We start from the raw sequence: 144,179 nt of genomic DNA on the forward strand, positions 1-144,179 counted from the left end.
CCATTTGCCAACCCATCAGCACTCTCTTCTCATATAATATAAATTGTTGTTCTCTTTGCATTTGATACTCTTGCGAATTGTCCTGATGAGTGCAAGATGAAAAGTTTCAACAAAAATGTCTCTATTTCAGCAATATTGGCAGTATTTGAAAGGGATTCCTTGTTTTCATATTTGGTGTAATGTTTTATTTGTTTTGAAACTGTTAAAGTTCCAGGCCAATATATATTTTATTTACCATATGTCCTTTCTCAATTTGTATAATACAAGAATCTCAAGTGGTGTGCAATGGGTAATTAATAAAGCATCCTGACACAGCTTATGCTGGTGTTTAATGCAGTCATTGGAGGGATGTACTAGAAGAGTTTGGTAGGTCAAACTTCAGTTATTTAATTTCTCATGAAAATGGAGATATTATTTCCTAATTAATCTTGTCAGCAAGGTTGCAAATATTTAAACGTATTATATAATCAGAAAAGGAAAAATCTAGCAAGAGAGTAGTTTTAATTTGAGGAACAAAGCCTGTATTCCTGGAATATGTTCAATAAATTGGCTTGGACTGTATCAATGCAAAAGTCATAGCCAACACCACAAAACAGTTCACAAATTGTTCAGTAATAATGATTGGCAGTGTCACTTAGTCAGGATGACTGGAATGGAAATGGGGACATTGCCACTGGTGATTACTGAAGTTAGGATTTGTGTGCATCGTTTAAGGAAAGTAGAGTTACTGCAGTCACTGCCTCTTGCCCTATTGTACCTAATCAGGAAGTGATTTCTACTGATGTGGGTGAAAAAAATGGATGTGAGTTCAATTTTTCTGTGTTGCTGTCCTTTGTGAAGACAGAATTCAGCCAAAAATAATTTAATTCACTATATAATTAAAGTAATTATTAATGAAAGAATTTGCATTTACATATCACCTATAATGTCCTCAAGACATCCCAAAGTGCTTTACAATTAATTGCTTTTGAAGTGTAATCATTACTATTATGTAGGCAAACATGGCAAATTCACATAATCAACATATTAGATTAAGAACCAGTTAGTCTGTCTTGGTGGTATTGTGAATGAACATTAACCAGGACACTGGAGGGAACTCTCTGCTCTTCTTCAAGTATTACTCTGGAATTCTTTATGTTTGCTTGAGTAGGCAGTTGGGGCCTCAGTTTAAAGATTTATTGAAAGGGAACATTTACAACAATGTAGCACTCCTCCAGTACTGTACTGAAAATGCTATACTGACCCTAGATTATGTACATTAAATTCTGGAGCTAGCTTACATCCACAACCTTCTGACTCTGAATTGTAATGAATGAGCCAAGTTTTTAAATGGCATAGAAATACCACTGCAGTCCTCATTGGGTTAACTGAATACCTAATAGATGGATATTTTAGTTGAATAAAAATACAGTGTGGGAGTACAGAATTCCATGAGCTGCTTCAGACCTGTGCTACCAGAATGCTGTGCTGATTAAACCGACAATGCAAGACAGTACACAACTTGCAAAGGAATTTTTCTTCAGAACTCCCTGGGAGTCTGATGTTGTCAAATGTTTTTTTTAAACTGGAGGAGGTTGAAATACTTTTTCTTCAACTGTAGTATATGGTTTCAAATCTAACCCAGATTGAAGAGGCAATATTGTGTTGACTGTAAGGGCCCTTATTGAAAGGAGTTTAGGCAGCATCAACTCAGTTCCCTCATGGGCAGCAAATGGATTTCTTACTGAGCACTTGGACAGTGTAAATGGAGCTTTATGTCTATCAAGCTGTAGTACATCTGATCTATGATAGCTTGATGCTGATGTTTGAAAAAAAAAATTGTTTCGTTACTTATTGTTAACACTCCGGTTTAATGAGCAGAAAAATCTCCCACTACCAAAGAAGCTCAAACTATTTCAACCATTGGAAATCTGCAGTGCTTGCATATTGTGTATTGTTATTGCAATGGTTTTCACCAACACATTGGTGATGCATATGAAAAAAAAACAAATTTGCATATTTGAAACATAACCTCAGACAAGCTATTTAAACATGATCACATACCATTTAAGGGTCTCGTGCACAGAAGCTGAGGAAGCTTTCCTGTTTGAAAAGGATTGCAGACATTCAGTGAACAATTGTGCCGTTATTATTCCTAACTGCCTTCAGCCTCCTTTGGATTCATCTGGTCCTGCTTCTGTGTTACTTTTGACTTCAGCTGGATGGCAGCATTTCTCTCTATGCTGCAGAGTTCAGTGAATATAAATTACTTTGAGTTAACTGAAAGGCAAGAAATGAGACCTGGCAAAATGGGTGAGCATAACAAATGTCATAATCATGTACAATTTAATCAAATATTTCAACTACACTCCTGGGATGAGTTAGCTGATTTCAACCAGTGTAGTGGCTGAGGCCACTTAGCTGTGGAATTAGTACTGCTCCATTTTGAACACAGCTTGGAGGTGTCAGCTGTGGCTCCGTTCATAGCACCCTCGCCTTTGAATCAGAGGGTTGTGGGTTCATGTCCCACTCCCGGAAAACCAAGAACTGTGATTGTACTCGAAAGAGTTGCAATCTGTGACTGTTGATAACTCGAAAGAGTTTGAACACAGCTTGGATGCAGCACTAAGGGTAGCAAGGGCACAGAATGCCCTCTAGGTGGTAGTCTTTAATGCTAAGCACCAAGAATGGCTCAGTAGTGCACTGCTGACCAAGTTAGCTGAGACCCTAAGTGTGTAGCTACCAGACTAGGGCATGCAGCAGGTGGTGAAAGAACCAAAGAAGGCAAAAACCTACTTGACCTCATCCTTGACAACAATCTGTCACAGAAGCATCTGTCCAGAACAGTATTGGTAGGAGTGATCTATGTCCTTGTGGAGACGAAGTCCTGTCTTAAAAGTGTGAGGTTATCCATTTTGGTCGGAAGAATAAAAAGGCGACTTATTATTTAAATGGAGAGAAACTTCAGAATGCTTCAGTGCAGAGGGATCTGGGTGTCCTCATGCCTGAATCGCTGAAAGCTAGTATGCAGGTACAGCAGGTAATAAGGAAGGCAAATGGAATTTTGGCATTTATTGCTAAAGGAATAGAGTATAAAAATAGGGAAGTGTTGGTGCAACTGTACAAGGCATTGATGAGACTGCACCTGGAGTACTGTGCACAGTTTTGGTCCCCTTACTTGAGGAAGGATGTAGTTGCATTGGAGGCGGTTCAGAGGAGGTTCACTAGATTGATTCCAGAGATGCAGGGCTTGTCTTATGAGGAGAGATTGAACAGTTTAGGCCTATACTTGCAAGAGTTTACAAAGATGAGGGGAGATCGAATTGATGTATATAAGATGCTAAAGGGGATAGACAAGTAAACGTGGAGCGGATGTTTCCCCTTGTGGGGCATTCTAGAATGAGAGGCCATAGTTTTAGGGTAAGGGATGGTAGATTTAAATCAGAGATTTCTCAAAGGGTCGTGAATCTGAATGCAGTGGATGCTGAGATGCTGAATAAATTTAAGGAGGAGATAGACAAATTTTTAATTAGTAACGAGTTGAAAGGTTATGGGGAGAGGGTGGGAAATTGGAGTTGAGGCCGAAATGAGATCAGCCATGATCGTATTGAATGGCGGGGCAGGCTCGAGGGGCTGAATTGCCTACTCCTTCTCCTAGTTCTTATGTTCTTATGTTTATGTTATGTTCTTTATACTAAGGATACCCTCTGTCCTGTTGTGTGCTATTTGGGATAGATTCAAAACAGATCTAGCAGCTCAAAACAGACCATTTAGGAGGCACTGTAGACCTTTAGCAGCAGCAGAATTGTACTCCGTCACAATCTGTAATCCCATCACCTGCCATGTCTTTCACTCTACCGTCACTATCAGCTCAGGGACCAACCCTGGTTCAATGAGGAGTGTAGAAGAGCATGCCAGGTGCATTATGGGGGGTATCTAAAAATGAGATGACAACCTGTTGAAGCTACAAAATAGAACTACATGCATACTAAACAGTGGAAGCAACATGCTATAGACAAAGCTAAATTATCCCATAACAATGGATTAGCTGAAAGTTCTGTAGTCCTGTCACATTCAGTCGTGAATGGTGGTGGATAATTAAACAAGTAATAGGAGGAAGATGCCATGAACATCCTCATTGTCAATGATGGAAGAGCCCAGCACATAACTGTAAAGGACAAGGTTGAAATATTTGCAACCTTCTTCAGCCAGAAGTACCGAGTGGATGTTCTAACTCAAACTCCTCCTGAAGTTCCCAGAATCATAGATGTTAGGCACCAGTCAATTTGATTCACGTTACTTGATATCAAAAAACAGCTGAACAAACTGGAAACAGCAACGGTTATGATCCCTGATAAAACACTTTCTGCAGTGCTGAAGATTTGTGCTCCAAAATTAGCCACACTTCTAGCCATGCTGTTCTAGTACAGCTACAACTCTGACACCTACCCAACAAAAAGGGAAATTGCCTAGGTATCTCCTGTTGACAAAAAGCAGGATAAATCCATTCAGATAATTAACTGCCTTATCAGTCTACTCTCACACTTCAACAAAATAATGGGCGGTGTCTTCAACAGTGCTATTAAGTGGCACTTAGCAATAACCTGCTCACTCAGTTTGGGTTTAGCCTGGACCACTTGGCTTCACACCTCATTATAGCCTTGGTCCAAATATAGATAAAAGAGCTGAACTCCATACATGGAGTGAGAGTGACTGTACTTGACATCAATGCAGCATTTGACCAAGAGTGGCATCCAGGAACCCTAGTAAAATTGAAGTCAATGGGAATCAGGAGAAAAGCACTCTTCTGGCTGAAATCATGCCAAACATAAAGGAAGGTGGTTGTGATTGTTGGAGGCTAATCATCTCAGCTCCAGACATTGCTGCAGCAGTTCCTCAGGGCAGTGTCCTAACTCCAGTTAAGTTTCTGGTCAATGGTGATTCCCTAGCTTGTTGATGGTAGAGGATGCAGAGATTATAATGTCTTTGAATGTCAAGGGGAGGTGGTTAGATTCTCTTTTGTTGGAAATGGTCATTGCCTGGCACCTGTGTGGTAAAAACAAAAAACTTCGGATGCTGGAAATCCAAAAGAAAATATACCTGTGTGGTATATGCATGTTATTTGTCATTTATCAGCATTCATCAATGTGGTCCAAGTGCGTCTGCATGTAAGCATGGACTGCTTCATTAGTGAGCTTATCAGTTGCTTCATCAATGACCTTCCTTCCATCAAAAGGTAAGAAATGGAGATGTTTGCTTCTGATTGCACAGTGGATAGTTACATTCACAATTCCTCAGGTAATGAAGCAGTCCATGCTCACAAGCAGCTAGAACTGGACAACATTCAGGCTTGGGCTGATAAGTGGCAAGTAACATTCACACCATACAAGTGTTGAACAACATCTTGAGTAAGTGGTGGGGGAGGGAATAACATTTGACAACTTAGATGAGCAACAAATGTTTTACCCATCTACAATGTTAACAGGCATTTATATGTAAGTCACTTACTGGGTTCAATAGCTATAATATTGCTTCTCAGTAGCTGCTTATGTACCCACATGTCTTGTGTGATATTAATATTCTGTAGTGATGACATCGCAGTAACCTTTTATAGCCTTCAAACATTGTGATTCTGACAGTGCTTTTAAATATCATTAGCATTGTTTTCCTTTTACTGAAACCATGTTACATACCATAAAATTAATGTATGGTTACTATTGAGCAATAAGATGACATCCATAAAACATTTAAGATTTGCTCTTGTGGTTTATGATATCCTATGGACCTCCTGATTAAATTATACCCTAACTATTTGATTCCAACATCTACAATTCTGTATATCTGTCCACAGTAAGGAATGAAGAAGAGAAGGATAGAAAACCTGACAAATACAGAATTAGTACCTGGAAATTTAATCTAGAATCAGTAAACGTCCTTAACTTCCTTGTAGATGGAGACTCACATGGAAGATTAACTGCATATGTTACTCATTTGCTTCAAGATCATTTTATACAAGAAAATTATAACCTACTAAATTCTCATAGTTATACCATGGAACCAACAATTGGTGTGACTTATTTTACAAGCTTTATACTTACACTGTTCTGTTCACTGATCAGAACACTATAACTCACATCTACAATAGAAATAAGTAAATGAGAAATATGCATGCTCTTTTGACATTGTTCTCTTCTAAAGGCACTTTTTGCTGGAACACTTCCACAGGTGTCTGTATCCCTTCAATACTCTAAGGAAAGGGTTAATGGACGGAACAATGTTTGTTGTGTGGAAACTAGGTGGGTGCAATACTTGCTAATTACAGCAATACTTGTTAATTGTAGCGATACTGTGAATTGAATAGAACAATTTGAATTGAATAGAACTGTTAATCTCAGCAGACAAATAATCACAATGAGACAAGAAGTTCTCATATGGCTAAGCTAATGGAAGACAATTTGAAAAATGCTAACCAACCAATAACCAATCATACACCCAACTAATCAATGTGCATCCAGAAGAGGATTGTGTATGTGCTATTTCAAAAACTCTTGTGCATGTAGACCCTTGAAAAAAGACCATACAGGAGCACTCAAGAAAAAAGACAGAAGATACTTAATTATGGGGAGTGCTCGAAGAAGGAAGACAGGCGATACATATAAATGGAAAAAGTACCAGTAAACCAAGTAGGAAGATCTTGATCAAAGATCACTACAGTCATCTCCACCTGAGGGGTAACTGTATGATTTAATTGAAACTGTTTTGTTTAAAATTCTCAGTAAAGATGTTAGATTTAGTGTGAGATTGTGTCAATTGTAATTCTCAATCTCCAAATCTAAGATATAGGTAAAATCACCTACAATACTTATCCCAATTAACCATTCCTTGAAAAAAGCCCACTCAGGAGCACTCAAGAAAGAAAACAGAAGATATGTTTTGATAGGGAGCGCTCGGAAGAAAGAAGACAAAATATGCATATTGATGGGAAGAGTCCTGGTGAACCAAGTAGGAAGGTCTCGGTCAAAGATCACTCCTAAGTGAATATTGGAAAGCTATTGTACTTTGGAAGATAACCCTAGTTCTGTCTAAACATGTACATTGACCAATCGAGGTAACCAGATAATAATGAGGAGCAGGAACCCTCTACCTTCTTCCAGGAAAACTGGGGCCAAATATAAGATTCCTGAATGTAAAACCCAGTTAAGATCAGTCAACTCAACACAGACTGCAAAAGGAACTTGAGCCAACTGAAGAAATTTTGCCCAATTAACACAACCCGTTATTTCTATATTTACTTTTCAATATATCCAAATTAAACATGGAACCTAATACAAACAAGTAAAACTACTAATACTGTCACTCTGACCAGAGCCAAGGCCAGTCTTCTGCAATATGCAGGCTTTTAAAATTTGCTCCTGAAATGTCATCAATGCTGCTTAGCATACATTTATTTTCCTTTCCTTGCTGATTTGGAAAGATGTTGGTGAGTCTTACTATGAGACAGCTGCCACCCTTCTGGTAATAGTGCTCTCACCATGGTGTTAAGTAGAGAATTCAATGCTTTTTCAACCAACAATAATGAAGGCACGACAATATAGATCCAATCAGAATGGCGTGTCATTTGGAGATTATGGTGTTCCTTTAATATTGCCAATTTTATCCTCAGGGTAGAGGAGGCTACAACATGAGCAGCAAATATAAATCGCTGTTTCACCTGGAAGGAGTTTTTGGGATCGCGTCTCATGTGTTTGCATGGGAAGGTGCAGGAGAAATTGTAGGGGGTATTAGAAATTACTGAAGAGCGGACCAAAGTGTCGATAAGGAACAGTGGGCGGAATCGTCCCAGACTTGTACTAAGGATATTTTACCCGCCAGCTGCAATGGTAGCTTTTCACGCCGTATCGTCCGAATCCCGCCTCATTAATTATGCACTCCTGGGAAACATGCCATTTTGATGGTGGGCGGGCATTCATTCACCCGCCACACCATCACCTCACAGCTTCATCATGCCGGGCGCCATATTTAAAGTGCAGCCACACGCACACATCTCAGTGCTTCCAGCCCATAACTGCTGCAAAGAAGACATGGCCTCAAAAGGCAAGAAGACTGCAGCCCCCACCCGGTTTACTGACGCGTCCCTCGAGTACCTTTTGGACGCAGTGGAGGCCCGCCATGATGTCCTCTATTCCCGCTCTGGCTGCAGAATAGCAGCAACATCACTAATCCAGCATGGGAGGCGGCGGCAGCGGTGGTTAATGCCAGTGCCCTGCAAAAAAGGACAGCCACCCAGTGCCTCAACTGGATGAATGGTCTCATCCGTTCCGCCAGGGTAAGTCACTCTTCTCATCACTCTCAACTCACACACTTGTAAACCCATCACACATCCACAGGGGTCTCACACCTCAAGGGACAACACGATTAACTCTCATACACATCCTCACATCTTCCTCAGGCTCATATCCTCTGGAGCTCGCGTTCTCACCCGTTCATGTCTCCACTCACCACATAAACATTCCACGCAGTGCCATGTGTCCTGCCCACACTCCATCTGTTTTCATACAGGAGAAGCTGGCTCACAACAGCAGGGAGAGGTCCCAGATTGGGGGTGGAGTGGCTCACATTAGGCCCTTCACTCACTTTGAGGAGTGTGCCATTGTGCTGACTGGTGAGGGTGTGGAACGTGCCTGCAGCAACGGTGAGGGTGGTGGCAAACACCCTCGTGAGGATCCTGCACCACATCATCGCTCTCTCAACACAACTGTGAGTGCTCTGTCTCTTGCTTTTGACTCTGCTGACATGACTAATTATCTCTACTTTGGTTCACAGGGAGCTCTGCCAAACGACTGACGCCCTCAGCCAGCCAGTTCCTCAGCTCCATTCACATCCTCACCTCCAGCCAAGAGGACTCCTCCTTCAATGAACAGTTGGAAATAAGCAACCTAGAAGACCCGTCACAGCGTTTACCCACACCCTCCAGTAGCACAAAGACATACACCTCGGTGGGACCTAGATCTAGAGCAGGTTCGGGTTCACAATTTGGTGGTCACTGCATGGACACCTATCCGCAGCAGGAGGAGGCAGGTTCAGCTGAGCTCCCCAGCACTCAAAGGACTGCTGGGGACGAAACATTTGTGAGGTCTGAGTCCGATGGCGAGCACATGGATTTGGCTATCCAACTCATCCTGGAGATTAAGCAGAAGGTGGGGGAACATCATGCAGAGCTGTTGGAAGCCCTCAACAAAGTGTCACGCGAGCTGAAGGAGTGCATCCACCTGCTGTCTGATGAAGTGGTGCTCACATGTGCACATATGGAGGTCACTATGGGGAGGATGGTGGACCTTTGGAGACCCTGGTCCAGCAGAATGCAGAGATGCATGCAGACCTGCACTCCATCGCAGTAGCTATTGGTGAGTTCCTGCAGTGGCAACGCGAGAGGGAAACGGGGCACCTTGACGTCTCTCCCCCCACCCGGTGTTCCTTCCCCTCAAGGAGTCAAGCCGGGGCACTTGGGCACCCAAAGGGAGGAGGAGTGGCCGCTTGACACCCCTGGGTCATCCATTCAGGAATCTCAGAGGCTGTCCTCTCCCTCTGAGTCCCCTTTGCTTGTGACCCCCCGTCAACCTTCTCCTCTGTCACTTCAGAAGGAACAGCTGGCTCACAGGAGGACAGCCAAAGAAATCCAGGGCCCCCAATGCCTTGGCTGTCTAGAGGACCCATGCCAAAGTCATCAGAGGCAACAGGACCAACCATTGCATAGGCTGTCTCCACCCCTGCTGCGGATGTCAGGGCAGCATCTGGAAGTCTAAGGGGTTCAAAAGTTAAGAAATTCTGATCACGGTTGCATGCGTAAACACATTTTGTCACTTTACAAGTTGAAAATATTTTCACTTTCACTGAATAATGTGTAATGGTGTCTTTTAGCTTCATTGACAGGCTTTCTGAGTCCTCCCACTACATCCCCCCTCCACCCTGCCTGCTGGGGTTTGCTTTCAGTTGTCCATCTGAGTTGACCTGCACTCCGCCCACCCACTGATCACACTCCCATGCAGCACCTGTTCTCACCCACCATGACTCCCCTTTCACTTTCGATTTAGCCAGCATGGTTGTGCTACAATTTTTCTTGCACTCCCCAGTCCTTTCCCCTCTCCCAGTCAACCATTTCCTTTTCCCCATCACTGTCGACCCCCACCACCACCCCCCCAAACCTGCCGGGATCACCTTGCACCTCCCCGTCATGACCTACCAGCCACAACCCTTTTCTTTCGGGCATGTCCTGGTGAACATGCACGTTTGCTTCCTTCCCGAAAATCCCACCTCCATCCGTATTAACCCTCCTGACTTCCTTCTTCCCACCCCAAGGGGTTAGGATATGAATCCGCTTTTGTCCCCGCATTCACTTTTCGATAATCCACGCAATCTTTATGTTCCATCTGGTTTTGGTACCATTACTATAAGCGAACTCCAGTTACTGCATCTAGGCTCAATGATGTCATTTTGAAGCATGAATTCAATTTCTTACTGTACTTATGATAATTTTGCTGCACTTAATCTATAAGGATATTGCCTTATCAAAACTGAATCCTTCACATTTACATCATGTGTAGCTAAATTTGTCCTCCCCAGCTTATTCCCACAAATAGCTTTATGTGACTGCAATAGCTTCTCCAAATCACTTTGATACTTGTCTGGAAGGTAACTCAGTATTACACTTAAATTGTTAAGTACCCCCTCATTAGCTAGTTTGATTAGAGGAAAATCAATTTCAGAATTCTTCATTCCTACCACCACTAATACCTCCTTTTGGTCATCTTCCCTGTCAAAGTATTTTTTAAGCATATTTACATGACACACCCTCTGCTTCTTTCTTCTATCTGCAGTATTTATTAAATAATTTACTTAATTCAGTTTCTTTTCAATCCTGTAAGACCCACTAAACCTTGCCTTTAATGATTCACCCAGTACTGGGAACAAAACTAACACTTTTCCCCCAGCAACAAAACTACCAGCTTTTGATTTCCTATCTGCCTTCATCTTCATCACCTGCAGTGATATCTTTAAATGTTCCTTAGCTAACCCACATGCTCTGTTCAATCTCTCTCTGAAGTTTGTCACATAATCCAGGAGAGTAGTTTCTGAATTTAGACCCACCAATTTCAACCGAATCAATTTCAGTGGTCCCCTTACCATAGACTAATTCAAAAGGACCAAATCTTGTTGATGCATTAGGAGCATCCCTAATAGCAAATAACAAGAATGGAATTCCTCTATCCCAATCCTATGGATAGTCTTGACTATAAGCCCTCATCATGGTTTTTAAAGTTTGATGCCATCTTTTCAAAGCACCTTGTGATTCAGGATTCAGGACTTAAACTGTTTTATCCCCAAACTGTTTATTACTTCCTTAAACAGCTGTGACATGAAATTTGAACCCTGATCCGATTGTATTTCTTTTGGCAAACCATACCTTGTAAAAAATTTAGTCAACTCCTCCACAATTTTCTTTGCTGTAATATTTCACAAAGATATCACTTCTGGAAACCTTGTAGTCACATCCATTATTGCCAGCAATTACTGATTTCCATTTTTAGTTTTAGGGAGGGGTTCTACACAATCAATCAGGAGCCTACCAAAAAGTCCCTCAAATGCTTGACCTGTAATTAAAGGTGCCGGTTTAATCACTGCTTCAGGTTTCCCTGTCACCTGACATGTGTGGCATGTTCTACAGAATTTGACTACATCTTTATGCAATCTAGGCCAATAGCAATGTTTTTGTATTTTTACCTGAGTCTTTCTAATTCCTATATGTCCCCCCATTGGAATTTCATGAGTTACTCTCAATATCTCATTTCTGTATCCAGATGGTATAACTATCAGATGCACTTCCACCCATTTTTCATCTGCTGAAACATGATATGGCCTCCACTTCCTCATTAACACATTGGGCTGAATCTTCTGGCTGGTGTGCGGGTGGCGGAGTCCGCACACCAGCGCTTAAAATGTCGTGTGCTGACCTTGTGTTGCGAGCGTCCCGATGTCAGTGCGTGGCATCGCGATGTTTCGGTCAGCGGGCGCGCTATGCAGCGGGATACGCGCCCTCCATTAATCAAAGGCCTTGTTAAGGCCATTAACTCTTCAATTGACCAGGATTTTGAGGGGCCCGTGCGAACTTCGGCTCGGCGCACGGGCCCAACGGGCGGGCGGGTAAGTGATTTTTTTTTTTACAAACCTCATCCAGTGGCGGGATGAGGTTTGATATCAGAATTATAGAATTGTAATAAAGTTTTTGTGTATTTCATTAACATGTCCCATCTCATGTGACATTTTAATTGTTTAATTGTTTAATTGTTTAAGCAGGCCTTAATTGGCCTGCCCACTTAAAATGGCGGCTGGGGCCGTTTCTGCGGCGGCGATCGGCTGCCCATCCACTGCCGAGTCGGTCGGGCCCACCCGCCCATCAAGGGCAAAATTCTGCCCATTAACTTTAAGGTAATAACATTCTGGAATACATTCTGCCTCTGTTTCTGAGTAAACTGTCTGATAAAACTGCCATATTCATGGATCTTTTTGTTGTAACTCTTCCAACTTCCTTGAGCTAAACACTTCATCTTCATTTTCCTCCATTCTCTCTCCCTGAACAATCTTATCAAAGATAGTATTAGCAAATTGAATTTCAAGACCTTTCCCCTGCCTTTTAAATTTCTCCTCCTCCTGTTTTAACCTGTGAGTTTGTGATCTCATTACTACACAATCTGGAAACAATCCAGGATGCTCTTTCTGCAACACCCCTGTTGAATGTGCCTCCACAGGCTTTTTGACTATTGTAGGCATCACCCACATCTGTGACCCAGCTCTATCATTACATAAAATAAATTGAACCCCTGCGATGGGCAATTTTCCCACTACTCCAACAATCCATGTTTTCCATGTACTCTTTAAATTTACCTTCCACAATGGAATAGATTTAGCATCTCCATGAACCCCACTTATTATCACTTTTTCCTGCAATACTCCCTCTGAACCACAAATATCACTATCCCATAACATTAAGGATTGATTAGCCCCTGTATCTCTTAAAATTTTAATATCTTTACCTGCTTCGCTGTACGCATGGAAATATTTCCCCTTCACATACAAAATCTTTAAACATTTCTGCAACCTGCTCTTCAGAACTCCCTTGGGCAAATTGTGAACACATTCCCACTTCTTTACCGATCACTGATTCTTCCTGCTTTACCTGTACACAAATCACTGTTTTTCTTGTGCCTGGACCTCAGAACCCATAGTACTCTTACTTCCAAAACATTCCTGCATTCCAATTACTGCAACAGATTTTCCCTGTAACCTCCAACACATTGACTTTGTGTACCCAACCTTATTACAATGAAAACACCTCAGTTTTCGAGTGTCACTTCTACCCTCAGCACCTTTTTTGGTCTGAGAAAAAACTTTCTGAGAATTTCCAACTACTCCTCTTCACTGACTACCTAGCTTCCTTTCACCTTCCCACTTTCTATCATTCTCTGAGTTAAAGGGGTGACAAAAAAGTGGATTAGATCTATGAACTAACTCACAATCATCAGCTATCTCTGCTGCTTGTCTTGCCGATTTAATCCTCTGTTCCTCCACATGAGTTCTCACTAACAAAGGAATTGAATCTTTAAATTCTTCCAAAAGAATTGCTTCTCTTAGAACTGCATATGTTGTCCCTACCTTTAATGCCCGTATCGACTGGTCAATATTACTTTGTTTTACTCTCTCAAACTCAATATAAGTTTGACCAGGCTGTTTCCATATATTTCTAATTTTCTGCCTGTACACCTCAGCAACCAACTCATATGCACTCAGAATAACATTTTTTACTGCATCATAATCCACCAATACTGACAGTAAAGCATAAACGTCATGAGCTCTACCTACGAACCTAGACTGTAAAAGCAATATCCGGATTTCTTGTGACCATTTCATCTGCTTAGCTCTCTTCTCAAATGACATAAATAATGCTTCAACGTCCCTTTCTTCAAACATTGGAGGAGCTTGCACAAATTTAAACATCTCCCCACTGGGCTTTAAACTGAAGTGGTTATTTCCACTTCAGAACCTTCTTCAGCATCTGAGATTTATTTTTTAACTTCCGGCTTTCTAAGCTGATATTCTCTCTCTCTCCTCTTTTTCCTTCTTTGCTAATTTCTCCAGTTCCAATTCCATACCCTTTTTTCTTTCTCTCTCCTGCCTTTCTGCTTGCTCCCTTTGAAATGCCCTTTCTCTTTCCTTTTCCTCTGCCTCTAGCCTTTTCAATTCCAGTTTTTTCATTTCCATTGCTTGTTCATGTTCAAGCTTCTTCATTTGTAACTGAAGTCTCACTGCTTCCAGCTGTGACTCACTAATTTCAGGTATCTCTTCCAACTTCAAATGCTGTGCTATCACTTCAATTATGTCTGCTTTCTTTGCCCCTACAGTTAACCTCAACTGCAACTTATCCACCAATTCTGCTAACTTACCTTTAGATATTTTCTGTAAACCAATCAGAGTTATATCTTCTACTTCCAGAAAAGTTTTAGCCATGGGTAAAGCCATTTTTGCAGTCTCACCACTTTAAAATCCCTCACACAAACTCCTGAGTTCAATGTGCTTCTCATACTCGTAGCCTTAAGATTCACCAACTCCAAACCAATCAAGGAATTTCAAATAGCCCGCAAAGAGCCTCCAGTTTTGTTATGACGTGGGAGATGATGCATGCCAGCCAGACCAAATCCACAAGGGAAACTTGGCCACACTATCACAACAGTTTTGCAATTTGTATTTATTATGCGAAGATATGTGCACTGAATTCGGAAGTAATGAGTCCACTAAGACCTTTAGAGATTTTAAAAATTAAATTAATATATTTATTAACAAATCGAAAGATTTCAGGCACATACATAAGACTACAATTATTTAACACTATAACAAATCCTAAACTTCCTACTTAACCTGACTTTAAATTACACACCCCCTTTAAAGCAACAGTCCAAAATAGATTTTAAATTTAAAAAAACAAGCCAGCAAGTTACCACAGTACCCACTTGACAGTGGAATTCCAAAAGCTTGTCTCCAACTTTAGTTACTGGACACAGCGGACTTATGCACAAATGGCTAGAGGCTTCCTGAAGGCTGTTTCATACATTCCTGTTACATCTTAAATGGCCCCCCAACATACTCTTTCATTCTCCTTTAACATGTAAATTCCATCGTTCCATATGTCCTTAAAACTTTACCTTTCCCATAATATAAAAATCTTTCCTGTTGCCAATTTTGTCAGTGACCTTTGGGAACACTTCTGTTCAATCTGGAAGAGTGACCCTGAACTTCTAGTTAAATGACATTTTCATTCTCTGCTCCACTCCATTTCTGACCGCTCTGTCCTCAGCTGCCTACACTGTGCCAATGAAGCTCAATATTAGCTTGAGCAACATTGCCTCTTCTTTCAATTAGACAATTTACAGGATTTAATATTGAGTTCAACAATTTCGGATCACAAATTCTGCCCTCATTTTTTCAGGTGGCAGCTGTCGGTGATGACTTTGTTATTCCCAATTAGAACTCATCTAAATCTGCCTTTTGTTTCTTTTCTTGTCCCAATACTATCTCCTTTTGCCTTGCATCATCATCCCTTTTGTCATTTAATCTTTTCTGTGTTCTGACCTATCACAGACCTTACCCTTGTTCTCCCTATTTCTTTCCCTGCCTCTGTAAATACTTACAACCTGTTAAATTTCTAACTTTTTCCAGTTTCGATGAAAGGTCATCAACCTAAAATGTTAACTCTATTTCTCTGTCCATGGACCTACTGATTATTTCCAACATTTTCTATTTTGGTTCAGATTTCCAGCACCCATAGTAGTTTGCCTTTGTATTTGTCCAAGTGTTGATCATACTTTGTGTGAAGAATTTTCTGATATCAGTCCCAAATTTGCTTTTTATTTGTTTGAATTGTATAGCCTATTATCCTATTTTGGTGGTTTAATTTCAAATAATTACTCAGATTTATCTCTTCTATGCTAGTTACTGCCTTGCATGGTTCCATAGTAGAACCACCATTTAGACATCTCCTTTGCAGGCCAAAAAGCCCAAGTCTCTCCAACCTTCCCTCTTAATTCAGACTTATAATGCTAGAGGGTCAGCTTCATGACTCTTATCTGCACTGCCTCCAAAGTTTGAACCCTGTGTCACCTTGACCAAAATTGGATACAGTGTTCAAGGAGATGTCTGACCACAGTGCAATGCAGTTAGATTGTGACCGATAATTTGTGCACACACCAGCAAACTTATTTTGCTTTTCGCTTTTATTCTACTTCATTTTACATTTATACGTGAAGCTGGTACCATTTTTAGAACATTGCAAGTGGACGGTATCCTGCTTCAGTTAAAACAGAGCTCTGTGCATTTTGATTTAAATGCATTCTCAGTACTTCACCCAATTACCTTCAACAACCAGTCAAGTTTTTTTTAAAGTTAGATGTGTTAAATTTTATCTCTTGTCAAGCACCTTGCAATGTTTTACTACGTGGAATGCATATAAAAATTCAAGTTGTTATTGATCGTTCAGGTTTTTTCTAATTTTGAAAAATTTAATGGCCTAGATTTTGCTTTCTGCAAACATCTAATGGCACCTACCGTACTGAATAGACATATGTTGTCATTCCTTCATCATTGCTGGTTCAAAAAGCATTGAATTCTCTACTTAAAACCATTATAAACACTATCACCAGAAGGACAGCAGCAGTTTAAGAATAAGACTTACCAACACCTTTCCAGGTTAGCAAGGAAAGGAAAATAAATGCATGCTAAGCAGCATTGGTGACATTACAGGGACAAATTTTAAAAGCCCGCATATTGCCGAAGTTAGACTTGCTCCTTCACATTCAATTTTTTCATTTGCCTCTGAAAGCATGAGGTGATTGTGGACAGGGCATCTGGGATCTAAGTGCTCAGGACAAACAACTGTATCTTCTTAACTAATTAGATTGAATGATTATGAAATAAGCAGAGGATGGAGAAGGAAGTGTAAATTTGAGAGTTGAATTAAATGTCAAATCAGGTACAGAAAAAATAAAGAGAATGAAAAAAGATTAAATTAATAAAATGAGAAAAATAGAAAGAAAAAGTCATTTTTAAAAATGTGCATTTTTTGAATCTTCAACAATTAATACCTGAAGTAATTAGACTCTGTGCTTTTAATAGTTAATTTTCAATGCCAGAGAGATGAATGGCAATAATTAACAGTTATCACGTTGTTAAAGAAGATACTTGAGCTTGTAATAACAGGACAACTTTTTGTGGTGAATTTTCTAGTATCTACTGTGCAAATAGGAAACTTCACGCCATTCAATGCATTTCAATGGTCAGGCAGACTGCGGCAGAGTCGTGAATGGTGGTGGACAATTAAACAACTCACTGGAGGTGGAGGCTCCACAAATATCCACATCCTCAATGATGGAAGAGCCCAGCATATCAGTGCAAAAGATAAAGCTGAAGCATTCGCAACGATCTTTAGCCAGAAGGGCCAAGTGGATGATCCATCTTGGCCTCCTCTGGAAATCCCCAGCATCACAGATGCCAGTCTTCAGCCAATTCGATTCACTCCACATGATGTCAAGAAACAGCTGAAGGCACTGGATACTGCAAAGGCTATGGGCCATGACAATATTCTGGCAACAGTACTGAAGACTTGTGCTCCAGACCTTGCCGTGACCTAGTCAAGCTATCCCAGTACAGCTACAACACAAGCATCTACCAGGCAATGTGGGAAATTGCCCAAGAATGACCTGTGTTAGAATTATATTTCTCAAGACTGAAGTTTTCTTTTACAAAATGGAAGGATTTGGCATGATCTGATCATCTCAGTGCTAACCTGGGATTTTTTAAAAAAGGTCAAAAGTTCACCTGTAAAAAAGCAGTTTCCCAATAATTCCCAATTACAATTGTGTGTTAACCAGTACTTGCAACTTGTTAAAAGAAACGTTGTTTTCAAATAAATTAATCATTCTGAGTTTTTGAAAGAAGCCTAATCAGTCTCTTCTTCTGGGTACTGGAGGTATAGGTACACATTTAGCCATTTCGGTGATAAAATTAACATTTAAAAAAGCTCTTCCAAGAAATCACCTGACCAAATGGTACTTGAGAAGGAGTTGTTTGTCTGTGTTGAGCTGCAAAGCGCTTTACTTAATGAAATGCTGGGAGACAAAAAAGGCAGTCACATGGGAGAGAGTGAAAAAACTTAAGTTGTGAAGCTGCTTGTTTTGAAGACAGTTTTGTTGGAGACCAAGCTGAGGAAGGAAGGCTACCTTGATTGGCTCCCTCTCTCTACCTTGTCTAAAATTGTGTGTGGCCATCAACCTGCAGCCAGAGAACCCTCATCTAAGTGTAAGTCTGCACTTAGACCTGCAAAGCTAAGACCAGTGGTGAGAACTTCCAGACATCCACCAGGACCAAAGGCCCAGCCCGTCTTCACACAAAAGAACTCCAGGCCGATAATGTCAAGACCCGGCGGACTTTATTTTATAACGCCCATCCTCCAAAGCCCATCTCTGCAGAGGGGCTCTATCTATTTGTCCTTTGTTTGTTTGTGTATATGTGTGTGTGTGCTGGGGAATTCTTTAGAAAGAGATAGATAGTTATAATTTCCAATTACAATTGTGTGTTAACCAGTACTTGCAACTTATTAAAAGAAGCTTTGTTTTCAAATAAATTAATCATTCTGAGCTTTTGAAAGAAGCCAGGTTAGAGTCTCTTTTCTTCTGGGCACTAGAGTTATAGGTACACTTTTAGCCATTTTGGTGATAAAATTAAACATTTAAATTAATGGTACAGCCTGCGGAGTAGTGGGGCTTGATAATTCACACACTGCTCCCATCCCGGTCATAACGCCTGTACACAAAAAGCAGGACAAATCCAACCCGACCAATTACTCCCCTATCAGTCTACTCTCGATCATCAGTAAAGTGATGGAAGGGATCATCAACGGTGCTATCAAGTGGCACTTGCTTAGAATTAACCTGCTCACTGACGCACAGTTTGGGTTCTGACCTCATTACAGCCTTGGTTCAAACATGGACAAAAGAGCTGAATTCCAGAGGTGAGGTGAGTATGACTGCCCTTGACATCAAGGCAGCATTTGACCGAGTGTGGCATCAAGGAGCCCAAGCAGGACTGGAGTCAATGGGAATCAGTGAGATAACTGTCCACTGGTTGGAGTCATATCTAGCACAAAGGAAGATGGTTGTGGTTGTTGAAGGTCATTCATCTCAATTGCAAAACATCACAGCGGGAGTTCCTCAGGGTAGTGCCCTAGGCCCAACCATCTTCAGCTGCTTCATCAATGGCCTTCCTTCCATCATAAAGTCAGGAGTGGGGATGTTCACAGATGAATGCACAATGTTCGCCACCATTCACGACTCCCCAGATACTGAAGCAGTCCATGTCCAAATGCAACAAGACCTGGACAATATCCAGGCTTGGGCTGAAAAGTGGTAAGTAACATTTGTGCCACACAAGTGCCAGGCAATGGCCATCTCCAACAAGAGAGAATCTAACCATCACCCCTTGACATTCAATGGCATTACCATCACTGAATTCCCCACTATCAACATCCTGGGGGTTAACATTGACCAGAAACTGAACTGGACTAGCCATATAAATACTGTGGCTACAAGAGCAGGTCAGAGGCTAGGAATCCTGTGGCAAGTAGCTCACCACCTGACTCCCCAAAGCCTGTCCACCATCTACAAGGCACAAGTCAGGAATGTGATAGAATACACTTCACTTGCCTGGATGAGTGCAACCCTAACAACACTCACAAAGCTTGACACTGTCCAGGGCAAAGCAGCCCGCTTAATTGGAATCCTTTCCACAAACATTCACTCCCTCCACCACCACTGAGGCTTAAAGACAGCAGTGTGTACCACCTACAAGATGCACAGCTGAAACTCACCAAAGATTCTTAGACAGCACCTTCCAAACCCATGACCACTAGAAGGATAAGGGCAGCAGATATGGGAATATCACCACCTGGAAGTTTCCCTCCAAGCCACTCACTATCCTGACTTGGAAATATATAATTGTTCCTTCATTGTTGCTGGGTCAAAATTCTGGAACTCCCTCCCTAACACCACTATGGACTGCAGTGGTTCAAGAAGGCAGCTCACCACCTCACTGCCCTCTCAAGGGCAGTTAGGGATGGGCAATAAATACTGGCCTAGCCCTGATGCCCACATCCCAGAAATGAATAAAAGTAGAGTAACACAGCCAGGGCAGCAACTTTAGGGTTTTAGGTTTTCACCATCTGGTCCGCGCCTAAACTTACTGTACCATTTAGACTTAAACAATAGTGAATTCCACCAGCTTCATCATTATTTTGACAGCAGAATCTAGGCCACATATTAAGCTTTAATGCCATTCAATAAATTGCCTCAGATGTTTCACAGTTCTGTAACTGGTGTAAAACGGAAACAGCAAAAGCATACTATTGAATTGCTTGAATGGCTTCATCCTCAGTGAAGCAGACTAGTGTTGTACCACCACTTCTCTGTGGCTTACATTGAGGTTAGTGACAAAGGAGCTGTGCTTGGATGCACAAATAGAGCCCTGTCCCCTCCGTGGTTAATTTTTAATATTGGGAGCCTACAGGCAACTTCCAGCTTTTACTTGGGATAGGAGAAATTTATAAAGTTCCCAGCAGATTCAGTATATTGTCCAGGGACTTTCAGAATATGAATTCTTACCAGGCTAGAGTGAAGCTGCCTTTTTCAGGTGATCTTCTACTGCTTCAGAAGCTCATGCACATTTCAGTCTCTCGGGTAGGATCGAATGTAGGAGTCTCCAATGACTTTTTCCCATTGAGTATTACCCATTAATTTAAATATTTTACCACTAATGAGACCAGATTATTTTTGCACCTGTAATCCCAGTTTCTGACACAATTTAGCTCGAAATAGAAAAGTTTAGGCCAGAGTTTTGAAAAATATCGTCAAATTCTGCTTCTGAGAGCAGAGCAAACGGATTGTAGACAACAGGACTGCAGGATGTTCTGCAATCCGTATAACCACCCCGCAAATAATCCTATATACTCTCAGAAAAATTACATTTTAGAGTCAAATTAAATCTAAATTCAAGAAATTGTGGCGAGGTGGCGTTACTGTTGTCCTCCTCAATTTACATGGAATATCCATCAGTGCATTGAATTCTTATCTTTCCCAGCGAGGAATGTCATTTGGGAGGTGACAGTGGCCTGATGTGGATAATTATTTTAAGTTTTATTATGCTGTGCCTGCAATAGGTGTGAACCTAAAAAGTTTCAAGCAGCTGGGAAGCGGCTGCAGTGTGTTCCACTGGGTGTCGCTGTGACACTGATACACCGGTGTTGCTAAGGCGGAGCATGTAAATGGAAACCTGCTCTGTACCCAGCGCACACTCAGCACTGGACCGCAAAGGGAAACTTCATCCAGAAAAGAGGCTCGACCCATGAAAAATAACATGCACGCTAGTGTGTTTTAAGCAATGTTAACAGCTGAAAAGCGAACCTGTCTGATCACGGAATCAAGGATAAGTCTTATAAATGCCTCAATTGGAGTCTCATTTTAGAACTTTTAGTTTGCCTAAGAGTCGAATCTTGCAACTGACAATCCGTTGATTTTTAAAAAAAAACTTTAGATATACCTTTCCCATTTGCATCTTGTGTGTGCATTGGTGTGTACGTGCATGTTGGGGATGGAGCGATACATATAATTAACCGAGAAGCGCCTTTCTGGAAAATAATTCGTTTTAAGTAGCATTCTGACAGGAGAATTTAAAATCAGTCATTCGCCGGACAGGCTTGAGATTTCTTTTAAAAAATCAACCAGATGAGAAAGTAAATCTATTAGTAGATTTTTGGCAGGAACAATGGGATTTGTAAACCAGAACCATTTAATAGTAGGTTTAATTAACGGTGAGATTAAACTGTTTAAAGAATGAATTAAGGTCGCACCAAAGACGATAAGATTCATCCTCGCCCGTTTCCCTCTTTCTGCCCAACAACAACAAAACGCCGGGGATTGCTGCAGGCGACAGAGGGAGAATTCAATTGATTTTAATGTGAGATCTTCAATCTGTGAATGTCCCTCAAAGCTAACACCGAGAACCAGGGCTAAATCTCCTAACAACACACGAATTACACAAAGACATGGCAGAGAGAATCAAATCACATACACATTTTTAACAGAAAACGTTACAGCAATCAGCGGTGAAGGTTACATTAAGAAAACAGTTTAACATTATAAACAGTTAAAGGGTGGTAATAAAATGTATTGAATAACGCGCGAGATCACAGCTCGTTTAGGGAGAGCAATTAATGCCATTAACTTGACAATTCAACATGGAACCGCAAAAATAGAATATATAAATAAAATGGTTTTCAAATAGGCACCGTTTACAAAAGATACGTTATTTGCACAGATGGGAATATTTAAACTCAATGAGAAATCGGTTTTCGATATAATGTAATCGAAAAAAAACGGAAAAGCCAATTGTGAGGATATAATCGTCTCAGAACTGCAAAAGCATTTCTGTATTGAAATATGTCGAATATTATTGTTAGCGGATTTAGAAAATACTGGGAGTCAAACGCCAATTGCTTCTCCCAAATGATTTCTGTATTATCATATCCTGGCGTTCGCCGCTAGGAAATCGTGCGGATGTTGTGCGTCGAGTGTCTTGTGTAGTTTTGAAAACTGGAAGAGGCATCTTTGCCGGATTAACAACCTGGGAAGAGGCAATCTCTCGAGTCTCGGGCAATTGATGAATTGTGCTAATGCTAATAAAACACAGTCGATCCCCTTCTGTTTAAAATATCTTATGAATAACTAATATCACCCTTCAAAAAAACTTTGAAAAGTTAATTTCGTACGGGATCTCTTTTGCTCAGTAGGAAGAAGCAACGCCACTCCTCTCCCCACCCCCATCCCCAAAAGCACTAAATCTGAAGGGGGAAAAGTTGTGTTTATTTTTCCAGTATCGGAGTTTCTCGAGGTCTGACTAAGCGCCTGTTATACTCTGCTTCATGAATAACTTTTGCAGACTACGACACCTTATTGTGAACAAAGCATTCCTATTCTCTGCTCATTAATTAAAGAACCCACCAATCTATTTCCCTCCTTACATGGAACACCGGGTTCAACTCTGTTGCCAAAAAGTATGAAACTTTATTTCGAAAGAACATGTTAAACTGATGGAACCCTTAATGAGACCAAATATGTCGCAGTGAAGCTGTAACCAGACTTCACAAATGTATGTACATATTTACATGTATGTATATTTGTATATATGTATTGACATGGGTGTAAACTTTTTATTGGTTGATTATCTTGATATCCGTATTCAGGTCAATTTCGCACAACAGATTTCCTCGTAAGTATTCCGGGATTTTATCTGTCCTTTACAACAGAGGCAAGACTATCCCAGAATATATTCTTTACGTATCCTAGTCCTTGATTATCCTATAAAATGCTCTTAAAATAATGGAAAGGAAAATTAATTTTTTTCCTTTAGCTTCAGCTATTAGTCTATAACAAATCTATCAGGAAATAATTAAGTCCTTTAACGTCATTCAAATATGTTGTTTAGCTGTGAGTGAGAAATTAAATAGTTATGTACGGAGCAACAACATTTCAGAGAATGTGCAAAATGTGTTTAGGACCCGTTCTTCCAGTTATGTAGGTTTCCTGATTTGCTTTAGCCTCACAAATTATATAAGTTTTGGAGTATTTGGAGCATTCTGTATGAAATATATTATTAGTGATCAGGTCACCTGAGCTGCGTCGGGAAATCCATTTCGCCAGAGATCAAAAACTTTTGATTTTTCAAGGTGCAGTGCTTGACACAAAGTTACTAAGGACGAGGCTGTGCAACTGGAATTGAACGGAAGAAAGCCCCCAGTGTGTGGAGATTGTGCGCTAGTATTACCGCCAGTGAGAGGCACTAGTATCAGCACAGCTGCATATGCGGAACCACCTACCACCCCCCACCCACCCTCTCTCTCACACACACACAATGTTTCTTCCAAACACAGTATTTTTAAATGTGAACACACAGATCTTTCTCCCTCATACACCTAAACACTTACCACTGGTTTTACTCAATCCCTATTCTCCCCAAAGCATTTTCTCTACTCAATAATCTCTATATTATTAATGACTGAAACATATATTGTTTCTTGTTGAAATAGTGGAGGAACCTCTCGTTTTTCGCAAAAGATTGAAATGCCATTCGGTTAAAATTGACGACTTTCGCAAACCTCACTTGTAAAGCTACATTTTTCTTGTATCTATACATAGGTATCGCCCAGTGTCTGAATCATATCCTTAATGCCACAAAGATCATTCTAAAGGAGTTGTATATTTTTGGTCCATTAGTATTTAGTGTGGACAGTTGTGAACTTTCGGGCAATTTGAGAAAGTTTTCTTAATATTGTTTTATTTCTTAAACATTTTTGCATGGAAGTTGAATTGTTAATGTTCGATTTATATGTATCGTGCAAGCACATTACATACAACCGACACATTGGGGGTTTAAAATGTAAATCAGCCCTCCCCCGTGGCAATGCCGCCACGAAATGGTCATTACAACTGACCCACACTTTATTGCATTATTAACGTTGCGCATATTCATACGTTTGAGTGAGGATGGGATATTTCTGAACACAGCCTGGCTTACAGGTAACAATGAAGTTTAATTGTTGTTCTGATATTGTTAAATATTGTTTGGATCCACGTTCCATCTCCCCACCCTACTCTGCTCAGCCCCTATTTCTGTTGTACAGTCTTCGGTGTGTGTGCCTGTCTGTGTAGTGTGTGTGTCAGTGTGTTAGCGGCCATTTATAAGCTTTCCCATTCATTTGTCCGAATAAATTCTAACTGAAAAATAACTAGTGCAAAAATTCACAGCAAATGCCACAAACGAAGGACTCCACAGTAGCCAGCTAAATGAATGAGGAAAGAACATAAACACAGTTCTGGTGCTGGAGATTAGTCCAGTACTTCATTTGTTACACCTGTTAATTATCATCTTTGTTTCAATATCATTTAATTGGGAATTTAAGAAAGATTTTGCCAGCGCGCGTTTAACATTAAAATGGGGATGCTCCACATTTACCCACGCCGCTGCGTCTGAAACTTCTTTTTACAGATCGCAATCCTTTGGACTTGATTTGGAGAAAGAACCTCTGCGTCCGCATGTGTTAATGGAAAAAATAGAATGGGAGAGCAGGAAAGATAGAAAACATTGAGTACCAGAAAGGAAGTTAACAAAAGCTGTGCAAGGGGAGTACCACTCAAGACTTAAAATAAATACGTGGCTAGACTGTGTGGGCCTTGATGTTTACTCTTGAAAATAATTTGTTAAATGTCTATTATATTAAAATGGAAATTTGTCACCATTAAATCTAAAATTTTGGCATGTCGACCATAACACAGAAGCCCGAAGTGTCCAGTTACCTGTACCAACACACACACACAAGGGAGTTTATGAATATTTCATAGCCGTGCTCTGAATAATGTTTAATTTCAGTTAATTTTCACTTCTGCACTGAGAGCTATCACAATGGAACACTAAACAAAGATTAACTGCAATATTCTGTTCTTTTTTTGGGGCGGAGGCGAAGACGCTGGGGACGGAGCTGCAAAATTCGGGAAGAATTCAGCATCAACCGGACAGCTCTTCAGACTGGTTCAGAAAGAGCGAAGCCGCAAGCGACGCCAACTGCTCAGTGCATTCAAATTTAAAACAGGCCCTCGGGCAACTTCCTTGGACGGTAGAAAAGGTAGAAAAAGCCTATCGCCGCGGCTACTGCCGGCTTCCATCGTCCCGACTTCTCTCAAACTTTTAGCAAGTTGTCTTCATGCAAGGTTGGAGCAGAAGTCCGAACAGAAGTTTGTGTCGTTTTGTGTTTTTCTAAATACAAAGGCATTTTTTAAAGAGCATTTATTTTCTGTAAAATGTCAACGATTAATCTGCTTTTCGGCTGTGTTGTTTCTTTTTGCCCACTGTCCTTGGGCTTTGGACGATTTGCTCCCCAGCTCCAGTCACTTTGTGTCCGGCATGTGAGAAGCTGTGGAGTTGCTGATGGGCAGAGAGAGCGAACAGACAAGTTTTAATAAAATAAATGTGCAAAACGTGTTATATTGTCTCTGGCTTTTCTTTGTAAATGTCTCGTTTTGGTCCCTTCGCTATTTACTTTCCCTCCCAGATCAAGAGTTGTCCAATTTGACACAGGAAGTGCGCGTCCCCGGAGCCGAGCGTCGGGAACGCGCAGCGCTCGTTCACGCTCGGCTGATTAAAGATTTGCTGATATTTAATAGCAGAGAAAACCCGCGACTCAGTGAGAGAGACACACGGAGAGAGAGAGAGAGAAACTCGGACCCGATCCTAGCCTCAAACTCCTTTACTTTGGCTTCCTCGTCCAAACACATCCCCGACACACGGATCTTTATGGATTTTGGGCTCGTTTTCTCCTAATTCTGTGGAGTTTGTCCCGATCGAAACAAAAATAGAAACAAGAAACTGGGATTGTTTGGGATTTGGTGTCCCCTAGATCGCACAGATGTTGGTACACACATATGCTGCAATGGTGAGTACGGCAGAGAGGGGGAAACGGGCCGTTTAGATGGAATTGAAACTAAATTAATGGAATCGTGTGGGAAAGATGAGGATTTTCTTACCAAATAATATTTATTTGGTAAGATGGTTCACCTGGCTTGCATTGCTTTTCATCGCTTTCGTTATTTTAGCCAACTTTTCGATTTCACAATGGAGCGATGAACTGAAACTCGCACATGAGAAAACTTTAGTATATTGACACACACAAGGAAAAAACCAAAACCGGGAAGTGTGTGTGTGTGTGTGCGCGCGTGTTTGTGTGCAGGGGGTGGGGGTGTATTTGCTCCCCTGGGCTGGGGGGATTTGGTTTTATTTCCAGATATGTAGTCGATATATTTGCTCACAGCAACTTATGGTGGTGGGACAGGGGTTGGGGTGGCGGGGGGGGGGGGGAATGGGTGGAATACAGTTTTAGATCGAGGCAGAAGTCAGGCAGAAAAATAAAATTAAAATGATGGCACAGGGAACTAGAAAGCAAGAAACAACCAAGAATAAATAAAGTTTTTTTTTAACAATGAAGGATCAATTATATATATATATATACATGTATAAAGTGAAGTCAGATAATAAAATGGGAAGCGAATGATTGTTGTTTTGTCTCACTCGCTGTGTGTATGGTAGAGTTTTCGCTCCTATAACCGCCTTCCTTGATTGTCTTTTCCAGGATCGGCACGATGGAATGAACGGGAGCCACAGTGCCCGCCTCGCCCAGCTCGGCTCCATGAGCCAGGCTCCCTACTCCACGGCCCCGCCGCTCTCGCACACCCCTTCCTCGGACTTCCAGCCGCCTTATTTCCCGCCGCCCTACCAGCCCCTGCCCTACCCCCAGAGCCAGGAGCCGTACGCTCACGTCAACGACCCTTACTCCCTGGCCAGCCCCCTGCACCAGCCCCAGCAGCACCCGTGGCAACAGAGGCAGCGCCAGGAGGTGGTGGCTGAGCAGGGCATCCTGCACCAACCCCGAGGTCTGTCCCAGTTGTCAAGCCTCGACCACCGCCGGGATTACCACGGGATCCGGCGGCCTGATGTGCTGCTGCACTCCGGCCACGGCCTCGACTCTAACCATGGACTGGTGGACACGCTCGCTCTCCATGCCCTCAACCACCACGGACTGGACGATGTGCAGGTACGGAGTTCAATATAGTTAAGACTGTATATTAATTATATATATATACACATACCAGGAAAGGAAGCAATTCTTTCAGGAGAATTTAATAGTTTGGGGGAAAAAAAACGGCCCTGAGAAATATTAGAAAATTAAACTTATAAGTTATTCCTGACACTGTTACACGCGACAGTTTGTACAAATAAACTAAAATAGATAAATAAATAAATAAATTGGAGCACACATACTTGCTCAGTTTACAGTGAATTGCCCGGTTATGTGCTCGCCCCCGGTATCACTGCGTTGTCATTCAATGAGCACGGGAGAAGGCGCCTGTATTGTTTGCAAACGCTGACAACCGTGTTTATCGTAACTCAGCAATGCGATAAGATGACCTATTTTAACACAGTCGATTCCTCTCAATTTTTATGATATGAACATGTTGAGGAAAAACAACTACATTTCGCTTTACTTTTTGAATTAGGGCTCCCTGCCCGTATCCGAACATATTACGAGTTTTAGTTTCATTTTGCAAATATACATTCCAATCGATCTCTAAATAATCATCCGATTTGGCGAAAGGTAAATTTATCTATCCATTTCATTGTTAAATGATAAATATTTTCCAATTTAAGTCTACATAATTGAGATACTGTCTGAAGGGTAAGGCCATGAGTATGTAACATATGATGACGGGTCCTTGTACTTATGAATCATTTTGACCTATATACAGTGCTCCTGACAACAACAAGCTGGTTTGGAAAGAAAAGCGAAGTAAAGAGACATCTTAAACCAAGGGAAAGTGACAGTTTATTAATACAGCCGGTTCATTATTGTCACACTTCGGATTATGCGCTTTGTCCGGCTCTTTTTTCCTCTCGGTCCGTGTGAAGGATTTGTAGGTCTATTGGTTTGTGTTTAAATTGTGGCTGGGTGATCGTAACCCAATCTGACAAGTTCCACTGAACAGGGCTGGGTTTGGAAGCGGTATGACGATAAATCTGCAGCAGCTCCCGTAGCGTATACTATGCAGATTTACATTCATTTGGACGGGGCAAATGTGAGAACCGTGCTGCGGAGCTTCAGCCCGCGTTGTTTATTATTGTGACCTGCCTTTCTCGATGGATGCAGGGGTGCCGAGGTGCTCAAACGAAAGGGACAGCCCCACATGGCGCGTTATATCGTTTTTTTGTTGTTGAAACATCTGGTAATTGCAGTGTTATGGAAATATTTTGCACCTTCACTCTCGTTGATAAAGAAGCAGGCATTCCCACAATTAAAAATAAAACCACTTCTAGCATTCGGTTTCCGTCTTTGCTTTCAAGATAATCGTAGTCACACAAAAAAAAAGCAGTTTTTTTTATATATAAAAGCTGGGTCGTTTTAACATGGAGTTCTTCGCTTGAATTCACCCGGGGCTGGTGAGATGCCCCTAATAAAATAAAGCGCGATTGGAGTTGAACATATCACTGGGTGTTGTACGGTTGCTCCCTGTACTCCAGCACTGGCGGGATTTGTTAATCCTGGTCTCGGTGGATTGTTCCACTGAAATCTTTTTCTAATTATAGGCTTTGTAAACACTGTTCGCCTTATTAACTCCGTACTTTAGCGCTGTGCTAAATAAAAAAAAATAATAAAAAATTCAAATTTACAATGGCAAAACCAATACCGAGAGAATTCGTCCGCTATCGAAAAACTCAATTTAGTCATTAGATGAAAAGAGCGAGGGTCAACCTTAAAGTGGCCGCTTTACATGGATTGTGACTATAAAGGAAAACATGTCCACTGGCATCGACGACGCTTCCCTGGTTATAGATGCAATAATTCTCTGTAATCATTTTATAACCAGGTGCAAAGTGAGGTATAATAGGATTTTCCCTGGCTGGATCTGTTCAGTCTTTCCTACCCATTGTAAACTGTGCGCTGCGGTGATAGATTTGCTCACTGTTAATTGCGGGCTTTTGGTTCTGTCACTTACTGTAAAGTGTTCTTTGACTTCGCGGTCCCAGTGCCAGAGTTTGGCTTTTGTAACTCCTAATAAACATCAAAGAGATGCCGAGGAAACGAAAAGAGCTTTTTAAAAGTTTCAGAATCGGTGAACGTCGTGTATATTATAAATCCCGCAATCTAACCGTGCGCTTATTTTTAATTGCTTTTAACGTTTTCGAAAAAGCTACTGAAAATCTCACCCCGCCCCTGTCGCTCGAACACCACTTAATCCACCGCTCCCAGCAAAACCCTGGTATACTTAACTAAATTATATTGCATTTTCCATAACATGGACCAAGTATCAAGCCTGTGGAATTCTAATTAATAGTAAATGGGGTGGGATTAATAAACATTCATCTGTTTTGCGTGATTGAACAAATTTATTTCAGAAAGTCTGTTTAAAATAAATTGGAGATACAAATATATCATTTTTTTTACAACAAATCTAAATTTTGGTTGGATCCTATCAACACTTTCCCACTTAATTTAAAATCGCATTTAAGTTAGTTGGAATGTTGGCCGAATTAGCCAGTGGGAGATATGTCCTAAAAAGTGACATTTTCTCTTGAGAGGATTAGTTCTGTCGTCACTGTAACCCGATAGTTATATAACAATCGGACTTTTATAGAAGTGAGTTTTAATCACTGCACCGGTTAGCCTAGTTTGAGGATGTTTGGTACCAGAAGTATTATATCCGCAGGGTGAATTAGTATGCAATTCACATTGCATGAGTTTCAATGTAAGTTACCAACCAGGTGCGCGATTTAAAAGCGTAGGGAGCCTTTTACACGGTTCCACTAATCCAGGTGTCAGTTTAAGTGAGAGACGGACTGTCACCCGCGCACAGTACGTGACTCTGATAAATAATTATTTGAGAATGCTATAATAATAGCTCTTACTGTTTTCATTGTTTTTCCTTCCTTAAAACTGAAATTCCCACAGAATGTGGGCACATTGAGAGCTTGTTTGAGTTATAAAATTACCAGCTATCTGACCATTATCCTGATCCCAGCATAGCATGTAATGACGAATTGATGATGCTTTAATCAGAATTTAGATTCATAGTTCAGGCCCTAGTCTGAATATTTAAATAACAACTGCATTAAAATAAGCATCCTAAATATTCTCCAGTTTCCGAGGTGGTAACCAATTGAAGTTTTCCACCTCTGGCAACCAAAATATAGCCACGTAGAACCGGAGTGAGAACACTTCGTAAAACTCGTCAGATACAATGTATTTTGGGTAATAAAGGAAGTTTGATGACTTCCTGCTTTATGAACATTAGTCCTTAAAGAACTTGAGAACCCCGGGACATCTTGTAAATTATCAGAACAGATACAGCACAAACCACAAGCACCTGGAAAGTAAAGCTAATTGCGAAGAATCTGCGGAATGTTGGAACTTGGTTGGTTTTTACTAGTTTGCTACACAAAGGTGCTGCCTGTACAAGCCGAGAGACATGTTTGCAGACGGCATGGGACGACATTTTCATTTTGTTGAACTTCAATTCAATGCCACCTCCCGCTCCTAATGCCACACTTCTGCCAAAGTCATATTTCCTCCCCCACATTTCCCCAACATCACATTCTCTCAATATTACGCCCCTGATGTTACATTCTCCCCATTATCACATTGTGCCTAATGTCACAGTTCCCTATTGTCACATATTCCTCCTAATATCATATCCCCATAATGTCACATATCATATGCCCCCTAATATCATACCCCTATAATGTCATATCTCACCCATGCCATCTTCCTCCACTATCGTATTCCCCAATGTCCCCCTAAATGTTTCACCCCACCCCCCCATATTACCCCATGATGTCGCAGTCCACCTAATGTCATATTCTCTCAATATCATATTCCTCCAATATCACATTCCCCTAATGCCTCATTCCCCCGAATATCAGAGTCGCTCTAATATCACATTGTCCCTAATACCACTCCCACTAAAGTTCACCAGCAATATAACTGGGGAAACCCCGGAAAGGAAAGGACTCTGATTTTATCCTCTAAATATGATGGTTGGAAATCAATATTTGAAGTTTGTTTTACACTGTTTTCAAACATAGAAATGACTAAGACGCAATGTGTGTGTTAGAGAGTGTAACATGGAAAAAAAATAGGTGCATAATACTGGCAGTTAAATCAGATAGAGACCGAAGTAACAGCGGAAAGAGAACCATATCCATTAATGGATGCAGCCAGGTAGCCGTTTGCTTAACGGGAATACTTAGCAAACCAACCTGAACTACATCGATGCACTGTGTCTTGCTTGTTTTGAAATCATTACAATATGCAAAATTAGGAAAGCAAATTGCATGTGCGCGGCTGATATAATCGGCTTTTCGGTTATTCTTAGGTTTGGGGCAGCAAACTCGACCTGAGTAAAAGTTCTGTCTGATACCCTTATCCTTATCTAACGAATTATTTTGATACGAAACAGTGTCATCACTTATTTTTATTCATTCTTGGGAACTAGAAAACTGGCACAATTCTTTGAGGGCCTCAGTAACTTCTAGCTGAGTACAAATTGTAACTCTCCCGAATTTATTGTGTAGTAAAGGACTAGATTCACAGTGTAATTTATTCTCGTTAGCTTCTGTAATTATACTCGAAGATTAATTCAAATGCGCTGCGTTCTCAAAAGGCATAATTTAATTTATTGTACACCTCCGGGATAAAAGTTAATCTTACAAGTTGCATTTTTTGAAAAGTTGAAGTTCAGTTTGATTTTTAATTATCTTATTAGATTGGCATGTAACAAGATAAGCGTCTACGTATAATAAACGCAAATTCTATTTTTCAAAAAAAGAATTGGTAGATTAACTTATATCTGAAAAATGTAAACTACATTATATTTTGCCTCTTGTCTGTTGAGGATCTAACACATTTGAATTCATCCTGCGCCATGTTGTATTCTGCATACAAAAAGAATTGCAAAGAAGGAAATATATTTGATCTAGGCAAAATACAGATATCATCTGAAGGGCTCCCTCCATTAATGGCCTATATATTAATCTAGTCTCAGTCCACATTTGGTCTTATATCATGAGACCCACGCACGAAATGCCTGCTTTTATAATGCAGTGCAAATAGCAAAGGAGGGCTAGTCGAAATGTTCGGGGTTCAATTCCATCTTGTGTTACATATAAACTGGAGGTGAAATTACTTGGGATCTTCACATGTAGGCAGCAATGTAGCACCTGGAGCCACTGGAGTAGATGAATGCGGCAAGGGACTTACATTGAAAGAAGAGCTGGGGTCACTCTTGTTTCCAGGACAGATCAGTGTCCCCTATCACGAAACACCAATTTTCATTCCAACTTGGTCATGCCTATAGCTATCAAAATTCATGAGATTTGTAATTCCTTACAGTATATTCTCTTTCTGCGGAGTGGCGGGGAATAAGCGCTCCCAAACAAAATAATTAACATTAGTACTAAGAATGATCCAAATTACATGCACGACAATCACAATGGCGATCATTTCCCACGGTAAGCATTAAAGTGACGTGTTTGCACCCCTACTCCTGTAAAAGAGAGGCTAATAGCCCCAAATAGTGTCTGCCTAGTTATTTCATTACAGGCCAGCATAGCAAACTGCAGTCGGATCTCTTCTGTCAACGTGTTTAGATGTAAATAGGATTTCCTGTTGATGATGATTATTGTCGTATCACAGATGTTGTAGTTTAAATCCCAAAGTGACCATAAACAACCAGGACATATGGAGCTGATTCTGCTGCCTTATAACACAAATCTGTTTGCATGTCTCAATGTGGGCACTGTGTGGACAACTGCTTTAACCCTCTATGATACCCACTGCCCTTTGTAGCTTTTTAAATACCGATGGATTTCATACTGCATTAAACTGCGTGAGTTTGGGAAGGAAAATGCTGTATATGTTTTGTTCAGAACTGCTTTCTAAAGTGCAATGGACAGAACGATGCAGTCATTGATACACCAAATAAACGAGCCCAGTGTGGTTCGTTACATGTCGATTCAGGACTCGCGGATTGAAATCTCAAACAGTGCAAAAAACACCAGATTTTAATTCTGTTCACTTCTTCCTTTTTACATTACAAGTTCCGTCTCTCGCCTTTTTCTGAGGTAACAAGCAATCTTGTCGGTCAGATTTTCCATATTGGGATCTGAGAAAAAAAAGATTAAAAACGTTGTTTATGAGCGTGTACAGTTTAATTTTGATGAATTAATCATGAAATTACATTTGACTCTTGGATCGGCCTGCTACGTAATTAGAGTAAATGGATAGACACATGGGAACGTTATACTTGTTCAGAGTCACGGATTGGATCCAATTTACTTCATTATATATCAAAGTTTGATCCAGCAATGTGCTTTCTAATTGATAAGTGACGTCAGTTGTTCGGATTAAGCGTTTGCTCAGGTGTGAGTTTAAATCAAACTCCGCTTTATAAGTGTACAACTCAAATGCATGTCCTTAAATGTAAATAATGCTCAGTCCTGCCGCGGCAATCAGTAAGTTGCGGATCACTTTTCAGGCCATTTACTGGTTATTGTTACGTATAAATGAAAAATGCAGGTTCTCCTTTTTAAATTCCTGGGGTTAATTTCGTTCTAATTACTCTCTTTACAATTTTATTGGAATAGTGTCTGTAGCAATTAATTTGAATCCGACCCTGCCCTTGAATCCCTTCCCTCTCGCATTTAAAAACAATCATAAACCTTGTTGAATTTAAGGAGCCGAGAAACAAACCATTAGAAGAAACCTAGAAACCCAGGGGTCCGCATCCCTCAATAACTCGCGAGTTGTAATATTTGGGACCATGGTATCGCCTGTACCAATCACCGGCTTGATCCACGAAAAAATCTGTGACAGGACACACGGAAATTAATGAAGACCCCCTCCCAACAACACCGGTTTACATTGGTTTAACGTTGCCTATCCGGAATATCGTGTCCTTTCCCTATTTTGATAATATAGGTTTCTGTGTATGTAGCTAGATGTACACATATGCACACCTCCACTTTTCAACAACTACATTCATTTGATAGTGAAATGATGACACTCCCATTTGCAGCACTTACATTGACAAAACTGGATTATGTTTTACAAATAACGCCACACGCGGGGCTGACCGTAGAGAAAATTGCTTTTTCATTATGAGCCCCAGCCTTAATAAGTGTCGTTTTTTTTTGGCGGCCGCATATTTTGGAAGAAAGTAAAGAAACAGTGCTTCTTTGCAACTTGTTCGTTTGACTGGTGTTATTGAAAATGGGGTCTGTCAAAGTACTTTAATTATTTTCCCCAAACCCATAAAAAAAAGTACAGGATAGAATTAGACAGTTCCAAATTAGACCAGGACCAAAACGAGGAGACATAGCAGGGTTGCTTCTATCAGACTTGTTGAAACTTTCATTCCAGAATTTGTCTCATTCTTCCGGCGTGTGTTGAACAATTGTAGAATAAGACTAAAAGCAAAATACTGCGGATGCTGGAAATCTGAAACAAAAACAAAAATTGCTGGAAAAACTCAGCAGACCTGACAGCATCTGTGGAAAGGAAGGCAGAGTTAAAATAAGACAGAGTAGAATAAGACTTCTATTTAATCCCTGCGTAGAACCTAATTGTTTTGTGAAGGTTTCATTTGACTGTAACTTATCACTGAAACGAAACTACACACCTGTGTGCCAACCCTGACTTAGTTGATAGCGGCCTTTCCAATAGAAAGTTGAGTGGGACTTGAACACAAAAAGATCAAGACTGACATTCCAGTGCAATACTGAAGGAGTGCTACACTGTCGCAAATGCCCTCTTTCCGATGAGATGTTAAATCGAGGCCCTGCCTGCCCTCTCGGGTGGGCATTAAAGATCCCATGGCTCTATTCCAAAGAAGAACAGGAAAGATACCCTAGTCTTCTGGTCAATATTTAACAACACAAAAAAATCAGATTGGTCATGATCACATTGCTGTTGGTGGGATCTTACTGTTCGCAAATTGGTTGCTCTTTTTCCTACACTACAAAGTGACCGCACTTCAAAAAAAATCACCTCAATGGGTGTAAAGGGGTCTGTTCGTGAAAGGCGTTATACGAATGCACGTCTTTTTTCCTCTCTGGCATGAACTTTTTCAGTTTGTTTTATTGTCAGACGGTTCGGGTCTCTGCAAAACACACACACAGAAACAAAAATACATGGCGCATAGGTATTGGAAAATATTTGGGGGCTTGGAAAAAAGTTAATAAAGAAACTGACGCGACCAAGATGTAGGCGGATAATCTCTAGGGGGAACTTCAACGTGAGGCGCAAGTGCTAGTAAAGAGGAGACAGCGACAGAGATGGGAACCTGTGGGTTTCACTGCTTTCGGTGCGCCCTTCTCCCGAGTGTAAAATGTATTGAAACAGCATCAACTCGGAGGCAGAGGAACCAAGTGAATTCTACAGCGAGCTGCATGGTCAGTAGTTGAGAGAGGGACTGTTGTGTCTGTATTGAGGCTGTTAAATAAACGATCTAATCGTATCCTCTTTTTGCCTCCTCCCCCCCTTCAGGCCGTGGATGATAACGGCAGCCCTGGGATGAATATATTGGACCAGTCTGTAATTAAAAAAGGTAAACGACCTCTTCTGCTCTCATCAAGCTGTAATATGTTGGAACTAATTGCGCGCGCATTTGGCTTTTTTAAAGATATTATTAATATATTCTTATAAACGGAGTTTTGATCTGCAAAAAAAAACGTATTCGCTTATCCTACTGCCTAGGAATTCACATTCAGTCACCTACTGAAAATATGCATTATCTGAAGTCCATTTACAACCATTTAATGTCAACTAGTTAACTGTTTGCTATCTCACTGTTATCTGTACTGGTTATTTTATGATGTAGTGACATCAGGGACATGACAGTGTGATAAGCTGGATCTGGTCAAAACACATTTGGCAGAATACATCACAAAATACCCAGTAAACAGGAATCAGTGGAAGAACGTTTCTATTTTCCCAGCCAGAAGTATATTAAAGGTCAAGAATAAGCATGTTTTTTATGGTTTGGAAATGGAGTGACACATAAAACTATTCCGGCTACAGACGAAGCTTTGTTATACATGAGCAATCAATCACATTCCAAGAGCCCCAGTTGGTTTTATTTTTTGTACAAACTTATGGACTGATCAGAAATGATTGGCTACGCTGGCAATTACTCGCCAATAACATACTTGAGCTACTTGCAGTCCTGTTATGGAAAGCATTTGTGGATATCTAGATTTCTTGAATCCTTACTAAAACTGTCACAAAAGTATATAGTAGGAGCCAAATATGTTTCAAAAAGTAACTCGGATGATTCGCGAGTGAGACTGGGACTATGCCTGTACTTAGGATATAACAATTATCAAAAGCTTTCTGATACATTGGGTAGTCTGGCGATTTAAAATAAAACAAATGTCAGCACTATCATTTATTTTAAACAACTGGAACTTGGTGAGAAAGCTGCGAGAGCTATAAGACGGGCTGTTGTGAGTAAGAGTGAACAGTGTTAAAGTAGACCAACGTCGATACAATCGACTTTTTGGGAAATAGGGGGAGGGAGATCTGATGAGTGACCTTACTATGGAGCGAAATCGGAATAGTTAGCCCCAGAGCAGACTTCGAAACTAATACTTCCTGGGTGAAGGCTCACGAGACGTGCCTGAGAGATGTGATAAAGGCGCTAAAATAAATACCCGACCTTGCTTGGTTTAGCTAAAAACGTTAATTTTAAAAGGAGGCAGACATGTTATATTTGATAACACTGATCTAATCAACTTTTGCCCTCAATTTTGCTTAAAAAGCGTAAATTAAATCTATTTGTTTTTCCTAAAGATGTCCCGATACTCAGTGAGTTTCTTACGCACGGGGCAGTGAAGAGTTGATTGAATTCGTCTGTTCTTCATGTAATGTGTAACGGGTTTGTAGTGTGCATGATTAAATAGGGATTGTGTGTGAAAAAAAATACAGTCAGCGTAATTTATTGTGGGCCCTGTATTAAAATGATTACATTCTTAAATAAGAGCAACGAGTTCAATATTGCGATTCAAGGTGCGGTATGAGCCAATACTACACCGAGTGTTCATGTCTCTGCGAATCCCAAGCACCGAACTGCCAACTTAATCACTTCGGTACCAGACGTAACCAGATCGACAGTGAATTTAACTGGGAGAGAATGGCGTGCGCATCTTTGAGTTTCTTTCCCCCCTCCCCACCTCCGTTTGTTTTAAGTGTCCCATAACACAATTGAAGTTCAAGTAAACACCAGGTGCGAAAACAAGATCCGAGCACCGGTCCAAAACTGCGGTCAAATAATATCCCATCACTTCAGCAGCACCTAAACACTGGGCCAAAATTCTGCAAAATAACAAAAAAGCAAAAAAGCAAAATAACCTCAATGCAATTGCAATATTTCTGTCTAAACTATTTGCTCAACAGCCAACTTAAATCATCTCCAATCTTTTTCTTGTCAAATCTACTGAACAACAGAATAACTGCTACAGTGACGGGCTGAATGCTTTCCACGTTGAGTTTTGATTGGTTCTTGAGTCATCAGCGTTTTGCCTCGTGTCATATGGTTCTATTTAGCTTATATGTCATATACGTTTTAAAGTACATTTCGAAAGTTTATACACATTGAGCACCTGTTTAAATACATTGCACAAAACCATGTAAATAAATATTAAACGAATATTGCAAAACTATCAATCTGAACTATTATAAGTTTAGAGAAAATGCCGCTGGGGCCCCTGTATTTTCCACTTCGAGCTTTGGTAGACACTGCAGCTCATGAACCACGCTCTTGTTAAGTTCTTCTTGGGGGTTAGATCTCGCTGGCTGCGGACAGACAACCGGGAAACAACACACCCCAACAAGTGACATGAGCCTTAAGTATAGAGAGAGAGAGAGAGAGTGGGGGCACGACGTGGGCGCGAGAGATGAAAATGAAGTAAATCAAACGAAAGTCATAAACAGTCGACCATAGAAGAAGCAGCCACAGGAATAGACGGGAAAAGACAGTCAATCCTCTCAAAATAAAACAAAATGTAAGGAAGCAAATACAGGGAAGAGTGAAAAGGCAGCGATGAATGCGGGGGTGGGTGGAAGCGGTGTGATAGATGGGTGTTCATTAACCCTCTCCGGGGCTCGTTTAGTTCTCATTTTCACTATTAGCCCCTGTTGAGGCTATTACAGCGCAAGGCAGCCGTCAGCTACACACGGGGCTGAGGGAACAGCCTGGAACAGTGCAATCATTTAAATATTGTGCTGTGCTCACTCACCTAGTGTCTCTTTAATTTTTTCCCCCCCGCTCTGTTTGCTTCTATCGCTCCGAGTAGGCTCGCCGTAGAATTGATTCCTTTACTTTTCATACTTGTCTCTCGGTGGGTAGTTTCGCTCAATAAACATATAGATAAATATATAAAATATATATATTAGAAGAGCTCATTTTACCCCCTTAGGAGCTAAATGATTTTCTGAGTGACATTTTATGCTTCTTTTACGACAGTTTCTGGCCAACAGGTTGAACATTTTATCACAATATTTGCAGTTTGTAACTGTAAAGTTTAAAGATACTGTATACACGATAACGTGCGAAGAATCTGGGGGTATATTGTAAGGACTATTCTAACTACAAGGATCATTCTTTTACAAAGTTTGCTTATTTGAAAATGACTGTGATTTAGTTACAAAGTAAATCTCAAATAAATATTCATATGCCCCTTTAAGCTTTGGCTGATGTTATACAGCGCAGATAAGCTCTCAGGAGCGGTGGTTATTTTTGTAGTTAAATCTTATTAATGCCAGCAGGCCGTAACTCACCCGGGATCCTGTATCTTTGCTCATGATCTGAACCATTTACTTTAAACAGTAACCGGGAGAACATTTCAACCTGTGCGGTTTACAAAATAAAACTTAGGAAGGCACAAGTTCACAGCCGTCTACTTAATCTACTCCGACATACTAATTAAATTATCGTTTTTTTTTTAAAAACTACTAATCAAAGCATTGTGTTATACTTTACGAGATGTTTTAAATAATTGCACGAGGACCGAAGATTAACTTCAGAGCGCGTTTGCAGTTGGAGGTGATCCTGAGATAGAAGTAGGTAAATTTATTTCAGTCACAAAGGGCCAGACTGCCCAGATTTTCGGAGAAGGGGTTCAGAGCTCTGGAGTTACCCTGTGACACACAAATGCCCCAATGCTTAGTGCGCATGTTATTGCGAGAACTTTGCTGTGATGGCGAGGGCGACATTTCTCAGAGCTAAGTTCAGACTCCTATTCTATAATGGTGCCGAAAATGGATGATGGCTGAATGCGACTGGTGAACACACACACACACACACACACACTGGACATTGTGAACATTAGGAAATCCCGATTGGAAATCTGCTACAATAATGCTCATTTCAAACTTCTCAAGCAAGTTTGCCACTTGGATTGTAGAAACAATGATACATTCAGTAATCAATCGTGGAGTGCACAGTGTTTTTTTTATTTAATCGCCTCGCACAAATAATAAGAACCTCCTCGACGTTCCCATCTTGATCACACATACCTTTTATATCGCTACAATTTAATGGTGCTAAAAATGATGGGTGGCGGAGTCCATTTCAGTGTGAATTTCTAGTAGGCCAATTACCGAAGATTAACTTCAGAGCGTGTTTGCAGTTGGAGGTGATCCTGAGATAGAAGTAGGTAAGTTTATTTCAGTCACAAAGGGCCAGACTTCCCAGATTTTCGGAGAAGGGGTCCAGAGCTCTGGAGCTTAAGTTAATCTTTCTAGTAGGCCAATTACACATCTGATTTAACAAATTTCGTGCAGACCTTACATTTAGATACTACAGATCTCACACAAGCATTCCCGTCACTTGCGTTCATTCAGACCAGAATACGCAAGGCTGTGCCACGCAAGAGAGCATAGGGAGTGTCAATGTATTGTCCTTATGGCCATTGCTGCCACTTCTGTACAGTGCCCATAAATTAATGCCTGATTAGCAAATAGGAGCAGATATCTGGCTGTGAGAGAATAGACAATGCACCTCCATGTCACTTGTTGCGTAAGGAAGGCAATATTGAATGGCTGGCAACAGTATGTAAGTTACACATTGCAAAAAAAAAACAAAATCAAAGAGCAGTGATTTTGACATGAAAAGGCAAATCTGTAGGTCAGGGATAGATTGTAAAGATGCATCAAAAAAGGATACTGGTAAATAAGACAACGATAAGCAAAGAAGTCTTGACTGATCATGCTTATTTAAACCTAAGGAAACACAAGGAAAAGAAATGGGGCAGCACTGTACCATATTCACAGTCCTAGTCAAATCCAATCTTCTATCAGTTCTTACTCTTGTTCCTTTTCCTTCTTGAATTGATTGGTGAATTGGAATTACAATCCCTTGTATAAAAAGAGAGCTGTATATATGTACTAATTCCTATGCGAATAGTCCCGGGCAGGTTTTGTATGGGGATTCACTGTGCAGTTATCTTCAGGTTAAAAATATGAATTTATAATTAGGAGGTTTGAACTTGAAAAACAGTTAAGTAATTATATAAATCCATTTATCCAATGCATTTCAAATATTGGAATAGACTTTATAACTAGTAATTTGTCTGAAATGAAATGGAAAATATAAGATACCTGAATGAAGAATACAAAGAAACTGAAATATTAGTATCAATAGAAGTGGTGAAGGCCAAATGTTCAAATTATAGTGGCAGTCAATACTAGGTTAATTTAATAAGATGATTCCAGTCTCTTTACTCCTAAGGTAAAAACAATCCACAAAATAGTCTATCTAAAATATTGTGAACACTGCAAGGCCAACCCTATACTTTCTTTGCCAATTATGAAGTTGTTATTTTGAATTCATACTGCCCTCTCAAAACTTCAAAAGTTATGTTAGATAACTGCTTCACATGTCTTCACATTATTATAGCTGCTTTTCAGAGATTATACGAGAAATAAAGGCTTTGAAATGTTTAGAAACTCTAACACATTTGGTGGATCCAATCAATTGTTAAATAATATTTATCATTAGGGTGATACAATGTTGCAATAGAATCAATTACACTTCATTCAAAAAAAACTTTAATTGAACCTTTTTAACACACCAAACATAAAACTATCTTGCATGTTTAATTAAATATTGCCATTAAATTGCTTTGATTATATAATATAATTTTCATAAAATGCACCTGAACATGCTGTAGCATTTTGTGTTCTATCTGAGAAGCACCATGCCATTTAAATAATTATTTAATAAGTACTTGAAATCTTGCCACTATTTCCTTTCACTCACATCAATCCTTAATGTGAGTTCAGGATTCACTTTTCATTTACATCTCTTCTCTGTGGATATTTTTCAGGTGAGACCTTTAACAAGCTCTTCACAATACTTAGTAAGAGTTTTTAAAAATTACTATTTTCCTTCTGCTCATTTTAGGAAGAGAGCAAGACTCAGAAAAATAATACCAATGAAAGAAAAATCCTTAACTACTTTTTCCTGAAGTTAGTAATGGTAACACCACCACCTGCAAGTTCCCCTCCAAACTACACACCATCCTGATTTGGATGTATAGAGCTCTTCCTTCACTGTCACTGGGTTAAAATCCTGGAACTTCCTCCCTAACAGCACTGTGGGTGTACGCCTACACCACATGGATGGAAGCAGTTCAAGACAACGGCTCACCACCACCTTTTCAAGGGCAATTAGGGATGGGCAATAAAAATGCTGGCCTAGCCAGCGATGTCCACGTCCAATGAAAGAATACAAAAGAGCAATTTAAATCAAATATTCAGAGGAGAACCTGGCACAGAATGTCTTTCATTTATCAGACAAAATCATACAACAAGAAATTGGTAATTGTGTAGTATAGTAAAAGATTATGGTTTAATTGAAGCAAAATGAAAATTGAAAGCCATTCACCTCTATTTGCATTTCTACATCTTGTAAATGTTAAATATTCTTTTTACTTGTCCCTCCGGGAACCTTAAAGCAACAAAACCAAAACCACTGATGAAGCTGGACCAAGAAAATGGCATTTATTCTTTACGTTAATTTTATACATACTGATGATCAAGGCCTTCCATCAAATGAAAATAATCTGGCAATTATAATCTACTTTAACAACGTGGAAAAATCACTTAATAGAAATTTGTATGAAATTGCATCAAAATGTCACCTTTGCCCAACCAGATCATTACAAACAGTGTTTTATTTGAGAAAAACAGACATAGATTGTTAACCTATTGAGATCAGTAGAGCTGAGGCTATACTCAAATGCACAGCAAGATTTTCACTCTTCAAAAAATGATGTCTGCACCTGGTAATAAATAAAGCTTGTCAGGCTGAAATTTATCTGTAATGAACACACCAAAAAAACAAAACATACTATAATTCAACAACTTTAACTCTGACCAATCTATTTTGCTTGTCAGTCAGAAATCCAGCTGAACTGATATTACTGCATCTGCAAATGTACGATTTAGTTTAATGTATTGCTCTCTGAAAATTATTCACTGAACCTGAATAAGGAACTGATGGTAAAGAGACACAACCAGTGCGGAATTTTCTGAAATAGGATTTTTGACTCAGCTACCTTTCAGATCAGACTCTCTTTTTCTCTTTTTCCTTGTGGCTTGTTGCCAGTTGCAATGCAGGCCTATTGGAGCTCTATGTTTTGCACTACCTTCAGTGGTATCTCTCAAGACTCATGTGAATGCTGTGTGCTGTTGGAAGTGAATTCTATACTTTGGAATGCCATGGGTGCCACAAATACCACATGGGTGCCACTTACAATTCATTGCCAAGAAGAGTAAGAAAACCAAAGTGAACTCTATTCTGGTATTATCTGATAAATTTCAGGCCTCTAGCTAGACCACATACAGCAATGGGAAGTGGCAGAAATGCTTACAAGCTTTGTTTGGACAAAGCACAAACAGAGAAACACACAAACATGAGCATACAAACATGAAACAATTTCTGTAGAGCACCATCCTGGATTGTCTGAGAAAATGTCCAAAACATCCACAAATATTTACTATAAATCTTCAAGTGTAATGTGTTCTGCATTTCAGGGCATGACATTTAGGAAGTTATTAGATTTTAGATACATTTTAATTTCCAGGTATAACGTGCAGCCCCCACTTTTTAATTTCTTTGGTAGAAAAGTGTGCATCATACTTGGACAATTAGAGTCTGCTATAAAAAATGTCAAATACAGAAAACTAGTCTTTCTTCTTCTTTTTCCCATTATATTAAAACAAAAATATTAACAAATAAAAGTTGCTATTGGTTACTGTGAACCATTTAATAATCCGCTTCTAAAAAATAACTTAGACTATAACATAGTATAATATATAATATATTATATAATATATATTATTATATTATATATATATATTAAAAATATAATATAATATAATATAATATAATAAATAATAATATAATATAACTATAACATAGCTAATTACTATGCCCAAGTGTGGAAATTGTCATGTATTTCTCATTCATAAAAAGTCAAATGTAGGCCCTGGTGTAGCTAATCTCAGTCAAGGCAATGATAGGGAGTTATAATTGGCTGTAGTGTCCCTCAATTAGAAGAAGAAAATTGGTCAGGGATTCTACATCTGATTCCTAAACCAGAGACCCCTGCCGAAAGCACAACGTGGCTGTTGGGTGAGGTCAGGAATAGGTTTGACCATGACATTCCCCGCAATAGCCTTCCAAAACTCACTATTAAGGCTCATTAAGTGAGTAATGGCCACTTTGAAGTATGGGAGAATGTGTGATTGCTATGAATCTGTACTGCACTAAGGAGTCAACTCTCTTAGGGGAAGGGATGATGGCAGCATATTATTGAGAAGAGAGGAAACAAAAGCATTTAAAACAGGGAAAATATCTGTATATTGTATAAAAGATTTCCAAAGGAAAGATTAATGGGGTGTTGACAGGGAGACGGTTGCCGATAAGTTTAACACTTTAGCCTAGGTTTTCCAAAGTGAATACAACCTAGGCCTAAATATAGCTTTAGAAAGACTCAATTAAAAGTGTTCACCTAATTTACTGATGTTTTCATAGCATCAGCTGTAGATGTTGACAGATGCAGGGAGCACGCAATAAATGGGAATGAAAAATTGCATTTAAGTGAAATCTAAAGAGAAGGAAACAATTAAAGAGGAGTGTTAAATTAAGGTTACGGAAATTCCAGCCACCTTTGGAAAAGCTCACAAGGCACCTTAATAATTATGGCAAAGCTGAAGGGACAGATGACTGATGAGTGACTGGCAAAATGGAAGTAAATTTAAACCCAAGGTGCAGGACAAGTTTACAGGCAGCTAACAGGATAAACTGCCACTTGGCCCTGGTTAAAGGTCCTGGAGGTGGATGTGGTGCTGCAAAAGGCACTTGTGAAGAGGGTAGACCTCTGTGTCATTCCAAGGACCATCCCAATTGATCAGCATTACAGTAGACCTGTAAGGAGACAGAGCCAACTTTCATGCTACAGCTGACAATTACTGTGTCACTACATATCAACTGAAGGTGCTCTTGCAGCAAATGACGCAGCACTCCATCTGGCTGTTTTTTGACTCAGACCCTGTGAAGACAAATTGTCACCCATTATTGCACAGTGTTCAGCACTATTCACAACTCCTCAGATACTGAAGCAGGCCATGGCCAAATGCAGCAAGACCTGGGCAATATCCAGGCTTGGGCTGACAAGCGGCAAGTAACATTCACACCACACAAGTGCCAAGCAATAACCATCTCCAACAAGAGAGAATCTAACCATTGCTCCTTGACATTCAATGGCATTACCATCGCTGAAACCCCCACTATCAACATCCTGGGGGTTACCATTGACCAGAAACGAAACTGGACTAGCCATATAAATACTATGGCTACAAGAGCAGATCAGAGGGTAGGAATCCTGTTGTAACTCACCTTCTGACTCCCCAAAGTCTGTCCACCATCTACAAGGCACAAGTCAGGAGTGTGATGGAAAACTCCACTTGCCTGGAGAGTGCAGCTCCTACAACACTCAATGAGCTGAATTTTACATTCCGTGGTTGGGCGCATGCCCAACCTGATTGGGTGTAAAATCGCACGAGAAGCAATATTTTGCTTGGCAGGCGCACGCAAAATTCGGAAGCCCACCTGCTGACAATTAAAAGGGCAATTAAGCCCATTAACGGCACAATTGTCTCCAACTTTTCGTAGCCTGTCCAACCTTACACTTGGCGGATGGGTGAGCCGGCCAGGTGGCCTTTGCATTTTTCCATCAAACCTCATCCAAGGGCGGGATGAAATTTCTGTTATGAAATAAAATAAAAATAAATATCAGTTGCAGCATTTTTATCAGCAAAATTTTCAGGTGATTGGTTGTGATGCATGAACATTTTTTTGCAGCTTTTAAAACCTTTATTTGAGCATTTTTCAAGTCTGCAGCTCCCTGACGTCGCTGTCTGCCTTCAGGGAGCTTTCTCACGGCGCTCACCCGTGCCCGCGGAAACACCATTGCCCGCCCTCTTCCCACCCCCCCCCCCACCCCCCCCGGTAGCGCTGAGCTTTTCAGCGTGTGTTTCATGCTGGCTGGCCGTTAATTGGCCAGCAAGTGTGAAATCGCGGTCGGGGGCCGATTGCAGTCGACGGTCTGTTTCCTGACCGTTCCCAGGCCCACCAATCGCGCGCACCCACCAAAGGTAAAATTCAGGCCAAGATGTTTGACACCATCCAGGACAAAGCAGCCTGCTTGATTGGCACCCCTTCCACAAACATTCACTTCATCCACCACCGATGAACAGTGGTAGCATTGTGTACCATCTACAAATTACACTGCAGAAACTCACCAAGGCTCCTTAGGCAGCACCTGCTAAACCCACAACCACTACCAGCTAGAAGGACAAGGGAAGCAGATACACGTGAACACCACCACCTGGAAGTTCTCCTCCAAGCCACTCACCATCCTGATTTGGAACTATATTGCCGTTCCTTCACTGTCGCTGGGTCAAAATCCTGGAACTCCCTCCCTAACAGCACTGTGATTGTACCTACACCACAGGGACTGCAGCAGTTAAGAAGGCAGCTTACCACCACCTTTTCAAGGGCAATTAGGGATGGGCAATAAATGCTGGCCCAGCCAATTATGTTGGTAGCATCTTGGTGGATGAAGCCAGTCAGCTTTGCTGCCTGTTGATTCACCTTAGCATGCCTTATTTTATGCATCCCCCACTGAAAGCATGACATACTGTGGTCAGGGTGCTTGTGAGGAAGTATCAAAATTATAGTTAGTCATACATTCACATATCTTGGTAGCACCATAGGACCCACTGTGCCAGCCTCCTTTGGGAAGGGGAGCTTCTCTATGTACTAGCCATCTGCTGAACTGAGGTCTGGTGACTTCTGTCTGCGGAGCAGGGTGATTCGTACCAATGAGTGGGTACGGAACAAACTTATTGCAGTTGACTTGCCTTGCATTCCTCTGAAGACCTTCTGTTCTTCTTTCAAACACATGTGATAGTTGTGTTCCCACTGGGAATTACAGAGGTGAAATAAAATTGAACAATTGCCATGAAGGTCCAGCAGCAAAAAACAAAAAATCAAAAGTGGCAAAAAAATGACTTAAATATTACAGCCCCAAGTTACCTGTGGCCTTTAAATTACCTACGAACATAACTGACCTTAACACGGGGCACTTTTTCCATCCGCAGAGCTTTTAGAAGTGACTTTCTGCAAATTTGAATGTTGGGAAACATTGTGAAGCACAATTCCACCTCGAAGTGAATATTTCAATGAATTGCCCCATTAGTTTGCGACAAGTGCTTCCTGTGCTGCTAATCCACAAACCAAAGAAACTACCCTGTGGTTCAAAGCTGGCATATTGCTGGTGGAGTAGGACTCTTAACCAACTTTTGTTACTAGTTTCTGGATTTATGTCATTTCAACAGACAGGCTGAAGTAGAAAATTTCAACTCCTGCCTCCAATCTCTCATCAGCAAGTTAATATATACACGGGAAATCAGAAGGAGGTTAATAGTTAGTCTGAATTTATTTGAATTGGCTTTGATTATGACTATGGGTACAAGCAGTCCTTTGTTAATTATTCACCTGCATTAAATCTTTTTGCTGATATTTAGCCCCATGCAGAACTATTGCATTAGGTGCTGAAAATAATCTTAGATAAATCACATTACTGAACCTGGTTTCACCTGCACTGAGTACATATTTGTGCACTGCAACTTTCAGAAGCAATGGTAACTTTCAGTGTGAAATTAACTTCTCCTGTTTCTTTTTTATTGTTTGAATAAACTTCAGTCGAACTAGAGTATCTCAGCTGTAAGATAAAATTAATGTCACGCCATCAGCAACTTGTCCCCTCATCAGTCACAGCATGTCTGGTCCACAGGAATGATGGAAACTTTGATTAGATGTACCTATTCCACAGGACCCTGGCGAGCTTGGCTGATCCCAGTGGCCTCTTCCCAGGTGATAAAGTGCTTACTGAGCAACTGTCATTATTGCAGGCACTCCATCAATGTAGAAGAGAAGGTCTGGAAAAGCTGTTGTGAACTCTAAAATATTATTCTGATAAAGAGTAGTCACTGTAACAACCAGGAAAATCAAATCTTTTGAGGTAAATTTCCTGTACATATAAATAATACTCTCTAACTGCTTAGGATAACAACTTCCAAAGCAATGTTCATTTGTTATGCTCACATGGTACTGTCAGCTCCACTTAAGGGACTATCCAATATTGTGTTAAGGGATTGCTGAACAAAAAAAGCCTTTTGTGCAAATCTACAATCATTGCATTGATTCCTGACAACTTTAAATGAAAGCTCATATTTACTAAACATAGATGACACATGTCTTGTTATGTTTACAGCTGTACTAACACAATTGCCTTTGAAGCAGCTTCCCAGGTGCTTACTGCTCTCCCACTTACACATACTAGTTTGATTTAAAATGATACACATAGTTTATTTCTAAAAAAATGCAATTGCAATCAAAAGTATAGTAGAAATACTGGTACAGGATGTTGAAATTCATATCTAAATGCAAATTCCTGTTAAGTGAATATTTCTGGTAACAAGGAAAATACCTGACTTTATTTAGAGCCTTATGTTCTTCAAACACAACAAATCTATTAGAACATATTTTGACTAGTTTGATTCCTACTATGATATCAATACCACATTATGGTCTGGAGTTTCTGCTTGACTGCGTTGTTTTTATCGACGCAATCCACCTGAAGTTTGTGTAATCAGCACAAAAGATCGCAGAATTTTAAGTGCAAATTGTATTTACTGCAATTCAGGTTTCTGTGACCTTTTTGCACTAGTTTTAAAAATATCATGCGATATGCAGGCCCCACCTACAAGCCTGGCCGGGTGAATTAATCAGCACTGGAAATTTTGGCTAATGGCTCTCATTTGCAGGCCTTTGAAAATGGCCCAAATATTAAGCTGGATCTTTTGGGTCCAAGACCACTAATAGGCACATTTTAAAAGGTTTCGAATGTCAATTTTTAAATTTCAATAAAGAACTGACTCCGTACCCCAAACTAAACTATACTTTTGCATATCTTTTAAGAATCATTTTCAGTGATTTAAAATCGGGCAGGTGATGGATTGACACTGTCATTTAAAATGCTTATGCTTTTATGTTTTTTCATGAACATATTTCAGCTGTATTAATCAAACTATAGCAAGCTACCATTCTGAAATATATCAACAAAATTAATCGAGGCACTCAAGAGGGTATTAGGTGATTATTTGAATAGAAGCAAGGGGAAAAGGCAGGAGAATGGCACTAAGTCATAATGCCCATTTGGACAGCTGTGCAGACACGACGAGCTGCATGGCCTCCTTCTGCGCTGCAATAAATCTGTCATTCTGTGAATTTTAAAAAAACAAAGCTGGTTTGCGTTGGTTCATGGCAGGTTTTATATTCAGTGATATGCAAATAAATGTAGGTGGAAATTTGGAGGAACAAAACACTTTTCAAAATGGGCGCATTTTGGGACAGAATTTGCACTGGAATCACAATTGTACCAGAAGCTAAATTCTATCTCATATGTTCAATAAACATTGGCATTAATATCATATGTATTTCATTAGAATGCCATATTCATGGGGTGGAATTTTACGCTGGGGGGATTTTATGGTCCGGCTGAAGTCAATGGACTTTTGAACGGCTTGCCGCATTTTATGGCCCCACCTCTGCTCCGATGGAACCTTTAAATTCCACCCAATGATAAGCACTGCTTTGACAAATATTATCTACTACTTTCCAACCGGTTAACAAATATTAATTATGGTGCTAACCATTTTTAGAAGATATTTATGATCTCCATTCATCTCACACGATACATACTTTTGTGAAACATTTATGTTCTTGTAGAACTATTAATCCATTCCCATATGTTTAATTAAAGAGCTGTATTTTGTGCAAATTCCCTTAAACTCTTAGTTATGCTATGAATTATTTTACTTAATTACTTTTTTTTGGATTATTGTTAAGATAACTCAAAGATAGTGCCACATAGGACTGGCAAAATTAATGATCAATGCTCAAGGCTAATAGTTTTTATAAGAGCAATGAAGAAAATAGTAAAATCCAGCAAGGAGGAACTTGTAAGATTCGGAAAGCTTGTGCAACCATTTTTCCATTGGTTTATAAGAGGTATTCATTTTACATATTACATAATATTAATACAGCTATATTAAAAATAACAATAAATGAATCAACTTAAGCCGCAAAATAGAATTAATTTATTGAGATTTTGCGATCATAAAGTGGGGGGCAGGGAAGTACCCAACATCTCAATAACATGAGGTACAAAAAATATCCTCATACAAAATGAATTCCACTCATTTTAATAAAGAAAAATGATGTGTAAATTTCAGTTTAACCATTTTAAAAGCATATTTAACCAAGAGTCGTTGGAAATTGTTGGTTTAATTTTGTGGATTAAAATCATTCCAAATATTCCTTTGTGTATTAAGCTGATACTGAGGAGAGATGAGATTTCATTAGTAACTACATTAATGGAATAAACCAATGAAGTTAAGTATTTTTGAAAGAAAATATATTGTGCTCCATGGAATGGCAGATTGCAGGCTAACACCACGATTTTTAACACTATGGCCTCTCAGCCTCAGGTGGACAATCTGCCAATTGAGGTTCGCTGCTTTCATAGTGATAGAAAGAGGAATGAAAATGGGGGCAAGTTCCCCTGATTCCTCCTTATAATATGCAGTAGCATATCCAAGCAGTGTGTTGCAAAGCAATATTACTATAGCTCTGGGATCAGGTTGATTGAATAGCCTTCATGCTGGATAATGCTGTGTGTTGGAGAGCAGACTTGAAAACATAAAGAAAATATTTTTTGGGAAATGCATGATTAAACATAAAAGTGTAATCAGGATGAAATGGTAAATCAAGTTGAATTGTTTTATGTTTACAAAGTCTTCAATTTCAACATACTTAGCCAGAATTCATTTTAATTCAAGATAAAGAATGAACTGTATATAATTATTTACATTTTAATGTGAGCAAAGCATTTTAGTATGGTTCTGATTACAAGCTTTTGATGTTGAAGCTTGGTGGTTGCATAATCAAAGTGAAAACAAAAGAAGCATAAAAAAAATTTGAGGCAGCCGTGTACTCTTGGATCTGAATGTCTTCCACAGAATCTGCCTAGCAGTAAAATGATGGAAATCATTATACAGTTGGTTTCTGTTCAGTGCATAAGTTGTTTGCCACAAATATCATAAGCATCGTACAGATGTTAACAATAGTCATCAGGGAATTTACATTGCAATATGGTAATGTTTATTCCATAATAAATCCTCAGGTTTAGTTTCAAACCCTATTTACTTAATGGGAATGTACAGCTAAAGGCATTTAGTGAACTGGAAAGAACAGTAGGTATGACTTTGGATTTTCCATTTCTACCCAATTCAAATGAATTGCAAATATAATGGACGCACAAATGGGTTTGGTGCTCATCCTCTATTCACTTAACAGAAATGTTCACTTATTAGTAGTACTGTTCATGATTCTTTCTTTTGAGAACTAAACCTATTTCTCTCTTAACTTAATAATATTTCATTTTACTTGATGTAAGGAACATTTATATTTTACGTGATGTAAGGAATGTTCATTTACCCTATGAAATTAGTAGTGGCTGTAAATCAATATACTTGTTTGGTTTTATAGATTTAAAATGGTTAAAGTGTCTGATTTTGATCAGTGCACTATCTGCAGTGCTAAGTGAATATTGCATACTATATTGGGGTTCTGTATAGTTTGTAATAATTACTGATTAGTGACAAACTGCAGCAGATAGCTTTTATTTTAATTAAGAAGACAAGCAACATTTCTGTTAAAAGTTATTTTAGCACTTGCTTTGCTGTGAAAATAATGCATGCATAAGTGTTATACATTAATTCTTATTGATTGTGCAAAATATATATATTTTTAAATCATCATTAATAAAGAATTGTGCCAATTTTGCTTCAGTTCTGGCAGTGAAACATTTCTTCTAACTTGAGACATTAAAGAAGCACCATTAGTGTCTGGGTCTCTGATGCAGGCATTTCTCTTTTTGGCAGGGATATGTAATTGTAGCTGTTCAAGGTGGCCTCCTGCTCCCTGTGAACATATAACGTACCCGAGCACTCTAGTAAACTTCAATGCAATTAACTTACAAACCTGTTTAATGATCACTCGCTGTCATGTTATAACTGCAGCCAGGGGATAAACAGCAAAGAAGGACTGAGTTCCAGAGGAAAAAACATGTTAGATTATGTCGTATGTTTTGTTCATGCCCTCATCTGAAGCAATCATGTTATCAAGACTTCTTCAACTTCATAATCACCTAGGTTTTCATTAAACAATGTATAAGTTAATATTAAAAGTAAGTACAGGCAATATTATTCAAATGCAATGTGCTAAGTTAATGATCATTGCTACTCTATTTTATATGTCACAGTAAATTCTCTGTTCCTAAATAAACAGAAGCGGACAAATCATACAAATTGTCAGAACAATGTAGCTGAATCCATTAAAGAATGTCTTCATATTGGGTCAAGTTTCAAAAGACGTCCCAACTTATTATTTTTAATATGACTTCAACACTGACTATCTCTCTGTTCTTTAAGTTCAGCTTGAATAGATGTCCCATGATATCAACTTTGATGCAATGTTAAAGAAGAAAGATTATTTTTTATCTGAAAGCAAATTGCTTAGACATTTTCTTTTCTGTTAATAGCATTTTATTGGAGATATTCAAGGTTTTGGACACGGGAGGTGGCTACCCATATAAACTAGATTGACATTTCACAGAGGACAGCATAAAGGTGTCACCCTCCATTAGATCACTGTCCTTTAAGAGCAGGCCTTTTCTTTAGTGTAACCAGATTACACTTGTCAGGGTTTAAGAGTAACTTCGACTGCTTGTCCTATTTAAGATAGCAAAACTTAATTATTCTGTGGTGTTACTTTGTTAAAATAATGGTTGAAGTAGAGGTTTAAACTCCTCCAATTGAGCCTTTTCCTCTTATGACCAAAACATGGGAGCAATTTTCTGTTATAGACAAATTTTGATGTAATTGTGTTTTTGATCAACATAAATAGTATGAATAATCAGTGGGGATCTCTCACCTTATGAAAAAATGAAATAACAGTCACTGTGTATTTTAGGCATAAGATATTACAAGACTATTATCCTGTCTCTAAGAATAAAAAAAGTATTGTCAAAGGATTCAACAGTGCTAACATTTTAGTGTCACCACTTTCAGGGATAAAACTTATCGAAGTCCTGGTTTGCAGACTCAAGTTCCTTCATTTTTCCCTAATAGTTTCTAACAGTTTTGATTCTGATAAATTAAATGCTTCATTTAGAACTCAACGCTCCACTGAGTTGATCAGATGTGGATAAAGCTGGCTCATTTAGCCTGTTGTCCCTTTACAGATGCTCCTTGATCAATGTCAGTATGCAGGTATTGCAGGGAAATGCAATGATATTTTTTATTACTTGTGCAGGAGTTGCCATTTCCAGTTACTTAAGATTTTCTTTTTTTTTTGAATGACAACATGGGTTTTATCTATGTCTAATGTTACATCATAACACATACATATAGGATAACAGATGGCTGGCAGTCAGTTACAAAAGCAGTAATTCAATAAAGTGGTTCTGATGACGCCATTAATAGCAAGACTGAAGCTCAAGCTGACTTGTAAATGTCAACAGAACGCCAAGCTTAAATTACTGCCTAAAACTCACTGCCAGCTGCTTGTTATTCTTTATAATGTGAAACCTATAATTTTATATTCACAAATTTGGGCATTTTTAAGCTTGTATGTAGTGAAAGCATTGTGGGCAGTAGAGAGCACATGAAGAAACTAAAAAAAAAGTGATGATGGTGATAGTGGCATAGGCCCTGAAAGTATATCACATCACATGACTGGCACTGATATATGGTATCACATGTTATTTCATCACTAGATTATTGGGAAATAACTCCCACACTATAGCCTGTATGTTTGAGTGACATACTTTTGGCTATTGTCCAATCAACACATTAATGTCTTGCAGTGGCAGGCACACAAACAGCCTGAAAATCAGGTTTTATTTTTCTCTTTGGCTTATAAAGTATTTTGAGAAAATTTACAAATGCCCAGGGCATAAAAGAGATATCACCCTTTAAAATAATAGCAACAGATTTGAAATTGCCTCAGATCACATCTGTCCAGAATATTAGATAAACTATTGTATTTATTTTTGCCAAAACAATTTTTACAGGATAAGTACAAATGAGTGTCCCATCAATCAGTAGCACAACATAACTCAATATAAAGTCCTGGTTTACAGGAAGGCCCTGCAATTAGGTACAGAGCAAGATAAACATAATATGTTTAAAACATCCTTAGATGACAATATATAAATATAAAGAAATGAATGTGTCGTCTTTTGCCGTAGAGAGGATTGTACTTAATAACAAATACAATTGTGTTTCATGGATTTTGTCTGGGTCAGGTTTTATGGCAAGTTTTAGTTTTCGTTTCATGGCTGTTTCAATGCTTAATGGCCATGTATGTTACACTGTTTTCTGTGCTTTGACTTTATTAATGAAATTTTGCAATTAAAATTATAACTTACGCTTGTTTGAATCTTTGATTTGCCATTTGGGAAACCTGTTAAGCAAAGTTACAGTAGCTTGAATGTTCACGTTTTCAAAGTATTTGTTAGATTCTAACTAATGGCCTTCATGGTGCAGCACCCCCAGACTCTAAAGTACATCACTACCGAGTGATAGGATGTAGTCTCCTTCCTTTGGACCCTCATGTGGTGAATTCATACTCTCAGCCAGGCTGGGAGATGTTGCAGGTGGAGCTGGGAGAGGGTAAATTGTAGAATGAATTGTTCATGCTTGAAATTGCAGATGAAAGGGTCATATTGGCAGATTCCTGGGAAAAGTTGCTTGCCCACCCTTTGCTAGTGTAATTTATATTACACTACTCCCTCTAGAGTAAAATGCTTTCAGTGGCAACCATAAATGTCTTTCACTTGCACTGTCTGCCATTTTGTTTTGGAAATAGGTAGTCTGAGTCTCCTTGCATGTAATAGTATGATCCTGCTGGCCTCTGTGACTTCTCCTGATGTTGAGAAGATCTGTAGACAGAATCACAAGGCTGTGAACATGATTTTGTAGAGACTCCGTGTGCACTGTCAATCTAGTGCTACTCCCATTGTCCAAATTTATCCATGGTAGAAACAGGAAGTGAGTCATATTATAGGGATAGAAAGCCACATATCCAAATTTACTGATGTAACAAAGATGGGCGATACTGTAAGCAATGTAGATGAAAACATAAAGTTAGAAGAAATAGTGATGGGTTAAGTGAATGAGCTAAACTGTGGCAAATGCATTTCAATGTACACAAATGTGAGGTCACCCACTTTGGACCCAAACAGATTAGAACAGAGTACTTTCTAAATGGCGATAAGCTTGAAATTGTGGAGTCCCAAAGAGATTTGGGGATCCAGGTGCTTCGGTCATTAAAATGTCATGAACAGGTACAAAAAATAATCACAAAGGCTAATGGAATGCTGGCGTTTATAACTGGAAGCCTAGAATACAAGGGGGTAGAAGGGGTATTTCAGCCATAAAGCCCTGGCTAGACCACACCAGCAGTACAGTGAGTAGTGCTGGGCACCACACCTTAGGAAAGTTGTATCAGCCTTGGAGTGAGTGCAGCCTAGGTTTACCAGAGTGAAACCTGGACTCCAAGGTTTAAGGTATAGCGATAAATTACACAAAGTAAGGTTGTATTCCCTGGAATTTAGAATGTTAAAGGGTGAGTTGATCAAATACTTCAAGTTAAGGGAAACAGGTAGGGTAGATGGAAAGAAACTATTTCCATTGGCTGGGGAGTCTAAGACTAAGGAGCATATTTTAAAAATTAAAGTCAGTCATTTCAGGAATAAAATTAGAAAATATTTCTGTACACAAAGGGTGGTAGGATTTTGGACCTCTCTTCTACAAATGCCAATTGATGCTGGATCATTTGTTATTTTCAAACTTGAGATTGATAGATTTTTGTTAACTAGAGGTATTGAGGGATATGGGACAAAGATGGATATATGGAGTTGGGCTGGAGATCAGCCATGGTCTCAATGAATGGTAGACCAGGCTCAAAGGGTGAAATGGCCTCCTCCTGTTTCTATGTTCCTAACTGCTTCCAATTGATATCTGTTGCTAATGGTCCATTTGAGAACCTGACAGTTTTTTGAAGGGAAAGATTTACATTGAGCAACAAGTGATGTCACATGCAGGTGGAGAAATACATTCAAAGTTAAAATAATATGTTGATTCAAAAAACAAATTTACTACCTGCCATTATTCAAATACATATCTATTGGACTGAATCAGGTTCCAAGCTGAATCTTGGTTTGTTTGCATCGCTGTGCTCTGCTTGACTGCAGAGGTGTTCTTCCGGTTACATAAAGAATTGCCTGCAGTAAGTCATTTTTTTAGTCCTGGGGACTCATTCCGCTAGTTTGTTAATTAGTGCACAAACTCATAACAGTGTGTGCACTCTAATCTGGAAACAACACCAGTGTCTATACTGTTAGAGTGAGCACCAGCTGTTTTTTTTTCCAATGCTGCACGGGGTGTGTTCAGCTACTACCTGTTAGAACTGATGCCACTAAGGCTTGTCTGCTTTACTAAATTCATGAAGATGCAGCAAAGCAACTCTGAAAAATAAATCTTTATTAATGCAGCAGAAACTGGCTGAATTGAAAGATGATGCTAAACTGGGTTTGTATAGGGGTAGGGGTGGGAACCTTGAGGGGGTGTCGTTGGGACGGTTTGAATCAGAATAGCCCCCATAGGACAAAGATAAAATATGGAAATCATAAATAAGTGTGAGGTGCTGCATATCCAAAAGGGCAATGGGTGCCACTCATACACTCTGGACCATGTAGAAACAGCTCATGATCGAATGAGGAAAAATTAAAGCCAAAGAGACAGTTCAGAGGCTGATCACTCTTATCACCAAAGTCCCAAGGAGATTGGAGAAACTCAAGCTCTTTTGAAAAAAGAGTTATAAAAGTAACAATGATATCAATTGGGAATGTAAGGCAAATTTGGAGGGCTGCTTCAATTTAAACCGAGATGTTAGGTTAGGGAGATAAAAGCTTAATAGAAAGACAATTTAGGTCAGAATCATGAAAAAACATTTTTGCTTAACGCTTGGACAGGGTTGTGCTTGAGTGCTCCATCTGGCCTCCTGCCCCTATTTCTCTTTTGCTTCCAACCATCCCACCATTCCTTCATAGTCCTCATCATCTGCAACCTTTCTGGTCTGACAACCTCATCACCTAAGCCTACCTCTTCTGCCAGGGCCTCTGCACTGATCACCTTTTCCTCATTGGTGATTTGAATCTCCACCTAAATTCTTTTGGGTCTCACTCCATAACTAGGCCTTCCTGTCTCACTTCATAAAATCATAGAATGGTTACAGCACAGAAGGAAGTCATTTGGCCCATTGGGTCCATGCTGGGTCTCTTCCTCCCATGTGTCTGATCACCCAATTACCCCACCTACTGCTCTTCCAGTTGGCAGCTGTCTATATAACTTGTCCTCTTCAAGCTGAGCCCTTCCCTGGGACCTATCTCCTGCTCCCTTTCCACTTGGCCCCCAAGTTTCCACATCTTTGCCATAGTATACTCCCTCTCATATTCAAAATTGCTGGCATCGAGCTTTCCCACTCAGAAAACCCACCTTTGTCCCATTTGTCTTTTTAAAATTCTTTCTTGGAATGTAAGTGTCGCTGGCAAGGCCAGCATTTGTTGTCCATCCCTAATTGCCCTTGAACTGAGTGGTTTCTTAGGCCATTTCAGGGGGAAATTAAGAGTCAACCACATTGCCATGGGTCTGGAATCACATGTAGGCCAGACCAGGTAAGAACATCAGATTTCCTGCCCTAAAGGGCATTAGTGAACCAAATGGGTTTTTACAGTAATCAATGATAGTTGTCATGGTCACCATTACTGAGACTAGCTGTATATTCCAGATTAATTAATTGGATACCGCCAGTTGCCATGGTGGGATTTGAATCCATGTCCCCACAGCATTCGTGTGGGCAAATGGATTACTAGTCCAGTGACATTACCACTATGTCACCATCTATCCATTTGTCTTTTCCAATTAATGCCCCGTTGGAATTTCTTTAGTTTCATTCTGCTCTGTTTACAGCACCAAACGCCCCCGATTAAGATCAGCAATCTTATATTCTGTAACTGTAACTGTGGTGCATTATCCCTCTGTTGGTTTTCTCAACTCTCCACGGCCCTTGTAATATTTGACTGTGCCATTTTCTTCCAGCATCTTTCCCTAGTGGTTCAGCTCCAGAGCATAGCATTTTTGAGTTCCACTCCTTTATCCTTTGGTGCAATCAGTACATCACTGGAAATGGCTTTCTTCTCATCCCTGCTGAGTCACCTCTGGTGTTCCCAATGATCCATCTTGACATTTTTCCTCTTCCTCAGTTAAGTCTTCCCGCACTACCATTTATGGCGTAATTTCACAACCCCAGTGAGGTGAAAGAAAATAACTTAATACATGTTGTTCTGTTGCAAAGACAAGAAACTAAAGCCATGAGCTTCTTGCTGGCAGAAATTGGTGTATGCAAGAATTTTGTTTGGTATTAAGAGCTACCAACAGGTTTGAAAATTAATTACCACTGCCAATAGTGTTGGCAGTAATGTTAGCTGAGGTTACATGCTTAAGTTGTTTAAGTTACATGAGGAATAAGAAGTAAATTTACAATCACACAAATATTGAAATGAATCAGTCAGTCAGCAAAATATATGCCTGTTAGACGGAATCATCAAGGGCTGGAGATGTCTAAGTTTGTGCTACTGAGCCACATGTGATCTCGAACACAGTGATGTTGTTCTTCCGGTTACATAAACAGAGTAGGAATCGCCTGCAGTAAGTCATTTTCAGGCCTGCGGACTCATTCTGGTACAATGTGCAAATGAGCAGAATTCATTAATTAGTGCACTGGATCAGCGTAGCGTGTGCATTCTGTTCTGGTAACCACGCCAGTGCAAGCTTTTCAGGTGTGTGCTTTTAGAGTGAGCACCATCTGTTTTTTTTCCAATACAACACAGGGTGTGTTGAGCTATAGCAGGTTGAGGCTGATGCTGCTGACTGGCTGTTTTTTTCTAAGACGGGTTCAGTAAAATTGTAATAAAGAAGGAAGCTGGCTGGTGCGAGAACGCAGCAGAGCAAATTAAGTTGATGAACTGTGGTCAGAGCGCTTTAAGTGAAACACTACATAGCTTATGGATGTAAATAGAAAGTAGCACAATACAAGGTTATTTGTCATTTAGTTACTATTACTGAATGGGGCACAGTGTTTGGGGGAAAAATAATAAAAGTATTAAAGATTACAGGATGACCATCAACACATTTCATGGCTACTTGCTTTCTTTATTTTCCATTTTGCTTGAAGACAATCATGTGAGGTACAGTTGCACAATTGCTGACTACCCTCTAACACCTCATCCAAGATGCTATTTTTCATGTCTGAACCGAGTTAGTGAGGGGTAAAAATTTATTTTGACTGGCACAAACAGGAGGGGATTGCCCAGACACCCTGCTCAATATTCAGCTCCATTGACAGCTATAAGACTGATTACTGTGTGATATATAACAGGCAGCTGACCTGATACCACCCGCCTTGTGCTACAGCCCAAGATGAATTTGTACCCCATGAGCATCTGCAGACTATTTGCAAACTAGGCCAGGGGGAATCACGTTCAAGTTTGATCCTGCCTTCACCTCTATCTACACTCATGTATTTTCTAACTGTAATTTCTCATCCGTGGCATCATCTGTATGAAGTTTTGCTGTGCCCTTAAGAAACTTAGGCAAAGGGGAAGGCCATTCAGCCCCATGAGTCTGTTAGATCATGGCTGATCTGTACCTTAATTCCATCCACCCACCTTGATTGCATGATCTTTAGTATCCTAGAGCAACAAAGATTTCCAAGGCTCTTAACATATTTTTTTAAATATGCTACTCTGAACTGGATGCAATACTTCATTTGTAAACTAACTGATGCATTGTTCGAATCACATAGGGCGGAATAGTCCCAGGATTTCACTAAACAGACGTTTTACCCACCAGCTGCAATGGCGCGCTTTTGCCTAATTAATTATGCAGCCATGCCGTCTCACTGGTGGACAGCCTCTGAATCACCTTTTCCTCACTCTGGGTGCCATATCTAAACTGCAGCCGCACACACAGTTCTCAACGCTTGCAGCCCGGGGCTGCTCCAGTGAAGACATATCCCTAAAAGCCTAGAAGAGTGCAGTGACATATCACTGCAGTGCCTTTTGGAGGCCCGCCATGATGTCCATCAGTCTTATACTCCGGTTTGGGAGCCAGTGGCAGTGGTGGTCAGTGCCAATGCTGCACAGAAGAGGTTGGCCATCCAGTGTAGAAAGAGGATGAATGATCTCATCCATGCTGCCAGGGTAAGGCAACCATCTCATCACTCTAAACTCACACACTCACAAGGCCATCACACATTCACTGGCATCTAACCCACTGCCAGCTCAAGGGACACCACCACTCACTCTCTCACACACACCCTCACATCTCCATTTGGCCTCATCTCCTCTGGAGACTGCCTCCTCAGCTCTCACCATCTTGAGGCCACTTGCACAGATCAACATGTGCCCCCCACACACATCCTGGGATACCCTCCTTCCCTAGTACAGCCCTCGCCCTGCAGCCTCTTCCCTTTCCTGAAGCCACTTCTTCCCTTTCCCCAAACAAGCCCCAGTCCTGCAGCCATTGAAAAGCCATCCCCACCTTACGGCTGGTCTGGTAGGTAGAGACATTCCCGTGGGCCCCCCTAAAAGTGATGTGGTGCGCCTATGAAACCTGGTGCTGATGGCCGCGAGTGCTGCCCAAAGCAAGGTAGGCACACAAAGTCCTGAGTGAAGTGCAGTTTGCCAGGCGCACGTTGCTTATGTGCGGTTGTGAAATACATCGGCGTGCCCGGAGGATCCAGCGTGGGGGAATGGTTCTAGCGAGCAGGGCTAATAATGAGATGCTAAAATATTGAAGTTAGGTTCCCAACGTGCGGTGGGGGCAAACGCGGTCTGCCACTGATGGGTGGAGCGGACGATCGCAAATTGGTTTCACAACGGCGTAAAACCGATTTTGGCCTTCTCGCTCACACCCATCGCTAATGGGAGCGGAAAATTCCACCCATAGTTTTGCATTCAAAATCCTACACATAAAACCCAGGATTACCTTTTCTATTTGCACTCCCATCTTTAAGGGTTTATGTATTTGCATCCTATCATCTTTCTGTTAAAAATCTTTCCAGTTAAGGTATATTTAGTTTTACTGTTTCTTTTTCTAAAATAATCCACATTAACAGGTCACTGTGCACACACTGTTAATATTGAAACAGTTTTTAAGGCAGAACTTTTAACCAGACTAAAGAGTGAACAGGTTAGACAGTACAAAGGAATTATTTAGGATTATGTTTGCACACTTGTTCGTTGAATAAGTTCATAAAAATTCTATGCTCAAGAAATTAATTTGAAATGTTTGGAAATTTCTCACAGAAAAACATGCAGATCCACGTAAAGTAATTTGCCAAAGGTGATGATTAATTGTGGATATCTGTTTTGTAAGGCTTCAATTTTAGTGCTACTCCTGCTTTGGTGCAATCCGGCTTTTGCTTTACAATGACATGTGCAGAAACTTTTATCACATTGAAGTAGGAGATATGTACACACGCTGGCTTTCCAGTACACAGGTGGCAGTATAAGCTAGTCCTAGCAGAGCTTGAATGCAAAAATATTGGATAATTCAAGACTAGTTTAACTGGCATATTGTAACATAATTAAAGCGCCAAATCCTCAGGCCTCTCTGCCAAAATGGTGAGCAATAGATGGGATATTTAAAAACTGTAATATCATGGTTGATAGGCAGTGGATATAGGGAGAAGTGAAACATATTGCAGATGGAGCAACAACTACAGTTGACATTGGGGCTCAGGTGGCATGTATAAACTGATCAGTCACATCTTGTGACTCCCTCCTGTATCAATTATCCTGTGTGTTACATTTTGGAGTTTTAACCCTTTGTGCAAACAAATGCTATTTGCACCTTTTAAAGGTGGCAGGAATAAAAGATTGCAGTAGTTTCCTTGCATTTTCCAGGGAGTCAGATTGTCTTGATTTTATTAACTGTGTTTCATATTAATCATGTAATATTTGTCTATAACTTTGTCTAACCTAAAGGATACAATTTTATATAAAGCACAGCTTAACATAACAGAGAGATAAATACTTCTTGTTGTATTTTTATGAACACCTCTGACATATAGAACAGGAGCAGAAGTGCAGTACATACTGCGACCAGAATGTTACAACCCCTCACGTTGGCGGGATCTTCCGGTCCTGCTGATGTGAATGGAGATTTCAATGGCTCACTGGCCCCGCTGTGGGGAAACCCGCTGCAGGGCTGCTGGAAAATTCCGACCTATGATCTACCTGGTCTGTTGCAAGATTTTTTTTTTATAAATGTGTATTTTTAACAGAGTAACAAATTATGGATGTATTTAATGCTGGCCAATATTCATCCTCAGCCACCATCAGGAACAAAGAGATTATCTGATCATTATCTCATTGCTGTTTGTGGAATCTTGCTGTGCACAAATTGGTTGCTGTGTTTCCTGCACTACAGCAGCAACTACGTTTCAAAAAGTATTTCATTGGTTGTGAAGCACTTTGGGACATCCTGAGGTTGTGAAAGTTGCTGTATATAAGTCTCCAGAAATTCAGGAGAAACTTTTTCACTCAGAGGTTGGTTAGAATGTGGATCTTGTTGCCACGAGCAGTGCTGGAGCCGAATAACGTGGACATATTTAATAGGAAGCTAGTTAAGTATATTAGTGAGAAATTAGTAAAAGGATATGGTGATAGGGTGAGATGAAGTAGGGTGGGAGGATGTTCGTGTTGAGCATAAGCACCAACATAGGCCTGTTGGGCTGAACGGACTATTTCTGTGCTGTAAAATTTCATGGCCAGGATTTTCAGCTCGGTGTGTGGGCGTGCGTACCAAACGCTCGAGCGTGAAATAGCACGCGATGACGTTGGGCGAGCATCCTGATGTCATCGTGCACTCACACAATATTTCGGTTGGTGGGCGTGCGCGAGAGTCAGCAGCGCGCCCGCCGACAATTAAAAGGCTCATTAAGGCCCTTGAGCAGACAATTAAGCTAATTACGGTTGGCGGGTGGGCGAATAGGCCAGGCGGCCTTTGCATTTTTAGCGAAACCTCATCCACAGGTGGGATGATGTTTCCAACAATGAATTTTTAAAAAATAACAATTTCTGGAGGGTTATGGACTAGGTGCAGGTCAATGGGACTAGCGGAATAATATTTTGGCACAGACTAGAAGGGCCGAATGGCCTGTTTTCTGTGCTGTAGTGTTCTATGGTTCTATGGTTCTATGTCCCTCTTCATGTGACTGAGTCTCATGTGAAGACATGTTTATATTAACTGTGGTTATTCTTTTCTCCTTTTAAAAATCTTCAGCTCCCTGAGGCAGCTCTGTGCCTTCAGGGAGCTTTCAGTGCGCGCTCCCCCCCGCGCATGTGCAAACATCCGCACTCGCGCTCCTCCCGCCCCCACCCTGGCAGCGCTGAGGCTCTCAGCGCGCGTTCCATGCTGGCTGGCCAATCAGGGGTCGAGGCACGATCGCGGTTGGGGCATGATTGTGGGAGGGGGACTGTTTCACAGCCACCACTGGGCCCACGCACCGCGCCTGCCCGACAAGGGGAAAATCCTTTTCCATGTAATAAATGTGTGTTACAAGGCATTTTTTCATATATGGTAGACATTAATGGATGAAATGGGCAGCTTGTTTATAGATTGTGTATTGAATATATACCCTACTTCATACCTACTTAAGGAAATTCTTTTCAATCGATTTCAGGCGGATATTTCGTCATTGATATTCCCACTCTGTATTTCACTCCCACATTCTTTTGCTGGAGAGTATATTATGTAATAACCTTTTCCACCTGTTTTTCCCAATTTCTGGCCTTCATGGGCCATTAATCATCTTGCATGTGCACTGTTTAGACCTACAGCAGCTCGCAAACCAACACCATGGGGCGGAATTTTATGGCCCTATCGTGGGGTGGGCGGGACCACAAAATGTGGCGAGCCATTCAAAATTCCATTGGCTTCGGCAGGACCGGAAAATCCCGCTGGCGGGAGGGGCTGTAAAATTCCGCCCCATGAGTTATTTAAGAAAGGCTGTTGCTAACACTCCTCAATTACTCTCTGACCCCTATTTTGTCCATTTGCAGCGATGAATTTAAGATGACGTGATGAAAGGACTGAAACCTCATCACACCTGAGTGCAGCACATGCTTTATTGTCAACACAACCATTTTTTTGTTCCTTGGCTTGATAATTGGCGCTATGACATTGGTATTTAGACATGCAGTGAAATCTTCTTAATGGATTAGGGCAAGCAAAGCAGTACCTCTAATCACCTTTGCAGGCAGTCAGACTGGCTATACCAGTGCTGAGTGTCACCTTGTTTGTACAATGGGTGGGGAGAGAGCTAACATCAATGTATGAACTGAAAATTTGCCACTTAAACAGTACAAAAGAAAAGATTATGTACAGGGCAAGGAAACAAATAAGTACAAATTGAATTAAACTTGAACAAAATACCTCAAGCTGAAAGTTTCAATTTTTAAAATCCGTAGAACAGTATTGTCGAATATTTTCTTTTACATCAATGTTAATAGGCCTCAGTGTCTTTAACCCAACATCCCTACCCAAAGGAAATAATGGGAGCCCAGTTTCCAAATGAACTACAGGGAAATAGTTTGGTTCAGCATTGAGCTGTACAAATAGTCAGTGACCATGTTGTTTGACTGAAGAGCAATATTCCATCTGTGAGAATTTTGCACTGGGAAAATTTTCATGTCATGCATCCATAAGTAATGATAATCCTCCCACCACACACACACACACACACACACACCCCAAAACCAATCCATGGCTCAGTGTGTATATCCAGTAAGTAGGGACACTACATTTGATCTCACTTACCACTGGGAAGGAAAAGTTATCTATGATTTCCACTCTGCTTACATTCCAACTTAGAAAACCCAAAAGCTGAGCAACAGTTTGAATAAAGCTGCTAGCCCAAAACAATCCTGAGTAAAAGACCATGACATATGAAAGTAAGAACGTACACTGAAAGTGCAATGGGCTTGCTTAACCCCTCTCTTCCCCCTTAACTACTGTTTGTGTTCCTTTCTGCTGGTGTTTCAACTGTAGACTGTTAATGGGAATTCCTGATCCAATGAGAATTCATACTCATAGTACATAGCGGCATCAATCAAAACAAGAGGAAAAGATTTGGACCAGTGTCCAGCTGTAGCATTAATTTTTTTCGACCAAAAACTAGACTGCACACTTAATGGCGTTGCCTTTATTAGTGTTACACTGCTGCCTTTCAATGTTAAGTATAAATTTGTCTCTGACATTGCAGTTTCTATTTTTAAAAAATCCAAAAATAGAAATCTCACAACACTGACAAGTACACCTGCACATACCTCTCATAGTTTTTGAGTATGCATTTGTGTTTTCAACTATAAAAGATAATCCCCAAAATACTGATCAAACCTGAATATTTCGTACATTTGCCCATAATCACTGAGCAACTTCTGCTGGAAGCAGAGATAGATGGAAGTAGCTGAGAACAGCCCTCTGATATCCCCCAAGGCAAAAAACACCTAGTGACATGTACTGTCAAGTTTTGGCCCCTTGGGCTAGGTACTGAGGGCCACTGATGTTTGTGGAATTGTACCTTTGCAAAGGGCAGATAACTTCTAGGGGCAGGGGTTGGGTATGAATTTGACAGAGAAAATTATCAAGAAAATATGATTAAAACAAAAATCAGAAATAGTTGCACAAAGCAGTTTGGGATGTAACAGTTTCCTTGAACTGAATCAGCACACAGCAAGAGTTTGTTTTTGTTACATTTATACCATATATGAATCTGATTGCAAATGGATTTTGATACAGTGCACTTACATGTATTGTAGGCCTCACTCACGCTGAGCAGACAGCTAACAGGAGCTTTAGCCTGGGCTCTTTTTCACTGATTGTCCATTTGTTTAAATATTTAAATTCACTACCAATGGGAATCGGGCATTTTGCACCCAAAATCATATGCTTTCTTTGGCAGTGAAGATAAGCACAGCCATCTGACCCAGGATAGTTAATATTAGGTTGAGTGTGTTCTTTTCCCTCCCCCAGATTTAAAAAATTGTCACCGGTTTCAGGGAAGGTAGATGGTTGGTGTCCTGCTCACTTGAAGTCAATACCCATTTCTAAGAAGTTTTAATTTTTAAAAAGATAAATACTTTGTACCTCGGGACAGTGTTCAGGTCCAGTGCAAATTGGTTTGATTCTATCTATGCACTTTCCAATTGTGGTCACTGAAGCTGAAATCCTGACCACTTTTCCTTCTCATTCATTCAGAGGCCCTGGGGAAAATGATAGTGCCCTGGCTGCTTTAAAGTATTCTATTTAAAGATTTTGATCAGCTATGTGCTTGTTTGTATACACATGAACGAATGGCTGGGGTTAATAACTGAGAAGCATTGGAATACTACAGAAGTTTTGGACTTGTTACATGAGTTTGTGGTTTCATATTGATGCATAAACTTGGGTTGAATGGATATCTTCAGTAACATCCCTTGCCACCCATTGTTCCATATGTACTTTCAGTATATGGTCATAATCTAAATGCAAATGACCCATAGCATTTTACTGCTTGATGGATATTTGACAAACACTCTGCACATTGTTGAAGTCTCAGCTGTTCTATGCTCCCTATAGTTCCTGTATAGGATGCATTCAAAATTTGATGCACTACATTTTATAGTGAGTCTCTCTTTTTGCTTTATTTCAGTTCCAATGCCAATTAAAGCCAATGGTAGTTCACTTTCATCGAGCATGCAAAAGGATGGCTTGATTGGAGGAGTGACGAACCCAAATGAAGTGTTCTGCTCCGTCCCAGGCCGCCTGTCACTGCTCAGCTCCACATCCAAGTACAAAGTGACTGTGGGGGAGGTTCAGAGGCGCCTGTCACCACCAGAGTGCCTGAACGCATCACTACTTGGAGGAGTGCTCAGGAGGTGAGTGAGAGAGAGAATGAGTTATAAATGAGAGAAGAACAGCTGAGAGAAAATTGGAGTTGGAATCAAAAAGAGGAGTGGGGAATAATGAAGACATTGTGATTGAAGAGCAAGATAAAAGTAAATGTGAGAAGTATTGAGGGTGAAAAGGAAAGATAAATGGAAAAGAGATGAATAAAGAGAAAAAATGAGGAAGAAGAGACTAACAAGAAATAAAAAAAGATGCAAACTGAGAAGTAGAATAAAAGGAACAAGACGGTGGAAAATGCATAGAAATTAAATTTACTACAAGCACCTATAATATCTTATATATTTTGACATAATACATGTCGGCTCATAAATATCTCAAGTACACAGGCAAGGAGTTCATAGAATTGTTACTTTTCCAGCTGTGCACAGGTTTGAAACTAGTCTCTATCTTCCTTAGGGCAAAGTCGAAAAATGGAGGCAGGTCTTTGAGAGAAAAGTTGGAAAAGATTGGATTGAATTTGCCTGCAGGAAGGCGCAAAGCAGCCAATGTTACCTTACTGACCTCACTCGTCGAAGGTAAGGAACTTTTCAACAACCGCTCGAGGGCATCAGTATTATATACTCATCCTCAAACCTTTTGGTTCTGCATGCTCATGAATGAACATAGAGCACAGAAAGTATTAATGGCCTTGTGAATTCATGATTTGCACATAAGTCAAGTAATTAGTTTTGAGACTCAAACTCAGGAGCTTAGTTCTGCAAAGTCCTATGACAATTTCCCAGGTATGCAACAAACATGTACTCAGCATATCACAAACTGTTTTATGTTAATACTGGATGACAACTCACATACATGAGGATCCACAGCATGTCTACTGAGCTCATTGCACAAGTTAATGAGGTAAGGAGCATAATTTCACCCTGTTGCCTACCAACTTGTGATTGTATCCTTAAAAATTATTTGATGTAAAAAAATCAAATGATCTAATCGATTAAATCATGCATGTAAAAGCACAGCAAAGTTGGAATTCAGTGCTATAAACAGAATTATCAGACAATTCAAAGTAAGCAACTATGAATTATAAGGAGTTGACATAAATATATTGATAGCACGTGGAAAGTTTCACATATTCAGGATGACATAGGGACATAGGAGCAGGAGTAGGCCATTCAGCCCCTCGAGCCTGCTCTGCCATTTAACTAGATCATGGGTGATTCTCTACCTCAACGCCATTTTCCCATGCTATCCCCATATCCCTTTATATCTTTAATACCTAGAAATCTATCAGCCTCTGTCTTGAACATACTCAATTACCAAAGTTCCACAGCCCTCTGGGCAGAGAATTCCAAAGATTCACTACCCTTTGTGTAAATAAATTCCTCCTCATCTCAGTTGTAAATGGCTTGCTTCTTATTCCGAGACTGTGTACCCTGGTTCTAGACCCCCCCCAGCCAGAGAAAACATCCTTTCTGCATCTACCCTGTCGACCCCTGTAAGGATTTTGTAAGTTACAATGAGATCACCTCTCATTCTTCTAAACTCTAGAGGATGTAGAGCCAGACTCCTCAGTCTGTCCTCAAAGGACACTCCCTCCATCCCAGAAATTAGTCTGGTGAACCTTCGTTGCACTCCCTCTATGGCAAGTATATCCTTCCTTGGTTAAGGGGACCAAACTGTACATAATACTCCAGATGTGGTCTAACCAAGATTCTATATAATTGAAGCAAGACATCTTCACTCCTGTAGTCAAATCCTCTTATAATAAAGGCCAACATACCATTTGCCTTTCTGATTGCTTGTTGCGCCTGCATGTTAGCTTTCAGTGACTTAGGCCAGAAATTTCCCGTTGGTGATTTGGGGGCGGGGCCTGCTCGCCGATGGGAAAATGACATGGAATGACGTCAGGAGGAACCCCTGACGTCATCCCGCTCCTTTTAAATTTTTAGGAAGGCGGGCGGACAGCGAAATCAGCAGTCCGCCCGCCGACCTGTCAATGGCCAATTAAGGCCATTGACAGGCTAATTAAGATCATTAAAGACCTGCCCATCCAACCTTAAGGCTGGCGGGCAGGCCAGGAGCCCCGGCGGGCTCCTGATAACACATGAAACCTCATCCACTGGCAGGATGAGGTTTCATGTCCGTTTTTAAAAAGTGTAATAAAGTTTATGTCGTTTTTATTAACATGTCCCATCTCGTGTGACATTGTCACATGAGGGGGACATGTTAATAATATTTTTACTTATCTATTTTTTAACTTTTGTGCACTGTCACTAATCTCCCTGAAACAGCACTTTGACAGTTGGGGATTCCCTCCCCCCAACACAGGAAGTGCATAGTGCTTCCTGTTGGGAAGGCCATTGGGCAGGCCTTAATTGGCCCACCCACTCAAAATGGTGGCGGGGGTCAGCTGTCCGCCCACCGCCGAGCCAGTGGGGCCCGCACGCCCACCAAGGGCAAAATTCTGCCCTTATAAACAAGAATACCCAGGTCCCTTTGGACATCAACACTTCCCAATCTCTCCCAATTTAAGAAATACTTTGCATTCCATTTCTCCTACCAAAGTGGATAACCTCACACTTACCCACATTATATTCCATCTGCCACATTCTTGCCCACTTATTAAGCCTGTCCAAATCCCCTTGAAGCCTCTGCATCCTCCTCACAACTCACTTTCTCACTTAGTTTTGTGACATCCGCAAACTTGGAAATATTACATTTAGTCCCCATATTCAAATCATTAATATAGATTGTGAACAGCTGGGGCCCAAGTACTGATCATTGCATTACCCCACTAGTCTGAGCCTGCCAACCTGATAATGACCCGCTTATTCCTGCTCTCTGTTTTCAGTCCATTAACCAATCTTCAATCCATGCCAGTTATATTAACCCATATCTCATGTGCTCTAATTTTGTTTAATAACCTCCTTAATTGTGGGACCTTATCGAAAGCCCTCTGAAAATCCAAATACACCACTGGTCCCCCCTTATCTATTCTGTTATCCTCAAAAGAGCTGATAAAAGAGAGAAACTTGCACAATTGGGAGAAAATTAATTGAAGACCAAGTTAACAACAGAAATTGCATTAATATAGCACTTTTAAAGTAGAAAAATATCCCAAGATGATTCACAGAGGCATAAAGCAATACAGGCACTGAACCAAAGAAAGAAAGATTGGGAGCGAGTGATCATATTGGTTGAAGAGGCATTTTGAAAGGAAGGCCTCGGAGGAGGGAGGGGGAAGTAGACAAGTGATGGGGTTTAATGAGGAAATTTTGAAGCTTGGGGCCTTGGTGGCTAAAGGCGCAGCTGCCAAATGTGGGGCAAAAGGAGGGAGTGTCAGAGCAACAGAAAGTTGAGGGGGAGGTTTTAGCGCTGAAGGAAGTTACAGAGTTAGGGATGGCCAGGCCATGAAGGCCATTAATAACATAAATTAAGATGTTTCAAAATTCTAATTCATTGCTAGTGAACAAAATGGACAGGGGTTTTCCAGCTGCCATTTTTGTCTCTGGTAAACTCCATTAATAAGTTCAGGGTAAAAGAAATAGAAACTTTGGGTCTGGGGACTAATAATATATTGATGAATTTCTCCCATAGTGATGTGCAGCATCATTACAACCCTTACAGTTTGAAACATTGCCAAAAACAAGTTATTCATGCTGCCTCTCTTCCATCTCAGCAAACAAATGCTGAACTGACTCTTTGAAAACAGTAAAGGATTTAACAAACATTCTTTTGTTTGAATACTTAAAGGGTGAACTTCATCATTGTTCTGTCCCTTGAAAAATCAAACTGTTAGGAAGATTAACAATAACATCCTTTTGACCTGGCTGGTTCAGTGCTTTTGAGTTGTCTTACTTAAACAGTAAATGTTGATAATGATACTTTAAGGAGAATTGGTCTGGGGGAGCTGCAAAGCCCAGTATTGTGAGTGAGCTAGATTGATGTCAATCAAGTCCTGAAACTGCTGTTGTTTGTTAATTTAGAATCATCATACTGTTGGATTTAGTGAATGATCCTGCGCTTATGACAACCAGTCACTGCTGACTGTTTGATTGGATTTTGCGGTCAATGGCAAAGTACATGGTGCTCGCCACTGACTTCAGAGGAAGCTGCCCATAAATGTCCAATAATCCCGTGAGATGGATTTTCTGTTTCCTGACACTTTGATTCTGGCATCAACTCAAGGGGATCTCTGGCACTTAGCAACAGTGATGCCATCAAGGGGCTAAGCAACCAATCACATTGAAGAATTCTCACAGTTAACTGGCCAGGAAATGAAAAGCACTGATTGCCTTTCACTTTTTCGTAATTTTTCAGACAGAAAAAAATAAAGATTGGGGCATACACATGGGAATAAGGTAGCAGCCTTACTATCATAAACATACATTGAAGTAAATCATTTTTATTATTTTAAAAATCAATGGACTTTTTAACCATAATTGAGAAATTTGACATTCCACAAATATAAACTCAGTTTTTTCAGGGTTAGAGAGGTTGTTTAACAGTAATTATGAAGTGAATGATGTTAAAAACCAAGTTATATCTCATTCAAAAGGCACAACTTTTTCAAGGGTTTTTACAGTGAGAATAATAGTGTAAAAGTAGAAGTCCATGTCAATTCAAGCGATTTCAGAAGATTTCCACCTGTGGAGTCTTCAACAATGCACTCTCTGGAGGATCGGGGAATCACCGACAGAACCTCCTGGATTTTTGCATTTATCCATGCCTGTGTGATGCCAGGAGTTGCTGTTATTTTCACAGTTTTAATAATGGTGAATACTAACAGTTTTGGTGTCATTACAACCTTAAAATCTGGGCCTTTAAATTAACAGAGGGACAAAATAAAGTTTAAATGTAGTACTCTCCAACACAATTAAGTAGCTCTCAGCAACAAACCTTTAATGCAGAAAATTCTGCAGCTGAACAGATGGAAGCAGTAAAGGAATGGGTGCTGAGCCATGGTGCGAGAGTCAGCAGAGATGAATTAAAGCTTGTTTTCCCTTTTTATTCTTTTAGGGGATGTGGGTATCACTGGCAAGGCCAGCATTTGTTGCCCATCCCCAAATACCCTTGAACTGAATGGCTTCCTAGGCCATTTCAGAGGCCAGTTAAGAGTCAACCACATTACTGTGGGTCTGGAGTCACATGTAGGCCAGGCCAGGTAAGGAAGGCAGATTTCCTTCTCTAAAGGACATTAGTGAACCAGATGGGTTTTTACAGTTGTCACCATCACTGAGACTAGCTCAATATTCCAGATTTATTCAAATTCCACTAGCTGCCTTTGGTGGGATTTGAACCCATGTCCCCAGAGCATTAGCCTGGGCCTTTGGACTACTAGCCTAGTGACATTGCCAGTACATCATCCTTATAACCCTTTGAAGACAACTGTAGCTTTATTGCTACAAAAATGAAGCAAAACTTAATTAAAACGTTCATCATTTTAATGAGAGATGATTGGCGCAGAATGGAAAATGCAACCTGCGATTTTCCAATGTCAGCAAAGTGAGGGCTAACATCTTGATGGCAATGTTTACCAGAGAAATCAAATACTTAGAACATTAATAGTTTATTGTAATTTTCAGACCCACATAGGCAGAGAAGGGAGTTTTACTGTCTGTTGCATTATTTATCTGGGTTCATTTTTGCCACTTGCATGCAATTTTTCAAGACACTCTTGATAAATATTCCTGTATAGCGGTGAGACAAGAATCTAGACAGTGCTATGCGTTCTTGGGCAAAACCACTAGTGATGGGATTGTTTCCAGTTAATGAGCAATGGCTGCACAGAACCAATCACTGCTGAACAGAGACTTGTTCAGTATCAGCTGGTAAGGGCCCTGACCAGTGTAAAGATGAGCCATGCAGACTGGGGAATGGATTTTCCCTGCAGGCTTTTACCCCGCAGTCCATCAGGCTGAAATGTGGGCCGGGAGCTTGCATTTTAGGAGACAGCCACAAATTGTGATTTTCTCTGGGGTATGTCAGAGGGTGGGCTCGCCATCCAATCAAGGATGGCGGGCAGGCCAATCAGAAACTTCTCAGCTGAAAAGAAGCAGCAGGCAGTCATGGAAGTTAAGTAAGGAAGAGGGCATTTCAAAATGGAGGCCCCACCCGTCTCTCCAACCTTTTAAAATTTAAACAGGAAGATTGTGTTCGCAACCAGGCCACCAGTGAGGGAGGGAACCCCTCGATAGGGCGGCCTGCAGCAGCTGTGGCATGCAAGCAGGCAGAGGAGGCCTCTAAGCCTGCCAGGGTTGCTGTCAGCCCCCGGTCTGCTGCTAGCCAGGAGGCCAGCTCCAGGCAGTTAACCCTCAGCAGGATGGAGCTGGGAACAGGTTGATGGCCAGCAATGCTATTTTTAGCGCCCACTTCCCCCCAATCCTTGTCTTAGAGGGACTTAAAAACCTAGGAGTCTGGGGAGGGATTAGTTCTGCAGTACGAGGGGTAATTTTAACCTACCTCTGGGCAGGGATGGGCTGGTTTGAGTGAACTTTCTCTATTCGAGTCAAGGGAGGGTAAACTAGGTGGGCAATTTGAATGGACAGCCAACTTAAACCTGCCCATTTCCTTTCAGGCGACTTAGATTAAAATTCGAACAGAAAAACACTCACCCCCCCCCAGTGTTTTTAATGTTCATATGGTAAGAGCAAATATGTTAATGGGCAGTGTTACTAATGATATATCTCACACACATAGGGAACATACTCAGAAAGAGCAAAAAGGTGCAGTTCACAATTTGGGTTCAGGAGATTAAAGTCTCCTCTCCAAACATTCTGATCCCTGTTGTAAGTAAAATGGATGACAGCCTTAGAATGATGTGAATCTGGCAGTGTGGCTTAAGTCCTAGTTAATGCAAATCATTCAATACAGCCTCACTACTGGCTCCAGAAATAGACATAAAATATTTTTTTCTGAAAATAACTGTGTCAACATCCCCCTTGTGATACTGAGGAACAATGAAGGTCTCTCTATTTGAATTTCTGTTTGCCTCTCATCTCTGGCAGTGGGCTTTGATCAATATGAGAAAAAAAAGAAAGACTTGGATTTATGCAGTGTCTTTGATGACCACCAGACATCTCAAAGAGCTTTCCAGCCAATGAAGCACTTTTGCTGTGTAGTCACTGTTGCAATGTAGGAAACATGGCAGCCAATTTACAAACCATAAACTGGTCATTGTCACGTTGTGGGAGCTTATGGTTTGTAAGTTGGCTGCCATGTTTCCTACATTACAACAGTGACGACACAGCAAAAGTGCTTCATTGGCTAGAAAGCTGTTTGAGATGTCTGGTGGTCATGAAAGGCACTGCATAAATCCAAAGATAAAAACAAAAAACTACTGCGGATGCTGGAAATCCAAAACAAAAGCAGAATTACCTGGAAAAACTCAGCAGGTCTGGCAGCATTGGCGGAGAAGAAAGGAGTTGACGTTTCGAGTCCTCATGACCCTTCAACAGAACTGAGCAATATCAGGAGAAGGGTGAAATATAAGCTGGTTTAAGGTGGGGGGGGGGGTGGTGAGGGGAAGAGAAGTTGAGGGTGGGGTGGTTGTAGGGACAAGCAAGCAGTGATAGGAGCAGATAGTCAAAAGATGTTACAGACAAAGGAACAAAGAGGTGTTAAAGGTAGAGATATTATCTAAGAGAATGTGCTAATTAAGAATGGATGGCGGGACACTCAACCTTGAGTGTCCTGCCATCCATTCTTAATTAGCACATTCTCTTAGATAATATCTCCACCTTTAACACTTCTTTGTTCCTTTGTCTGTAACATCTTTTGATTATCTGCTCCTATCACTGCTTGCTTGTCCCTTCAACCCCACCCCCAACTTCTCTCCCCCCACCCCCCACCCCCACCTTAAACCAGCTTATATTTCACCCTTCTCCTGATATTGCTCAGTTCTGTTGAAGGGTCATGAGGACTCAAAACGTCAACTCCTTTCTTCTCCGCCGATGCTGCCAGACCTGCTGAGTTTTTCCAGGTAATTCTGTTTTTGTTCTGCATAAATCCAAGTCTTTCTTTTTTCTCATGTTGATCAATGTCCACTGCCAGAGATCAGAGGCAAACGGAAATTCAAACTTTCCATAATGTTGACTGAGGGACAAATATGGACCAGGACCCCAGGAATAACTCCTTTGCTCCTCTTCAAAATAGTGCAATGGAATCTTCTACCTGCACTTGAGAAAGCAGACAGGAATTCGGTTTAACATCTCATCCAAAGGACAGCACATCAAACAGTGCAGCACTCCCTCAGTACTGTACTGGAATGACAGCCTTGAATTTTGTGCTCAAGACCTGGATTGGGACTTGGATTCACAACTTTCCAACTCAGAGGCGAGAGCGCTGCCAATTGAGCCAAGGCTGAGACACAGGACTTAGCTTGAGACCAAGGCCTGAAATTTTCTGGTCTCGCCTGCCATGGGAATCATTGCGGGTGGGACTGAAAATTTGATGGACCAGCAAAAGGTCTGTTGACTTTGGGTGGGAATGTTCAGTTCCATGGCAGGCTGGAGTAGAAAATCCTGCTCCAAGTTCTAGTTGTTGTTTCATTGCCATTTTTAAAAAATTAATTACTTGTAATTATTTGAGAATTTAATTCAAATTCCATGATTTTTTTTTATTCGTTCATGGGATGTGAGCGTCGCTGGTTAGGCCAGCATTTATTGCTCATCCCTAGTTTCCCTTGGGAAGATGGTGATGGGCTGCCTTCTTGAACCGCTGCAAGTCCATGTGCTGTTAAGAAGGGAGTTCCTGGATTTTGACCCAGAGACAGTGAAGGAACGGTGATGTATTTCCAAGTCAGGATGGTGAGCAGCTTGGAGGGGAACTTCCAGGTGGTGGTGTTCCCATGTGTCTGCTGCCCTTGTCCTTCTAGATGGTAGTGGTCGTGGGTTTGGAAGGTGCTGTCTAAGGAGCCTCGGTGAGCTGATGGAGAAACTTGTCTTGAGGCCAGGCTGGGTGCAAAGTTGACTGAGCGACTGCTTTGCTGGTCTGTGCAGAGTGACCCAAGTTCATCTACAATGAGATGGAATGTGCATGGCACAGGCTTTGTCTGTTTGTATCTGAATTTTGCATTTGGGGTCCTTCCGCCTGCTTAGGATCCTAATTTGCATATTTAAGAAACCTAATTCCTCTTTCAGCTGGGCGCTTTGGACCATTAAAAGTCAGTTGAGACAATATGGCAGCTAGTGCCTTTCTGGCGAAGATCACACACAAAACCTGCAGGTCAAATGCTGAGAAATTAGCTGAATTTCTCCTCCCATAAGTGTAGATTTGTTTCTAGTCAACATCAGGTCATTGAATCCTGCTCTCACCATTGAATCTAGAACTGCATTGAAGTAATCGTTTCTGCTCCTAAAGCCAGGCACCAAAGTAATATTAAACTTAAAATAACATGGGGTGTTATGACTGGCGCGATTTGAAAGTAATGTGAACACTACAGTCTGGTAGGAGAAATCAAGTCAGTTTTGTAGGCAAATCTAATTATCTGCCTGATTAGCCAGAGTTTGTTCAAGGAAATGAAGAACTGTTTCTAAAAGGAAATTGTTAACATTTGGCAAATAATAAACAACTGCTTTATAGATGATCTGTTTGTTTTCTCAATCATTGACTTTGAAGAAGGCTAATCTATTTGGTATTTTTATGCTGTATTGAAGTTTCTTAACTGTAATCCAAGCGAGTCTAAAGAATGCAGCTAAATATCCTCCACCTTCGCATATGCAAACACAAACAGACACACAGAGGGTAGAATTTTCCGTCTCAGTGTGCAGGTGCACGCCCGACATGCTCAAGCGTGAAATCACACACGATCACGTCAGGCGAGAGTCCTGACGTCATCGCGCACTCACGTGATATTTCGGTCGGCGGGCACACACAAGCGTTGGCAGCGCGCCCACCGACAATTAAGAGGCCTATTAAGGCCATTTAGGTAGCAATTGATAGCGATTTTTCACTGCCCGTCCAACGTTATGGTTGGCAGGCGAGCGAATCGGCCAGATGGCTTTTGCATTTTTGAGGAAACCTCATCCAAGGGTGGGATGAGGTTTCCATGATTAATTTAAAAAATTAAAATGTTTTGAAAAAGTTTTCATCATCCATATGTTGAGATGTCTCATTCTGATGCGTGCACATTTTTTCCCAATTTTAAATTCTGCTTTTATTGATTTTAAATTTGTCAATTCCCTGAGGCAGCTCTCTGTCCTTAGGGAGCTTTACTTCCGCAGTCCCCCACGCTGACTTCAGCGTCGCCCTCCTCCCACCCCACCCTGGCAGTGCTGACCCTTTCAGCACGCCTTTCATGCTGGCTGGCTGTTAATTGGCCAGCTAGCATGAAATCGCAGTTGGGAGCCAATCACAGTCGGCAATTTGTTCCCCGGCCGCTCCTGGGCCCACCGATCGGGGCCGTCTGCCAACCCAAAAATCCTGTCCACAGATACACACACACAGACACACAGACAGAGCACACACACACACACACACACACACACACACACACACAGACAGAGCACACACACACACACATACACACAGAGTACACACACACATACACACACACACATACACACAGAGCGCACACACACACACATACACACAGAGCGCACACACACACATACACACAGAGCATACACACACAAGCGCACACACACATACACACTGAGCACACACACACACACAGATACACACACACACAGAGCACACACACACACACACCCACACATACACACAGAGCACACACACACATACACACAGAGCATACACACACAAATGCACACACACACACAGAGCACACACACACACACAGAGCACACACAGACACACACACACACACACACACATACACACAGAGCACACACACACACACAGAGCACACACACAGCATACACACACAACATACACACACACATACATACACACACACACACACACTCATACATTCATATACACAGATTGATATTTGCAGAAAGATTATACCTATTCAGCCTTGGGCTGTTTCTTTCTTACTCACTCAGTCTCATTCCATGTAGTCTTGGATACCGTTTCACCCTACATTCTCATGTTTTCATTTTTTGACACCTCCAGAATAATATGTTCAAAATCTTTATCCTTGTTTACAACATTCCACTGTCTCATCATCCCATGCCCCTCAATGTCCCAATGTTCAGCCTCTTACAGCCTGACCTACTGATGTGCTCACCGCTTTTCCAATCTTCAGCTCTGTGCATCCCCCTACCTCCAATTCGCCATCATGACAATCTTTTGTCATCATGATCCTGTGTTCTATACCACTTCTCCCTGCTGCTTCTTACCCCATTTTCAAAAACCTCTTCAAAGCTTACGTTATCAACCATTCCTACTGTCACCTCCACTAAATCACTAAATGTTCCACTGGTGCTCTGCATCATTTATAAAACATTATTAAACATTAGTTAGGAAACAACTTGAGTACTGTGTGCAGTTCTGGTCACCTCATTACAGAAAGGATGTAATCGCACTAGAGAGGGTACAGAGGAGATTTACGAGGATGTTGCCAGAACTGGAAAATTGGAGCTATGAGGAAAGATTGGATAGGCCTGGGTTGTTCTGCTTGGAATAGAGGAGGCTGAGGGGAGATTTGATTGAGATGTACAAAATTGTGAGGGGCCTGGATAGAGTTGATGGGAAGGGTTTATATACTTTAGCAGAGAGGTCAGTGACTAGGTGATTGGTAGAAAAATTGGCGGGGAGATAGGAAAAGGTTTTTCCACCCAGAGGGTTGTGAGAGTTTGGAACTAACTTCCTGAAAGGTTAGGAGAGGCAGAAACCCTCAATTCATTTAAAAGGTGTCTGGATATGTACCTCAAGTGCTGTAACCTACAGCCGGACCAAATGCTGGAAAGTGGGATTAGGCTGGGTGGCTCGTTTTTGGGTCAGTGCAGACATGATGGGCCAAGTGGCCTCTTTTTGTCCCATAAATCTTCTATGATTCTATTTCTACTCTATTAAGCACCTTGGAATGTTTACTGCTTTAAAGGTATCGCACAATTGCAGGGTGCCTTTCTCTTTGTCTTCTTCCTCAATTTTTGTTACATAATTTCCGCATTCCTTTGTTCATCATTGCTCTCTTTAAAAAAACATTTGCCTTTCATTACTTCCACCACATTATCATTTTCTCTTATTGTTGCCTTCTTCCTGGTGCCCCCTCTAGTATCTCCGTTCTGCCATTTCTGTCTCTCTGTATTACTGTGTCTCTTAATTATTTTCTTTATCATTTGAACAAAGCCTCAGTTCTTTAAAGGAGTGAGTTTTTTTGTCCTTTTTTTAAATTCATTGAGCATTGCTGGCTAGGCCAGCATTTACTGCTTATCCTTAATTGCCCTTGAGAAGGCGGTGGTGAGGTGCCTTTTGAATTGCTGCAGCCCATGTGGTGCAGGTACACCCACAGTGCTGTTAGGTTGGGAGTTCCAGCATTTTGACCCAGCAACAGTGAAGATAGCACCCTTGCCTCTGAGGCAGAGAGTTGCAGGATTTGCAGCAAAAAAAAAATCAAGGCTAACACTCCAATGCAGCACATTGTGGTGATGCACTTTCAGAGGTGCTGTCTTTCAGATGGGATGCTAACCTGAGGCCCTGTCTGCCCTCTCAGGTGGATGTAAAAGACCCCATGGCAAAATTTTGGAGAAGAGCAGTGGAGTTATTCCTGGTGTCCTAGCCAATATTTGTCCCTCAATCAATACCACAAAAACAGACTATCTGGTCATTATCAAATTCTTGTTTGTGTGAGCTTGCTGTGTATAAGCTGACTGCTTCATTTCCTACATTATAATGGTGACTACACTTCAAATACACTACACTTCATTGGTTGTAAAGCACGTTGGGAAGTCCTGTGGTTGTGAAAGCCACTATAAATATGCAAATACATTTTTTCATTTGGCTTATTTTATATATGAATGGCTGAGAAATGGTAGGGTTCAGAAATTCCTGTCATCTCCTGGTTAGTCATTGATCATATTAAATGCTTTAAGTTCCAGTTTATTCTTTTCCAATACAGGAAATTTCCTTTGCTGAATATTTATTGTTGATACTTGTGTGCAGCCATCAGTAAAATGGGGCAATGTGACCAACTACTCATGACAAAAAGGTGAAATATATTTGTAATAATGTGCAGAGGCCAGGTGGACGATTTTAATCTATTTTTCTGTACATTTTCAGTGATTTTCTTCAGCAGTTGATCTATCTCCATCCCAGTAGAAAAACTCTCACAAAGGATTTGCATTACTGGACATTTTGACTTCTCATAGGTGGGAGATAATCTGATCCAGAAAGAAAAATACTTTGAAAGAGTTTATCATGGAACAATCATCTGAGAAATAATTGTTTTTGGAAACAGATGATATTGGTGGATTGCTTATAGCCAAAACTTAATAGAAATGTAGAAAATTCTTGGAGTCACTGAACCCCTTCATGTGTCTCTGCCACTGGTGTTTCTTTTCAATTCAGAATTAAGCATGTGTTGTATGTTTCTTACAAAAGACAGATGTGGGTAGTTCTAAAGCGATAGCAACTGAAGAATGTAAGAAGGGAAATGAGAGAGAGAAAAGAAAAGATCATCTCTGAAGTGCAAAGGCGGAAAACAAAATAGTAAAACATAAAAACGTAGGACAGAATTTTCTGGCTCCATTGGCTTCGGGTGTCATGGAGGCTGGGGGGGGGGGGGGGGGGTAGTGGGGGTGGGGGGGGGGGAAGAGGGGGGTGATGGCGGGGGGGGATAATGTGGTGAGAAGGCCAAAAATTGGTTTCACGCCGGTGTGAAATCAGTTTACAATCGTCCGCTCCATCCGTCAATGGTGGGGCTGCATTTCCCGCTGCTGCACGTTGGGAACCTAATTTCAATACTTTAGCATCTCATTATAAGCCCTGCTTTCCGGAATCATCCCCCCACATCAAATTTACCACCCATGTCAGCGTGACTTCAGAACGGCGTGCTTCATGGCTGCCTTTAAAAGGCGTGCACCTGGTGAGCTGAATTTCGAGTGGAACCCAGAGGCGAGTGCACACAACCTTGCGCAGCGCTCCCGAGCATCGCCTGTAGGACATCAAGGAAGAGGGGCTGCGCAGTCACTGGAAGCACAGGCAAGTCGATTTTTCCCAGCTGGCATGCAGCACGATGCTGGGGCAAGGGCTCCAATGCGGGTCAGACCAGGTTGGGGGGCAAGGCAGCACAGGCTGAAGGAAGTACTCAAGCACATGCCAGGGGGTGGGGGGTGCGGGGGGAGTGGGAGGGGGTGCGGGAGGGGGGATGAGGGAAATGATCACACACTTGGAAAAGCATGTCAAAAGTGAGCATTCTTCCGCAGTTGAGATTGTTCAGCTTGACATGTTTGGAGTCGAGCCTCTGAAGGCTTTCTGCCCACTCAGGCATCGCTAAGGCATGAAAGCGCTCCAGAACTTTTCACCCCTCAGGTGCAGACTGCAAATTAATGTGCATTTTAGGAGGCAGGAGAGCAATTGGCCAACTGGGCAAGTTGTAGAATCCCCTTGCAAAAGATGGCCATGGCACAGTCACTGGTAGAGGTGCTTATCAGTAATGTCTTATCAGTATCCATCATGGTTCAAGCTAACAGCGTGTGGGTTAGGGGAATGCCTACGTCTGAGCTGAGACCACAGCATGCAGTCCAGTGGCCGAAGTTGCAGCCAATTGGTCAAGTGGAGTGGGGTAGAGGTGGGTGGGGTTTTGGACAGCCAATGAGCACACTACACACTGGCCATCCAAGTGGCAGCCAGCACTCTCCTGCAAGCGTGAAGGGGTCTTCAGACTTAACCAAGAGAGGTCCTTAGGACACATATGCTAACCCACACATCTCTCTCTTTGATCCTGCAGGAGGAGAACATCAGGATCATGGAGCCTGGTGATTTCACGGTGTGTCTTAAGACTTACAGGGAGCAGAGAAGAAGAATAAGAGAGTGGCGGAAGCACCTGGCTCAGGAAAGGGAGGAGCCTCAAGGTGAAGGGGAGGCAGGGCCTGCTGCGCATGCAGCTGAAGATCCACAGAGAGCCATTGCTCGTAGGCACCTCACTAGACCCAGAGTCTATAGACGGCGCTTGTCATTCCTGCAGATGACTGAGAACCTGTGTCGCTAAAGACTGCGCGTGTCTAGGGAACTGGTCGGTCACATATGCCACCCACTGCAGGATTTGGTGCCACGGGGACATGGAGGGCATCCACTGCCAGTGGCCGTGAAAGTGACTGCGGCACTCAATTTTTATGCCAGTGGCTCCTTCCAGGGCTCCACAGGTGACCTGAGCAGGATCTCACAAGACTCCACGCACAAGTGTATCCTGGAGGTCACGGATGCCATCTTCATGAAGGCACAGAACTTTGTGCATTTTGCCCGGATCAGGAAAGCCAGGAAGCAAGAGCGCTGGGATTTGCCCAGATCTCTGGTTTTCCACAGGTGCAGGGTGCCATCGACTGCACTCATGTGGCGCTCAGATCTCGGTGGCAACAAGCAGTCAATTACATCAACCACAAGGGCTTCAACTCGCTGAATGTTTAGCTGGTGTGCGAACATCACAAATGCATCCTACAGGCCTACACACGATTCCCAGGGAGTGTCCACAACTCCTACATCCTTAGCCGTTCCCAGACCCTTGACATCTTCTAGGGTCCAGAGGGGCTGCAGGGTTGGCTCTTCGGGGACAAGGGCTACCCACAGAGGATGTGGCTGATGATGCCCGTGCAGCGGCCTCAGACTGCAGCAGAGCAATGGTATAAAGAGCTCATGCCAGGACCCAAATATTTGCAGAGCAAACAATAGGCATTTTGAAAATGAGGTTCCAGTGCTTTGCCAGGTCTGGTGGAGCACTCCAATACAGTCCACTGAGGGTGTCACATATCATCATTGCTTGTGTGGCATGAATGTTACTTGCCATTTGTCAGCCCAAGCATAGATATTGTCCAGGTCTTGCTGCATTTGGACATGGACTGCTTCAGTATCTGAGGAGTCATGAATGGTGCTGAACATTGCGCAATCATCAGCGAACATCCCCACTTCTGACCTTATGATGGAAGGAAGGTCATTGCTGAAGCAGCTGAAGATGGTTGGGCCGAGGACACTATCCTGAGGAACTCCTGCAGTGACATTCCGGAGCTTAGCTGACTGACTTCCAATAACCACAACCATCTTCTTTTGTGCTAGGTATGACTCCAACCAGTGGAGAGTTTTGCCCCTGATTCCCATTGACTCCAATTTTGCTAGGGCTCCTTGATGCCACAATCAGTCAAATGCTGCCTTGATGTCATGGGCAGTCACTCTCACCTCACTTCGGGAGTTCAGCTCTTTTGTCCAAGTTTGAACCAAGGCTGTAATGAGGTCAGGAGCTTAGTGGCCCTGATGGTAACCCCCAGTATGTTGATAGTGGGGGATTTAGCAATGGTAATGCCTTTGGGTGTCAAGGGGCGATGGTTAGATTCTCTCTTGTTGGAGATGGTCATTGCCTGACACTTGTGTGGCGCGAATGTTACTTGCCATTTGTCAGCCCAAGCCTAGATATTGTCCAGGTCTTGCTGCATTTGAACGTAGACTGCTTCAGTAACCGAGGAGTCCAAATTGGGTGTCAGAGAGCAGATTATTGCTAAGCAAGTGCCGCTTGATAGCACTGTTAATGACCTCTTCCGTTAATTTACTGATGATCAAGAGTAGACTGATGAGGTGGTAATTGGTTGGGTTGGATTTGTCCTGCTTTCTGTGTACAGGACATAGCTGGGCAATTTTCCACATTGCTGGGTAGATGCCAGTGTTGTAGCTATACTGGAACAACTTGGCTAAAGGCACAGCAAGTTCTGGAGCACAAGTCTTCAGTACTATTGCTGGAATATTGTCAGGGCCCATAGCCTTGGCAGTATCCATTGCCTTTAGCCATTTCTTGATATCACGTGGAGTGAATAGAATTGTCTGAAGACTGGCATCTGTGATGCTGGGGCTCTCTGGAGGGGGTTGAGATGGATCATCCGCTTGGCACTTCTGGCTGAAGATTGTAGCAAATGCTTCAGCCTTATCTTTTGCACTGATGTGCTGGGCTTCTCCATCGTTGAGGATGGGGATACTTGTGGAGCCTCCTCCTCCAGTGAGTTGTTTAATTGTCCACCACCATTCACGACTGGATGTGGCAGGACTGCAGAATTTAGATCTGTTCCGTTGGTTGTGGGATTGCTTAGCTCTGTCTATTACTTGCTGCTTATGCTGTTTGGCACGCAAGTAGCCCTGTGTTATAGCTTCACCAGGTTGAAACCTCATTTTTAGGTATACCTGGTGCTGCTCCTGCAATGCGCTCCTGCACTCTTCATTGAAGCAGGGTTGTTGTTTCCGGTGTCTAGATCGATGCCGGGTGGTCCATCCAGTTTCATTCCTTTTTTGTGACTTTGTAGCAGTTTGATACAATTGAGTGGCTTGCTAGGCCATTTCAGAGGGCATTTAAGAGTCAACCACATTGCTCACTTCACCTAATAGCCGATCTCCAAAGTTCTTCGCAAGAACTGTGTCTCCCACCGTGAAATTTCTTTCATGATTATGGCCAAGTGTAGCCACATTGCTGTGGGTCTGGAGTCATATATTGGCCAGATCAGGTAAGGATGGCAGATTTCCTTTCCTAAAGGGCATTAGTGAACCAGATGGGTTTTTACAATAATCAACGATGGCTTCATGGTCATCATTTTAATTCCAGATTTTTATTGAATTCAAATTCCGCCATCTGCTGTGGTGTGATTCAAACCCAGGTCCCCAGAGCAATACCCTGGGTCTCTGCATTACTAGTCCAGCAACAAAACCACTACACCATTACCTCCCATCGCCTCTTAACTTTCCTAATCCTGCTATTAAGTCTTGGTGCTCCCCCAACATCCACAGTCGAGGTGGAGGCAGCCTGCTGATTGTTACGCCCTGTCTGTGATGACCTTGATGGGTGTTCTCCGGAGGGCTGAGACCTGGAGGGCCCCAGCGTACTTTGGGTGTCCAGCTGTAGTCCAGCTGCACCCTCCTTGGCCTGTTCAGCTGGAGCTGCAGGGGTCACAGGAAGAGGGGATTTCGATTGGCTGGACATTCTCAGAGTCACCTGGGTGGATGGCCCCAGGGTGTCGAGCATCTGATCCTCCTCCCTATGGATGCCCGACAGCCCCTTGCTGACTCCTTGAGGAGAAGCAGATGCTGGAGTGCCCTGTACCCCTCTCGCATTGACATTGTTGGAGTCCAACCATGGCATCAGCGATGGAGTTCAGCCACACAGCAATGCAGCGCCGATGTCCTGGACCAAGGTCTCCATGGTGGCCGCCATCCTACCAGTGTTGACTTTGGTGCATTGGCATGCGTACTATCACTTCAGACTGAAAGGTGGACAACTAAAAAAGAAATAAGGAGGGAGAAGATTAAATATGAGGGTAAACTAGCCAGTAATATAAAAGAAGATTGCAAGAGTTTTTTTTAGATATATAAAGGGTAAGTGAGAGGCAAAAGTGGACATTGGGTCGCTGGAAAATGATGCTGGAGAAATATTAGTGGGGAACAAAGAAATGGCGGAGGAACTGAATAGGTACTTTGCGTCAGTCTTCACGGTGGAAGACACGAGTAACATCTCCCAAGTTCAAGAGAGTCGGGGGGCAGAGGTGAGTATGGTAGCCATTACCAAGGAGGTGCTGGGAAAACTGAAAGGTCTGAAGGTGGATAAATCACCTGGACCAGATGGATTACACCCCAGAGTTCTGAAGGAGATAGCTGAAGAGATAGTGGAGGTGTTAGTGGTGATCTTTTAGGAATCACTCGAGTCAGGGAGGGTCCCAGAAGCCTGGAAAATCGCTAATGTAACCCCCCTGTTTAAGAAGGGAGTGAGGCAAAAGACAGGAAATTACAGGCCAATTAGCCTGACCTCGGTCGTTGGTAAGATTTTAGAGTCCATTATTAAGGATGAGATTTCAGAATACTTGGAAGTGCATGGTAAAATAGGGCAAAGTCAGCATGGTTTCATCAAGGGGAGGTCATGCCTGACAAATCTGTTAGAATTCTTTGAGGAGGTAACGAGTAGGTTAGGCAAAGGAGAGCCAATGGATGTTATCTGCCTGGACTTCCAGAAGACCTTTGACAAGGTGCCGCACAGGAGGCTGCTCAGTAAGATAAGAGCCCATGGTGTTAGAGGCAAGGTACTAGCATGGATAGAAGATTGGCTGTCTGGCAGGAGGCAGAGAGTCTCCTCTCTGGGGGTCCTTCTCAGGTTGGCGGCTGGTGACTAGTGGAGTTCCGCAGGGGTAAGTGTTGGGACCACAACTTTTCACTTTATACATTAATGATCTAGATGAAGGAACTGAGGGCATCCTGGCTAAGTTTTCAGATCATACAAAGATAGGTGGAGGGACAGATAGTATTGAGGAGGCAGGGAGGCTGCAGAAGCATTTGGACAGGTTAGGAGAATGGGCAAAGAAGTGGCAGATGGAATACAATGTGGGGAAGTGTGAGGTCATGCACTTTGGTAGGAAGAATAGGGGCATAGACTATTTTCTAAATGGGGAGAGAATTCAGAAATCTGGAGTGCAAAGGGACTTGGGAGTCCTAGTCCAGGATTCTCTTGTTAACTTGCAGGTTGAGTCGGTAGTTAGGGAGGCAAATGCAATGTTGGCATTTATTTCGAGAGGACTAGAATATAAAAGCAGGGATGTGCTGCTGAGGCTTTATAAGGCTCTGGTCAGACCACATTTAGAATATTGTGAGCAATTTTGGGCCCTGTATCTCAGGAAGGATGTTCTGCCCTGGAGAGGGTCCAGAGGAGGTTCACGAGAACGATCCCAGGAATGAAAGGCTTAACATATGAGGAACGTTTGAGGACTCTGGGTCTATACTCGATGGAGTTTAGAAGGATGGGGGGGCATCTGATTGAAACTTACAGAATACTGGAAGGCCTGGATAGAGTGGACGTGGGGAAGATGTTTCCATTAGTAGGAGAGACTAGGACCCGAGGGCACAGCCTCAGAGTAAAGGGAAGACCTTTTAGAAGAGAGATGAGGAGAAACTTCTTTAGCCAGAGAGTGGTGAATCTATGGAATTCATTGCTACAGAAGGCTGTGGAGGCCAGGTCATTGAGTGTATTTAAAACCGAGATAGATAGGTTCTTGATTGGTAAGGGGATCAAAGAATACGGGGAGAAGGCGGGAGAATGGGGTTGAGAAACTTATCAGCCATGATTGAATGGCGGAGCAGACTCGATGGGCCGAATGGCCTAATTTCTGCTCCTATGTCTTATGGTCTTATGGATTCCTCCACTGTGTCTTGCAATCTGAGGAGTGCAGCGGACATCTCTTCCTGATGTTCCAGTGCTTGCCTTTGCAGCTCCAGAAACTGAGGTATAACCAAGTTCAGAGGCTCCTCATCTGTCTTGGACTCAGCAGATTTCTGGCCTCCAGCTGTCCTCCAAGTGCTGGAAACCTGAGAAGTCCCTGCCTCCACCTGTGGACCAGACAGTGCGATCCACTCACCAAATTTTTACCCTGAGGCTACTCTAGAACCAGGTCCCACTGAGTTGTGTGTCTCTGCGCTGGAGGAAGGTATGGGTGAGCGCTGTGATGTGCCTTCAATGAGGGTGTCATCAGATTCTTTTTTTGGGGTTTCTTCGGGGCTTGAGTCGAGGACTTGGCTTGTGGACCCCCTCGGCTGCTTCCTAGGTGTGCCTGCGAAAGCAAAGAGAGATAATTAGTGCATGGCAAGGGACTGCGGAAGAGGGGAACTCACTCACAGCATGGTTGTCTGATGTATGTTCTACTGCTGGATCTTCACTTGGCTGAGCACTGCCAACCTCACCATCAGCACAGGAATGGTCCAGATTGTCACTGGCCAGCTGGATGACTCTATTTTCAAAGCCTTTGAGGACCTTGATGTTGGGCAATCCTCCACCAGTCTGCAATCTCTCCCTTTTGTTGTGTGCCAGCTTGACCTGCATGAAGAAAGAAGGATGCCTGGCATGTGTGGGTGGTGAGTTGAGTCATGGATGGGATGAGGACATGCTCCGCAGGGCAGATGAAGGTTTGTGTGAGAGAGTAAATGGTGATGTCCCTTGAACTGGCAGTGAGTGAGATCCCTGTGGATGTGTGATGAATTTGTGAGTGTGTGAATTGAGAGTGATGAGAAGAGTGACTTACCCTGGTCGAACAGAAGAGATCATACCCCCTCTTTCGGTACTGGGTGGCTGTCCCCTTTTGCTGGGCGTTGGCGCTGACCACTGTTGCCACCGCCTCCCATGCTGGATTGGTGACCTTACTTGCTGATCTTTGCCCAGAGCAGGGGTAGAGGACTTCACGGTGGGCCTCCAGTGTCCAGTAGGTGCTCAAGGGAGGTGTCGCTAAATTTGGGGGCAGCATGTCTCCTCCCTTTAGCAGCCATGACTTTCTAGCAGCTTTTGAACCCTTAGAGAGTGCTAGCTTTGTGCAGGGGCGCCCTTTAAATATGGCACCCGGGTTATTGAAGGCCTGATGTGATAGAGGGGCAGGTGAATCAGAGGCCACCCACCAGCAATCTGGAGTGCTTCCCAGCCATGCATTATTAATGAGGGAGGATGCACTAGGAATGGGACAATACGGAGCGAAAACCTGCCATTGCGGCCAGCAGGTAAAACGATTTTTTTCACATCCACTACCGACTTAATGCAAATCTGGGACGATTCCACCCATACAGTTTAAAAATTTTTTTCTTTGGCTATTTTTGACTTCTACATTTCAGACAATGTAAGTGAGCTGCAGCTCCTCATGTCCTAATGCTTTCACTTGTCCAGATATTGAGCTAAATTTGTAGGCAGCCCAGATGGTGAGCAATGAACCTCTTGCATTTCATTTCAGTTACAGGCTCTATCTTGTCTTTGGAAGTTCACAGAATAACACTGCTAGACTTTGACAGGTGCTAACTACCAAACAAATTTATTAAGCAAATAGTATCAGTAGAACAATATTTATTTTTATAGCAGTTGTTAAGCATAGCAAGCACCTCATGTATCAGAAATAGTAAATTGCTTATAACTCCTGTTCATAACTATGATATACAAATTATTAATACATATAGTTCTTCTCCTTTTCTCACCAGGCAGAAGGTATGCCTTTGGGATCTCTCTTTGACAGATTTGAAAAGAACGGTTGATTAATACTTCTGCAAAATGATCAAGTCTCAGCAAATTTAAATAAATGCTTGTTACGTTTTTTTTAATGGTTACAAATCAACCATATATTTGAACAAATCCCCAAAATGTTTCAACGAATGACTTGTTTAGATAATTGCTTCAACAAATTAATTGCAGCAATTGTATCAGGTTAAATTCGAAAATGAGTTCTCTAAATGAAGCCTTTTATATACCTTGAGTAGAATTACAAAATCCAGGACCAAGCTAAAGCTTAAGTCACAAGATAGCCTCAGAAAATTTTTGGTCCATCTGACATCCCAATGTTCAGAAAATACCATATTGTACATTATCCCTTACACCCTTCAATCAGTTCTTTTCTTCCAAAAAATTACCTCCTCCCTTGTGAATTTGCCAGCATTACCTGTCTTCACTTTCTCTGTGGGTATTCTATTCTACACATTCAACATCCTCCGTGTGAAGTTGTGAATCTAAACATTCTGTTCACCTTCCTTGTTTTGAGTTTGAGTCTGTGCTCTGATTACCGAATTTGTTGCTATGTCAAACAATTTATTAGTGTTTAATTTATTTGTATACCTTAGGATCCTGAAACTTCAATAGGGTTCTTTCAATCCTTCTGTTCTTTAGTTGAAAATTCGCAGTTTCCTAAGTCTCATTTTCATTATCTTCTATGTGCCTTCTCCAAAAATGAGCCTGTTCCACGCGTAGTACAGTGACCGGAATGATATACACTGCTGCACATGGATTGAATGGATTGAACCAATACTCCATTAAAGCTCACCATCGCCTCCTTAGGCTTAGGTTCCATTTCAGTAGCTATACACCGGAAACTTGCAGAGGTTGAATATTTCGATATTTTAAGGATGAATGAAGTATGCCTAAGGAAGAAGAATAGTGGAAGAGTCATATGCCTTTTTTATCATAAGATTCAAATGATGCAATGGCATCTTTTGAGTTGTGGTTTGACATCATGGTATTGTTGTATTTGGGAAATAAAGAATAAATTTCTTTCATGAAGAGAGTGCTTCTTTAATTATGATGATGTCAGTTCCAGAATGTAAAATGCCAAAATAGTCAGCAATACTTTACAAAGTTACCAGCACAAACACAATTTTAAAAATTATTTTAAATTGGAGCATGGTGGCATTATACAATAGACCCTATTTAAAAATATGTAATGATAATATAAGCCTAAATTCCTTTAGTTTTTCTAAATCTGTAATTACTTTTTAAATGTTGTGGTAGCAGAACTGTATGTGGGACAAAGTGTGGAACCGTTCAGCAACACATATTTTAGTGGGTCCTTTTTATTTCATACATTTGTTGAGAATAAATTTCTGTAACTAGAGCTCAGCATTCTTTCCCCCTTATTGTCTAACACAGGAGAGTGACACTGCAAGGCACTCAGCTGTTAACTCACCGATACAAAATAGTTTTTATCCAGCTTCCAAATTTCATAAGTGATTTTTAGTTGGATTGATTAAAGGAAATACTCTCAGCTAGATGCACCTCAGGTTGTGAAAGATGAATCAGAGCTGTTATACAGACTCAGTGCTACCTGGGAATATCATTGTTTCTTTCTTAATATAAACTATCGTTGTAGGGCAGAATCTTGTGGAGACCATGGGGGTCACCGCCGCCAGCTGGTGAGAACTATCCCCGCATCACCTCTTTTCCAGAAGGCCTACCACATCCAGTGCCAGTCAGGCACTTAACAGGCCAGCAGTTGGCCTTCCCCTGGAAACAAGGGTCCCGGGGGCAGACGTTCCACCCTATTGGCCAGCAGCTCTTCTGTACTCAGCAGCCCCACTGAGGAGATAGTGGCTACTGCTGGTACTACACCCATCCAAGGCCTTGGATCAAGGAGGGAACCAGGCATACATTGACGGGGGGAAGGTGGGGGCTGCGGGGGTTAGGGTGGTGAGTGGGGTCAACAGCAGGGGCAGGGGGTTTGACTCTCATCAGCCCCCCTTCCCAATGCTGTATTCCTCGATCAAGCACTGAGTACCTTTGAACGAGGGAACACCCCCACCCCACCCCCAGCCTACCACCCACCGCCCCCCAAGCCCACCACCCACTTGAGCTCGCAAGTAAACACACCAGGGTTTGCTTTTAATGCTCCCTGCATGACGAGTCTCCCACCAGCTGCTTGGCTAATACAAGCAGAAGCAGGATGAGGCCCTTAAGTGGGCATTAGCAATGTGGTTGACTCTTAAATTCCCTCTGAACAAGGGCAATTAGGGATGGGCAATAAATGCTGGCCTAGCCAGTGATGCCCACACCCTATGAACGAACAAAACAAAAATTAGTTGCCCGTTTAAGGGCCTCAATTGGCAGTGGGATGGGAAGGCCGTCCACAGACCTTGCCGCTACAGATCTAATCGGGATGGAGGGGGAAAGGTGGCAGGTAAACACCTGCTACCCTCTCGCCTGATTAAATGCCCCCGCCACCACCAAACTCACCATGGGAGAGGGCACAAGATTTTGCCCATTGTTTTGTCTATTGTTTCCTGCATATGAATGAGCTTACTGCATTCTTGGAGGTTGACTAACGCAGGGCAATGCATGTGTGGAGTCAGAATGGAGTTGCAGAGATCGGTAAGGATTGGAGTGTAGGGTGGTTAGGAGAAGGTTGGAAAAGTTGAGCCTGGAGATGTCAAAGGCTTGAATTAGAGTTTTAGCTGCAATGGTGGTGAGGTATGACTGTCTTAATATTGTACAGGCTGTACAGTTTGAAATTCAGCTCAATGCCATACCAACATTAGTGAGTCGCCAGTGGGAGCAAGTAACAGTTATATTTCTCTGATTTTATGCTTAATAAGTTTTGTTTATATCCTCAGATGCTAAATGACCTCATCCACTCTCATTTCTGCTTTGCTTCCTGTAGGAGAGGCTGTGCACTTGGCCCGGGACTTTGGGTATGTTTGTGAGACTGAATTCCCTGCAAAGGCAACGGCGGAGTTCCTGACCCGACAGCATTCCGACCCAACTGAGCTCCATGCTCGAAAAAATATGCTGCTTGCCACCAAGTGAGTACTAGTATTGCTTATATATATATCTTTCTCCAGTCAGAAAGATACTGACATACACTTAACTTGGGCAGCTTTAATTGTTCAAACAGGAGACTTTTGAACATTTGGAGTTGTCAGAATTCAGCAAGAACACAAGAAAATAAAACATAGGAGCAGGAAATAGGCCATACAGTCCCTTAAGCCTGCTTCATCATTCGCTAAGATTGTGGTTAATCTCCCAGCTCAACTTCACTGTCCCACCTTATCCCCATATTCATTGGTTCCCATCTTTGAGTCAAGTGTCCGATAAGTGTCTAAAGCCAACCATTCCATGGCTGCATTACGGAAAAGGAAGGAATTCCAATGCATTTCCTTATACTAGTGAACTCCAGATTAACTGAAAAATCATAAGATCCTTACTCCTAACTATGATATAGAAACTCAATTGGTAGACTTAAAAGAGTCAATCCCAAGATCTCTGCTGGATACGGTTTATGTTGAAATGGAGGTATTGAGTTTGGGTTTCATTCCAAGATTTGTGCAACACTATTAGAGTCAGAACTGTATCCCGGCTGTTTCGTTGCAATTGAGGCTCTCAGTCCTGACAGGATCCTACTATTCTAATCAATACTCTTTACATTTAATAACAATAATCTTGTGCAGTCTGCAGATGTTTCCACAATGGAATACTGTACTTTGAGTTGATTGAAGCACTTAGTTACCAGCTCTCTCAGTCTCTTATTCCAGTATATAATTAACTGGAGGATGTAGGGCAACTGTAATGCTGATAAAGGTCACTCCGCTGTCAGGCAATGCAACTGTAAAAGACAAAATACAGTTTTTGTTCAGTTGGAACACAATAATTTATCATGATCCAAAAAGTCAAATGTGCAAAGCCTACCTTCCAAGGCCTCAGAAGCAATGCATCCAAGCTGAGAGTTAAATAGATAACATAGAGCCATAAAATAACACTTCAAAGAGTTGGATATTCTTGTGCAAAACCATTTATAGAGTCGTGGAGTTGCTTATGGCACAGAGGAAGGCCATTTGGTTCATCGAGTCCTTGCCAGCTCTCCATGGAGCAATCCAGTCCATTCCAATCCTTGTAGCTCTGAAAGTTTATTTCCTTCATGTGCCCATCCAATTTTCATTTGAAATCATTGGTCATCACTGCTCCCACCACCTTTGTGGGCAGTGAGTTCTAGGTCATTACACTCGCTGAAAATTTTTTAAAGAATTAAAAGAAGAATGGGTGGGATTTTTCTCATTGTCTATATTTAATATCACTACCAATAATATTTAGATTAAAATGTAGATTCTGTGACATAACAGTGGCTTCCAACATGTGCAGACATGTTGTCAGCTTCTCAGTAAGTCTTGTTTAAACTTGGCATTCAAACCTTGCCATAGCTGCAGCAGCACACTGTCCTCCATTTATGTAGTGACTCATTACCTGCTTGGGAAGAGTTAAAGATCAGTCTTTGAAAGTGCGGCATGATTGCTATTTTTTTCTCATCACTATTACCAACATCCCATTCTCAAGAGCCACGTTTCTAGAATCTCGTGAGATCACAAATTACAATCAAAATTGAGGACAAAATAGCCCTAAAACGTACATTGCTTTTGGCTTCTCGCTACTATTTTTAAAGGTCCCTGGCTGCTCAAAAATCAGATAACCATGGGTTGCAAGTTGGTGGTCTTCATGCTTATTTAAAGGTAATGTTTCCTGTGAACGCATTTGTGCTGCTACATGGGATAGCAGCAGCACGCCAAGCAGCAGAGTGGGCATAATATAATCTCCTTGAGAGGAACCAGTAAATGAGAAACACAGCAGTGCCAGGCAATAGGCAGAGAACACATGAATTGTGGAAATTAAGAGCGATGAGAAGAGCAGGAGGGTGCAGGTTTGACTATGAAGCTTCTCTTTTTAATCGAGGTGACATGGAGTAGGTGTATAGTCAGGGGAGAAGGAATGTCTACTCTCTGGTAGGGAGACAGTTGTCAGTGACTCAGAAGAGGCTGATGTGAATGAATTCAACAGTGGAGCTTGTGGTTGCTTCCCTTATCTGCATCCAAAGAATGCATTTGCACAAAGGGATGGAGGTAGGTAGTCATATCACTGACAATAGCCTCCATCACAAAGTGTATAAGAATAACAGTGCTTTTCAAGAAGTCTTAAAGCAACGATTCTACTTTTACTCAAAAAACAAAACGTAAGTAAAGAGCTTTCTTGACAATTCCAGCCTGTCCCTTGAGACAGTTATCACCGATCAGCAGCTTTGGAATCAGTTTGTTTGGGACAAATTGCCCCTGAACTGCACCCAGAACTGTTGGAGGAAATCTGAGTGCAGAGGTCTCTGACATTCATCTGTATCAAATTAGCATTGCTGTAACCTTATCAGTCAGTCAGAAGCAGCCATCAAATTAACCATGCAAGAAATTATTGTGCAATGCTTTTCAGGAGTAGCGCCCATTTCATCATGCATTGCACCAAATTTTGGAATGCAACTTGGGAGCAGGGCAAAGGAAAATCATCCCTCGGAGGTGATTTTTTTGTGAGGGGTGTAATAAATGTAGACTAATTGCACTATCGACCATGAAGTGGTGATGATTGTGGTTGGAAGTTTTTCACAGGATTAAAATAAAGAAAATTAAAAGGTGCGGGACCATCATAACTGCGTGGAACTGACCAGGAGAATTCCTGTTTTGACCCCTCAATCTTAGCTACAATGGCAATGGTTGTGCTGTAATTGACTTTGGTGTTGTTCTTAGGCAAAAGAAATGTAAGAAAAACAGACGTGGGGGTTGGGGAACCTTCATTTGTGCAGCATTGCTTCATGCACAGTGTTCCTCATTGGTATAATTGAAGAATGACATGTGGGCCATGCAGATAGCAGCCCATGGTGCTGCCTGCCCTCAGGGAATCGAGGTAGTCTATGTAGCAATGCCATGCGAACAAATTTTCCCCCTTGGTTTCTATTGTTATGATCTCAGTAGAGACCAATAACATGTTTATTTTTTTTTTCGGAATCCAAAAAATCCAGGTATTTGCTAGAATGAAGCCACAAGGTTCACAGTTAAAAACAAGGGAATTTTACTGCACCAAAATCAAAGAACATGAATACTGATATCTACGCTCTATCTTACATAATCAGCTAGGTTAAGACACTAAAAGTTCAAGGAATGCAGTTACTTATAACCTAAACTTCTTAAATCAAATTTCCTTCTACATCCATTTGACTTACACCCCCAATAATTAAAGTCAGATACTTCTCAGAAATTGAAAGCTTAACCACTTTGTCTGAGTGTCTGAGGACTTTTTCAAAGATATAAGGGTTGAAATTTGGGCCTTCCTCTTACTTCTGGCAATGTCGTCCCTTCAAATCTCCTTCAGCCATTTCACGGTTGTAGACTCCTGTTCAACACAGGCATCGCTGGCATCTTAAGCATAATCACCTCAAGTGTGAACACTCCTGGTTTTATTATTCTGTAACTCTGAGGTTTTGTATCTAAAACGCTTTCTCTTCTCAGCGTGGCTATCCCAGCAGTTCAACTCACTGTTAGGAGTCCATCAGTTAACAAGAGTTGTTAGGAACCAATGTATAACTTTAAGTTTAATTCATATTTATATTTGTGTGTTAAGAAAGGTTTCAGTTTAATTTAGTTTTTTTGTGAGCTGGGTGCCGGGAAGTCTCGAGGGCCTCATAGCAAAAAGGTCAGGTTTTCTGGATTTGTTTGTATACATGCATTTTTAATTAGGTTTTACATCCCACGAAGTGAAGAGATGGGTTGCAAAGGGGTTAATGGTTTAGTGATTTTTGGGAAAAAAGACAAAGTAGAATACACTGTGCTGTTACTTAGCGACAAGGGTCCTTTGATACAAAGACACAGGGAAAGACAGGAAAGAAGTTCAGAGTGTGTTTGTCAGAGATTGAAGACAGGAGTGCTAAGCTCTCTGGTAAGAAATGCTGCAAGGCTGCTGGGGACTGAGTTTAGGGAATGCATGTGTTTGCTCTGTAGTTGAAGTAATAGTGAGTTAAGAGTGTGGTTTTGGGTGTTTCAGGGAGAGATACCAGCTGGGGAAAAAGCATCTAGTGAATGCTCAGAAATCTGCTGGAAGAAAACTGTTTGCAACTGGGCCTTGGTGTTAAAGTAGTGGTAAATCTTAACTGGGGTTTTGTGTCTGTAAATGTATTGCTGGGATAAAAGGAATGGTATGAGTTTGAATCGTTTTCTTGCGTTTGTGTTGAGATGTTTTTAAACCTTTTGTTTGATGTACTATAGTTCATTTTTTTTCTGTTTCATGAATGTTTTATTCTTTATGCTAAAAGTTCATCAGTAAACTCCTGTGAATTTGTTCAGTAACTTTCCTCACAGTTTCTGAAAAAAAAACCAAAGTCAGGATCTATCAAACCAGGTTTCACTCTAGGATCTGGCTTGTCCAGTATTAACATTGGCTGGGATCGTAAGAGAGTTTTAAACTCTTTTGGCCGATACACAGAATTTCACTGAATCCTGTTTGAAAGAAATGTTTTGGCTCTAAGCTGGTTCTCAAACTAACAACTAAAATCCTGCTTGAGACCAGAGCCACACCCACAATCAGCAGTACTGCACAACCTACTCACCCTTATAAATAACTTCTGGTTGACCCTTTGCTATTCTATTGTTAATCTCCCAGACAATCTGGTCAGATGATCAGTTACTGGAAGCAAGAGGCTTTCCCAGAACTCATCTCCCAGAGAAACCTAATTCTTAAAGGGACCAACACCCCAACATAAAATATCAGTTATTCCCCAAATGCACATGAGTCATGACAAAAGTAAAAAGCCTTCCTGAAGTAAGGACTTTTTTCACAACCCTTTAAAATGCTACGTATTCTAACATTATAAACACTTTAGCAACTATCTAATTACATACAATACACACAATAAACTGCCACCAACCCCCACCCCCCACAAATTCAATCAAAATGCAAATATCCAACAGCTTGCGATCCCAGATCCTTGATTCAAGGATGATAGCGTTTAAACAGATGGAGAACAGTTTTTAAAGTCAATGGTTGCAGCAACGGACTCCAATGAAACAAACAGAGATTCTTGGTTCGGAATTTCTCCTAAAATGCTAATGGATTATGGTCCGTGTAGTTCAACTCTCTCTGGCATTTCTGGAAACGTATATTTCATGCATTTGAAGAGCCAAAACAAGACTTAATGCTTCATTTTCAACTATGGAGTAATTCTGTTGTCGAGGATTAAGTTTTCTCAAAAAATAACTGGCTGGATGCTCTATGTTAGCATTATCACCTTATAACAATACGGCTCCCACGCCCACATCACTGGCATCAATTGCTATCTTGAATGGTTGGTTGAAATTTGGAGCAGCCAACACATGCTCATTTATTAAGACAGCTTTCAGTCTTTTGAAGTCACTCTGACAAGACTCAATCCAGTCATATTTGAACTTCTTCTTCAATATTTTTGTTAATGGAGCAGCTACTGTGCTGAAATTCAGGATGAACTTCCTATAAAATCCACACATTGTGAGGAACTGCAATATCTCTCAATTGGTTTTAGGAACGGGAAAATCCATAGTCACTTGAACTTTAAGGCAGGACTCTACCGAATGACCAGTTCACTGTACAGAATATCTTTGGGTATACAGCTGTCATCCATCCGATGAATGTAGCCGAGACAGCACAGGCATCATTGGCGTAGTAATAAGTGTATGCTGGAATTGGCACACTCCAGGAGCTCTGAGTCAGTGACCTTGTCTAGCCAAGAGATGCTAAGGATACATCTGAGACAGTGAAAGTGGAAACTGCTCAGCCTTTTCTTCTGTCTAGCATGTGTTATCCAGGTCTCATTACTGAGGATGCAGGCTTTGTAGACTTGCAGTGTTCTCATTTAGGCTGCTGCAGTTACATACTCTCTTACTCAGCTTGGACATAAGAGCTGCAGCCTTTGCAATGCACGTGTTGATTTGGGAATCAAGTGACAGATTACTGGTGATTGTGGAGCCTGCATACGTGAAGCTATCAATAACCTCCAGCGTCACATTGTCAATGCTGATAATGGCATTGGAAGAATCACAGAATCACACAGTGCAGAAGAGGCCCTTCGGCCCATCGAGTCTGCACCGACACATGAGAAACACCTGACCTACCTACCTAATCCCATTTACCAGCACTTGGCCCATAGCCTTGAATGTTATGATGTGCCAAGTGCTCATCCAGGTACTTTTTAAAGAATCTGAGGCAACCCGCCTCCATCACCCTCCCAGGCAGTGCATTCCAGACTGTCACCACCCTCTGGGTAAAAACGATTTTCCTCACATCCCCACTAAACCTCCTGCCCTTCATCTTGAACTTGTGTCCTCTCGCGACTGACCCTTCAACTAAAGGGAACAGCTGCTCCCTATCCACCCTGTCCATGTCCCTCATAATCTTGTACACCTCGATCAGGTCGCCCCTCAGTCTTCTCTGCTCCAACAAAAACAACCCAAGTCTATCCAACCTCTCTTCATAACTTAAATGTTTCATCCCAGGCATCATCCTGGTGAATCTCCTCTGCACCCCCTCCAGTGCAATCACATCCTTCCTATGATGTGGTGACCCGAACTGCACACAGTACTCCAGCTGTAGCCTCACCAAGGTTCTATACAACTCCAACATGACCTACCTACTTTTGTAATCTATGCCTCGATTGATAAAGGCAAGTGTCCCATATGCCTTTTTCACCACCCCACTAACATGCCCCTCTGTCTTCAGAGATCTATGGACACACACGCCTAGGTCCCTTTGTTCCTTAGACCTTCCTAGTGTCATGCCGTTCATTGAATACTTCCTTGACAAATTACTCCTTCCAAAGTGTATCACCTCACACTTTTCAGGGTTAAATTCCATCTGCCACTTATCTGCCCATTTGACCATCCCGTCTATATCTTCCTGTAGCCCAAGACACTCACCCTCACTGTTAACTGCCCGGCCAATCTTTGTGTCAAACTTACTAATCCTGCCCCCCACATTGTCATCTATGTCGTTTATATAAATGACAAATAATAGGGGACCCAGCACAGATCCTTGTGGTACGCCACTGGACATGGGCTTCCAGTCACTAAAGCAGCATTCTGTCATCACCCTCTGTCTCCTACAACTAAGCCAATTTTGAATCCACCTTATCAAAATACCCTGTATCCTATGTGTATTCGCCTTCTTTATAAGTCTCCCATGTGGGACCTTGTCAAAGGCTTTGCTGAAATCTGTATAAACTACATCAATTGCACTACCCTCATCTACACACCTGGTCACCTCCTCAAAAAATTCAATCAAATTTGTTAGGCATGACCTCCCTCTGACAAAGCCATGCTGACTATCCCTGATCAAACCTTGCCTCTCCAAGTGGAGATAGATACTCTCCTTCAGAATTTTCACCAATAGTTTCCCTACCACTGGCCTGTAGTTCCCTGGCTTATCTCTACAACCCTTCTTAAATAGCGGAACCACATTAGCTGTTCTCCAGTCCTCTGACACCTCCCCCGTGGCCAGAGAGGAATTAAAAATTTGGGTCAGAGCCTCTGTAATCTCCTCCCTTGCCTCCCTCAGCAGCCTGGGACACAAATCATCCGGACCTGGAGATCTGTCCACTTTTAAGCCTGCCAACACCTCCAATACCTTGCCACTCCCTATATCAATTTGCTCAAGAACCTCAAGAGCTGAGGTGAGATGAGTGCCCAGAGAATACAGAAGCCAGAAAATCCTGCACCTTCCCAGCCCACTCTCTTCACCTGCAGCAAACATGGCAGAGACAGCCATGCCCACACCAGATAGTGTTTAACGCAGAGTTCACCACCAAGGTGCAAATCATTGCTTCATGAGACAGAAGCTGCCAAAGACTTTCTGATCAAGAGTTCAAGAGTGCAGTCCAGTGAGAAATGTGTGTGTGTGAGCGAGATCTGGTCTGGCTGTAGTGAGAGGTACGAAGAGCCAATATTCATTATCTAAGTTTAAGCTCACACATTACAAATAGCTATTTGTGTGGTGTTGGAGGACAAACAGTACCCATGGAACCAGGTCAGCACCTACAGAAGTGAAGGGGGAAAAGTACAAAGAAAATCAGGCCTATTAATATGTCACTCTTGATTCAAAGATGTTCCTAGAGTTGGATACTGATGAAATGGAATGCACTTGTTTGTTATTGCTCAGGATATATCAGAGATAGTCTTAATGCAGAATAACCATCCAAGGCTCTCATTAGATTTGAGACAGCAGGTGAAATACGTCACCCGGTGGTGATGGAGCTTACTTTCTTCCCTCCACTGCTCTCCCCTGCAGATTACTTCGGAATTTCCTGGGGCAGTTTTTATTATTGTCATTTATCAAGTGAAAATGGTTGATATTTATGCAGAAGACAGGATCAGCATCCAGTCATAGAGAAGGTGTTTTATATGCCCACAGGCTGGGCTCTAGCTTAGTAAGGTTTTGGCCTGTTGATATATCAGTGCAGTATCTGATGTCTGTGCATCTGTGGGGGAATAACTGGCAAATTTCCCTGTCTGGTATTAATTAATAGGTCATGATGTAATGTTTTTCAAGCATTGCCGTCAGGGTGTATTTTGTTTGAACTGGAATTTGTACACCTGCCAACAACCTTGGACCCACAGGGCTTAACACTGTGATATCATTAAATTTTCTTGGAAGAATAACCTTCACAACATTTCATACAATTGGTGTTGTATTGGATCCCTGTTACTGTCACCATCAATTTGCCAGCTCTGCTGGTAAATGACACCAGGCAAACAGTGACAGTATTAGGGTTTCATTTGAGTGTGATATTTTCCCCTGTGAAGCTTTCTAGTTGAAATGTTATTTAGCACGACCCACATCAACTGAGACTGTTATTCCAGGCAGCAGTGGGTATTGTAGTCCTGTCAGGGTTTCATTACCTGTTTCGATGGAGCCAAGAACATGTAGAAATTCCAACTGGTGTCTATTTACATGCAATAATATTGCATTTAGAAAGACTGGCTGAAAATGGGAATCGGGAGTTAATTCCCTAGTGACATTTCCAGATAAGTGAATGATGAATCTATTGAAAAGAATAAAGATGTCAGAAAGAAAAATAACAATAAATAAGGAAGTGAGTGGTATCTAATATAATTTATACATATGCATCTCATGATATATTATATAACACAAAATAAATGCAGTCAGTTGTTATAAATTATATTTTTCTTGTACTATTTCCTTTGACTTTTCTTGTCCAGCACACTTCCTTGGACATGAAGTTAATATTCAGATCTGCTCCCAACCTGTGTTTAATGTTGCTTTAGAGCTGGCAGCAGAGGGATTGTCCAATTTTCCCATCCTCCCTGTGAGGAAGGGCCGGAATTGTTATTAGCACTGCCCATATTGACATGATTGAGGTCGGAAGTTCATGATATGGGAGAATCATGATGGAAACACTTCCTACCTTTCCAGTACACAGGATGGTCAAAACATTGTACACCACCATTGATATTGTAAAATATTATACAATCACAGTGTATAAACTAAATCATATAGTATATAGCATATCAAAACAAATCATATATGATATAATTATCAGATAGTGAATAATATTTCATATTATACCCATCCGATCATAAAATCAGTAGCTCGGCATTCTCCCTGTCTGATACACTTCATCATATTCCAGTTTCATAGTTTGCTGATTCAATCAAGTAAACAGGGACAAATCTGAACTGTGGAATCAGAAATTGTATGAATCAAAAGTAAGGAAAGTGGCCGGAAATCTACAAAGATTTAAGAAAACAACCAGGCTTAAATGGTCAGTCAGAAGATTCTACCAAAAAGGCCTAAAAAAAAAATCAGATCTCTCAGAATACTGAGTGAAAATTCTACGGTCTGTCATTTGCCTCCTCAGGCAACCTGACTGTGGGTTCAAAATATGAATTCTACAATAATAAAAACATTGTAAAAATGACATAATCCCCAATAATATTATTAAGCTCAGCTATAAAGATTGTCTTATGTGTACCATAATTAAAATTTTTACGTGGGCACGTCAGCCTCTCTCAAAAGCCTAAGCTTTGCTATTGATATTTTTCCCAGAGCTCTCACTCTGTCAGCTGAAGGGAGTTAATCAACTACACCTATGCCTGTGATTCCCATGATGCTACAATCTGAGCACGCAGTGTGAAGAATTTCCCAACATTAAGATGATTTTCTCAGTGCAGGTGGAAGTATGCTTTTCCTCATGCTGTACTGGGATTTCTGAGTTTCTTCGTTTTTCTCAATGATGGAGATGAAAGCTGGAGAATGCATTTGAAAAGCTTAATGTTTTTGAATTCAGAGGTAGTGTGAAAGGTAGTGAATACACCACCTGTGTCTTATCTGGTTCATAGTGAGTAATCCTAAACCAATTTTATTCGCAGAAAATGTATTTATTTTCATCAATACCAGTGTCAAATTGATCTTCACTCAGGTTATAACAGCTTGTTTTTCCAAATGATTTCAGGGCAAGCCGGAAGGTTAATTTAATACGAACTACACATCAAAGCTATATTCAGCCTCTTGCTTTTATTTCAAAGAGTTTAGATCAAGAAAGATGATTATTAGAACCAGTGCTTTATTTTGTTTACACTTAGAATTCAAAAACAATTACGGAGATGAGGCTTTGTATTCCAATATGAAATGTTTCCTGACCAAGCAACAAGTATTTTCAGACATTGTATTCTGATGTGCTAAATTCCCTGGCCAAGTAGTAATTAAACTATGATTGACCTGAGGCTTTGTTTACTTAACAATTAGACTTTGTATCCTTGAAGTCTATTTTACTAATGGAATAGCAGATTATGCATTACTTGTTCTAGCACTTCTGTCTTTATGAGACAATGTGTCAAATGACTTTTATGGGCGATCCATTAAGGTATATAAAAGCCCAGTACATTTTTATTACTCTTTCAAAGTGTCCAAATTATGAAAAAAATGATCAATTTCCTGCTGATTTCTCTGATTTTGATAACCTGGACTCTCCCCTAGAGCAGGAGCCAGAGATTTATAAGTAGCTGCCAATCTAGAGAACTTTTCCCAAGATTTAGATTCCATATGATTTCAGAATCATTACTTTTCTCCAGGAGCTACCTGAACAGTGGCCTTAGAGAGACAGGCTACATTAAGGACAACTCATTTCAGCAGCTGAACATCAAATATTGCACTAGATCCAAGATTATCCATAAGCGACAATGTGAGATCAATGAATGAATTATACATTGTATTGTAAGTCCTGACTTAATATATCATAGTTTGTATAATAGTGTTATGTGTTTTCTACAGTTTGCTACTGTACAATACGTAGTATTGTGAACTTGGACTGAATTGTGCAGTGGCCACATATCACCATATGCCTTCAGGTCTTGAATGCTTCTCCATGTCCATCACTTTTTCATCTATATTACACCACCTTTACTGTGTTTGGTGAGCCCACCACAGGATTTTAAAAAGTCCAATGTGGAATAATTATAAGCTCCATATTATAAAGGATAACAAATGTCTGGTAGTAAATTTAACACAGTAGTTCAATCTTGTGGTTCTGCTGAGGTTCGTAAGCCACTTTGCTCTCGCGGTTTATGGTGACATCGAAGTCTTAATTGAATTACTGCTTGGTAACTTACTGCCAGACGTTCGTATCCCTTATAATATGTGACCTATAATTATTTCATATTTTGTTCCCATGTCCTATGGGCATTGTGAGTAGAGTAAATCTTATTTTAAAAACAGGTCGTGCACAATTGCACTGAGGTTGTCATAAATGCTGTCAGTTTGTTATGCAGGGTTGTATGTAGGATTGTGACCGCCCTCCTTGAAATGAAAACCTTTCTGATTGTAAATAGGGACAATCCTGTCCACAGAGCCATCTATCGTTCTGTGCTAGCTCCAGCAATGTGAATGGAAAGATTGACTACTGAGTTGTACTTGATTTCCAGTACGGTAAATGGGGACCAATCTGTAAGCTTGCTTTTCTACAAGAGCGCACTTCTGATGTTAATGATGCTTTACTGAGCGAAACATTGCTATAAATACAGCTGGAACTTTATAAAGACTTAATCAGAATCAAAAATGTATCAATAATAAAATGAAAACAAATTAAACTGATAGGATGTTTCAGTTTTGCTATAAAAATATTAAAAGATGTCATCACTTCTGCATAAAAACAGAAAAGTTATGGAGAAGTATTATCCACTTTAATACAATTTGTCTCCAATTTTGCTGAATTTTGAACATTTTTAAGAGAGTGCCAGTGGCATCGCTTTGGCTGTTATTAAGAAGTTACCAGGGTTGGTTTTCGACATTCCGCTATGAGTAAGCTTATGTGTTTTTCACAAACGTCCACATTAGCTGAGCTTGGCTATACTTCTGAGTTCAGCTCACTTAAATGCTCTGCGCTAATGAGAAATTGGGACCACAGGGGAGAGAAGTTACTCCCTGCACTAGGCCTTTAAAGGCAGTGTAAATTTCCAGTGGTTTGATTTTGATCTGATGATATTTGTGAGGAACAGCAACCGAATGGATTCCCATCCTTCAGTGCAGCCCTGCTATACCATAGACATAAAGAGAAGCTCAGGGAGTGGTTGGCTATCTCTTTCACATCATGTATACATGATCCATGGGAGGAGCAGGTGTCCACTCAATGAAATTCCTGGAAAGGGACACAGGAAGCATTATAACATCACTGCTTCAAAGTTTACAAACAATTTCAATGCTTCCACCTGTTTCAGCCCGAAGGCAGTCAGGATTCTTCAGGAAATGGATGTAAAACAAGCCAGAGATCTGACCTATTGGGTTGATTTTCCATGCCTAACACTTTGGGAACTGGTGCACGTGGGGAAAATTTGTCTCACTGTGACCTCCACTGGGAGTAGAAATAATCCACTCTTGGAAATGATTTTTTAAATAGACTCTGGATTTACGAAATGCCATTAATTCAGTTCCTTCAGACTTATCAGGCTAATGTCACACAACATTTCTGCTTTAGTACCAAGCATACTCACTATTTAACCAAACTTAAAAAAAAAGTAGACAGCAAAGTCATTCAGAATTATTCATAATAATTTTGAGGGTGAAACTCTTTCCATAAAAGCCAAAGAGGACAAAATAGCTGTCCTAAGAGGCCTACAATATTTAATGGGATGGAATCCAAAATAGTGAACGCAGTGTTGAATGTGATCTATCAATTTGTTTTCACTGCTATTTGGACAAAGGTGTTAATCTGTTTCAAATAAATAAATTAATTCCGGATTTAAAATAGCAAAGGAGTTTATTTAAAAAAAAACTTCAAAATTCTCCTTACCACCCCGCAATATGATTTCAACCTGTATATTTCTTAGCAGCCAATATTTATTGTTCCCATTTCCTTTCTTTTTTAGGCAGATCTGTAAAGAGTTCACAGATTTATTGGCTCAGGACCGCTCTCCTTTGGGAAACAGCCGGCCCTCAGCAATCCTTGAAGAGGGAGTCCAGAGCTGCCTGACTCACTTCAGCTTGATTACACATGGCTTCGGGAGTCCTGCCATCATTGCTGCGTTAACTGCCTTCCAGAATTACCTGGTGGAGGCTCTAAAGGGGCTGGATAAGATGTTCCTGAGCTCATCCAACAGCCATCCCTCGGGGGAATCTGGGACTAAAAGCACAGACAAAGAGGCCAAACATCGGAAATAACCGGGGACAGATGGCATGGACCAAACTGTTCTAATTATTAAAGAGATTAAACAGTCATTCAACGTGCAATTAAAAAAAAAGGACAAAAAAAAAAATCATCAGGAGGATTGTGTGGAGGTGGCTGCACAGTGACAACTTTCTAATTGATACGTGAAAGAGAGGAAGAAGCAGCTAGGAGAAAAGAGTTAGCCTGGTTTTGTCGGGACCAAATAAGGCCTGGGCCTGGGCTTATCTCAGTCAATGATATGCACATTGAATTACCTTGGGACAATTGATCCAGAAATTGGGAACATTAACATGGCAAGACATTAATAAAGCACAAGCTTGGAGCATCAGCCTCAGCAGAGCAAGCAAATAGTGTTCCATATGTATATATTTATTTATGTGTAATTAAATGGGAACTTTAAATAGACCCGTGCAAGCTATTTATCTGCTGACCTGGTTTTCTGCTGTGAGTGATAGGAGATGAAGACTTTGGTTTTAGATTTTTTTTTTTAACTTGAGGGTTCAGGCACAGGATAAGGACAGACTGGCAGTATCTGTGTATAGGTTATTGTATTTTCTTGTGGAAGTGATGCACAGAGGAACATTTGTGAATGTGTTCCTGAACCATATTTTGAAAAGGTGGCGTATGAGGTACGAGGTTATAAATCTCTTAATTTGTTTGTCTAGAGTGTTTCATAGATTGTTGAATAAATTGTGCTGCTATACAGAACAATTCTATTATATATTTCTTTCATGTAATGAAAGCACGGTTGTCAGGACTTTGCAAAAAAAAAAAATGGTTTAAGCTGAACCAATGTTTGAGTTTTAAACCCATGGGGCACCTTGCCCTGTTAATAAAAGAAAATAATTTAAATGGTGCTAAACTTTAAATGTTCACTTTGGTTGAATATTTTTTTTTAAAGAAAGCAAATGATAAATGGTTGTTTTTCAGATTGGAGGAAGGTTTGTAGTGGAGTACCTCACGGGTCAGTGTTGGGACCCTTGCTCTTCCTGATATATGTTAATGACCTAGACTGTGATGTGCAGGGCATGATTTCAAAATTTACAGATGATGCGATGATTGGAAATGTTGTCAACTGTGATGGGGATAGTCTTGAACTTCAAAAGGACATAGACATGTTGGTGGATTGGGCAGACAAGTGGCAGATGAAGTTCAATGCAGAGAAGTGTGAGGTGATTCATTTTGGCAGGAAAGATATGGTGAGACAGTATAAAATAAAGGGAGAGCCTCTAAAGGAGGTGCAGGAACAGAGGGACCTCAGTCTATATGTATATAGATCATTGAAGATAGCAGGGCATGTTGAGAAAGCAGTTAATAAAGCATACAGTATCTTAGGCTTTATTAATAGGGGCATTGAGTACAAGAGTAAGACCGTCATGTTGAACTTGTATAAGACGCTAGTTAGGCCTCATCTGGAGTACTGCGTCCAGGCCTGGGCACCATAATTGAGGAAGGATGTGTAGGCAATGGAGAGAGTATGGAGGAGATTCACAAGAATGATTCCCGTGATGAAGAACTGCAGCTATGAGGGTAGATTGGAGAGGTTGGGACTGTTTTCCTTGGAGAAAAGAAGGCTGAGAGGAGACTGATAGAGATATTCAAGATCCTGAGGGGTATGGACAGGGTAAATAGTGAGAAACTATTCCCACTCAAGAGAACATCAAGAACTAGAGAGCACAAATTCAAAATCATTGGCTAAAGGAGTAAATGTGATGTGTGGAAAAAAACTTTCACCCAGAGGCTGGTTGAAGTCTGGAACAAACTTCCTGAAAAGGTGGTGGAGGCAGGTTCGATCAAGGTATTCAAAAAAGAATTGGATTGCTACCTGAAAAGAGAGAATGTGCAAGGTTACAGGGATAAGGCAGGGGAGTGGGACTAGATGGAATGCTCTTTCAGAGAGCAGCGCAGACTCAATAAGCCGAATGGCCTCCTTCTGCACTGTAAAGATTTTGTGATACGACCTGATAAAACTTACACCATCCAACTTTTATTTTTAACCTGGAAACTATGTAGTTGTTAACTAGTAACAACTATGAGTTGAATTAAGCACGATTCTGTTTGATTCCCACACTCAGAGAAATTCTCCACTGTTGGTGTGGTCAGCATGGTGTAACCAGTGCAAGGTGGTGATTACCTGCCCCGTACCTTATGTTCAACCATTTAAAGAACAATGGTGATAACAGCGAACAGGGCAGGTCATATAATCAAATCAATGGCAGAAACATTGATCTACATATTGGACACAACAGGAAGTATCACATAGGCAGAAGTGCTGCTATATGCTTTTCCTCTTCAGTTCTGGGCAGTAGATACCCCATGCCCCCATTCCATTCCTGTGATGGTAAAAAAGAATACCCAGTAGCGAAACACCAAAATACTGCTAGTTAATTATTTAAATGTTCAAATCAGATAATTACTGCAAAATAAGTGAGATGGGATGTCTCCATGAATAGTGAGGCCTCACTGCCACCCCCTCTAGGAAAATGCAGCCCTAGGTGCTGTGTGAGAGGGTGCATTCAAACATTCCACTGGTGTCTGTTAGGCTTGAGGAACAATTAGCCAAGTGTTCCTTTCAGGTAGAAGCACATTCCACATTATAAAATCAAAACTGTGTCTTTGAGAAAATACCTTAAAAATAAAGCGTAGTACTTTCCAGCAAAGCAAAAATACATTCTCAGGAAAAATTAATATTGTTTCCTGCTTGCTGTTGTTGAATCATGAGTTGTGGAATTAACCCTGCATGGTCTTGTTACATATTAACATTGAAACTCTCTGATATTTAAGAACAAGTATTATTGAAAGACACTATGTGAATCCAGCTTAGGTGTTTGATCCATTTTCTATAAGCAGAACAATAAGGTAGGCCTAATTTGGTGGCATGCTGTGTCAGCAGAAGTCTGTTCTAATCCTTAACAACATAATTATGAATCATTTTTCCTGTCCCAATCCAAATGAGAAACCAATTAAAACCACTTTGGCCATAAAAAATATTTGCTATTGAAAGAGTCCTGATTAGTTTTACTCAGTGATTACTAATATATTCCTATTAGAAACTGTTTAGCTAATTTTGTGCACGAGGGCATTTCCACTGCAGATACCTACTCAGCACAATGTGGAGCTGGCAGAACCAAGTTAAACTGCGAACTGTACAAGAGAAAATGAAGAAAGATTTAATGGGACCGTCAGCTCCCTGCTAACATTGAAAAGGTTAAAGGTGATCTTTGAAAGAATCTAGACTCACCCAAATTCAGTTCGGATTACTTAACACTTGAGTTTCATTGTTCATTTTGCATTGATATGAAGTGAAAACATCTTTGCATTAACACAAAGTGTGAAAAGTAACAACAACAAAACGCTTCTGCTCTGACGTGCATTATTTTTATAAACTGGGTATCAAGCAGTTTATTGTCTATATCCCTGCCTCTGTGACTTAAAACTGGAGGAATGGGTCTCATGGGATGGATGCCAGTAACGTTGATACTCATCTCAAAGTTACAAATATGTATCATTCTTAGTATGTTTTATTTGGCGATTTTGAAATTGTTAATAATTAGTTGTGGGCTGCAGTGGATTTAAGGACATGGCTTCTAGTGTCAGCCTCTTCTGTCTTTCTGAAGATTGGGGCCTGAAATTGAACTATGGGAATGGATGGCTTTGCTAAATTGGCAATAATGGTGATTAATAATTAATCATTTATGCACTAGTATCTTATGGCATTGTTTCTGTGTCTAAAAGAAGGGAAGCCTGTAGCTAAAAAAAAAGGAGACAAAAAGGGAATTTTTCACGGCTGGTTCTAGGTGTTAGGTTGCTGTTGCCCTCATCTAAATGCCTGAAAATGCATGCGGCTAGGGGAAAAGAATGGGTGGGAAGTAGCTTAAAAATGAGCTGGAAGAGAAGGAAATAACTTGAATTTATATAACACAAAAACAGAAAACGCTGGAAAAATTCAGCAGATCTGACAACATCTGCGGGGAGAGAAACAGAGTTGACGTTTCAAGTCCGTATGACCCTTCGAAACGTTAACTGTGTTTATCTCTCCTCAGATGCTGTCAGACCTGCTGAATTTTTTTCCAGCATTTTCTGTTTTTGCTTTCCAGATTTCCAGATTTCCAGCATCCACAGTATTTTGCTTTTATCTTTGAATTTATATAATGCCTTTCAGAACCTCAGGCCAATGAAGCACTTTTGAAGTGCGGTCATTGCCGTGGTGTGGGGAAATGCAGCAATCAATTTGCACACGGCAAGGTCGCACAAACAGCAATGAGATAAAGTCACAACTAATTCCTTTTCATACACAAGTGTCATTGAAACATATGATTGGAGTACTAGCACCCTCACAGGGACAAGACTGCTGTTACTTGTAAAATTAAAAAGTCCATTTTGTAACAATCAATGATGCACCTTGTGGTTTATGGCACACTCATGTCTTGGAAAGGCAAAATGAGTGTATTCAGTCTGTGATTCTGTTGTACCCCTCCTCTCCTATTAGCCTATTCTGACTCCATGGGCAGGATCAGCACCCATTCTACTTGAAGACTGCTGTGACCACCAGATACCTGACTGATGAAAACTGACTGAAGATTTAGTGTTCAATGGAAAGTGTAACCAACTGTGTTTGAGGGAGGTCAAACAGCATGGCGACAGCACTACAGAAATAAGCTGCAATATTTGCTTAGAGCTCCACTAGTGGCAGAAGCTCTGATTGCAGCACTGAACTGTGGTTCTGTAACATTTCTCAATTATGTTAGGTGTGTTTCAAAATTATAAATAACTTATAATTTTTTTCAAATGTTTATTAATTTAAATCTGAAGGGCTGGCAGTAGTCTAACTTTTTAAAATAATGACAGTGAATAATCATAAAGAGGTAATTTGTGCAAATTAAGGATCTCACAACTTGACAAAAAAAGAATGAAAATTGCATTAGTGATACAGTCTTTCATGCCCACAGGACATTCCAAGGTGCTACACAGTAAATTAATTATTTCTGAAATGTAGCATTTTGTAGGCAAATGAAGCTGCCAAGTTTTGTGCAGAATGATTCCACAAGCAGCAAATGACCAGTTAATCTTTTTATTTATCTGTTTATTCATGCTGTGTGGGCATTGCTAGTAAAACCAACATTTAATACCCATCTCTAATTATCCTTGAGAAGGTGGTGGTGAGCCGCTTTCTTGAATTGGTACAGTCTGTGTGGTATAGGTTCACCCACAGTGCTGTTAGGTAGGGAGTTCAAGGATTTTTACCCTGTGACAATGAAGAAATTACGATATATTTTCAAGTCAGGATGATGTGTGACTTGGAGGGGAACTTGTGGAGTTCCTATGCACCTACTACCCATGTTCTTCTAGGTGTTCGAGATCATGAGTTGCAAGGCGCTGCCAAAGAAGCCAGCGTGAAATGCTGGAGTGGTGGGAGTTGAGGGCGAATATTAGTCAAGGCATTGGGAGAACTCCCTGCATTTCATTGAAGAACACCATTGGATCTTCTACCTTTGCCTAAAGGTCCTATTAACATCTCATCTGAAAGACAGTACCTCCAACATTGAAGCATTTAGAAATCCCCAAATAAATATAACTTCAAGTTAATAATCTTTAAACTCATGAACTACAACTGTAAATACTTTTTTCCACTGAAACAATCAGTAGAGAATTTAATCAGTTTCTGATTTGTCAGGGAGTAAAGAAATATGTTTTGGAGTTGCAAAAGTAATGAAAACAGTCAGATTGGAATCTGAAACAGAGTCTGTGTGATGGGATGAGCTGGGGGTGGGGTAGGGAAGGAAGTAACTCACAGTCTCCTTTGTACTCTTAAATGCACGTATTCACTAATTTATTCATAGTATGTGACCCTGTAGAAACTCATTATAAGAAGCACATGGTGCAACCAAGTGTATAAGTTCATGTTGGGCTCAAAAGAAAAGAGTGAGGACTGTAAATTTAAAAGAAAGGGAAGTGCTGAAATGTACAGCAGGGTGATCAGCATTGGATTGAGAAAAAGAGGTTAAAATTTTGACAAGACTCTTAACCAGAGCTAGGAACAAAATGCCTCCTGGACAATTTCAACTATTTAGCCTGGAAATTATGCATTGACGTCATGTTGTGCAATAGTGTTTTGTAACGGATTGGTTTTTTTAACTGTTGTGTAAATGAGTTGTTGCCCCATTTAATTTAAAGAGATGAACATCTTGGTCATAATAGTCGACGGAGGAATCTGGTGCATTAAAGGCAGAATTCCTATGATCTCAGGGTTTTAGTTAATGCTGTTTTGGGGACATTTTGTCCCCAAATATAGCCCAAATATAGCAGTGAATGGGTTAAGATCGAACTGCAGCTTTAAAAAAAATGAAAAAAGAACAATAGCAAACATATGGAATGCTTCGAGGAGGTCGACTCATTTTCTGACGAGTTCTGAACTGCAGCTGTAGGTGACACAGGAAGAACTCTGCCTCTTTGGGTTAATTCACAGAGACAGACCAGGAGTCTCAGGAAGAACACATATTTAACAATCAATGATGTCAGTGAAGGAGAACATTGAGAATGGTCTTAGAGTGTTACCCTCCAGGAATGCAGCAACAGAGTGCAGTCATCCTCTGGGCACATTCCTGGAAACGGCCTGATGTACATAAATTGCTGGCAAGTCCCAAGTTTGCTCCTCGTGTAATCAGACTGCTTTAAATGCTACCCGGAATGAATGCGTAGACCAGGATTCCATTGTAATTCTAATTACACCCATATTTCAAAAATGCAGCTTTTTTTACTGTAAACTGAGTGTGAGAAAATGAACCATGAAGTTCATCCTCCTGACAAAAGTTACAGAAAAGAAACATCTTAAATCGCAACCCCGTGGAATGATTCAGTTTCATGCCTTCCTTTCAAACGACCAATGATTTTGGAGCAATAGCTAAATGAGAAGGTGAAGGGACAGATCGATAAAAAGCTATTGGGCCACAGGAAAACTCGTCGCAAACGTTTTACGGAGAGTTCTCCAAACGCATTCTGTGGCACTACATAGTATGCATTTCTCTCTCTCTCGGATGTCAGTTCAATTTACCTGCCATGAAATCGTCAAGTCCACTTAAATAATTGTTTTAAATTTAAAAATGCGAGCAGGAATGTGCTCAGTGTAACAGTTTCCCCCTCCGTCGCGGCACTTGGTTAAAATCTGATTCCTGAGTCAGTGATATAAATAACATGATTCTGTTCTATGTCTAGAACACGGGCTCCCACCCACACCACCTTGATTAGCATGTTGCAAATTGTCTCTGGATCTAAAAAGTGTCTTGCTATAGCTGGAATACTGTTATAGCAGCTAAAAAAAAAATGAGTTTTCTATGTTATTAAAAAAAAGGGTTGAGAGCGTTCCCTTTTTTTCGTCCAAATTCGCTAAACAAGTCAACTCCCCACATCTACTCTATTCTTGATTGTCGAACTGCAAACTGAAAACCATCTCTGCTGGTTCTGTTAATCTCGCACCAGTGGTTGTTTTCGGAATGGGTCCTTGGGCTGACGGTTTCTCATCCCCCCTCCAGCTGACCCAGATAACCGAGGCAAGACTGGCAAAACTTTGCTGCCTTACGCAAGCACGTAGCGATGACACTCGAGACGGAAATGTGCACTGGGATCTCATTGAAAGCCGAACCTCTGTAGCACTGGAATTACTCACTGCCCTGTCATTTTCCACCATCTTTAGGGAACTGTCAACTCAGCTCCGTGTGTGTGTGTGTGTGTGTGTTCGTGGGGTGAGCTTTGAAGTTGTTCCGCAACACAAGTTAGTCTGAAGGTGTGCAGTTTGCATGAGTTGTCAATGCGGACAATCTTCAGATGAATACAGTCGTAAACTTTTGCACCCAGTTTAAGAAATTTCCGCTGCCAGGCGATGGGCAGTGTAGAAATCTTGAGGTCCACATTCAGAGATCGAACAAACACCTTTCAAAATGTTCATGAACTCTCTTGACTGCCCTTCCCTCCAATCTGCACTTGGATCTTGTGTCCTTCAGCAAAGATACATTGTTTAAAGGCTGATCTTGATCAACTCAATTTTTAACTCAAACATTTCCGTTTTGGGGTAAACTCCGATTATCTTTGCTGAAACAACAACCAAATTGCAAAAAAAAACCCCAATAAACCCTGCACAACAATTTGAATCAATAAAAAAAGTATCTGAATCATACAGACCCAGAGTCAGTTAGACCTGTTTTTTTCCTCTGATAAATAAGGGTTTCGGTGATGATCTGCGCAACGCTTCCTCGCAGTCATCAATGAAAGCAGGATTAGCACTGAACCTGCAACCAATGGAAAACATCATCAAATTGCCATTATAATTTTTTGGATAAGACCAAAAATAATCCTAATTTTTCTATCAAAAATCTTTAAGAAATATTTCTTGACTGTAATAAGCTCCACTGCGATTAGTCCCACTGCAATTTTCAAAACAAAGGCATCAGTGGGATTAGTAAATTGTCAACGTGGATGTATAGGTAGAATCATTGCATATAATTGGCAAGGAGTCATGTTCAGTTTGGCCATAGTGTTGCTCTGTGAAATGATCAGTTTTAATCTAGTTGTACCAAAATCATCTTTCTGCATAAAGAATGGCTCCTAAAGCCATAGAACTGGCATCAGCACAGTTTACCATCAATGTCAAAGTAGATTATTACCTGAAAGATAAGACAGCCATCACTAACTCTGAAGTGCACATAATTAATCTTGATCTCCAACTTGAAGAGTGACCTTTAATTGTTAATTCTCACAATGGTGTTGTAACTGGGAATGAAGCAGATACAGTAAGTAGACAACCCTAGAAGTCTGCAGCCATCTGATGCATCACTTGGGCCAGAGCACTGATGTTTGTTGGCCTTTTAAAAAAATTATTCATTCACGGGATGTGGGCATCACTGACTAGGCCAGCATTTATTGCCCATCTCTAATTGCCCTTTAGAAGTAGGTAGTGAGCTGCATTCTTGAACCGCTGCAGTCCATGCAGTGTAGGTACACCTACAGTGCTGTTAGGGAGGGAGTTCCAGGACTTTGACCCAGCGACAGTGAAGGAATGGCGATATAGTTCCAAGTCAGGATGGTGAGTGGCTTGAAGGGGAATTTCCAGGTGGTGGTGTTCCCATCTATCTGCTGCCCTTGTCCTTCTAGATGGTAGTGGTCCTGAGTTTGGAAAGTGCTGTCTAAGGAGCCTTGGTGAGTTCCTGCAGTGTAGCTTATAGATGGTATGCACAGCTGCCACTTGGCATCGGTGGTGGAGGGAGTGAACGTTTAAGGTAGTGGACGGGGTGCAAATAAGGCGGACTGCTTTGTCCTGGATGGTGTTGAGCTTCTTGAGTGTTGTTGGAGCTGCACCCATCCAGTGGAGATTATTCCATCACACTCCTGACTTGTGCCTTGTAGATGGTGGGCAGATTTTGGGGAGTCAGGAGGTGAGTTACTGTCGCAGGATTCCTAGCCTCTGACCTGTTCTTGTAGCCACAGTATTTATATGGCTAGTCCAGTTCAGTTTCTGGTCAATGGTAACCCCCAGGATGTTGTTAGTGTGGGATTCAACAGTGCTACCTCTCCACTTTCACTTAGCTTCCCATTCTTCTTGAGTATCATATACCCCATAATATTTAAGACCCAACCCTTGTCATCCTGCAGCCACGTCTCCATGATAGCTTTCAGATCATAGTTATTTACTTCAACATGTGCTCTCAAATCATTTACTTTGTTATGGATGCTACGTGCATTCAGATACAGAGCCTTTAGTTTTGTTTTTTTGTTATCTTTGTAATATATAGTCTTGACTATTGGTGTATCCTTAGGTTTTATCTCCCTGACCCTTCCTGCTATTCTATGATCCTCATTTCTTATAAACTATTATGGTCTCCTGCCTTGAATCTACCCCTTGATTTGCTACATTTACCCAAGCTTGATCCCTCACCACCCTTGGTTAGTTTAAAGCTTTCCCTACTTCCCTAGTTATGCAATTCGCAAGAACACACATCCCAGCATGGTTCCAGTGTAGACTGTCACAACGGTACAGCCCCCACTTTCCCCAGTATTTGTGCCAGTGCCCCACAAACTGGAACCCACTTCTCCTTTGAGCCACATGTTCATCTCTCTAATCCTATTTGTCCTATGATCCAGAGATTATTGCCTCTGAGGTTCTGCTTCTTAATTTGGTACCTAGCTTCTCATACTGACTATGCAGTCCTGTCCTTGTCCTGCCTATGTCGTTGGTACCTATATGGTTCACAACAACTGGATCCTCCCCCTCCCACTTAAAGCTCCTCTCTAGCCCTGAGCAGATGTCCCGAACCCTCGCACAAGGAAGGCAACACGGCCTTTTGGTCTCTCACTCTTTGCTGCAGAGAACAGTGGAAGTCCCTCTCACTATACTGTTCCCTAGGACCACTACATTCCTGTTTGGTCCCCCAGCTTGAACAGCTTCTTCTACCATGATGCCATAGTCAACCTGCTCATCACCTTGCAGACCTTGCTTTCATCCACACAGGTTGTGAGCACCTCAAACCTGTTTGATAATCACAAAGTCGTGGACTCCTCTGCTACTTTCTGCTCAGTCCCTTTACCTGCCTCACTCGCGGTCACATCCTCCTGTCCCTCACTGCTGGCCAAAACAGGCAACCCTATCCTAAGACCCATGACCGTCTTCTGGGACAAAATGTCCATGCATTTCTCCCCCTCCCTTATGTTGCGCAGTATCTGCAGTTCGGCTTCCAGATCAATCATCCTGATCCAGAATTCCTCTAGCTGCTTACACGTTCTACAGACGTCTTTGTCCTGGATCACCTTGGTGTCCAAAAACTCCCACACTCCCAGTAACATAACACTCACTCTGCCATTGTTGCTTAAGTTATTTAATTAAGTTAATCTAATTGTTCACTTAATTAACTTAGAATATTTGCTATGTATGCTACACCTCTTTCCCCGTGCACCGAATTCCCGCATGAACCTAATTCTACTCACTAAATCTCCATCTTAATCCGGCGTAGTCACCTGTCTCCTCATACGCCCCTTACCCTAACCACGAACATCTTCCTTTGTGCTAGGTATGACTCCAACCAGCAGAGAGTTTTCCCCTGATTCCAATTGACACCAGTTTTGCTGGGGCTCCTTGATGCCACACTCAGTCAAATGTGGCCTTGGTGTCCAGGACACTCACTCTCACTTCACGTCTGGAGTTCAGATTTTTTGTCCATGTTTGAACCAAGGCTGTAATAAGGTCAGGAGCTGAGTGGCCCTGGCGGAACCCAAACTGGGTGTCAGTGAGCAGGTTATTACTAAGCAAGTGTTGCTTGATAGCACTGTTGATGACCCCTTCCATCACTTTGCTGGTGATCAAAAGTTGGCTGGGTTGGATTTGTCTTGCTTTTTGCGAACAGGACATACCTGGGCAATTTTCCACGTTGCCGGGTAGATGCTGGTGTTGTAGCTGTACTGTAACAGCTTGGCTAGGGGCGCAGCAAGTTCTGGAGTACAAGTCTTCAGTACTATTGCCTGAATATTGTCAGGGCCCATAGCCTTTGCAGTATCCAGTGCTTTCAGTCATTTCTTGATATCACGTGGAGTGAATCGAATTGGCTGATGACCGGCATCTGTGATTCTGGGGACCTCAAGAGGAGGCCGAGGTCGATCATTCGCTTGGCCCTTCTAGATGAAGATTGTTGCAAATGCTTCAGCATTATCTTTTGCATGATGTGCTGGGCTCCCCCATCATTGAGGATGGGGTTATTTGTGGAGCCACCTCCTCCTCCTGTGAGATGTTTAATTGTCCACCACCATTCACAACTGGATGTGGCAGGACTGCAGAGACTAGATCTGATCTGTTGGTTGTGGAATCGCTTAGCACTGTCTATCGCTTGCTGCTTAGATTGTTTGGCACACAAGTAGTTCTGTGTTATAGCTTCACCAGGTTGACACCTCGTTTTCATGGTGAGTGGCTTGGAGGGGAATTTCCAGGTGGTGGTGTTCCCATCTATCTGCTGCCCTTGTCCTTCTAGATGGTAGTGGTCCTGGGTTTGGAAGGTGCTGTCTAAGGAGCCTTGGTGAGTTCCTGTAGTGTAGCTTATAGATGGTATGCACAGCTGCCACTTGGCATCGGTGGTGGAGGGAGTGAATGTTTAAGGTAGTGGACGTGGTGCAAATAAGGCAGACTGCTTTGTCCTGGATGGTGTTGAGCTTCTTGAGTGTTGTTGGAGCTGCACTCATCCAGTGGAGATTATTCCATCACACTCCTGACTTGTGCCTTGTAGATGGTGGACAGATTTTGGGGTCAGGGGGTGAGTTACTTGTCGCAGGATGCTTGCTGCTGCTCCTGGCATGCCCTCCTGCATTCTTCATTGAAGCAGGGTTGATCCCTTGGCTTTGTGGTAATAGTAGACTGGGGGTTATGCTTGAGGATGAGGTCAAGTAGGTTTTTTTCTCTTGTTGGTTTGCTCACCACATGCCGCAGATCCAGTTTTGCAACTATGTCCTTTAGGACTCAGCTAGCTCGGCTAGTAGTTGTGCTACCGAGCCACTCTTCGTGAAGGACATTGAAGTCCCCCAACTAGAGTACATTCTGCCACCCCAAGTGCTTCTTCCAATTGGTTTTCAACATGGAGGGGTATTAGTTCATCAGCTGAAGGGGTGCAGTAGGTGGTAATTAGCAGGAGGTTTCTTTGCCCATGTTTGACTTGATACCATGAGACTTCATGGGGTCCGGAGTCAATGTTGAGCACTCCCAGGGCAATTCCCTCCTGACAGTCTACCACTGTGCTGCCACTCTGGTGGTTCAGTCCTGCTGGTGGGTCAGGGATGGTGATGGTGGTGTCTGGGGCAATGCCTAAGCATGATTCAATGAGTATGATTATGTCAAGTTGTTGCTTGACTGGTCTGAGGAACAGCTCTCCCAATATTGGCACAAACCCCTATTTGGGTTTGCTGTTGTCATTTCCGGTGCCTAGGTCTGTCCAGTTCCACTCCTTTTAGACTTTTTAGTGGTTTGATACAACCGAGTGACCTATTGGGCCATTTAAGAGTCAACTACATTGCTGTGGGTCTGGAGTCACATGTAGGTAGACCAGGTAAGGAAGGCAGATTTTCTTCCCTAAAGGGCATTAGTGAACCAGATAGATTTTTACCACAATTGACAGTGGTTTCATGGTGGCTAGCTTTCAATTCCAGATTTATTAATTGAATTTAAATTGCACCAGCTTTACCAGCAGGTGGGATTTGAACCTATAATCCCAGAGCAATATCCTGGGCCTCTGAATTACTATTCCGGTGACATTACCACTATTCCACCACCACCCGCCCTCTTGAAGTTTAATGACATTCTTTGCTTTATGAAGATTAAGCCAAAATATTCCAGGCATTCCTTATGAAATTCACATTGTTTGTATGCAAGATCATTTTCTTGTTGTCCGTGCAGAATAGTATTCAATGTCACAAGTCGCTTTGCTATTGCTGACACTACTGTGATAGTGGTAGGGCTAAACATGTCATCTACTCAATTCCGTAAACCTGTGAGGTACTCAATCTTAAAGTTGTACTGATAAAGGTGATCTGATCACCTGTAGGTACGTAGAGATCGGTGACCAGATCCTGATGTGGCTAACAGTGTAGTCAGTGCTTGGTGATCAGTGCAGTGAGTGAACTTTTTACCATAGAGATCCATGTGCCAATGTACACAAGCAGCTGCAGGCTAGTGCTTCCTGCTCTCCAGTAGAATATTTGCATTCAGTTTCCCATAATGGGCATGGCACGTAACCGACTAGTCGTTCACTTTCTTCAATGTACTGTGAGGGAATAGCTTCTATCGCATTTCCTGACACATCTATTGCGAAATATGTTTCTGCGCGTGGGTTGAAATGCGCAAGGACTGGCAGAGATGCTGGGTGGAATTGTCCCAGATTTGCACTAAGTAGGGTGGCGAGTGGAAAAAAGGATGCTTTACCATCCTCTGAGTCGCCCACTACGCTGTTACCTCATAGTTTCCTCACTCTGGGTGCCATATCTAAACTCTAGCCATGTGCACAGTTCTCAATGCCTGCAGCCCAGTACTGCTCCAGTGAAGACATGGCCCTGAAAGCCAAAAAGGGTTCAGTGACCCATCAGTGGAATGTCTTTTGGAGGCCCACCATGATGTCCACTATCCCCGCTCTTGCTGCAGGAGGTCCAGCAACCTCATACTCTGGCTTGGAAGGCGGTGGCAGTGGTGGCAGAGCCAACGTTGCACAGGAGAGGTTGGCCATCCAGTGTGAAAGAGGATGAATGTCTCATCCATGCTGCCAGGGTAAGGCAACCATCTCATCACTCTAAACTCACCCACTTACAAGGCCATCACACATTCACTGGCATCTCACTCACTGCCAGCTCAAGGCACATCACCACTCATATCTCCATCTGGCCCCATATCCTCTGGAGACTGCCTCCTCAGCTCTTACCATCTTGAGGCCACTTGCACAGGTCAACATGTGCCCCCACAAACACCCTGGGATACCTCCCTTCCCAGTACATCCCTCGCTCGCCCTGCAGCTCCTTCCCTTGCCTGAGGCCACTTCTCCCCCTTCCTCAAGCAAGCCCTTGCTCTGCAGCTGCCACTGCCTTACGGCTGGTCTGGCGGGTAGAGAGCTGTCCCTTGGCCCCCCTAAAAGTGATGTGGTGCTGCCTGCGAAGCCTGGCGCTGATGACTGCGAGTGCTGCCCGAAGCAAAGTAGGCAAACAAGCCTCAAAGTCCCAAGTGATGTGCAGCTCACCAGGTGCTTGTTTCTTATGTACAATCCGGGCCCAGATGATCCAGCATGGCAGGGTGATTCTGGCAGGCGAGGATAATAATTGTATGCGTATGTATTAAAATTACGACGTCCTGACGTCCGGCAGCAGGAAACGTGACCCACCATTAATGGGTGGAGTGGACGATCGCAAACTGGTTTCAAGATGTTGTGAAACTGATTTTTGGCCTTCCTGCCATATTGTCCGCTCATGCCGTCATGACGCCTGACGTCAAGCGGGATGGAAAATTTCGGCTGCTATCTTCGCCTTTAATGTCAATGCTGTTTGCTGTGCAGTTGTCTATTCCCATTGTGCAATTTTGTGCAGTAGCTTCTGAAAAGGCCCCATGATCCCTGAGCACTCAGAAACAAATTGTTGATAAAAACTTGGTAGTAGTGATGAACGATGTCAACTCTTTCACATTAGATGGGATTGGAAGTGCATGGATGGTTTTGACATTGTTGTGTGTAGGCTTTTCTAAAGTTTATTCTTTCATGGGGTGTGGGCATCGCTGGGTAGGCCAGCATTTATTGCCCATCCCTAATTGCCCTTGGTAGTGAACCGCTTTCTTGAACTGCTTCAGACTTCAGCTGCTATCACTCTGTACCCTAGAAAGTCAATCTCAGATGCTGTGAATGTGCATTTGTTTTTATTGAGCATCAAGTTTTGTTGTTGAGTCAAGTGAGCACTGATAACTGCTGATCGTGTCCTGTTTTGTCTCTTCTACGCACAATGACGTCATCAAGCAGGTTGAACATCCCCATGACATCTGACAAAACGGAAGAAACAGCCTTCTGGAATACACTAGGTGCTGAACTTAGTCATGGGGCATTCTGCAGTACTGAAACACACCTCCATGAGTAACAATAGCTGTAAGATAAAGGCAAAAAACTGCGGATGCTGGAAATCCAAAACAAAAAAAAAATACCTGGAGAAACTCAGCAGGTCTGACAGCATCTGCGGAGAGGAACACAGTTAACGTTTCTGTAAGATATCTGCTTTGTTCAGATAGTGGTATCTGAAGATAGCTCCATCGCATATCATGTTTCATGAAGACTGTGGAGTCATGATATGATGCTACTAGTTCTTGGATTGTAGGAAGTGGATACTTGTCTGAAATGATTGCTTTGTTGACTGCCTTAAGGTCGATGCATAGTCTAAGTTCATAATTTTTGCAGTGCGGAATGATTAGGTTAGGTTTCCATGGTGATGAGTCGATTCGTTCAATGATGTCTGCTTCAAATTATTTTAGCATGGGTTGCAAACAGCAACTGTTCAAATTTCACAAAACTAGTGGAGTTGACATGTTGACATGAGGAGCATACCTTAATCTGTTAAATAAGGAAGAATACCATTGTGTACAATCAATGCTGTCTACATCATTGATCACGTTGATGTGTGCACTGGTGGAGCCTTCATGTTTAAAGCCAAGTTTATCGAAAAGATTTACGCCAATAAGGCTCTGCCTTTGACTATGTGATATGTGAACCTGCGTAGGGTGATGTTTTTGTGGCGGCTGTAACTGTGATCGTTCCCAAAGCTGGAATAATAGAATCATTGTTGTAGTATAAGGGTATTCGGTATAGCAAGGGTTAATGTGGGACTGGAGAACAGTACCACCCACAGTAGGATGTAGTGGACAGGAGACAGAGTTGTATGGAGAGAGTCAAGGAGAAGTCAACATAAAGTTAGCTCCAGTTTGGGCTATATTTTGTACATGTGTAAATAGTTATGTGTTACCAATAAACACTACTGTTCAACCTTACAAGCCTCTGAACCTCTTAGTAAGACCTACTGAACAAACCCTTACAACAATTGTAAGCTTGAATAGTGTCTTACACAGGAATTAGAGAAAGTTGCGAAAAATATCAATGGCAGAGTTTGTTGCTCAATATAAACACTTCAGTGCCAACATCGATTAGAACTGACAATGAAATGCCCCCAATGTCGACTGAGCATTCCTTAAAATGACCTGGTGTTTCACTGTCTGTAATACACATGGTAATACACATGTCATAGCTCACTCCCAGGAAAAGATTCCCTATGTGTTGTACCGATAAAATCCACTTCTTTGATAACCTGCACACCTTTACAAAGCGATTTCACTTTAAGCAGGAGTTACACTTTCTCCCTTGAGCAGAACATAACATAAATTGATGAATGCTTCCACAATTTGGCACACTTTTGAGGATATCTGACCATAATGGGCTCTCTGGCGGAATGTATGATCGCAACACTTTTCTTTGGCCCGAAGTATTTTTTCAGAGCACTTACCACTGTAACAAATATAGATGTGTCTTCTGTTAGCTGCCCAAGTATTCATTGGCCTTCAGCTCCAAGAAAATGTATAAGTATTGCCTTCTTGTAAGTCACTGTTCTGGACTATCCATCCCCGTAGCAAGCACGTAGGTCTTGAGTCCTGAAATCGATTGATCCCATGGCATGGGCAGATCTTCCAACAAAGAAAGGAAAGATGCTGGAGCTGGTAAATTTAAACTTTTCTCCATCTTCATTGCCAATTGTTGTGTTTTATGCCTTGGAGATATGCAGAGATGACACAGCAGTTTCTATGTTTGAACAGGAGTTTTATTCAATGCTTTAAATGTCTGTTCTCTTATGCTTCCAGCTGCTGCTTTCAGTTTAGTTTCTCTTTCTCAGTAACTGCACACCAGCTTGACTAACAGAACACAGAAGAATCAATGGGTACACATAATCAATCACCGAACAATTGAACAATTGAATACTACACTAGGTATGACTCCAACCAGTGGAGAATTTCCCCCTGATTCCTATTGACTTCAATTTTGCTTGGGTTCTTGATATCACACTCAGTCAAATGCTGCCTTTATATCAAGGACAATAACCCTCACCTCTGCAATTCAGCTCTTTTGGCCATGTTTTGTCCAAGGCTATAATAAGTTCTGGATCTGAGTGGCCCTGGCAGAACCCTAGTTGAACATCAGTGAGCAGCTGAGTATTGCTGAGTATGTGCCACTTGATGGCACTGTCAATGACACCTTCCATCACTTTGTTGATGACTGAGAATAGAATAATGAGGTGGTAAATGGCTGAATTTGACTTGTCCTGCTTTTTGTGAACAGGGCATACCTGGGCAATTTTCCATATTGTCAAGTAGATGCCAATGTTGTAACTGTACCTGAACAGGTTGGATGGGGGCACAGGCATTTCTGGAGCACAAGTTCCACAGTACAGCAGCCAAGATGTTGTATCTCATGTGTAAGGTTAAATTTTGGTTTGTAGGAAATGTGAGTTTACCTACTGAGCATGAATTGAAGTAATTGGAAGAAGCCTGAATCAAAATGGGCTCTTTCATGTCTGGAAGCAGAGTTCAATCCAGCCCTGACTGGAAATTTCTACTATCTGCTGGTTGTAATGGTTCCATTAAGATGGAGGAATAGTATGGGTAGGAAATGGAAAATAACAAAGTGGTGCAGTATTATTGAGGTCTTGCTGAGGTTTTATCTCTTGCCTCCATGCAGCCTCAGATGCCATATATACAATTAAAATCTATGTTCCTAAATGACAAGTTGCTTTTCCCGATTAGGATTTATTCCAAACCTTCAAACCTCCAAAGTTTTTAAACAGGATAAACTGGAGAATGAAAAATATCTTGGCCCCATGGACTTCATGCCTGATTGGCTGGGGTTGAGGTTCACGTTGTGGACACTGCAATAGGGGTGGGTTCTTTTCTGAAATTTTGACTAAGGCATGATTTTGGGTAGAATAGAAACATTTGGAATGAAATTCAACGTGTACAGTAGGGCGATGGTGAGTCAGCAGCCTGTTTTGCACTTCAACACATTTACTTACCCATTGGAGTTGGAACCTTCCAAAAAAGTATACAATTCAGATGAACAGGCTTTCCCAGAACCCTACGTACCAGATAGGAATTGTAGGATAATCTAGGAGAATGCCAGATAATTTGCATTAACCCTATTAGCTGGTTGAGTACCAGGTTTCTAGCTCACTCATCCATTGAGAAGAATATTCCCTCTAGTTTGACTGCTGTGTGAATGGAACCAGATATCTTCCAATAAGCTTGGCCGGATCCTACATGAAAATCAACGTAAAAAAATAAGAATGTAACTCGTGGCTATTGTACACGTCTTTAATCCTCTAAATAGACTTGCCATCCATGTCACTCATGATGCTCTAGGAATGCACTGACTGACATTGGCAGTTACGTTTGACCTCAATGAAGGGAGATCATGTTGATAAACCTGTCTTCTTCCATGAGGAAACTTGTTAGATTTCCTAATCATAGGCAGGTGTTGTAGCTTTGATTCTTGTACTGCTAAACTCCAAAAAGCGAGCAGCAGCAGGGCTGTCACTGCAGAACATATGGAGCATTTTTCAACTCCAGTGTGGTTTAAATGTCAAATGCTCTAACAAATTTGTGCCAGAGTTTTAAAGCTGGCTCATTCTGAAAAATAATTATGCTGACAGCAGAAGGCCTTTCTGTGGTGACACAAATAAAACTCAACGCTCCCAACATGGTATGACAGGCGTTTAATGAAGTACACAACACTGTTGGCATTTCTGGAGATGCCAAGTTGAAGGGATGGATTTCAGTGAGACTGACAAAACCTTGACTCTCCTGTCCCCCACCTCATAACACAAAACTGTTGTTTTATTGTTAAATTGCTGACCATTGTACACTGAAATTTGTCACTTTAGTATCAGCAATGCAATGTTGCCACAAGACTACTAACGCAAAGAGCGATGGACCAGATTTTTAAAAAGTCAGAGGGAGAGAAATGCATCTGGGACGGTAGCACAAACCTAGTCTCCCGTTATATATCCTATCTGGTATTCACTTCCATTGACTTTAACAGGAGTGAGCATGGGGCGAGGACGAGGCATGTAACAGGTGGCCCGAGTGAAACCACCCATTTTATGTTGCTGCTGAAGATGAATTTCACACCAATGAGATTTGAAGGATGTGGGAACAGCCTTAGAATTATAATTTTTCCAAAAAAAATTATTTCTGAGATGTGGAAGGCATTTCAATCTGAGATCACAGTTTCGCATGTTAAGATGTAGGAAATTTAATGCAGCCATGCATATTCTCATTGATAGCTGGGGCAGTACCAGCAAAGAGAATTTTGGAGGTCAAAGGAACTATGTAGAAAAAAATTACTATCTATCAACACAATACAAAGGTTCAGATTACAATTGTTTTATCTCGATCCTTTTCCACACACCTTCTCCAGCCAAGGTGGTAGATGAATGGTCATTTTGCTCCTGGCTTTCTGTCAGTGCTGCTCTCTCATTGACCATTGGGTCAGATGTGAGTGTGAGCTTTCTGTTAATATTTCCTTCCTCTCTCTTTAAGAAAAAGGTAAATCTCTGTTATTGACTCCACAAGATGATATGCTTAAAATGGTAATTCGTTGAGTGGGAATTGCAGACATGATTACTTCAGGCTAGGGGATATTGACACTTGGTTATGTTATGCCAACCATCTTTTTCCCCCAGTGGCTTTATGCCTTTCCATATGGCACATGTTATTCTTGAACTAATGGGATATGCAGGCAACTTTTACCACTTTCAGTCTTCACTCTCTCTCCAGGAGACACACAGCAACAACCTAGGAATGACTAACCCCATTTCTCTTTCCTGTGGGACAATGTCACATCTCCCCTTTGATCTTGGAACCTTCCTCTGACAATATAGCCAGGAACAGGACCATGCTATGCAGGAATTACAAATATAAATTTCTAATCTACTAGATTTCACCTTCTAAAAAAATTTACATAATGCCCTAAAAGATGGGTACATTTATCTTCTTGACAACATTATGATTACGAGGAAATACTTGTCCCAGTTCTTTGTAAATTACAGTGATGTTTAAGATGGAGATCACTTGAAGTTAGAAGGGAAATAATAACACTCATTTGATATGGAGATTTTGATAATTACAATTTATAAGACAGAGATGATTCATGGGGCACTAATTCAGGCAGTGACAAATGACTTATGCCAGGGGTGGTTAATCGAGTTAAACCAATTTGCCCCATGAAATTTAGACATGAGCGTATTTTCACACATGCATGAAAATAACATGATCATTGGAACAGTCCTGCTCCCACCACTCCCTGAATTTAAGGTTAAACAGGCTGCCTCAGCCCAGCTCCATCTTGCATCCTGTACAAGTACACTTGTGCCAAGATCATTGCATGCATCTATATATCCCTCTCATAGGCACTAGTAAGTCAAGATGTTCAATAATTTCATAAAATACATATGGGATTGTACACCTATATATATGATTGCTTCATCAAATATATGTGTGAAAACACACCTATAAGTATAATGGCAGAATAAACTGCGAAAGTAATTTCTTTAGAACATTATATATAATTTTAAGGAAACAAAACTCGACCTGTAAAGTGGTAGAGCTGAAAAATATCAGCACCAACTGAAGGTTTGCAATAAAACAAAAAATGCACAACACATCAATCGGCACCTGAGAGGGTGTGTGACATGTTCAGTCAAATTTTAAAAATTATTTACGTTAAGGTTCACACGATGCATTGATATGAAAGATAAATAAATCTATACCACAAACCTATACTCTTTTTGGCATTTCTAGAAGTTTAAGGCTTATTGTTTGAAGTTGGGTTGATGAGTCAGTGCTTTGCTTGTTTTATTGAGATGCTACTTATCCTATCATTATTATAAGCTACTGCAGTCAACTGCTAACTACTTAATTTGCTGCACACTCCCAGGCTCCAAAAGTCTCCTCATATTCTGAAGTGAGAGAGGAACAAACAGCAGGTGTCTCCTAAAGAGTCACAGAACCCTATTGCATAATTGATTCTACTTGAGTTGCAACGTGTCATCAAATGCCTGGATGTTGGATTAGAACCAAGCAGGAGTTTTTGCTCTTCTTTCCTTGTGTCACACATGAGAAGGTAGAGTTATATTGCACTGCAGATTTTATTTTCACTTCAAAGCCTTTTAATTAGATATTTAATTACAGCTATCTCTCTTGGTTGGGTGCCACCAACAAGCCATAATTTGAGAGATATCAGCTCTCACTCATTTTGGCTCAGAAAATGGAACCTGTTTCTGGGACTCAGCCAACGATATGTCTCAGGAACTGTAAAGAACCTGAGGGGAACGAAAGGAATGAGTTATGACCTTAAGTTTACAAATGTTGTAAATATTAAACGCTGGATGCGAGATACATTTCAAAATGGGGAGATGGGGGGGCCTCTGATGGTGTAAAAGCAGCATGTGAAGCCAAACAAACTACTTGCCAAGCTCCTTCTGCCCTTTTCAAACCTTACTATTTAAAATGTATATTTTCATTGCCTATTCCCACTTCCAAAATGCATTAATGCATATTTTTCATCTTTAAACTTGACCACCACCCTTGTCTGTCCATCATGCTAGTCTATGTTCTCCGAGATTTCCTTTATCATTTCGTCACAATTTCCATACCTCCCCACTGCAATGTAATCAGCAAATTTTGATCCTGCTCTCCAAATTTTTATATCTAAATAAGTAGATAAGAGTGATCCCAACACAGATCCATGTGGATCACTACTATGTCACACAAGTCTGAGAAATTTGCTTTTATCCAACCCTTTGTTTTCTGCTATCCAGCCATCTCTCTAACCAATACTTTTGCCATCAATCTTAAACTAATGGTGTGGTAGTTTACCAACATAGGATTTTGGAATAACTGTCTTATCTCCATCTCTTTTTTGAAGAGGGGCGTCACATTTGTGCCACCCTCCAGCTCTCTGGCATAGTTTTCCTTCCCACAGAATCTTGAATACAGCAGTCAGAGCCATCGTTAATCCATTTGTATCTACTGCATTTTCTTTATGTATTATCTCAATTACTTCTTCAAAGGTCAATCAAGCATTGAAAATCTGTGCTGACTGGCTCAAAATAAATCATGTCAATCCAGTTCTTTAGGATTTTCTATCCTATGTCAGGTTCGAAATGAGTTCTCTCGATTGCTCGCTGTAAATTTGAAAGAAAATCTGCAGAAGCCTTGGAAAATTACCTTTTAGGTTTCAGTGCATTATCCGCCAAAGTTATGCCTGACAATGATCAGAAGGCATGCGGAAATAAACGACATACAATTTTACCCCAACAACTGAAATAGGACTAAATGGATTGTAACCTCCTGGTTTATCCTTATCTCTTTTGCGGAGTATCACATTTTCTACTTCGAGTCCTTTCGCAAAGTTGTCATTTTCACAGAATGTTGGAAAATTGTAGTTGAAGCCTTGGCTATTTCTTTACCCCTCATTTGCACAGGATCGTCTGATGCTGACCATTAGTTCCCACTAATTTCTGTAGTACCAATTCGCTTTGAACAATAAGCTCCACTAACTTCTGTGCACCCATCTCCACCATTTCAAAATCCTTCTTCCCTCTGAAAATTGAGACAAATTACTCATTTAATATTTTTGCTGTTCTCTTTTTTTCACTAGAAGCTTGCTTCATCATCTCTTAATGACCCACCTTCCCTTGATTATCCTCTCGCTATTACTGGGCCTATAGAAATGCTATTATTACCCCAAGAGACAAATTAAAGCAGAATAATAACATTGCAGGTTTACTCTCTGAAACATTATCCTTATTTCTAATGTAAAACTGTAACATTATTAGGCAGAATCACAGGATGCTGAATGATCATTTTATCAGAGGTCTACATAGCTATGACTCATTATAGAGTCATAGGGTGTTACAGCACAGAAACATGCCCTTCAGCCCATCGTGTCGGTGTTGGCCATCAAGCACCTATCTATTTTAATCCCATTTTCCAGCACTTGGTCCATAGCCCTGTATGCTATGGCGTTTCAATTGCTCATCTAAATACTTCTTAAAGTCCCATCATGTAGTCTGTTACTCTGTTCTATAATGTACAAAATTGATCATTTCCCTTTGTTACCACTCGTTAAAAGATTATCAAGGTTGGCTTGTGATATCACAGGATTTAAGTTACAAAAAGAATCTATGTTACAACATAAGTAAGTCCACTTTTGTTACATTCTTTACCAGTAAGAATTGATGGGACTAACTTGTCTCTGTCCATCCATCTGTCTCTGCACCATGTTATCTCAAATTGTTTCAGATAATGTATCCACTAAAATAAAAAAATCAGTTTGGAATTTTGTTGATGTATCAGTTTGAGGAAATATTGGGAGAAGTGTATCCAATATGTTGTGACACAATAATATAATTAAGGGATCTACATGATATAAACTGTGAAGGCAAGAGTTAATCTGTCTTTGGAGTCGTGAAAGCCTTGTGTAGTGTCACTGCTTTTAATCCCTTTGATAGCCCATTGAGTTACTTTTGGTGTTGTAGGTATAGCAACCACTCCAAGCTGCGATGTCAATGTGAAAAACATTAAGCTTCACAAACTACTGCTGCCCAGGCTGCAACTTGCTCAACGCTAATAGGGGTAACCTTTCCTGCTTATATTTTTTTCTGTTAGTGAAGGCTGACAGGGCCAATGTGTACCTGTTTATTAATCTAAGTGTCTGTCTACCTTGCTGTCTGTGTGCTACTGAATTCATATAACCTGCTTACTAAGTAAAGAATCGGTTTGACATTCTATCTCAGTATAATAAAACGTTAGTTTTGGGGTTCACTCATTTCTAATATAGTTTAATTGTGTGTAAATTAGAATTTTCATAACATGTAGGAGTAGAACACCTATTGTTGTGATGCCACAAAAGTGATAACAATATCCAAATGTGTGTGGGTGAGAGAGCAGACAGGCAGAAATAATGAGAAAATGAATGAGAGAAAAAATATAAATGCTATTTTATATTAAATAAAGATTTAGTTAATATTTTCACTGCAAAGGAAAATGGCGTAACAAAGACATATACACAAAAATTGACAAGAGATCCAGAGGAAGAATATCACTCATAGAACACAGGCATAGAAACATTGAGAATGAAAGATGGAGAAAGAGACAGAAACTGACAGATGGAAACAAGACACAGGAAGAAATAAGGACAGAATATTCAAAGGTGTAAACATTGAGAGAATGAGGGAGGCCTACAGAAACACAAAGAGAATTTGAAGGAATAGAAACCACTGGCTGGAGTTGAGTGCTCCTCCAGATTATACAATAAAACCCACATTATACATCAGCTGATTTTTGTAAAGTTTATTATAATGTGAGCAACATAGTCAGGTGTATAACAACCAGATGAGTCTTCCATTAAATATATAGTAATCTGCTCTGCAGTTTTACAGATAGCTCTTCCTTCCATTTTCAAAATTTTAAAAGCTCTTTTGTTCATTGTTTACCCACCTCTTGTAGGCAGTGTGCAGAAGACTGTCAGAATTTACTTTGGATTCTCCTTATCCTTATCTTTACTTGAAATCTTTCCACTAGCCAAAGTCAACTGGGCACACACTTGCTCTACATTATGATTAAATGCAAAATGTGAGATTGCCTAAGGACCGAATTAGTAAAGCTGGCATGTAATGGAGCCATACAGACCACAAAGTCTCAGGTTCAATTTCAGGTCATTGCTGATGTAATGTTGGGTTTATAATAAGGGTATGATAATTCACCTCCCTGGGTCACAGAGAGGAATGTCAGCCAGCGTTCCTACTTCCCACCCTGGGAAGGAATGTTTCCCTTGAGCACATTGTGTAGCAAAGTTGTTCATTTCAATGCATTCACAATTTTGTTATCCGAAGAACTCTGAAACCCTCCCAACTGAATACAACCTAATGTTGTGTGCTAAAAAAGAGTGTGCATGTGATAATTGATTGAGAATAGAAATAACTCAGTTATGATACTTCCGTCGTTGAACAAACCAACGGCTGAGTTCACACACCAACAATAGTCTCTGGCGCCTTTTGAAATTTGAGGAAGAAGAAGAGAGTATAACAAGAAGAATCGCAAACTATACTCTTATAGCATGTATATTAAAACTGGAGCAAGAGATTATTAGCATGGTCCCAGAGTACAGAACACAGAAGGGTGTCTATTATTGCAGTTTGAAAAATGATGGTCAACCTTCTATTATTCATTCACAGCATGTAGGTGTTGCTTGTAGGGCCAGCATTTATTGCCCATTCCCAATTGCCATTGACAAGTCTAGTAGCATAACCGTTAGACTACCGTACCTCTGGCCAATTATCCTTCAAGTCAACCTGATAGGATTCTACCTGTCTTCTGCACTCTATCGTTGGAACAAGACAGTAAATTTGACATTAGATCCTGAGATGAGCTTCTGGCCTCATTTTGCGCCAACTCTAAGATTACTGTTTCCACCTCTGTTGCATCACTCAACTTCACCTCTGATTCAGTTTTTCTGCTACTGAAACCCTCATCCATGTCTTTGTTACCTCTAAACTTGACTATTACTATGCACTCCTGGCTGGTCTCCTACATTATGCCCTCCAGAAACGTGACATCATCCAAAACTCTGCTGTCCGCGTCATAACACAGCAGGCTTCATTCCCCTATCGCCTCTATGCTCGCTGATCTATATTGGCTCCTGGTCAAGCAATGTCTTGATTTTAAAATTCTCATCCTTGTTTTCAAATCCCTCCATGGCCTTGCATCTCCCTATCTCTGCAAACATGTCCATCTCCACAAACCTCCAAAATATCTGCGCTCAGCTAATTCTGGCCTCTTATGCATTCCTAATCATTGTTGCTCTAATATTCATGGCTGCACCTTCAGTTACCTAAGCTCTGGAATTCCCTCCCTGCACCTCTTCGTCTCTCTACCTTTTTTTCCTCCTTTAAGACACTTCTTAAAACCTACCTCTTTTACCAAGTTTTTGGCCATCTGACCTAATGACCTAATGTGGCTCAGTGTTATACTTTGTTTTAAATTTTGCCTATGAAAAGATTTGGGATGTTTCATTATGTTAAAGGTGCTATATTTATATAAGCTGGTGTTGTCAGTATAAAGATAAGGCTCCTTCTCATAGAGGTACAGGGCCATCTCCAAACTGAAGTTCATACTCAGCAGAAAGCACCACATTGCTTCCTTCCTACCTACCTTGCTGGGAGTTGGAGCGGAGCAGACCTGTGGGAGGCAGTCGGGAGCTGAGGAGCACACTGTTTCAGCTGCTGTGAGGCAGCAGTAAGGGATAAAAAGAAAAAAGAAAAACTGTGACTTCACAGGAAGCTAGTAAGTTGATTGGCTGGCTCAAAAGAGTATATTTTGAGTGAGAGGTGAGCGGGACAGGATAAAAGGTGCAGATTGAGAGGCCTACCTGCAATCAGACCAGTAGCAGAGTGGTGTCACAAACCACAACATGATGCGAGGGCAGGGAAAGCACCTGATTGTTGAGTAAGATTGGTGAATATTTCTAGTCTTTAAAGTAAAAGTAAGGTCATTAGTTTGTCTTTAGGTGTCTAGTCTTTTTTTCTCTTTTTCATAAAAATAACTTGTTAAGTATAAGGTTGACACTGGTGTAAAAAAAAATAATTACAATAAAGTGTAAAGAGCGGGAGATTCTTCAAGTGTAAAGAGCAGGGTCACTAGAGTAATTAATTAATAAATTAAATAAAATATGATTGTGATGGCAGGATGGGTGTTGTGCTGCATGTGGGATCTGCAGGGCATGAAGGTGATCCAGAGTGAACAGATCTGTAGCAAGTGTTTGCAGCTTGAGGAGCTTTGGATCTGGGTTGAGGAGCTTTGGATCTGGGTTGAGGAGCTTTGGATCTGGGTTGAGGAGCTGGTATCCAAGCTACAGACATTGCTCCACATCAGGGAGGGAGAAAGTTACCTGGTCACGTTGCTCCAGAAGGCGGTCACACCCCTCAGATTGGGTAATTCCAATTTGGTCTGTGATCAGGGACAGGAGGGTGTGGCTGCAGGTGAAGCAGGTATGGGGACCCAGGGGGTAGCATTCGAGGAGCCTCGGTCCCTGCAACTGTCCAACATTTACAAGGTTCTTGCAAGCTGTGTGGGTGAGAGGGGGACTGCAGGGAGGATGAGCGAACTGACCATGGCAGGAAATAGGAACATAGTAGTGGTAGGGGACAGTATAATTAGGGGGAATAGGTGCTGTTCTCCATAGCCATGAGTGTGAGTTCTGAAGGCTGTGTTGCCTGCCCAGTGCCAGGGTTAAGGACATCTCCTTAGGGCTGGAGAGGGACTTGGAGTGGGAGGGGAGGGATCCAATCCAGTTGTTGTTGTCCATATTGGTACCAACGACATTGATAAGACTAGAAAGGAGGTTCTGCTGAAAGAATTTGAACAGTTAGGAGCTAATTTCAAAAGCAGAACCTTCAAAGTAATAATCTCAGGATTACTACCTGGTCAACGGACAAACTGGCATAGGGTAAATAAAGTCAAGGAGTTAAATGCATGTCTCAAAGATCAGTAAGGGAGGAATGGGTTTCAATTCATGGGGCACTGGCACCAGCGCTGGGGTAGAAGGGAGCTGTTCCGGTGTGATGGGCTTCACTTGAACCATGCTGGGATCATTGTCCCGGTAAATTGAATAACTAGGGCTGTATAGGGGGCTTTAAACTAAATAGTGGGGGGAGGTTTCTAGAGAGGGGATATGTAGGCTTACAAAGCAAAAGTATATGGCAACATTGCAGGGCAGCTATTTAGGTAATGATACCCAGAGGGTGACAGGAAGGGACAGAGCGTACAAACATTTAAAAAAAGCAGCAAATAGGGTCAAAGGGGGAAAAAGTGGTAAAAAGGCAAAGTTAATGGCTCTTTATTTAAATGCACATAGTATTCAGAACAAAATAAATGAATTAATATCAAAAATAGAGGTTAATGGGTATGATCTTATAATCATTACGGAGACATCGTTACAAGGAGATCAAAGCTGGGAACTATATATTCAGGGGTATGTGACTTTTCAAAAGGACAGGCAGGAAGGAGAGGGTGGTGGGGTAGCTTTGTTAGTATGAGATGGAATAAGTACGATAGCAAGAAATGATCTTGGATCGGAAGATGTAGAATCCATATGGGTGGAGGTAAGAAATAACAGTTGGAGTTGTATAGAACCTTAGTGAGGCCACAGCTGGAGTACTGTGTGCAGTTCTGGTTGCCACATTATAGGAAGGATGTGATTGCACTGGAGGGAGTGCAGAGGAGATTCACCAGGATGTTGCTTGAGATGAAACATTTAAGTTATGAAGAGAGGTTGGATAGACTTGGGTCGTTTTTGTTGGAGCAGAGAAGACTGACAGATGACCTGATCGAGGTGTACAAGATTATGAGGGGCATGGACAGGGTGGATAGGGAGCAGCTGTTCCCCTTAGTTGAAGGGTCAGTCACAAGGGGGCATAAGTTCAAGGTGAGGGGCAGGAGGTTCAGGGGGTATGTGAGGAAAAACTTTTTTACCCAGAGGGTGGTGACGGTCTGGAATGCACTGCCTGGGAGGGTGGTGGAGGCGGGATGCCTGGATAAGCACTTGGCACGACATAACATTCAAGGCTATGGGCCAAGTGCTGTTAAATGGGATTAGGTAGGTAGGTCAGGTGTTTCTCATGTGTCGGTGCAGACTCGATGAGCCGAAGGGCCTCTTCTGCACTGTAATTCTGTGAAAAAGACACTGGTGGGAGTAGTCTATAGGCCCCCTAACTGTAGCTATTCTGGAGGACAGAGAATAAATCAGGAGATAATGAGAGCATGTAAAAAAGACAGTACATTAATCATTGGTGAATTTAATCTTCATATAGATTGGAAAAATCAAATTGGCAGAGGTAACCATGAGCAAGAATTCATAGAGTTCATTCGTGACAGTTTCCTAGAACAATATGTTGTGGACTCAACCAGGGATCAAGCTATTTGGATCTGGTAATGTGTAATGAGGCAGGTTTAATAAATGGTCTCAGAGTAAAAGATCCTCTAGGAAACAGTGACCATAACATGGTAGAATTTAGCATTCAGATGGAGAGTGAGAAACTTGGATTGGAAACAACTGTGCTAAACTTAAATGAAGGTAATTACAAAGGAATGAGGGCAGAAGATGCTGTCGTGGACTGGGAAAGCAGTTTAACAGAACAGACAGTTGATGAACAATGATAGACATTTAAGAAATAGTTCATGACTCACAACAAAGATATATCCCAGTGAGCAAGAAGGATTCTAGGAAGGTGATAAACCAGCCCTGGTTAACCAAGGAAGTTAAGGATAGTATCAAATTGAAAGAAAAAACATACAACGTGGCAAAGATTAGTGGTGAGCCAGAGGATTGGGAAAGTTTTAAAAACTTTAAAAGTTTTAAAAAGATAACCAAAAAAAAGAGGGAGAAAATAAACTTTGAGGGTAAACTAGCAAGCATTATAAAAATGGACAGTAAGAGCTTCTTTAAATATATAAAAAGAAAGAGAAAGGCCAAAGTGAACATTGGCCCCTTAGGGAAAGATGCTGGGGAAATAATAATGGGGAACCAGGAAATGGCAGAGGAGCTGAATAAATGCTTTGCATCAGTCTTCACGGTAGAAGGCGCTAATCGCATTCCAAAAATACTAAATGATCAAGGAGCAAAAGGGGTGGAGGAAATAAAGACAATAACTATCTCTAGAGAAAAAGTACTAGGGAAACTAATGGGGCTAAGGCCGATAAGTCCCCTGGACCTGATGAGTTGCATCTTACGATAATAAAGGAAGTAGCTACAGAGATAGTGGATGCATTGGTAGTAATATTTCAAGAATCCTTAGATTCTGGAAAAGTCCCAGAGGATTGGAAAGCTGCCAATGTAAAACCCTTATTCAAAAAGGGAGAGAGACAAAAAACAGGTATTTATAGGCCAGTTAGCTTAACATCTATCATTGGGAAAATGCTAGAGTCTATTATAAAGGATATAATAGCAGAGCATTTAGAAATACATAATTTAATCAGGCAGAGTCAGCATGGCTTCATGAAGGAGAAATCATGCCTGACAAATTTATTAGAATTCTTTGAGGAGGTAACAAGCAGGATAGATAGAGGGGAACTAGTAGGTGTAATATATTTGGATTTCCAAAATGCGTTCAATAAGGTACCACGCATAAGGCTACTTAATAAGACAAGAGCCCATGGCGTTGGGGGTAGTATAGTAGCATGGAAAGAGGGTTGGCTAACTAATAGAAGACAGGGAGTTGGGATAAGGGGGGCATTTTCAGGATGGCAATCTGTAACTAGTGGAGTGCCACAGGGATCAGTGCTGGAGCCTCAATTATTTACAGTATATATTAATGACTTGGATGAGGAAAGTGAATGTACTATCACCAAGTATGCGGATGACACAAAAATAGGTGGGGAGGCAAGTGGTGAGGATGACACAAAGAGTCTACAGGGGGATATAGACAGGTTAAGTGAGTGGGCAAAAACTTGGCAGATGGAATATAATGAGGGAAAATGTGAGGTTATGCTCTTTGGCAGGAAGAATAAAGGAGCTGAATATTATTTAAACAAAGAAAGACTGCAGAAAGCTGCAGCACAGAGGGATTTGAGGGTCCTCCTGCATGCATCACAAAAGCTAGCAGACAAGTTCAGCAGGTAATAGGGAAGGTAAATGGAATGTTGGCCTTTATTTCAAAGGGAATGGAATATAAAAATAAAACTATACAAGGCACTAGTTAGGCCACACCTAGAATACCGTGAACAGATACTGGCATTGGAGGCAATCCAGAGAAGGTTCACTCGGTTGATCCTGCGTATGGAGGGATTTTCTTATAGGGAGAGGTTGAGTAGGTTGGGTCTGTACTCATTGGACTTTAGAAGAATGAGAGGTGGCCTTATTGAAATATACAAGATTCTTAGGGGGCTTGACAGGGTAGATGCTGAGAGGTTGTTTCCCCTTGTGGGAGAGTCCAGGACCAGAGGGCATAAGAGTAATGGGTCGGCCATTTAAGACAGAGATGAGGAAGAATTTCTTCTCTCAGAGCGTAGTGAATCTGTGGAATTCTTTACCGCAGAGGACTGTAGAGGCTGGGTCATTAAGTATATTCAAAGCTGAGGTAGACAGATTTTTAATCAGTAAGGGAATCAAGGGTTATGGGGAAAATGCAGGAAAATGGAGTTGAGGATCACCAGATCAACCATAATCTCATTGAATGGTGAAGCAGACACAATGGGCCAAATGGCCTACTTCTGCTCCTACGTCTTACGGTCCCACAGTGCAATCATTTAGACAGAACAGTAGGGATCACATATCACTCTTTTGTAAAGGAGAATATTAGTGTAAGACATGCACCTTCTACCAATAGGGGAAATGCAATGAGCATATTTCATTTCAACTGTGTCCTAAGAATTCAGTTGTGATATTGTGGAATAAGATAGGAGCAGAGGACTGAATAGGTGCCTGTGGTAGGGCAGAGGGCAAAGGTGTGAATAGTGAATATTGGTCCACTTTATTGGGCCATTTTGTTTTTGTTTTGCATGCTATAAGCACTTAAGTTGCTCAGAACTGGCCTTATGGCAAATCAGGGGTGAAATTCAACTTTGGTTGTAGTGGGAAACAGTCAATAGCAAATTGACAGCCTCTGTATACTTTCCACCTGAACTTCTGATCCAGTGAAGTTGGCTGCATTTCATTGGGAAAATGGTGAAGGAACTTGTTCTAGCAGATAAGACACTTTTTATTAGTCCACTGGAAATGGATGTGTTGGTAACATCATTATAGTGATGGTATTCCCATGAAGGTGATAGGTCAAGAAGTCTAGGATATTAACCCAGTGATGATGAAAGAACAGTGATATATGGTTACATCAAGATGATTTGTAACTAGGTTGCCCTTGTCCTTGATGATAAGATTCTCAGGAGAGGCGCTTCTTATCAAAGAAACCCTGGTGAGTTGCTGTAGTGCATTCTGAAGATAGTAAATACTGCAGGCACTAAGTACACTAATGATGGATGAACTGGCCATTGTGTCCAAAGCCAGTGGATCCTGCACAGCAAACTGTGGAATTTCTTGAATGTTGTTGCATTTACATCCATTCAGCTAAGTAGCGAGTATGCTGTCACATTCTTCACTTATGCCTTGTAGATGAGACAGAGGGTCTGAGCAGTCAGGAGCTGAGTAGATTACACAGTCTCTGCTTTGCTCTTGTAGCCATGCTGTTGATATATCTAGTTCTATGAAACTCCTGGTCAAGAATCACACTTTAACATGTTTATATTGGGGACTCGGAAATGATAGATCCAGGAGAGATGACTGGGTTTTATTTTATTCAAGAGGCTCATTACTTGACATGTAAGTGGTGTGAGGATAAAGAGGAAGGTTTCAGGAAAACAACTGGAATCATATGACAAGTTGGTCCTAGTTTATCTCTTCAATATTTGCTTCATTCTGGCAGGTATCTGCACTTCTACAATGATCTTGCTACCAGTTTTCCAACTGCAATATCAGATGCACAATAGGACCCAGATGCATCCAAAAGACATAACCCCTCCACATATTGTCCTGATAAATTTCAATTTATTATTAGAATGGCAGAAAAATACATTAATTACTCAAAATCAACTTAGCACACAGCTGCCAATCATTTCCTACCAGTCTGGGGTTGGGGGCAATGACCTGCTTTCCTCCATGTGTGCCCCAGTAACCAACTCTAAACTTAATGTTATGTAGAATGATTAAAATATGTAACAAAGGGATGACACAAAAAATGTTCCTGGTTATTAAGGTCTTTCAGTAGCTCAAACTCTAAACATATTAACTCTTTGTGCCATGAGAGTCATCATCTCTGCAACATTTTGTAAAAAGAAGCCTTGTGTTTTATTTCCTTCTGTATGCCTGCACTGTGCACACCATTTAACAGGTGTCAAAAGAGATGGGCAGTTGGGAAAATGAGGATGTCACCATTTTGCCAATCATTTCTGCACTTAAAAAAAGAAACTTAGTTCAAGGATTGAAATGCAAATGTAACTCACACCACCATACTTTCCAGGGCAGAAACATCCCAGTGCCTGGTGAGGCAGCTTTGATGCCCTGTTTATAGGACAAGTTACGCTTGGCTATTCCAAGAGCTGATCTGATGTGCAAACCCCAATTCCATTTTAGAGCTATTCTAATAACAGCAAGTATTGCTACAGGTGTGGAGTTTACCCATTAAAATTGACGCTATGACATTGTATTGCTGGTGAGGTTGAGCAGTTCCTGTTTGATGCTAGTGCTTCCTTTGATTGCAACACAGTCAGGGACGGATGAACGCTTGGGCCTACCTGGCCTGTGCCCAGGGGCCCCAGGCAAAAATGCAACCTCTGGTAAAACTCCCTTGATGCAAACAAAACTGCATACAGGATCAGCTCCATTTAAGTGTAGTCTATACTGATTCACTCTATTATTAAACCTGCATGTAAATATTTTATGGGTCTATCTGTTCATACGTTTTGCTATGTCTGTTTTGTGTTTCAGTGGGTTGTGGTGGGGACAGTGATGTGTGGCCAGATGGGGATGTCTGTGAGGGGGGTTGCATGAGGGAGGATTGTGGGAGGAAAGAGGGGATTGTCCGGGGTGGGGCGGGGGGAGGTCTTGTGAGGTGGAATTGTGCGGGGGGAGCACAATACAATTGGGGTAATTGTGCAGGGAGGCTGGCTGAGAGGATCTGGATGGGAAGTGATTGTGCAGGGGAGTATTTGTGGTGGTATTGTGGGGTGTACAGAGGGACCCCAAATATTTTGTACCCTTGGACACTAAGAAATTTTAATCCAGGCCTGAACACTGAGACATCAACCCTCAGTCCTGTGTGGCGCTGCCTGTTAAACTTTACTTCAGTGTTTAAAATTTATTTTCATGTACTGAAACAGCACAGGTAACTGCCTAAAGGAATGTAAAAACATTTCATTTGAAATTAGGGTCTATTGTACAGTACCACCAACCCTTCTGAAGTACCATTTACAACAACTCGTTTTATGTAGCTTCTTTAATGTAATAAAACATCCCAAGGTGCTTCACAGGAGAGTTATCAAAGAAAATTTGATCCCGAGCCATGTACAGAGATAACAAGGGAAGAAGGCCAGAGTCTTGATCAGACAGGTAGGTTTCAAGGAGCACCTTAAAGGAGGAAAGGGAGAAGAGAGGCAGAGAGATTTAGGGAAGGAATTCCAGAGCTTATGACCTTGGCAACTGAAGGCACAGCCACCTATATAGGCAAGAGTAAAGCCCGGGTGCTCAAGAGACAAGAATTAGAGCACCGATAACTTTGAGGGCTTTCGGAGACTATAGGGGTAAGGAGGGATGAGCCATGGAGGGATTTGAAAACAAGGATGAGAATTTTAAAATCAAGGTATAACTTAACCGGGAGCCAATGTAAGAGCACAATGGTGATGGGTGAATGGGACTTGGTGCAAGTTAGGACAGTGGCAGCAAAATTTTGGATGTCTCAACAACAATGTAGGAGGCCAGCCAAGAGTGCATTGGAATAATTACGTCTAGTAGGAACAAAGGCATGCATGTGGCTTTCAGCAGCAGTCGAGCCAAAGCCAGGTTGGCATCGGGTGACATTACAGAGGTGGAAAGAGGCCCTCTTGGTGATGGCATGGAGATATGGTCTGAAGCTCATCTCAGGATCAAATATGATACCAAGGCTGCAAACTGTTTGGCTCAGCCTCACACAGTTTCCAGGGAGAGGGATGGAATCAGTGCTTAGGGAATGGAGTTTATAGCAGGGATTGAAGGCAATGGCTTCAGTATTCCCAATATATAGTTGGAAGAAATTTCCATTCATCTCAGTACTGATGTCAGACAAGTCGTATGAAAATTTAGAAACAGTGGAGGCAAGAGATGCAGTGGTAGTTGTAAAATTAACTTTGAGCACTTCCAAATGAGTTGACTCCTCCCCTTCCAGATCCAGGTGAAGTGATGGACATGCTAATGATCCTGGACTATCCGTGAAAGGGGGCCAGACTCCAACTGAATGGAACTCACAGCATCCTTCTGCTAAGCCCACCTGAATTCAAAATGGCTGCCTGGGTCGCCTTGCAGAATGATCTTTCTGTTTGCACATAATAACCGTAGCTGCTTTAATAGATTTCCAAGTGTCTCAGTTGGCTGGATGGCTGGTGTGGATCAAACCGATGCCAGAAGCATGGGGTTCAATCTCTGCTCTGGCTGGAGTGGATTGGGGACTCTGCTCTACCATGGCACTGTCTTGTTAACGTTACATACTCTATCTTTTCTGAGTTAGGCAGCTTCTAAAACCAGATTGGACTGTGGAATGTCTGCAGTGTTGATGTTATATTTAAAGGCTTGGGTCGGACCTGCCTTGGGGCAGAGAACTCAAGAAGAGATTCCCAAACTGTTGGTACTAGAATTACAATGATGGTGCGTCTAGTGTCAATAATTCCAGTTCAGAAATGCAGCTTCTTTCTGAGGATTTTTCACAACCAAATGAGAAGTTGGATAATTGGATCAATATTAACAGTGTTGTTAAGCGCAAATATTAACGCTGAATTTATGTGAAACTGACCTGACATGCAACACTGTCATACATGGGGATTCACAATTTTGCTTGTGAATAAAAACCTACATACTTAAAATGAAAATGACATTTTGATTGCGCATGGAATGGTTCAAGATTTCAGAGAAATAAACATTTTTATTAACGTTTAATAAGTATGCAGTTATAGTCAAACCCTGCAATATGCATTACTCGTAGAAACTAATTCATGACAATATCCTGAGGTGCAGATTATCATCAAGTCCGAGTGTTGCATCTTGCGGGAGAAATCGTGTGATTGGCGCCTTTTCACTGGAAATACGCACTTGGCGCAGATTTGTGGTCCAAATAACGCAATTCCCTACTGTATATTTCATACGATATTCGTTCAAAAGGCCCTTCAATTTTATGGTGACCTAAGTTTCGATTTGTGTTTCAATCGTTACATAATCTTTCAACAGCTGCTGCCAACCGGAGTTGTTTCCAGTCTGCTTTACAATAAGGGCGGCGGGTGAGGTGAGGGGTAAGGGGAGGCGAGAGAGGAAATTTGTTCACCTAGCGCTGCTTCCAGTGCTGCTGGGCAGGCTCACCTCGATTTCCCTGGGCACATACAGTGCCGCGGGCTGACAGCGCCATGGGACAATACCTGCGCGGCGTTCCTCAGTTATATCATTGAAGATGCCCACATTGGGCTGAGTGGGTCGCGGGCTGCGGCACTACCTACCCCGGGGGAACTGGCGTACGATGTCCCCCCCCCTCCCCATAAACTTGTGCCATGGTATATTTTGTGCACTGATGACCAGTGATCCCTCTGCATTTTCTTTCTTGTGCGAGGCCTATTTATTGCAATGCTTGGTACCTTTAAATTTTTCTACGCCGTGCCTTCATGGTATCTTAAAGGGGGTATCTTGTGGGCAGCCTGCGTGCTAACTTCATGATAGTTGTGCAGCTTAGAGTTGCTGCTGACCCAACTTTTCACTTCATCTCATATTCATGTTTTTGGCCTCCTGAGGAATTGAGGACCATCACTTAAAGCCTTGTAAACATGACTGCAGACGTTCCACAATCCAATCTCATTTTAGAAGCAGCCTAACTCAAGAAAAGATAAAGTATGTAACATCAATAATTTAAGAAAGAATCGATACGTTTCTGGGGTTCGCTGTTGTCAAGGTTACACTGCTCAATTCTAAAATGTTTTCCTTCCTTGTGGGCAAGGTCACCTCAAAGCCCCAGAGCAAAAAAAAACACATTAGCGTGAAAAATAAAAGCAAAATACCGCGGATGCTGGAAATCTGAAATAAAAACAGAAAATGCTGGAAAACCTCAGCAGGTCTGACAGCATCTGTGGGGAGAGAAACAGAGTTAACGTTTCCAGTCTGTATGACCTTTCTTCAGAGCTCTGAAGAATAAGTTTAGCGTGTGGGTAAAAAACGTGTAATAATTGGAAGAAAAATGTTTTTAAAAAATTAAAGCTACGTTTTATGTAGCTATTTGTTTCACAAAATATTGAGCAAAGTGTTTTCTTCCAATAACCCCTCACCTCCAGCCCTCCTCGATATCGTCATATTAAAGTCATAATTACAAGACTAACGGCAGTGGAAGCACAACTCACCTTAATGTATTCTCACAGTACTGTGTATACACTGTGCTGCATTCCTATACGGTGGACATTTTAC

The 144,179-nt window shown here is 41.4% G+C and overlaps 1 protein-coding gene across 1 annotated transcript; it reads left to right on the forward strand.

Annotated features, from left to right (window-relative positions):
* Nucleotides 1-26,367: 26,367 nt before the first annotated feature.
* Nucleotides 26,368-107,230, forward strand: tfap2e (transcription factor AP-2 epsilon). Its single transcript, XM_078567068.1, has 7 exons — nt 26,368-26,614; nt 27,308-27,769; nt 36,272-36,332; nt 67,305-67,530; nt 67,958-68,076; nt 92,524-92,665; nt 106,070-107,230. Exons 1-7 carry the CDS (start codon nt 26,588-26,590, stop codon nt 106,359-106,361), a joined length of 1,329 nt encoding a protein of 442 aa, XP_078423194.1. The 5' UTR covers nt 26,368-26,587; the 3' UTR covers nt 106,362-107,230.
* Nucleotides 107,231-144,179: the final 36,949 nt, after the last annotated feature.

The sequence above is a fragment of the Cetorhinus maximus genome, chromosome 21, assembly GCF_964194155.1.
Source record: "Cetorhinus maximus chromosome 21, sCetMax3.hap1.1, whole genome shotgun sequence".
NCBI lineage: Eukaryota > Metazoa > Chordata > Chondrichthyes > Lamniformes > Cetorhinidae > Cetorhinus > Cetorhinus maximus.

What these genes read in the sequence shown, in the direction of transcription:
- tfap2e (XM_078567068.1), top strand. Translation starts at nt 26,588, where the DNA reads ATGTTGGTACACACATATGCTGCAATG. An exon ending in CCAGTCTGTAATTAAAAAAG is followed by an intron (nt 36,333 to 67,304) that starts GTAAACGACCTC and finishes GCTTTATTTCAG; the next exon opens with TTCCAATGCCAATTAAAGCC. An exon ending in ACTGACCTCACTCGTCGAAG is followed by an intron (nt 68,077 to 92,523) that starts GTAAGGAACTTT and finishes TGCTTCCTGTAG; the next exon opens with GAGAGGCTGTGCACTTGGCC.